The sequence below is a fragment of the Aquarana catesbeiana genome, linkage group LG04 (assembly GCF_042186555.1).
Source record: "Aquarana catesbeiana isolate 2022-GZ linkage group LG04, ASM4218655v1, whole genome shotgun sequence".
Taxonomy (NCBI): domain Eukaryota; kingdom Metazoa; phylum Chordata; class Amphibia; order Anura; family Ranidae; genus Aquarana; species Aquarana catesbeiana.
Window position 1 is genome coordinate 124,009,117 of NC_133327.1, and position 144,179 is coordinate 124,153,295.

Here is a 144,179-nt window from a genome sequence, read left to right on the forward strand (position 1 = left end):
TGAGTTCAAGGTAATCCTAGCTGTCATAGTAGAGATACTAAGTCACTTCTCTCCCCCATCTATAAACATTTACATAAAGTAATGAAATATAATTATAGAGATAGGTATTGTCTTGCAGTGTGTTCCTCCTATTTTCTTCGCTTCCACTTATCATCCTTTCATCCTCCCTGAGCCCTAGTACCGCTTTACTATAAAGATGTCAGGCTCTTAATAACAGATTAACCCAAGCCAGGCAGGGGTGCCAGAAATTCTAGTGAGCACTGCTATGGAATGGCATTTGTAGGTGCGTATATATCCACTGTAGCAGAACACCTTTAAGGTGCTGATAAATTATGCCAGTCCAGACGCACATTTATGGTACCTGTCTCTGTATCTTTTCCCCCCCGCCAATGATATATAGGAACTCATGAATGGCAATATGAGATGGTACCAGTGATAGTTAGAACAGGCTCATGATACTCTCTCTGTGTCAAGGAAGGAGATATTAACATAGATTATTTATAATCGAGAGCACCATCAGACTTTTATAGCGTGCAAGTTTGTTTGCGGTTATGTGTGAAAAGGCGTACGGGTGTGTTTTTGAAAAGAAGGGGTTACACTTGTTGTGTGCACCCGTAGATGTTCGAAGAAGATAGGAAAAGACAGAAAATTAATGAGGGCGGGAGTCAGACGTAAGAGTCATAAAGAGCCAGAAAATTAATGAGCGCATAAAACGGAGAATTAATTGCACAACAAGGCGACGAGAGGGAGAGATAGACGGAGCTCTAGGAAGACCTGACAAAAGGAAATAGAAAAATAAAAGAGATTAACCGCTAATTCCATTTGCAGTTCCCTAATCCTTTACAAAGTGACAGTTTTTTTATTTCTTGCTGCTAGTAAAAAAAAAAAAAAAACTGATTGGAGAGTGCAGTTAAGCAGCATAGGAGGAACACATGAGAACAGACCATGACTGAGTCTTTATTGCTCTTGCATGGCTGACACAGGGTCCTGGGTTCAATTCCAACAGGGATACTGCCTGCATGAAGTTTATATATTCTAATTATCTCTGTGTGGGTTTTATCTAAGTTTTTTATTTCATAAAGTAAAAGACAGGTGGTGTGTTAATTCACCATAGTGTGTATGTGCTTGAACATGTGGTTATAAAACTGTGTTATGACATTGTAAGCTCCTATGGGCAGTGTTGCCAACCTACCAGATTGAAATTTACTGACACAACACCCAAAATTTACTGGCACAGCCAAGTTTTTACTGGTATTTCCAAAAGTTACAAAATGACAGTTTTAAGTGAAAATTTGAGTATTTAGGCTACAAATACAATATGCATTTAGCAATATGATTTAAGGTAGATAATAAGGCAAAAAACATATTTCTTATTTTATTTTCAATATAGTAAGTAAGTAGCTCAGGGCTCAGGAGGGCAAGAAATTAGAATGGACAGCGCACACACATAAAATTGACTCTCAGTGACACTGACAGCAGTGTGCAGCAGCACAGATGATGATGACATCTCACTGACACAACATGTCCCCTCTTGAGTCACAGTGACAGTCTCTCTCCAAGCCAACTGGTCCCTCCTGTCCTCTCCAGTCTAAATAGTACTGATGGTCCTGGTCCCACCCTGCCTTGCTCCCATACCACAGACCCGCACACGAGGCTTTGGCCGCTCTGCTTGGCTCCATTGCACCATGACATCACACGACACGCTCAGGCACCACCTCTGCCAGAGCTGCCCGATCACACTGTAGCAGGCACTCGGATGGTCTCAGCCGGCTCCAGACCAAGCCAAGCGTCACAGCCATATTTTTTACTGGCAACCTTTTACTTTTACTGGCATTTACTGGCAGGAGAAAATTGCCTGTTTTTTTACTGACTTCCAGTAAAAATACTGACGGTTGGCAACACTGCCTATGGGGCAGAGATTGATGTGAAAAGTAATAGTTTGTAAAATGCTGCAGATTATTTTGTCAAGTTTGTATTTGAGGAGATGATCAAAAATATACGTATTACAAATTTACATCAGCAATAATGAAAGGAGCTGTAAATACCTATTTCAATTGATGTGGAATAGCTAAAGGTGATAAGAAAACATATGCAAGTATGCATTGCCTATGCCCAACCTCACAGAACTACCCTGAAATATAACCAGTTTTGATTATTTCCCAATTACTCATTTATTTATTGTAGGTAAAATCACATTTATCCAAACCAAAAAGTATTTTAACACTGGCTATAGTTCTGCTTTAACACCTGGGTATATGTCAGCATTAGGTAGGTACTGCAGCAGGTCCCAGTGTTTGTTGGAGTTGTGTTTAGAGGAGGATATCAGTTTGCCTTTGACCTGTACTCTCTCCTAATATAGGTATGTTCAGAATTTAGACTAAGACTACTGTGCATAGCCACAGCCATAGGCGTCCTTAAGGGGGGGCTATTGAGGCTTGAGCCCCGAATGTGGGGCCAATAGCCCCGAGTGTCTAAGCGCAGTGGCCCCAGCTGCAAGATCTAGAGCGGCGCATTCCGATTCCCGTGCGTGCCGCCATCAGTGTTATATTACATACAGCCTGTACGAGCGCTTAGCTGGGCAGCGGGCGCTCCCTGATTGGCTGTGCAGGAGGAAGACATAAGGGTCTGTGATCGGCCCGGTCAGCCCCCCTCTCTGTCAGCAGTGCACCCCCCTCTCTGTCAGCCCACACCCTCTCTATCAGCGACCCCCCTCTCTCAGCACCCCCCACTGACACCCTGTCAGCACCCCCCCACTCTGTCAGCACTCCCCCTCTCTGTCAGCACCCCCCCTCTCTGTCAGCACCCCCCCTCTCTGTCAGCACCCCCCCTCTCTGTCAGCACCTCCCCTCTCTGTCAGCACCTCCCCTCTCTGTCAGCACTCCCCCTCTCTGTCAGCACCCCCCTCCTCTCTGTCAGCACCCCCCAATCTGTCAGCACCTCCCCTCTCTGTCAGCACCTCCCCTCTCTGTCAGCACCCCCCCTCTCTGTCAGCACTCCCCCTCTCTGTCAGCACCCCCCCTCTCTGTCAGCACTCCCCCTCTCTGTCAGCCCACCCCCCTGTCAGCACCCCCCCTCTGTCAGCACCACCCTCCCTCTGTCAGCACCCCCCCTCTGTCAGCACCTCCCCTCTCTGTCAGCACCACCCCCTCTCTGTCAGCCCACCCCCCCTGTCAGCCCCCCTCTCTGTCAGCAGTGCACCCCCCTCTCTGTCAGCACCACCCCCTCTCTGTCAGCATCCCCCTCTCTGTCAGCCCACCCCCCCTGTCAGCACCCCCCTCTGTCAGCACCTCCCCGTCAGCCCACACCCTATCAGCACCCCCCCACTCTGTCAGCACTCCCCCTCTCTGTCAGCCCCCCCCTCTCTGTCAGCACCCCTCCTCTCTGTCAGCACCACCCCCCCTCTGTCAGCACCACCCCCCCTGTCAGCACCCCCCCTCTGTCAGCACCACCCTCCCTCTGTCAGCACCACCCCCTCTCTGTCAGCCCACCCCCCCATCAGCCCCCCCCCTCTCTGTCAGCAGTGCACCCCCCTCTCTGTCAGCCCACACACTCTCTATCAGCGCTCCCCTCTCTCTCAGCGTCCCCCCTCTCTCAGCACCCCCCCGTCAGCCCACACCCTGTCAGCACCCCCCCTCTCTGTCAGCACCCCCCCTCTCTGTCAGCACCCCCCCTCTCTGTCAGCACTCCCCCTCTCTGTCAGCACTCCCCCTCTCTGTCAGCACTCCCCCTCTCTGTCAGCACCACCCCCTCTCTGTCAGCATCCCCCTCTCTGTCAGCACCCCCCTCTCTGTCAGCCCACACCCTCTCTATCAGCGTCCCCCCTCTCTCTCAGCGTCCCCCCTCTCTCTCAGCACCCCCCCTCCGTCAGCTCACACCCTCTCTGTCAGCCCACACCCTCTCTGTCAGCACCCCCTCTCTGTCAGCCCACACCCTCTCTCTCTGCGTCCCCCCTCTCTCTCTGCGTCCCCCCTCTCTCTCAGCGTCCCCCCTCTCTCTCAGCATCCCCCCTCTCTCTCAGCACCCCCCTCCGTCAGCACCACCACCTCTCTGTCAGCACCACCCCTTCTCTGTCAGCACCACCCCCTCTCTGTCAGCACCCCCCTCTCTGTCAGCCCACACCCTCTCTCTCAGCGTCCCCCCTCTCTCTCAGCGTCCCCCCTCTCTCTCAGCATCCCCCCTCTCTCTCAGCATCCCCCCTGTCAGCCCACACCCTCTCTGTCAGCACCCCCCCCCCTCTGCCAGCACCCTCCCTCTGTCAGCACCCCCTCTCTGTCAGCAGTGCACCCCCCCTCTGTCAACACCCCCCTCTGTCAGCACCCCCCTTTCTGTCAGCACCCCCCCCGCCTCTGTGTCAGCCACCCCCTCTCTCTCCTGCCTCCTCCCCCCTTTCACTCACCCCCCTTACCTCCTTCTCTCTCACCTCCCCTTTCTCACCTCCCTTCCCCCACCTCTTTCCCCCCCTCAGGGGGTGGAGGCCCCATGATTCCCAACAGCGGCCCTGTGAGTGAGTGTACCAGTTCAAATGTGTCTTGCCGACAATGGAAGGAAAATGGCACTACAGAAGAGCAGCTTCGCTCCACCCCCAAACTCCGGCTTCCACACTTCCTGACTCTAAATGGCTCTCGGTAAAGCAGTCTAATGGGGGTCTTAAGGGGCAGGGGACACTGATGGGGGGAGGGGTCACTGATCTAATAGAGATCTCTAAGGGGGGTGCTGATGTAAGGGGACTCTGAGCTAATGTAGAGGGGGTGCTGACTGCTGGTGACCCATTAGATCAGCAGTCAGTGCGTGTCAGGTAGGTCAGTGTATGTCAGCCAGGTAGGTCAGTGTGGGTCAGGTAGGTCAGTGCGTGTCAGGTAGGTAACACCCCCCCTCCATACAACCCCACTGCCCGCCACCCCATCATCCCCCCCGGTGCCGGGCTCTGACTTCGGGCTGAAGCCCCTGGTCTTTTTGCCACCTAGCAACGCCCCTGGCCACAGCCAAGACTACTGTGAATAGAAACAGCCAAGACTACTGTGCATAGAAACAGCCAAGACTACTGTGCATAGAAACAGACAAGACTACTGTGCATAGAAACAGACAAGACTACTGTGCATAGCCACAGCCAAGACTACTGTGCATAGAAACAGCCAAGACTACTGTGCATAGAAACAGACAAGACTACTGTGCATAGCCACAGCCAAGACTGCTGTCCATAGCCACAGCTAAGACTACTGTGCATAGTCATAGCCAAGACTACTGTGCATAGCCACAGCTAAGACTACTGTACATAGTCACAGCCAAGACTACTGTATATAGCCACAGCCAAGACTACTGTAAATAGCCACAGCCAGGACTACTGTGCATAGCCACAGCCAAGACTACTGTGCATAGCCACAGCCAGGACTACTGTGCATAGCCACAGCCAAGACTACTGTGCATAGCCACAGCCAGGACTACTGTGAATAGCCATAGCCAAGACTACTGTGCATAGTCACAGCCAAGACTACTGTGCATAGCCACAGCCAAGACTACTGTGCATAGCCACAGCCAGGACTACTGTGCATAGCCACAGCCAGGACTACTGTGCATAGCCACAGCCAAGACTACTGTGCATAGCCACAGCCAAGACTACTGTACATAGCTACAGCCAAGGCTACTGTGCATAGTCACAGCCAGGACTACTGTGCATAGCCACAGCCAGGACTACTGTGCATAGCCATACCCAAATTTACCAGGGCTAACTACCTAGAGTGGCCATCGATTTTCTCTTTTTACATTTTTTTCCTCTTGTGTTTAATAATAGATTTTGCTGAAATAAATATCAAATGCGAACCACAAGAAAACTTTAAGGGGCCATAGGCAGCAGAAATGTGGAAGCATCAAATTGTTGCTAAACCCGCAACAGTAAAATCATTCGGTATATGCAGTAAAGCATGCTTGTTATACTCACTGGAGAACCTAAGGGGTTAATCCTCCGCATTGTTTGATCCTGTGTTCTCTGTTCCTCCCCTTCTTCCAATTTCCCCAAACCATCTCCTGATAGAACAGAGGCTAGGGGACAAGCTGCACCAGCTCAGTTTGCATGTGATCAGCACAGGGCCAATCAGCACTGTCCAGACAGAGGGTCAGGGGTCCTGCAGCCTCATAGGACAGTCAGTGGAGAATGCGAACTCATCCTACAAGCTTTAACCAGACACTGATAGAAGTCACAAGACTCCATGTTCTGTGTGTACTGTGGGGAACCAGATATAGTGAATGCAGGGTCTTAGATTTGGTAACACTTTACATAAAGGAAATATAATTGTAGTGATCTCCAGCAGTCTTATGTTAGATGTCTTCAGTCTATCACTGTCATCTGAAGCCTGTCCTCAGTATCCAACAACTCCTATAACATGTTTGCAGCCTTTGATCATCTTTTGTGGAATGCTTACAGGCTCTGACAATCTTCTGTTGCATGTCTGTAGCATCACTGCTTTTGTAGCATTTTATATATTGAATATTACATATGGCCATTTTATGATGCCAGGGAGTGGACTTGAAGCCCCTATAAAAACTAATTTCACTATAACAGAAGAGATAATTGGCCAAATGATCAGACGAGGGTTGCAGTTTACTAAATCCATGCAAAGTTAAAAGCAATATTGCAAAAAAAGTTAAGAATAACATGCATACATTGCAGAATAATACACAACAGTTTATGAAAGCTGCATAAACATGGACTCTTCATGGCAATTTCTCTGTGACTTTTATCAGGGTAACATGTGGCTGCATAGCATCTTGCCAAGACTCTATAACAAAAGAGAGTCTAACTGAGCATCACTTGGTAAAACAGTTCAGAACACAAACGGCTTCTTGCAATTATCCTTATAAACAACATCCCTCTCAATGAAATACAGTGTACCTCAGGTAACACAGGTTGAACAACTGGAGGGATCCAAGACCCAAAGACAAAGTGACACCTTATTGGAACTGGAGTACTCTGGAAACATTTAGAAGAGATGCTCCCACAGTAGCTGGGTCTTCCAAAGTGGCTGTGTGCCAATATTGGCCTGACTGGCTGCCTGCACGCCAGTTCTGACAGTGGAGGGCCTCTCACCTGGCTGTACATCACTTGCCCAGCTACCTCTGCCTCAGCAGATGTGGCCTTTCAAACCAACTGAGGGAGGGAAACCAAGAAACGTATCTTCTCTGAGTGTGTCCAGGAACTCAAGGAGTTTAAGGAAATGGAATGGACTACACCTGCATCTGAGCATGGTGAATAAATGGTCTTTCTACTACATGATCACCACTGGAATAGGGCATATGACAATTTTTTCCTACATATTCAAGTTAGATGAACATTTGCCGTATATGCATGGTTACTTGAATGTTGAAAAAGCTCAGGCAGTCAAAAGTTGCCAGCTTTGCCCATCTTAGAGTGGAATCCATCTTAGTAAACATGATCATTCTAATGACACACCTCATCATATATACTGTAAAACTACTGATCTGCACTGCAAACTCTTGGAAACAGAACAGTTGCACAGACTGATTGACAACAAGCTACAATCCTGACCAAAACAGCCTGAAACCCCCACCTTATCTGGCTGTGTTTATGGGGAAATTGCATACAAGTCAAATTAAGGTAAATTGTGTGGGCTTTCTGAATTTAGGATCGGAACAATAGCTCTGGGATTGCAATAACATTTCTCTGAATGATGTGTTGCCTAGATTAGCTTTTCAAAATAGCCTGAAAGAAAGACATTATGAATATCGGCAGGAGAACACCTAATGGTTTTTAGTAGTCAAAGCATTTTTCTTCTGCACAGCTCATTTTTACATTACTTGTGAGGACAATATGTGAAAACTTACACGTATAAAATAAAATGTGTCTATAGATATTCATTACCTTTTCTAACTTGATAAAAATAATAATGATAGCTTTCTTAATTGACTATAGTCATTACTCATTATAGCTAACAAAAGAAACAGGTGTTATACATACTGTGTAATAGACCAAAATATAGTATAAACTGTTACAATCTGACTGCAAACTATCCTTTAGATCGACTAATAACTACCTGATTAAATACAATTGGATGAATTGTTTTAGGTAGGCTTTCGTATCACATACATTTGGTAAATCTAAAGGAGACTGTACAGAGATTGTACAATCAGATTGCAATATGTACACCCAAATTGTACACACGCTGCGCTTATCAAAATAAAAATGTAAGAAATTTCCACTAAAATATTAATAAAGTGATATTGTACTTAACATGCAAAATATACAAAATCTATTAATACTATACATTAATGTGCAATAAACTTCAATGAATGAATAAATAGGTAAAAGTGCTCCAATTAGTGCTCCAGAAAGCCTGCAGTCAGCGGAAGCCTCCCATGGAAGCGGAGTTTTTTCATGTTTTTCCGTTGCTTAGTTTTTCCTCGGTCCATTGGACGCTGTGATAAAAGATGAATGGACACTGTGGGACACTTTTTTTTTTAATAAAGGACTTGTCCCAAACTGTCTCCTGTAATTTTTACCATTTTGACACTTTTTTTGGTGAATGAGTAGGGATACAATGTACCCGGTACCCAATCACATGGGAGAGGTGGGATCTGGGGGTCCCCTTGTTAAAGGGGGCTTCCAGATTCCGATAAGACCCCTCCTGCAGATCCCCACAACCACCGGGCAAGGGTGGGGGAGGGGCCAGGACGGTGGAAGAAACAGTCTCATGCTTGTTTGAGCAAACCACTGACACACACAAGATTTGAAACCACTCGGGAGAGGATTTTGTTCTTAATGTTTTTTTATAGTTTGGTGCACTGGAAGCACCAATTAAATGTGAGTACCCTAATGTTATTTTGTCTAAATAAATGTACAAACAAAACGATAATGCACTTTCCAGCCTCTTTCCTATTTTTAACATTGAGGATTTCTTCTCTGGATTTTACCGTGGGATCCTGCTGAATATATCTGTACTCGGAGCCCAGGAGGGGCTCAAAAGATTATGTGGACCAAACTTAGTTGTGCGGTCACACAGCTTGAGGTGAGCGAATTTACACTGGGGGGAGCACGTGTGTAAAGTCACCCTCGTATGAATCAGGATTTTTTCATCACAAGAGTAACTTTATGGAATATTATTGCACATATGAACTTTAATATTTGTAGATTTGAAGATTTCGGAGGACAAAGTTATTTTATGGACACTTGCTACCAACGCAAAGATTTTTTTCACTGTGAACCTACTTGTTGCTTGTTAATATATTATGGATTATTGATGTTATTGCACTAGTATCGTTGTATCAATAAGGATATTATCGTACAGCGCTGCATATTCTTTATTATTTTTATATTTGGTTTCACACAGCATGGGGATTGTGATTGATGCATAGCAGCTGTGAATTGACACATTTTACTCTTTCTTGTATTTACTACACCTGATGTTATTTGCAGCTAGGGGTATTTTAGTGTAGCTCGCAGGATTCTTATACATTTACAAGGGTTGTGGGGATGCGGTCCTTGTCCCCATCAACATGGGGACAAGGTGCTTTGGGGGGGCCATTTTTTTTATTTTGGCGTAGGGTTCCGCTTAAAATCCATACCAGACCTGAAGGGCCTGGTATGGATTTTGGGCAGACCCACCACACAATCTTTTTTTTAAATTTTGGTTCGGGGTTGCCCTTAATATTCATACCAGACCCAAAGGACCTGGTAATGGACTGGGAGGGGGGACCCATGCCATTTCTTTCAATGATTTTTATGTATATTGCCGGGACCCGACAATACATTACAGCCGTGAGCAGTTTTAAATGAAATTTTTCTTTTAGAAATATAATTTTGCTGTGGTACTGTTCTAAACACGGGAAAGTGGGGCTACTTTGCAGGCATACTAAGGACACCTCCCAAGTACGATATTTAAAGGAATATTTAATTTGTATTGTTTCACTTTAAAACTAATTCAAAACTAGTAGATCAATTTTAACCAACACCATTTATTAATATCCTCTCTGATTCTTCTATTGTATTTACAATAAATCTGCAACTTTTTTAAACCAATTTTCTTATTTTTATAATATATATTCTTTTTTATATTTTTTGTATACCATTCATTTTTTTCTATTTGATACTATTCTCTTAAGCTATTATGGACGGTATGGGTATATCCTATTTACTCATTCTATTATCACAATAATTTTCAGTATTGATATGTATGGGACGATATATTCTAATTAGTTTAGGATTCATTACACATCTAGGTCTATCAATGCTTTATTGTAGTTGTGACCTCATCCTAAGATTTGCATTGGTTTAAGGGACAGTTTGTTAGTGTGAGTGTGAGCGGCGCTGAGGCTGTTAAGCATCAAAACTCCTCCCCGTATGCTAATTGATTAGCAGGATTTAAAAGCCATCTCCATAGTGACCGAGTACGCTTCCTGAAGACGTGTTTAACGAAACGTACGCCAAGGCGGTACTTGGTCACACGATTACATCATTTCCGGTCCTCCTGGTTGTTCATCTGTCGTAGGTGGAACGCACGCTGCTGTTGCCAGTACTCAATGCGGGACATCCATGGACACGCTACGCTTTCCAGCCTCAGTGCCGGGCGATGGTACCATCAATGTAAGCAGCCACTTGGCTTTGTTTGTTTTTAACTTTTTAAAATAAACGGGATTACACTATTTTGGTTCCTTCTACATTTGTTTCATATCCCATTCGTGAGGTTCTTATGGTGTGAGGACAGGAGTCCAATCTACAGATTTCTCCATTGCAGCAAGCAATATCTTGCTAAAGCCTATTTGACCTTTTTTTCATTAATCAGGTCAATTACATCTGGTAAGCTGACACCCTTTTCATGAGCACTTTTTGGGTGATATCCCTAGGCGGTGAAGGGGTTCCACTGTTCGTTTGAAAGATCCAGGCACAAGATTCATTTTCACATATGAACTTTTATGGATTCACATTATATGTGTGTTTTTCACGATATGTTACATGGTACACTATGGGACACATATGATCACGATGTTATTGCAATTTGTGAATTGAAGCACATTGTTTGTATAATTACTGGTTAATATTACTATTGGATTATTTAGGCACAATACTCATTACACAGCATTGGTGTTTTGGTTCCATTTATGCAGGCTGGTGTGCAGTGATTTTTCATGTTTTTTCAATTACCTAATTTTTTATATTAATTTTGCAATTTCACTCATATTATTTTTATAGCATTATTTTGTCACTTTATTATTAGCGCTCCCCACCAATCTTATTTTCCACATGTGCACTAGCGATATATCACTTTGTTTGAGATTAGCTGCTATTTATTTTTTTAATTCATCATTTTTGATATCTTATTTAGGCGTGGGACTCAATATTGTTTTCATTGTTTCACTTTAAGCATTAATAAAATCACTGCTCCCGAAAAAACATCAGTTTTTAAACCTTTTTTTTGTGCATTAATACATGTCCCCTGGGGCAGGACCCAGGTCCCCAAACATTTTTTATGGCAATAACTTGCATATAAGCCTTTAAAATGAGCACTTTTGATTTTTCATGTTAGTGTCCCATAGACTTTCAAATTTGTTCGAGTCGAACTTACATTCAGCTTGAACATTGGGCTCACCCCTAGTGTTCAGCCTCAATGCATGAGGCTTCAGCATTAAAATGTGGCTGGGGGGCACAGACGCATCCTCCAGCCCTGCTGCTGGCAGCCTGTGAAACTCTGTGAGAGTCTGACAGCTGCTGCGGCTGGATGGGGCTGGGCAGTGAACCAAGCTGTATGTACGTTTAGGACAGTATGTGCCCAGGAAGAGTCTGCCCAGCTCCATCAAGCTTCACTAGCTCTCAGCTTCTCATTGAGTTTGACATGCTGTCAATAACGGGGCTGGACAGTGCGGCTCTATAATTAGGCAAATTAGGCGGTCGCCTAAGGCCTCGCCCTCACAGGGGCCTCGTGGCCACCTAATTTGCCTATTGCAGTGTTTAACAGTGGTGGTTTCCCAGTCTGTTATGTCGCAGTCACCAGCTCTGTGGCGATCTACCCATCAATCACAGACAGCTGACGGGTAGATCGAGTATCGGCCGACATGCAGAGTAGCGTGGGAAGCGGCTGTAATAAGTCCTTACTGTCCTCTCTCATGTCCTGCTCCTCCCTCCCCTCCTCTCGTCCATCCCAGGTGATGTCACAAGCATACAACGAGAGGAGAGGAGGGGAGGGGCCGCCGCGGAGCAGCACGACATGAGAGAGGACAGTAAGGACTTATTATAATACAGCAGCTTCCCACGCTACTCTGCATTTAAAGGAAACTGAAAAGAAAGTGTGCCCTGCTGTGCCGAGTACTCTGATGTGCACCGTACCCTGTGCCCAGTACCCTGATGTGCCCTTTACCCTGTGCCCTGCCATGTCAGTACCCTGTGCCCAGTACCCTGATGTGCTCTGCTGTACCCAGTGCCACATAACCTTTGCCCGTACCCTGATGTGCCCTGCTGTGACCCAAACCCTTATGTGACCAATACCCTGCACCCTGCTGTGCCTTTACCCTGCTGTGCCCCATACCCTGTGCCCAAACCCTGATGTGCCCTGCTGTGCCCCATTCCCTGATGTGCCCCATACCCTGCGCCCTGCTGTGCCCGTACCCTGATGTGCCCTGCTATGCCCCATACCCTGTGCCCTGCTGTGCCCAGTACCCTGATGTGCCCCATACTCTGTGCCCTGCTGTGCCCCGTACCCTATGCCCTGCTGTGACCCATACCCTGTGCCCTGCTGTGCCCCGTACCCTGTGCCCTTTTCCTGATGTGCCCCATGCCCTGCTGTGCCCCATGCCCTGTGCTCTGCTGTGCCCAGTGCCTCATACCCTGTGCCCGTACCCTGATGTGCCCTGATGTGACTAATACCCTACACCCTGCTGTGCCCATACACTGCTCTGCCCCATACCCTGTGCCCAAACCCCAATGTGCCCTGCTGTGCCCCATACCCTGCACCCTGCTGTGCCCCATACCCTGTACCCATGCCCTGCTGTGCCCCGTACCCTGCTGTGCCCCGTACCCTGTGCCCGTGTCCTGATGTGCCCCATACCCTGTGCCCTGTATCCTGATGTGCCCTGTACCCTACTGTGCCGTGTACCATGTACCCTGATGTGCCCTGTACCCTGCTGCACCATGTACCCTGCTGTGCTCTGTACCATGCTGTGTGCCCTGTACCCTGCTGTGCACCCCATGCCCTGCTGTGTGCCTTGTGATAAGCCTTGCTGTGTACCCCATGTTATGCTGCTTGCCCCATAGTGTGCCCCATGCCCAGCCGTGAGCCCCTTAAAGTGCCCCATGTTCTGCTTTGAGCCCCATGATGTACCTCATGTTTTGCTGTGAGCCCTGTGATGTGTTGCATGCCCTGCTGTGTGTCCTATGCCCTGCTGTGTGTCCTATGCCCTGCTGTGTGTCCTATGCCCTGCTGTGAGACCCATGATGTGCCCCATGTTCTGCTGTGTGCCCCATGATGTTCTCAAGGTTCTGCTATATGCCCCATGATGTGCCCCATGTTCTGCTGTGTGCCCCATGATGTGCTCCATGTTCTGCTGTGCCCCATGATGTGCCCAAGGTTCTGCTGTGTGCCCCCATGATGTGGCCAGTGTTCTGCTGTGTGCCCCATGATGTTCTCAAGGCTCTGCTGTGTGCCCCATGATGTACACCATGTTCTGCTGTGTGCCCCATGATGTGCCCCATGTTCTGCTGTGTGCCCCATGATGTGCCCAAGGTTCTGCTGTGTGCCCTATGATGTGCCCAATGTTCTGTTGTGTGCCCCATGATGTGCCCCATGTTCTGCTATGTGCCCCATGATGTGCCCAATGTTCTGCTGTGTGCCTCATGTTCTACTGTGTGCCCCATAATGTTCCCTGCTGCCCCCCCCCCCCGTATTGTCTCCTGACCTCCTGTGCTCTGCCCTGCTGTCCCCTGTACACTGCTTATCTCAAGTTAAATCCAGAACTGAGCATCTGTGGAAAAAAAAAAGCACAAGTTTCACATAAAATAGGTAAGTTCTAAGATGTGTTTCTATTATTTAAAGAGGTTGTAAACCCTCATGTTTTTTCACCTTAATGCATCCAATGCATTAGTGTGAAAAAACTTCTGTCACTCAGCAGCCCCCCCATTTTACTCACCTGAGCCCGTTCGTCCCCACGCCGGAGATGCACTCTACCTCTCTGCCCGGGGTTCTCGGCTCTTGATTGGATAGATTGATAGCAGCGCAACCATTGGCTCCCACTGCTGTCAATCAAATCCAATGACCCGGGGAGCCGGGCTGAGTCCAGCATTCTGTGTCTATGGATGCAAATACTGAACACGGGAGCGCGCCCGCAAGGTAACCTCCCCGGGAGCGTTTCTTCTAGGTGGTTTCCCAATGTGGGGAGGAGCTGCGAACGCTGTTGGGGGACCCCAGCAGAGGATGTTCAGGGCCACTCTGTTTAAAACGAACTGCACAGTGGAGGTAAGTATATGTTTGTTATTTTATTTTTTTAAAACAAGGGTTTACAACCCCTTTAATGCTATTTTTTAAAATGTTTTTATATCACAGCTCGCTGATCATGTCAGTGTTCTGTGAGCTGTAGATCTGAATACTACAGGTTACAGCACACCTAAATTGTTAGCCCCACTCCTGAACCCCAAATGATTGCCTTACCCATACCCCAGTTAATTTTTAGTATTTTTCCCATTATGGGCGTGAGTGGGGCCTCATGTCTAAGTTTTGCCTAAGGCCTCTCAAAGCCTAGAGCCGCCTCTGCCTCTGCCCTCCAGTTGCAGGAAAATGCTAGAACCTCAGTGTTTGTGAGCCCTAATAATGCATTATGTTTGTCCTGTTTTATTTCTGATGTGAACAAATAGTTAACCCCCTTGTATTTGTAATACAAGCAGTCTAGATTTAGTCATATACAAGGAGGTTTGGCCCTTTCTTTATGAACAACTCAACTATCAAATGTTCCTCTGCATACCACACACGCTTCTGCATGTCAAAAACAGCATACAAACATATCAAAGCTATCTAAGGAGCTTTGTTCATGTGTCTTTTTTCTGACCTCACCTGTTACAGTGGCTCCAGGAGAATACTTTTGTACAGCAATGATGTCATCTTGATGCAGTATGTTATTACATTGGGAGTATTCGTGCATTTTAAAGCAGGAATTGCTGTAATTGTAATGCTATCAATATGGCCAAAGCAGTTCTGCCTCTAGAAGTTTTTGCAGATATCTCAACTTAAAACATTCAAAGGCAGTCTTACATTAAAACTCACAAAAGAACATGATCTGCCAGACAGTGAGTGATCTCTGGACATCTGTGTCCTTTCTGCGTCATTAAATATGTTTATTTCTCCCTCTACTGAGCTTTCGTTTATAAAAAAAAGGCAATTGCCTTTGGCTTTATCACCATCTTTTCTCTCACTTCATTTCCTACCCAGGGCTCTCCTGGGTGTCCTACCTCTCACATATCACTTCCGGGATTTTCAGCTTTTAATGCCCACCAGTTTCCTAATCATGTTTGCAACAAGGTGTTGCTTTCAACAGCTGTTTCTATGCTAATGGTGCAGCATTTTTTTTGTGGATGTATCTATGAAAGGACCACTTACTGGCCAAGTAAGGTCAGTGGACATAGTTACATTGTTTATTGGGTTTAAAAACAAAGTACCTCAAGTTCAAACTGTCACAACACCTGCAGAATTTGTCAGGAGGAAAATAAGGCTCCATTGACATCTGAGCAGAATGATTTTCAGGCATATTTTGTTTATCATCAGAAAATCAGATCTCTGCTTCCACTCATACGCAAACGATACCCAAATCTACTTTCGGATCACCGGACAAAAAGACTACCATCAGCAACTAGAGAAATGCCTCACTTCAATAGATAACTGGATGACCATTAGTTCCCTCAAACTCAACAGGTCAAAAACAGAACTTCTCTACCTGCACGCTAACCAAAATCCCAAAACCAAGACTCCATGGACACCCCCCGCCATCTTCGGACAAACCATTTCACCGAGCATCAAGGCAAGAAGTCTTAGAATTATCTTGGACCCAGAAATGACAATGGATGCGCAAATAGGATCAGTAGTTAGTGGATCGCACCATCTCCTCCGCAAGTTATGCAGACTCATCCCCTTCATCCCAGAAGATGACAAAGCAGCAGTAGTTGGAACAATCATTAATTCCCATCTCGATTACGCAAACTCACTCTACCTAGGATTACCCCAATATCAGCTTACGCGCCTACAGGCCATTCAAAACGCGGCGGCAAGACTAATAACAGGAAAAAAACCCTGGGAGCCCATCTCCCCATCCCTGAGGAGTCTACACTGGCTAACAGTAAAGAATCGGATCACTTTCAAGACGCTCTGCCTCACCCACAAATGTATACATGGAAACGCCCCTCAATACCTCCGTGAGAAAATAAAACATTACACACCGAATCGCAATCTGCGATCATCTAGCCAAAACCTCCTCCTCGTTCCCAAATACCGCTACAAAGCAAGGGGAGAACGAAGATTTGCAGTCCAGAGACCTCGGTTATGGAACTCTCTTCCGACTCACATCCGCATGGAAGAAAACCATCTGGCTTTCAGGAAAAAACTCAAGACCTACCTCTTCTAGTGAAGCTTGACAACACAACGCATCAGCGCCTTGAGGCGATTCAGTTCGCATTTGCAGAGCTTTACAAATCATTCATTCATTCATTCATTCATAAACATATGTTTTTTTGCTAATTTTTTGCTCATTTATGCTAGTGTATTTGGACCATTTTAAATGTGTATTCAAGCTTTGTGAATTTTTGTTTTAGCCAATGGAAAGGCAATGGTAAGCACTAGGGGGAGAACATACGCTTGTACAGGCTAAAAAATTTCTTAAAAGCACTCAATGTAATGTGCATTCCTTTTGAAGTATATGGAACCAAAAACATCCAATAGTGACTCAAAAATAGCTCATGTAGCTTTTGGAGCATCAGGCGTCGAGCAGATGTCTGAGCACTCATTTGTGAACAGCCACCATCGAAATACATCGAATTTTGGATGCTGAGCATTTTTGAGCTTTGAGCTACAAAACAGACAAGTGTGAATGGGGCCTAACTGCGCAAATCTTGATCCTTTTATTACCAGGTTAAAGTTACTTCCAAGTTTATTCAACTCAGTTTCCTGGATGATAATATTTTTATTTTAGGCTTTATTAATTTTATTTTTGCCTTGAGTATAGAACCTCATTTGATAAAACATTTAAAACCTTAAAGAGACACTGTATCCTTGCCCTTCCCCAGTGATACTCATTTTGCTAGCTCTTCCTGCCTCCATCACAGTCAGAGACAATACCTAGTGCTTCTAGATATAAGAAAGCATATGACTACCTTCCCTGTGACAGTACTTGGGTCTAGCAGCCAATAGTTATCTATAAGCACTTTCATATGATTAATGGAGAGATGTCACCACTCCCCTAAAGCTGAATGTCGGGCAGCATTGGCCAGTTCAATAGAAACCGTAGAAATATTCGGACCGTCTCTACTTCAGCGGGTTGGACAGAAGCTGGCTTTTGATGATGGGGCATGAGTGAAAAAGGTCTGCCAACCGGCACCCAACCAGCTCTCTCAGCCATTGACCTCCTGGTGGGAGGGCCATCATTTTGTCAGAACACAACAGCAGGGGAGATCGAAATTTTTTTCTCTGGTACAATATTTTTATTGAAATATAAAAAAAGATACAACTGTAATAATCCCGCCAGGGGATATGAGCAGAAGGCATAACATAATACAGCATTAGAATAGCATGGTATGAACTGTCAAACAACACTAACGCTCCGACCAGAGACTCGGGGGTCAACACAGGGTATCTGAACCATAGGGCTCAGGGTCTGGGTTGAGCAATCCACAAAATTTGGGAAAAATAAAAGGTAAACCAAACTCACAAGAATGAAAAAAAAAGGGGGAAAGAAAGAAAAAGGGGGGGTCAGATGATGAGGGAGAAAGCTAGAGGTGAGATCAGTCTCATAATAAGAAGATGGAAGAGAAGCAAAGAATGGGGGGGTTCCCCCAGGTCGGGAGGTGGAGGAGGTCAGAAGCCCAGGCTAGATGGGTACAAAGTTGGAAAAGCATAAGACCACCATGGGGCCCACATTTTAAGAAATTTAGTGTGAGAGTCATGGAGGATTTTCCAGGCCCCAGCTATTGCACGCTTAGCGGCAATGAATAAATAGGTGGCCAATTTCTGCTGATAGAAGAGGCCTGGGATTGGGCAGTGAAGCAGGGCAAATTTTGCTATCTTTGCAGGTAGGTACATGGAAGAGAGTGAACAGAAGTCCAAATACTCTCGAACAAAATTGTACTTGACAGGGGCAGGCCCAGCAAATTTGTAATTTGGCTCGTCTCTGACCACATCCCCCTAAACATATATCATTTTTAGATGGGTTTGATTTGGCAATGCGGGGGTGGGACCCAGTACCAGAGTAGCCACATGCAGTTTTTCTTTCATTCAGCCCTGCTGGGTTGAACAAAAAAAACTATTAGTGTGTACTAGGCGATAGTGTCTGACACTGGGAACTTACGTAATGCCAGTAGCAACAGAGGGCATTGGCAAGGTGAGTACCAGTGGATTGGGGGGAGGGAGAGTGCTTTTAAAAAAACACTGTCACTTCTCTCCGCATGGGCAAGATGGCGGTGACTCTTTAGCCACCTTTACTGTAAAGAAACCTATCTTAAACTGATGGAAAATCTGCTGTCTTCCATGGAAAACAGTTCTCCCTTTGTAAATTTATTGGGATAAAAAGTAAATCTGTCAAAACTTTATAGAATCCTTGCATATATATTAGCAACTATCTTTATAAATCATACACTCAAGTGAATATATATCACCCATAAAATACATATATACGATACATGATAAAATCAATATTTGTGAAATCAATGACATGCATAAAGTTCATATCAATAATGGTGATAATAGTGAAGCCCATGATATATAAAATTTCCCTTTAAAAAACACTATTTCTTCAACTTCATAAAATGAACGAAGAAGAGAGACTTTTTTTTTATTAGCGGGTAACCGGCGGTGCGGAAGAAGATGGTGGTGGCAGGAGAGACGGCTCTGGGAGAAGACAGCTCGGGGAAAAGATGGCGGTGGGAGAGACAGCGGCAGGAGAAGACGGCTCAGGGAAGAAGACAGCTCTGAGCTATTGTACAATAAATGTCATCTAAACCTACATAATAGTGACAAAATAATCAGCCCATATACCATAAAATACAAAACCAGTCCAATATAGAAAAAAAATTTGAAATAAATAAAATGAATAAGTGTATTTCTTCTGTGTAGGTGAAATTTCCAACGCCGTGCCTTCATAAAGTGCAATATGTTAGTTCCTTGTGAGAAAAATGCTTCACCCGAAGTGATAAATAAATCTGCTCACCAGATATCTCTGGCCACAAAGTGACCACCAGGCATAAAGTATGGAAAGCTTCCTCGGTAAGGAATTTTTTTCTGTATTGAACTGGTTTTATATTTTATGGTATATGTGCTGATTTTTTTGTCACACCTATGTAGGTTTAGATGACATTCATATGTATATATGGTTTAGGATATGGTTTTGCGCCCAATTTTTTAATATTTTTGCTATATTAGGTTCACTAATTTTTTGGTGCAGCATCACTATATTTTTAATATTGTTTATATTATCTGGCACCGTTTCTCATTCCTTTTATTCTATATTGTACAATTAATGACTTTTTTTTTTTACATTTCACTGCTTTTTTTTGGTGAATGGGTGGGGTACATTGTACACCATATCTATTCACATAGGGGAGCAAGATCTGGGGGCCCCTGTCAGGACTGGGCCTGGCCTCTCCTTCTCTGAGCTGGTCGCTCAGCTGTCGGCTAATTGCCAGCTCCTATCTCTCCACAGTGACTCACCTGTTGATGATCCTGCTCGTCAGCCCTGCCTACTTAAGCCGTCCAGTCCAGATGATCTTTGCCTTCACCTTGGTCACATCTCTAGAGACGCTCTCCTGTGTTCCTGTTATATACTTTCTTGGCTGACATTCCTTCTGGCTCCAGATCCTGCTTGCTGTTCTACTATGCTGTTCTCTGGCTCCAGATCCTGCTTGCTGTTCTACTACGCTATTCTCTGGCTCCCTGATGTTTTGGCTTGTCTGACTATGCATTCCGGTTCCTGAACTCTGGCTATGTTTTGACTATGTTTACACCGTTTACCTTTTTTATTATTATTAAACAAGTGTGATTTAACTGTACTTCTGTCTCAGTCTGATTCATGGTTTCTGACAACCCCCTTGTTAAAGGGGGCTTCCAGATTTTGATAAACCCCCTGCCCGCAGACCGACAACCACCTGCCAGGGTTGTCAGGAAGAGGCCTTTGTCCACATCAACATGGGGACAAGGTGCTTTGGGGGGGGACCCCACAGCACCCTCCCCATGCTGAGGGCATGTGGCCTGGTACGGTTCAGAAGGGGAGGGTGCTCGCTCGTCACCCCCCCCCATTCTGACCTCCAGACTACATGCTTTGATAAGGAAATTTTTAAAAGTGTGGTGTTGCGCTAATCCTTAAGGTATATAAAAATGTGGGAAAACATATAAATCAATAAATAAATAGTGTAATTGTGTTACACTTATGATAATGGTTCTAGTATATTACTAAACAAATCCATGATTCACCAACATAGACAACCTAGGTGCAAAAATAATCGTATACAATAAGATCAAATGGCAATACCTGGCTAGAAAATTAATAAAAATAGGTGTATATGGTGCAGCCGGGCATATTGCAAAAAAACGAGGATGAAACGTAACTTGTGCTCATGAACATAATATAAGTGACAGTTTGACTGGAACCTTGTGATATTCAACAAATAAAGTCCACAAATCCACGTGCATAAAAAGTGATCCACTGAAGGTTAATAAAGTCCAAATAGTGTGTATAAACAGTGATCCATTGAGAGTAAATTAAAGTGACTGATAACAGTTGTGATGTGTGTCCTTTCTTCATGCAACACAGCACGCAATGGTGGGCAGTGGCCCCTTACCTGAAGATAATGAGGTACTCGCTTTAGCCAATAATGGGCATGGCGACCCTTATCTAGCAAAACCACAGCATCAACCAATCGTGGGAGCGATACTAGTTAGATCCTATCCTGGCTTATCTCCTCTGGGGGCATCCGTCTCTCAAGTAGTATCCCGGGGTCACCAAGATAAAGACATCAAGAAGAGAGTCCCACAATGGTGTAGTAACGTTTGGCAAACCATACATTTTATTAAAACTAATCAGAGTACTCACATAAAAACAATGGCAATGTGTGGAGATCCGACGAGCGGCAAGCTCGTACCGCTAAGCACTATAGAGTGCCTGATCCGTCCCTACGCGTGACGTCACGACCCACGTGACTTTATCAGGGGATACAGGGAGGCACTGTGGATGTCCTTAAATAGCTCTCCCATGGGCTATAATGGGCAGCCATTTTCTTGAAGTCTCAAGGAAGTGCTACGGCGGCCATATTGCCAGAGGTGGATGGGCGCAGCGATGTTGAAAACAAGCCAATTAAAGCAGACAGGGCCGGGCGCCAGCCCTGACGGCCGTAGTAGACCTCACCAATCAGCACTGGCATCACTCTATACTGTCAGCAAAGGGGGAACGCTAATGCATCAGCAGGAATAACATTATACTGTGTGTCTGCGCGTGGAGCACTGTAACACACAGACAGATCTGAATCGGAGATGCATTTAGAGACTTTTAAACATAATTTTAAATGGAGAGGCCAGTTCATTCTCCACGATTGGATCTGGTATGGATTTTTTTTGGGGGGGGGGCACATCAATTTTTAAAAAAAATTGGTGTGAGGTTCCCCTTAACTCCATACCAGACCCTAAAGGGCCTGGTATGTACTGGGGGGGGGGGGGGGGTACAGCATTTTTTTCCTTGATTTTTGGAATTTCACACCATAATATTATTGAATAAGTACATACCAGTGCATGTATTTGAAGAGTTAAAATACAGAATAAACCAAACTGATGTGCATTGACTAATTATGCTGCTGAGTACAATGCACGTTTTCAGGAGGTATACTGTCAGTGGGATTTAAACTCATGGCTTAAACCTTTGAAGGTAGCAGGTCATACCACTACGCTACAGAGCTGAGCACATACCTACATAGAAAATACATTTATTAATGTTTGATCCTATACAATAATGTTTTGCATTTCAGGCATTGATATTATAGTAACAACCATGCTCATGCTGATGTGGCATTGGCTAATAGGTGTTCGCCTCTCTTCAGCATATGCTGCTGAGTCTAATGCAAGCTTTCAGTAGGTGATACCATCTGTGTGATTTTCAGCCGTTTGAGCAAAATTATATTTAGAACATACTTTTACTAGTGTTTGATGGTGGGACTACTTTATATTCTAGGTATAATAGTACTCAGCACAGTGACTTAGGCCCCTTTCACACTTCTGCGACCTGAAAGTCGTGCGATTTTGATGTGACATTAAGCAATGCCTGTGAAATCTTGAGGTCTATGGGCGCAGGAGTCACAGGGAAACTCACACAATTTTCCCGAGATTTTGCAACGGCAATTTTGTCGCAATTTCAGGGAATGCCTGTGTAAACTTGAGGTCTATGGACCTCAACTCACATCAAAGTCAGACCAAAGTAGCACAGGGACTAGTTTGAAGTCAGTGTGACTTGAAGTCGCACATATATGAATGTTACTCATTGAAAATCATCGGGTATGACTTGTCATGTGACTCTGATGTCCAAAGTCGCAGGAAAAGTCGCGTGTGAAAGTGTGAAAGGGGCCTCAGTCCGACCTTGTGGGCGATTTTAGAGACATCAGTGCACTTTCCTGCACAGATGTCTAGTGAAATCGCATAGGTCCCAACTGTCCCTGATTTGTAACAAAGTCCCTCGGTCCCTCTTTCCTCCTCATTTGTCCCTCATTTTGTTCTGGTCTATATAGTTGTCCGCAGCTCTTTAATCATGTGATCAGCTGTGTCCAGTGCGGCATATTAGTGCCACCTAATCAGTGCCCATATGTTCCGCCTCATCAGTGCCATCTCATCAATGCCCACCAGTTCTGCCTATCAGTGCCCATCAGTGCCGCCTCATCAGCGCACATCAGTGAAGACAAAAAATTACTTAGTTACAAAATTTACTGACAGAAAAAAAGTAAAAAAAAAGATTTTTCTAAATTTTTGGTCTTTTTTTTTTTGTAAAAAATAAAAAACCCAGAAGTTATCAAATACCACCAAAAGAAAGCTCTATTTTTGTGAAGAAAATGATGAAAAATTTGTTTGGGTACAGTGTAGCATGACCGCGCAATTGTCATTCAAAGTGTGATAGCACTGAAAGCTGAAAAATGGCTTGGGCAGGAAGGGGGTGTAAGTGCCTGGTAGGCAAGTGGTTAAATTGCACAGCTTTGCCGTGACTTGAAGCAATGCCTTTGTAATCTTGTGGTGTATGGACCTCAAATCGCATTAAAGTCAAACCAAGGTACTGTAGGGACAAATTTGCCCCACTTTCAGGATGCACAAGTGACAATAAGGCCAAATTCAAAGGTGTTATCCGTGAATCTCATTCACACTGCTGCGACCTGAAAGTTACGCTATTTTGCTGCCACTTTGCCGCTGCAACTTGGCCCCAACTTCTGGGAATGCCTGTGTAATATAGAAACCTATGTACATCAAGTCGCATGAAAGCCACACCAAAGTAGTACAGAGACTACTTTGAAGTTGGTGCGACTTGAAGTAGCACAGATATGAATGGATATCATTGAAGTCCAAATTTGCTGGAAAAGTCACCCAAGTGTGAAACAAGCGATATATATATATATATATATATAAATAAAATGAGCTATCATTTATATTTGCATAGTCCTTACTGATTTACATCAGCAGAACAAATGCAAGAAGTTAATTGCACATGGGCCAGAAGCAAATGTGTGGTGATGCCAAACAAATCAATGAACCCTACCCACACCAAATTTCACTACCACATCCACCCCCACATTGAGTGAGCACAAGTAAATATCCTAAACTTACCTGGCAAATGAGCAGCACCTCCTCTTTGCTAAAGAGGGACCTCGCCATGTCCACCTAGATGGAGATCCTGACCAGCACAGGAACTTTTGGGTGATTACAATGACTCATTTTGGGGTCAGAAGGTGAAACCACGCTCTTTTGATCACAGCTGTGAATATTTGATCGCAACCACAATTAGTATTTTTTACTTTTGTTCATTTACAAATCTGTATTTCTACATATAACAATATTTGAAGGCAAACTTAAAGGAGTGTGATAAGAAATGGGGTCCCTGGGATTGCAGCAGGTGAATTACAAAGACAAAGGTCCAGTTTGAGCCCTGGTTCACACTGACAGCTTGAGGAAATCGCGCAAGTTCAGCTGAACTCACACAATTTCATTACCGCGTGTCTGTCCCGACTGCGGGGGGAATTTCAGAGAAATCTGCACAGATGCCAATGGAAATCGCACCACGAAGTTGCCAAAAGGAGTACAGAAACTACTTTTGGAAATTGCAGCGCTGCACCGATAAGGATGGTGCAATTGCCGTTGATTTGGCATGCGATTTCACACCAAATCACACCAATGTGAACCAGGGCTGACACATACAGTGGGGACGGAAAGTATTCAGACCCCCTTAAATTTTTCACTCTTTGTTATATTGCTGCCATTTGCTAAAATCATTTAAGTTCATTTTTTTTCCTCATTAATGTACACACAGCACCCCATATTGACAGAAAAACACAGAATTGTTGACATTTTTGCAGATTTATTAAAAAAGAAAAACTGAAATATGACACGGTCCTAAGTATTCAGACCCTTTGCTGTGACACTCATATATTTAACTCAGGTGCTGTCCATTTCTTCTGATCATCCTTGAGATGGTTCTACACCTTCATTTGAGTCCAGCTGTGTTTCATTATACTGATTGGATTTGATTAGGAAAGCCACACACCTGTCTATATAAGACCTTACAGCTCACAGTGCATGTGAGAGCAAATGAGAATCATGAGGTCAAAGGAACTGCCCGAAGTGCTCAGAGACAGAATTGTGGCAAGGCACAGATCTGGCCAAGGTTACAAAAAAAATTCTGCTGCACTTAAGGTTCTTAAGAGCACAGTGGCCTCCATAATCCTTAAATAGAAGATGTTTGGGGCGACCAGAACCCTTCCTAGAGCTGGCCGTCCGGCCAAACTGAGCTATCGGGGGAGAAGAGCCTTGGTGAGAGAGGTAAAGAAGAACCCAAAGATCACTGTGGCTGAGCTCCAGAGATGCAGTCGGGAGATGGGAGGAAGTTGTAGAAAGTCAACCATCACTGCAGCCCTCCACCAGTCGGAACTTTATGGCAGAGTGGCCCGACGGAAGCCTCTCCTCAGTCCAAGACACATGAAAGCCCGCATGGAGTTTGCTAAAAAAACACCCAAAGGACTCTAAGATGGTGAGAAATAAGATTCTTTGATCTGATGAGACCAAGATAGAACTTTTTGGCCTTAATTCTAAGAGGTATGTGTGGAGAAAACCAGGCACTGCTCATCACCTGTCCAATACAGTCCCATCAGTGAAGCATGGTGGTGGCAGCATCATGCTATGGGGTGTTTTTCAGCTGCAGGGACAGGACGACTGGGTTCAATTGAGGGAAAGATGAATGTGGCCAAGTACAGGGATATCCTGGATGAAAACCTTCTCCAGAGTGCTCAGGACCTCAGACTGGGCCGAAGGTTTACCTTCCAACAAGACAATGACCCTAAGCACACAGCTCAAATAACGAAGGAGTGGCTTCACAATAACTCTGTGACTGTTCTTGAATGGCCCAGCCAGAGCCCTGACTTAAATCCATTTGAGCATCTCTGGAGAGACCTAAAAATGGCTGTCCACCAACGTTTACCATCCAACCTGACAGAACTGGAGAGGATCTGCAAGGAGGAATGGCAGAGAATCCCCAAATCCAGGTGTGAAAACTTGTTGCATCTTTCCCAAAAAGTCTCATGGCTGTATTAGATCAAAAGGGCGCTTCTACTAAATACTGAGCAAAAGGTCTGAATACTTAGGACCATCTGATATTTCAGTTTTTCTTTTTTAATAAATCTGCAAAAATGTCAACAATTCTGTGTTTATCTGTCAATATAGGGTGCTGTGTGTACGTTAATGAGGAAAAAAAATGAACTTAAATGATTTTAGCAAATGGCTGCAATATAACAATGAGTGAAAAATTTAAGGGGGTCTGAATACTTTCCGTCCCCACTGTACAACACTGCCTATCCACCAGCAGAATTCATTACCTGCGATTCTCCACAGCTGTTATATATAAAGACTCCACCTAAACACCTTTATCATTTACTTCCAGGTGTGCTGAAGAGATTAGGTTTTTTGGTGCACAATTATATATCTTATAATTTCTATGTGTATAAGTAAGATATTGCACTTCCGCAAAACCATCACCCCCAAATCTAATTAACAAGAAGAAAGAAAAGAGAACAAACAAGCTCAATAATGTACTTTTATTTTGCCAGCAGAAACAAAATTATGTACATTTACTAGCATAAAATAATAAATATTCTACAGGATAAATGGTGCTACATTTAGCAAAACAGTTAGCGATTGGGCGTTAAGGGGCCTGCTCATAGGAGCTTACAATCTAAAATTTTTCCAAACCTTAGACTGGACACAGCTTTACTTTCAGTGTATAACACATCACATCACATTTTTATATGCAAGATTATAGAAACATACTTAACAGTCATTATTCTTACAAAGCATTCCAACATAATATTAAAAAAGTCACATATTCAAACTATCATTCAAACACCCACCACCACCCCACAATCCACACACATACATTGGTGAACATGTTCTGCTGGAAGCTTCATTTCTGTGTACACGACTAACCAATGAGATCAAAGAGTAGAAGGTCAGCAGATGCTCCCAAACCATGAATGCTTGTTCAGACAGGACTACACACACATTGACAGCATGGCCACATAAACCCACTTTTGATGGAAAAAATGCACAAGAATTTCAGCAAACAGCCAGCCCTAGTTGGGCATTTGTCAATATGCACAATATCATTCCTTCTCCCCCCACAAAGCACAGCAACAAACCTGGCCACTTCTCAGGCCAAACAAACCCCCCTACTGCAGTCCTTTAATTTAAGGACCGCCGCACGACTATGTACGTCCAAACTTTGAACGGGGATATCGTTGTTATGGCAGCAGCAACTGCCATAACCCTGGTATCCCCGTTTTTGTGCAGCGGCCGGCTTTCAGATAAAATTTGTCCCTGTGGCGGATTCGCCGCGAGATCACTTTTATCGGTGGCGGGAGAGGGCCACCCCTCCCGCCGCGATCCGGTGCCCTCCGCCGCTTACCGGAGCCGTCGGTAGCGGCGGAGGCGATTGCGTCCTTCCCCGTGGTGTGTCTGGAGACGAGTGAGGCTAAGATGGTGCCCACTCATCTCCATGACACTGCTGGGCGGAAGCGACGTCAATACGTCACTTCCGTCCACACCTCTTAAAGGCATATTTTTTCAAATGTCATTTTTCTAAATGACTTTTTTTTTTTTTTTTTTTTTATTGCATTTTAGTGTAAATATGAGATCTGAGGTCTTTTTGACCCCAGATCTCATATTTAAGAGGTCCTGCCATGCTTTTTTCTATTACAAGGGATGTTTACATTCCTTGTAATAGGAATAAAAGTGACACCATTTTTTTTTTTAAACAGTGTAAAAATAAATAAAATATTGTAAAATAAATAATAAAAAAAAAAATTAAACCCCCCCCCGTCCCGACGAGCTCACGCGCAGAAGAGAACGCATACGCGAGTAGCGCACGCATATGAAAACGGTGGTCAAACCACACATGTGAGGTATCGCAGCGACCGGTAGATCGAGAGCAATAATTCTAGCCCTAGACCTCCTCTGTACCGCAAAATATGCAACCTGTAGAATTTTTTAAACGTCGCCTATGGAGATTTTTGAGGGTAAAAGTTTGACGCCATTCCACGAGCAGGCGCAATTTTCAAGCGTGACATGTTGGGTATCAATTTACTTGGAGTAACATTATATTTCACAATATAAAAAAAAATTGGGCTAACTTTACTGTTGTCTTATTTTTTTATTCAAAAAAGTGAATTTTTTCCAAAAAAAGTGCGCTTTTAAGACCGCTGCGCAAATACAGTGCAAAAAAAAGTATTGCAACAACCGCCATTTTATTCTCTAGGGTGTTAGAAGAAAAACCATATGTTTGGGGGTTCTAAGTAATTTTCTAGCAGAAAAACCTGTTTTAAACATGTAAACACCTAAAATCCAAAACGAGGCTGGTCCTTAAGTGGTTAAATAAGATAGGTTGTATTGTTAGCACACAGACACACGTCCAATAGAAGTACACGCCCACTAGTATCTTTCAATCTGTCTCTTCATGTATGTCTAAAGTGATTGCACCTGATGAGCAGGAACACATAATACTATTTGCAACTGTGTTAGCCCTTGGCTATGTGCATCAAATCTCCAACTAAAGGCCAAAGATCAAAGTCCATTTGCATGCACATAAATAAAGCAACATTTTTCTAAGCATATGTACCTGTGCAGTGTAAACCCTACAATTTTAAATGTCCTAGTCCCTGGGCATGATTAGTGCCTCTGTCTGGATGGGTTGGGTGGGCGGGGACCGGACATGTTTTACCCTGGCGCACAGTTATCCAGTGATGTCTCACAGCATTGTTTTTATTTTTTCTGTCATTATTGGCTATCTATGACTCTTCCCCCTTTTCTTTTCAGAGCAGCAGCTGCATTGTCATATCCCCTGATGAAGCCAATGTTTTGGCAAAACTAGTAGGGATTCACTGATTTGCCGCTGCAAAATATTACTACCTCACAATTTGATTTATGTATCACTGTATTACGCTCCCTCCAATTGTATGTTTTTTATGAACTTATCTCTCTTTTAACCTCCTGACATCCGGCCGTAGCCAAATGACGGCTTCAGCGCAGATGTCAATTCCCAGGAGGCCGTCATATGACGGCCTCCCCTTTCCTCGCTCCCCGTGCGCGCTCACGAGCGTGCAACGGGGAGATTCTGTGTTGGCCGTGACCCTTGGACACAGCCAATCACAGATCGATGTAAACGGCCAATCACAGCGGCCGTTTACAGCGCGATCGCTGCCTCCAATGAGAGATGATCTGAAATGTAAACAATTGAGATCATCTCTCATTCCCGGCTCTCTCTCCTCACACAGAGGCAGCGTGTGAGGAGAGAGAGATCTGTCAGCGATCTGTGAGTGTTTACTCTGCATTTTACTGTGCCTACAGTGCCCACAGTGCCCATCATTACAGTGCCCATCATTACAGTGCCCATCATTACAGTGCCCCATCAGTACAGTGCCCCATCAGTACAGTGCCAATTGGTGCCTACCTGTGCCAATCGGTGCCCACCTGTCTGCCCAGCGGTGATCAGTGTCCAGCTGCACCTCCGTACAATCAGTGCCCACCTGTGCCACCTCATCAGTGCCCATCTGTGCCACCTCATCAGTGCCCACCTGCGCCAGTCAGTGCCCATCTGTGCTGCCTCAGTGCACATCTGTGCAATCAGTGCACATCTGTGCCGCCTCATCAGTGCCCATCTGTGCTGCTCCATCTGTGCCGCCCCATCTGTGCCGCTCCATCTGTGCCGCCCCATCTGTGCCGCTCCATCTGTGCCGCCCCATCTGTGCCGTCCCATCAGTGCACATCTGTGCCATCTCAGTGCACATCTGTTCCACCTCATCAGTGCCCACCTGTGCCGCCTCATCAGTGCCCACCTGTGCCGCCCCATCAGTGCCCACCTGTGCCAACTCATCAGTGCCCACCAGTGCCACCTCATCAGTGCACATCTGCACATCTGTTCCACCTCATTAGTGCACATCTGTTCCACCTCATCAGTGCACATCTGTTCCACCTCATCAGTGCCCCTCTGTGCCACCTCAGTGCCCATCTGTGCTCATCAGTGCCGCTTCATCAGTGCCCATCAGTGCAGGCTTAGCAACCATGTCCAAAAGAAGCTTTTCCGCCGAGGAGGTGTACCAAATACTGTCCCAGGCCGACGAGAGCAACGGGGAGCTCTCTTTTTCGGATTCCCTTTCCGACTCTGATTCTGAGTCGGACATAAAGTATGAGCCAGTCCTCAGTAGTGGAACACTGTGTGACTCAGAGGAGGAAGAGATTCGGCCCGCCAAACGAAGGCGTTCTGGTGGGGAGGCAGTGGCATCTACCAGCACCGCAGTGCCATCCACCAGCACGGCAGTCCCATCCACCAGCACGGCAGTCCCATCCACCAGCACCACAGTCCCATCCACCAGCACCGCAGTGCCATCCACCAGCACCGCAGTGCCTCGGCAAGAAAGGCCAAGGACCCAAGCCAGCCTTCCCTCTGCCCTGCAGAACCCCTTGTGGCTTCCTCCTAATTCAGGAGAAGCCAACATTCCCCCTTTCACTGCCCAGCCAGGAGTCCAGGTGAACACGGAGAATATTTCCCCAATAGATTTTTTTAATTTATTTTTTACAGAGGACATGCTGTCAAATATTGTGGCCCAGTGCAACCTTTATGCACAGTAATTCATTTTGAATAATCCAACGTCCTACTATGCCCGTCCCTATGAGTGGAGAGACCTAACGGTGGAGGAGTTGAAGGTTTTTTTTAGGGCTCACATTTAACATGGGACTCACAAAAAAAAAAAACACTTTGCTGTCCTATTTCTCAACCCACCCCCTCCAACACATGCCAGTATACTCCAAGGTAATGCCCAGAAACAGATACCTCATGATATTGAGGTTTCTTCATTTCAACGACAAAACCCAGTGCCCTCCCCGAAATGACCCAAACTATGACAGACTTTTCAAAATTCGACCACTTTTAAATTATTTTTCTGCACTATTCCCCCTGCTGTTTACCCCGGACAAAAACATATGTGTGGACGAGTCCCTTGTTAAGTTTAGTGGCAGGCTTAAAATAAAACAATATATTCCCACTAAAAGGGCCCGCTATGGGGTGAAGGTATACAAATTATGTGACCGAGTCACAGGTTACTTGTATGCCTTCAAAGTGTACGAAGGGAAGGACACCCAGCTGCAACCCCCTAATTGCCCAGATTACTTGGGATCAAGCAGGAAAATTGTTTGGGACCTCACATACCCCCTACTGGAGAAAGGCTACCACCTGTATGTAGATAACTTCTACACATCTCTGCCCCTGTTCCACAACCTTCATCGGAAGAAGACGCCTGCATGTGGTACCGTTAAAAAGAACCGGAAGGGCTTTCCTCAAAGTCTGGTCAATAAAAAATTGAGAAAAGGAGAAATGGCAAGTCTACAAAACAACCAGATTTTGGCAGTGAAGTGGAGAGGCAAAAGAGATGTGTACATGTTGTCTTCAATCCACGATGATACCTTCATGGAAATCCCCAGAAGAAATGGCCCCATACAGAAACCTAAATGCATCTATGATTATAATTTCTTTATGGGGGTAGTCGACTTGAATGACCAGATGCTGGAACCGTACCTTGCTTCAAGACGGACATACATTGGTATAAGAAAGTCGCAATTTATTTTTTTCATTTGGCCATCTACAATTCATATGTCATTTATCGTAACTCCACCCAAAACCCCAAACGCTTCCTTGGCTACCAGGAGGAAGTTTTCACTGCCCTTACATTCCCGAACGGCCCCCCAGAAAATATCCGATCAGACGTTCTAAGTTGACTCTCCGAACGCCACTTTCCCGATAAGGTCCCTCCCAAACCAACAGGCCAACGACGGCAAAAAAAATGTAAGGTGTGTACCAGAGCAGGATTCAGAAGAGACACATCTTATTATTGTGCACAATGTCCTTCTAAACCAGGCCTCTGCGTAGGTGTATGTTTTCGTCGTTACCATACTTCACTAAATTATTAGTGAAGTATGGTAAACGTAAGCCTCCGTTCCTGCAATTTACCCTCACACCCCTTATGCCACTGCCTCCTCTGTAACTGACCCTGGCTTGTTATTTGACCACGCTTCTGCCTAACGATTCTGTACATACCTCTGTCTGATCTGGAACTGACCCTGGACTGTTATTCGACCATGCTTCTGCCTAACGATTCTGCACATACCTCTGCCTGATCTGGAACTGACCCTGGACTGTTATTCGACCATGCTTCTGCCTAACGATTCTGTACATACATCTGCCTGATCTGGAACTGACCTTGGAATGTTTGACCATGATATTTGCCTGCCTCTTGGACTGATCTTGTACCCTGATACTGGACTAGTGGGATCCAACACAGGGGTCTCACATATGTGAGGGGCTCCAGAATTGTTTTTCTGGATGAAGAAAACAATTTTTTTGTTTTCTCAATCCTAGATTAGGGTCTGGAGACTCGGAGGCTTCAAAGAGATTTTGGTGGGAGAAGCCTCTACCCCTGTCCCCATTCTGTCCTGAACGAGGCCCTACTTCTGCCTGTAGGACTTACTGCCGTCATGCCTCTGCCTGTCGCACTGACCACACCACATGGACCTGCCTACTACCAGGACCAATATTTTTGGCACTGCGGACAATATCTCTGCCTGCACTGACCCTGGACTTTATATGGACAGTAACCCTGCCTGCTGCCTGGACAATTGTGTTCGCCGCTGCTGACCGAGTCCCTGTCTGCTGCCTGGACCAGTGCTATCCTCCTGTGTACAACTGCGCTACTACAACCACAGGTAATCTTTTGTTTACGCTTTGCTCAGCATAATGTTTTTTGGGGTGTAATTCTTGGTATGTGCATGCTATGTGTCCCTGGAACACCTGACGGTGTTCCTTGCATGTTGGATCTCTGTATGTGGCCAGGCTGTGTAGAAGTCTCACACATGTGGTATCGCCATACTCAGGAGAAGTAGCAGAATGTATTTTGGGGTGTCATTTTTGCTATCCAAATGCTATGTGTTGGAAATATCTTATAAACAGACAACTGTGTAAAAAAAAATGCGTTTTCATTTTTTTTCCACATTTTTCAAAAACTTCTGGAAAAAAATGAACCATTCAAAAGACTCATTATGCCTCATAGATTATACGTTGGGGTGTTAGCTTTCCAAAATGGGGTCATTTTGTGGGTGTTTCCATTGTCCCGGTGCTCCAGGGCCTTCAAAAGTGTAATAGGTGGTTGAGAAATGTGATGTGTAATTTATGCTCCTAGAACACCTGATGGTGCTCCATGCATGTTGGGCCTCTGTATGTGGCCAGGCAGTGAAAAAGTCACACACATGTGGTATCGTAATACTCAGGAGGAGTAGCAGAATGTATTTTGGGGTGTGATTTGTGGTATACACATGCCATGTGAGAGAAATAAGCTATTACAATGACAATTTTGTGGGGGGAAAAAAAATAAATAAATCTCAATTTTGCAAAGAATTGTGGGAAAAAAATACAACTTCAAATAACTCACCATGCCTCTAACTAAATACATTGAAATGTCTACTTTCCAAAAAGGGGTTATTTGGGGGGCATTTGTACTTTCCTGGCTTGTTAGGGTCTCAGGAAATGAGATAGGCCACTAGTACATCAGATGTGATACTTTTTTGATGATTTGCACCATAGCTTGTAGACTCTAAAACTTTCACACAGACCAAATCATTTCCACAAATTTTTGGTTATTTTTACCAAAGATATGTAGCAGTATAAATTGTGGCCAAAATTTATGAAGAAAAATTACGAATTTGCAAAATTTTATCACAGAAATTAGGAAAAATGCGTTTTTTTTTCAAAATTTTCGGTCTTTTTTCATTTATAGCGCAAAAAATAAAAAACCCAGAGGTGATCAAATACCACCAAAATAAAGCTCTATTTGTATGAAAAAAAGGACAAAAAAATCATTTGGGTACAGTGTTGCATGACTGAGTAATTGTCATTCAAAGTGTGAGAGAGCACTGAAAGCTGAAAATTGGTCTGGATAGGAGGGGGTTTAAGTGCCTAGTAAGCAAGTGGTTAATGAATTGTAATAAAGATAATATGTTTTACGTATATTGTATTAACTTTCTTTTTTGGCACCGCAGTAATCCCTCCCTCCTTGCTCTTGATTGTACACCATTATCCCATAGTTTTTAAGATCAAAGGTACAACTATGTTGGTGTCCCTAGTTAAGTTTACAATGTATTTTTTAAAATGTAACTTCCTAGTCCCAAACTGTCATTTGGGAACACATAGCCAAGTATTATTCTCCACAATTTTTTTATTATGCATTAAAAAAAGAAAACAAACAAAATTAGACATGCTATCTGCCAATAGAACTTAACCAAAAAGTGAATTCTATGCATCCAAAAATATAGAAAATATACCAAATCAAATCATTATTCAACCAAAAAAATGTCAAAGCAATAACTGTAGGACAATAATAAATAACACGTTATCTCCTCCTTTCAGAAACGAACTGAAAAGCGCTAAATGAAAAGCACAAAAAGAAAAAAGGAAATCAACCAACACTCACCAAACTTCTGCTAACATGAAATTAGCAGAAGGAGCCCAAAGGGTGGCGCTAAAGAGCTGAAAAACGACGTAGTACATTTAGTACGTCACTATGTTCCTATTTGTTGGCCGACATTTGCATGGCCATGTGTATGCAAGACAAGTTTGGGTCAATGCCCTTCGGACAAAATTCAACGATTTTGTTGGCAGAAAGTCTAATCGTGTGTACGAGGCATTAAGGTGTCAGCATACCAAGACATTTTGGATAATTTCATGCTTCTAACTGTGGGAAGAGTTTGGGGATGACCCCTTCCTGTTCCAACATGACTGCACACCAGTGCACAAAGCAAGGTCCATAAAGACATGGATGAGCGAGTTTGGGGTGGAGGAACTTGACTGGCCTGCACAGAGTCCTGACCTCAACCCAATAGAGCACCTTTTGGCTAAATTAGAGCAAAGACTGCGAGCCAGGCCTTCTCATCAAACATCAGTGCCTGGCCTCACAAATGTGCTTCTGGAAGAAAGGTCAAACATTCCTATACACATACTAAACCTTGTGGACAGCCTTCGCAGAAGGTGGGCCAAATCAATTTTTAAACCTGTGGACTGAACTGCCATTAAAGTTCATGTGTGTGTGTAAAGACAGGCGTCCCAATACTTTTGGCTAGATAGTGTATCTGGCAAGACTTACAATGATGGTGGAACCCTCCTACACATAAATACTATATTTAGACATAGTTTTAGGACCTGAGTCAGGAGTTATGTTTAACAACATAGGGAGATAAGACAACTTCTCTACATGAAGCACCATGCTTGGGATTTGAACCCAGACCCTCAACAGATGCTCTAATCTCTAAGCCACAGAGCCACCACATGGGGTAACCTCCTACACATAAATACACATATACTGCATTTCTTTGGACATTTAGGTAGTGGAATTACATTACTCAAGAGTTATTCTTCTTGATTTATTCTGTGATATTTGGTGGGTGAGTGTAGATAGTCATGTTACCCTCTTAATTTTGGGAACTACATTTTGATTTCTGATGCTGGTACACATATCACATTTTTTGGGCTCAAATTATGATTATTTGGAAATAATAAAATTGTGACCCATTTTAAATTTGCCTGGTATTGTTTGTGGTTTGTAAAGACATCTGTGTGAGTTTGGGTAAAGATTGTTGTGAGATGGAGAGTAACAAGTGAAAGTGACAGAGAAAAATATATTTTACCAAAACATTCTACATTCCAGCATTCTTAAAAACAAAATAGATGAGAATAAACAAAATAGAAGCAGCAACATTGTTGCAAGGAACATTTATTTCAGAGAAAGATACATTTCATCTCAACATTAAAAGTATTTATTTGGGGAAGTTACAATTGTACCATTAGAATCAATGGCTGAAACTTACATTGGACTACAGTATAATAGCACTGATTTTCATTCTCAAAAACGCATTTTAGCCCAGCACTAATTTTGGTATTTACTATAGTGCCTTGTAAAAAAGCCATGGGAGCTAAAATGAGAGCTGTTTGCAGGTCTGAGCATGCTCAGTTTTGTTGGCACCTAGTTGTACAGAGACGGGGAATTTATCTTTTTTTCAGACTTTTAAAGATATTTCAGTGTAGAAATCATTTTTTCACACAGTTTAAAAGCAGATTATCATTAAACAATTGGCCGAGGGTAGAAGCGATCCTATTGAGCGCCAAGGAGGAGGAGACACAGGGGAAGCCGACGTGAAGCCAAGGAGGAGGGGCTGTCCATAGGAAGTGCTGCCCGCAACCTAGATGAGGTAAGTGAAGGGCTGGTGACCGACCGACCTGGGGGAGATGGGGGGTGAGGGTGATCCGACCAACCAGTGGTGGGTGGTTTGTTTGCCGCCCCCCCAAAAAAATACCACCAGCCACCACTGCTTGCTAAAGGAGGCATCTGTAGGCTGGAGGAGCTTACAGCACCGGCGGGGACTGCCAGAAGAGTAGGTAAGTGACCTTTCTATGCAATATTCTTGCACAGCGCAAGTAAGTATAAACATGTTTTTTATTAAAAAAAAGATTTTATTATCACTTTAAGTGATTCAACTTGGTCTTGTCCCTGCCCCCAGCTTGTTAGTGAACAGTGAAGGAGAAGCATCAGATGGAAAAGTTCATCTCTCTTTTACTCTGCTGCCTCTTTCTATCAGCATGTTCCTTGTTAGCCCATGAAAACTGCAGCACAGTCATTGGTTCCTTGCGCTGCTCCTTCCTCTCCCAGTCTGAGCTCTGCTATGCAGGGTATTGCAAATTGTTTATGCTAATATTCTGTACTTGTACGGCTTGCATTTAAATCTGGACATGCCTAGTTTTTACATCATTGTATTCATTTAATTACTCCCTCTTAACTCTCTCCATGACTCCTATGTCCACTTTAACATCTGATGTTTATACTGGACCACATATTCTAAATATTCCCTTACAAGTGGTTTCCCAAGAGGCAATAATATGGTGTTTAATCACCGAAGCATTAGGACATGTTTACTTTGCAAAGTGAATTCAGATTAGTAAATGAGGTAAATTTACATGAAAATTTACTTTGCAAAGATTACCCAATCATAACCAAAGAAATTTTTTAAAAAAGTTTTTCTTATACATAATCCAATAACTGAATTCAGCACAATTTCCACTCATTACCCAACTCCAAGTGAAAATTCACTTTACAAAGAGAACTTGCTCTACTGCTATGTATTTACACCATGTGTTTTTCATCCCAAAATGTTTGTTTTTGTGTCTGCTTCACATTGAGTTGTGCTGTTTTGGTAATTGTTAACCAGTACTCTCATGCCCTGTACACACGATCGGACATTGATCGGACATTCCGACAACAAAATCCATGGATTTTTTCCGACGGATGTCAGCTCAAACTTGTTTTGCATACACACGGTTGCACAAAGTTGTCAGAGAATCCAATCGTTCTGAACGCGGTGATGAAAAACACGTACGTCGGGACTATAAACGGGGCAGTAGCCAATAGCTTTCGTCTCTTAATTTATTCTGAGCATGTATGGCACTTTGTGCATTGGAATTGTCCACACAAGGTCGGAATTTACACAAACGGATTTTGTTGTCGGAAAATTTTATAGCCTGCTCTAAAACTTTGTGTGTCGGAAATTCCAATGGAAAAAGTCCGATGGAGCCCACACGGAATTTCCGACAACAAGCTCCGATCGCACTTTTTCCATTGGAAAGTCCGACCGTGTGTACAGGGCAATAGTCTTTCACCATTTCTGTTTAGTACAACTGTTTTTCATTAAATATATAGTAGGCAATGCTATCACACCCACCTAGATGTGGTATTTAACTGCCCATGGTACCATTTTGTCAAGATCCCTCAGTAAAATACCACAATCTTACTGCTTTTTAATAATTCTGCATAATTTTGGGTTAAAATTATTTTTAATGTAGCAAAAATGGCAATATTGCTTTTTATTTCATCCCCAGATTGTATACAAATGTACTCCTTTAATCCATGTGCCCTCAACTTTTGTAGGCTATAATTAAGTAAATTATTAAAGCATAAGTTCACTTTTCAAAAAAAATAAATGCACAAATGCACCCGTGATCAGCGGGAAATGCACTGCTATTTGTCAAGTTCAAGGTAAAGGGTATTTTTTAGGGTACTGCTTACTGTAGGCACAATTCGCATTTCTAGATAGAAAGTTTTTACTGTTAAATTCAGGTCAACTGTAAAAGATCGAATTTTATATTGTCCTCTACAATTACATTTCTTATGCTGTCATCTCAGAGTCCTGTATTTTCAGACTACTTTCTCATAGAATTTATATACCTTATATTATCATTAGCAATTTGTTTTTGGGCTTCAATCTTTGCAAACTCAATTCAGATTTTGCAGCTTTTATTACATTCCTTAACTCGTAGATAATTAAATACGTTCCTATTTTATCTTGTGTTATCTCAAAAATAATAATAATATTTAGCTTTATAGGTTTTCTTATAACCTGAGAGACTTTGTTCCTGTAAGGTATTTGCTGTAGTATTTTAAACATTTCCCTTTTGGTTTCAGTGTCTTTATTTCACAGTATGTTCCCAGTGTACAAGACTAAGTGCTTCTGTGAGTTGTTTAAATGTTGCTTTCCTAAAAATTCATAGTTTTTGTAACCTAGTTACTCAAACACGTATTAAATAACAATTTAAATGTCACTATATCTTGGGCACTGTTGCTCAAATGTTTCCAGATCCACACATTGGTATATGGCCTATTTTGAAATGCCAAAATCTAGCAGGTCTGTATTTTCTAAAAAACATATAAGTGCCTACATTAATGCAGACTTCAAAGAAAGCCTTTTTAGACCTTATGTGCCAGTCACCTGCATATGATCTACCCCTGATGTTTGTGAGATAACCTCCTAGATGTTGAATGGCCAGGATGTGAGATGTGGTCACCAGTACAGAGAGGGTGATTCTCCACAGTTGGGACACAGACAGGAATGAAAACCTGACAGAAATTATATATTGTATATACGTATATATATATACAATATATAATTATATATATACATTCGTATATACTCTCTGGATACCGTTTTTTGTAATTTTTCTTTAATATATATATATATATATATATATATATATATATATATATATATATATATATATATATATATATATATATATATATATATCCTATCTATATTTATTATAATATATATATCTATAGATATCTAGATAGATAGATAGATATAGATATATATAGATATATCTATATCTATATAGATGTATATATATCTCCTATCTAAAGGATCAATATCTGATTATTGACTTGGTTTATTTTTAGATATTGTATTGAACACGCTTATAATGGGAATTCGCGTCCACTTACCGCTGTGTGCGATTTATACTCAAATACCTATACATGACTACTATATACCAGGTGAGAGCTAAGTCTAGTATAAATCGGTCTATTAATTGGGGGACTTTTATAGTAGCACCTTAATCTATAACGCATATGTTTGTTGTTTCTTGTTTTGTTTAGTGGTATCTACTATAGACCACATGATATATGTGCATCCCATTTCTTTAGACACACATATGCAATCTCGTTTTTTCGGTTGTTTGTCAGTTTGGTCAAGTTCTCCCACACCTTGAGCAACAAGTTTACCAGGCAAGCTTACACGTTGTTATGTTTATATGTAATCAGTCTCTGTGAATATGTACTCCTCCTGGAGAAATGTTGTAACAATCACAATTCATGCTTATATAGATATATATTACATTGAATACTTACACATGTACTTTCTTGTATCTGTCCTGAGGAAGCTAATATTTTAGTGAAATGCGTTGACGAGCAAGTTCTCGGGGGCATTACTGGATCAGAAATTTTTCTTTTACCTTGATACAGTATTAAATTAATCTTTGTACCGTAGATCCAGTCCTCTATAACTGCATTATTGGGTAACTGGTAACTGTGTCCATACAGGGCGTTGTTTGTATATTGTTTATATGTTTTTAACTATGTTGTAATAAAATGTATACTTTTTTACTGATTCTCTCTCTCTCTCTCTCTCTCTCTCATTATGTGCCCACAAAGTCTGTTAATTTTTTGACTTGGTCAATCCTTGAATATATATTTTGGATTTTGGCATGGTGAGGGTCTTCCCTACTTACAGTTAAATCACACTTGTTTAATAATAATAAAAAAGGTAAATAGAGTAAATGTAGTCAAAACATAGCCAGTGTTCAGGAACCAGAACGTATAGCCCGACAAGCCAAAACATCAGGGAGCCAGAGAACAGCGTAGTAGAACAGTAAGCAGGATCTGGAGCCAGAAGGAATGTCAGCCAAGCAAGTCTTTAACAGGAACACAGGAAAGGGTCTCTAAAGATGTGACCAAGGTGAAGGCAGAGATCATCTGGAGTGGACGGCTTAAGTAGCCGTGACTGACGAGCAGGATATCATCAACAGGTGAGTCACTGTGGAGAGATAGGAGCTGGCAATTTGCCAACAGCTGAGTGGCCAGCTCAGAGAAGGAAGGGCTGAGCCCAGCTCTGACAGACTAACCTGTTGATGATATCCTGCTCGTCAGTCCTGGCTAGTTAAGCCTTCCAGTCCAGATGATCTCTGCCATTTTGGCTTGTCTGACTATCCGCTCTGGTTCCTGAACTCTGGCTATATTTTGACTACATTTACTCTGTTTACCTTTTTTTATTATTATTAAACAAGTGTGATTTAACTGTACTTCTGTCTCAGTCTGATTCATGGTTTCTGACAATAACTCACTCTTTCTTCTGGTTCAGAGTTGCTGCAAAGTTCAGTTTAACTTTCATGTTGTTTCAAAAGAGAAAGGATATCTGAATCAATAAAACATCTTAGGACAAAAAAAGGAATTTCTCCAATATGCACAGATCAATAGAATAAGTAAGAGCTGCTAATAGCTGCCCCAGGCTCCCATACTGCCGCACAGAGAATCAGGCAAGAGAAGCTAATTAATGAACCTCATTATTCTCTTTTGATTAATATTTTTTTTCCCTGAAAGTCTGTGAACTATTTCAAGTCAGGTTTTACCACATTCAGGAGTTTTCAGAATGAACATGAAAATTATTTTAACCCTGTCAACCCGCTAGGAACATAAGTCCAGCAGTCACAATTTCCTAAGGATTACAGATAGATTAAAAGTCACTCCTATGGAGTGCAAGGGAATTAGATAACATGGGAAAACATTTCATTCCTCTGTGGCTCCAATACTGCCACCTATTGTTTTTTCAGCTACAAGTGTGGATCAGAATACTCCCCATTTGAACATGCTGTGTGCGCACAGAGTTGGTTGGGGGAAAAAGTACTTAAAACGAAAAAGTAGAGGAGAATTTAATTTTCAAAACAAATGTCTATTAGCAATGATTGCTTACTAAATACTTTCTTATTTTTGACATATTTTGAGTAGGCAATCAAATTCCAGTCACCAATCCTCAGGAAGGATGTGCTTGAACTGGAGAGAGAACTGTGGAGGACAACTAAACTAATAAGGTGACTGGGGGACCTCAGTTACAAGGAACGATTACAAACGTTAAACATATTCTCCCTTAATAAGAGACACTTAAAGGGATATGATCATAATATGCAGGTCTTTAACCACTTCATCTCTGGAAGGTTTTACCCCCCTTCATGACCAGGACATTTTTTGCGGTACGGTACTGCGTTGTTTTAACTGACAATTGTGCGGTTGTGCATTGCTATACCCAAATAAAATTATTCCTTTTTTGCGCTATAAACAAAAAAAAAAAAAAACATTTTGAAAAAAAAAGCAATACTTTTTTTACTTTCTGCTATAAAACACATCTAATAAAAAAATGTAAAAAATCTAATTTCTTCATCAATTTAGGCAATTTGATTTTTGCTATATATTTTTGGTAAAAAAAAATCCCAAAAAGCGTATATTGATTGGTTTGCGCAAAAGTTATAGCGTCTACAAACTATGGGATAATTTCCTGGACTTTACATTTTTTAAATTGTTTTTACTAGTAATGGCGGCGATCAGCAATTTTTTTTAGCGGGACTGCGGCATTGCGGTGGACAAATCTGACACTAAGTGAGACTTTTTGGGGACCAGTGACACCAATACAGTTATCAGTTCTAAAAAAATGCACTCTCACTGTATAAATCACACTGGCAGGGAAGGGGTTAACATCAGGGGTGATCAAAGGAATAAGTGTGTGTGTGTGCGTGTGCAGGGCGCATGCGCAAAGTCTTCTAGTCAGACATGTCTGTCCAGAGCTATGCCCTGGGGGGAGACACAGAGCTGCATAACGGCACAGCCAGGCCACATCGCGAGCTACAGCCACCCAGCTCTGCCCCACACAGGACCCAGGTAATGCAGGCATGGTCAGAAAGCCTAGTACAGGCAATACGCTCCTACGGGCTGACTAAAGCCACACAGAACAGACAATTAGGAGTGTCCCGGTTGGCCAGTTTCTTAGACTACTGTGCAGTAGGAAACCAGATTTTGATGTAGAGGCTGCTCTTATGGCCTCCATGTTCGAGAAAAGGGGATACCCCAAATCTGTGATTAATAGAGGCCTTTCGATAGCATCGAAAGTGCCTCGTGATAAACTTTTTGTAGACAAACCTGTTAGTAAAAACAAAAATCAACACAGAGGTGGTCGCAAAAATAATTTTATCCCCACACTTTCTACTCCCTACAGCATTGAATTTGACAAAGTACGTAGGATTGTGGAAAAGTATCTCCCGGTTCTTTCCCACAATCCTGTGTATTCACAGATTCTAGCCAAAGGTGTCCATACCATATCTAGAAAGGCTCCATCCCTTGGTAATCTTTTGTCACCCAGTCTTTTCTCTAGTAAGAACAGTTAAAAAAATTGGTTATCCTTTCGAGGAACCTTCAAATGTGGGGGACGAGCTTATGTTTACTGCCCTTTCATCAAACGTGGGGATACTATTACTTCCACATCAACAGGCAAGTCCCATAAAATTCATTCCTTTGCTAATTGCAACACTCACTACATTATATATACTATTACCTGCACTACATGTTTTATACAATAGAAAAGAATCATAGAATCAATAGAAAAGAATCATAGAACTAATGTCGCACGACACTGGAACAAATTCCATAATAACAATACTTCCAGCCTTGTTATCCAAGACATTGATAAGATTTTGAGACCACCTAGAGGGGGTGATAAATTCAATTTATTGTGTAAATGTGAAGTTCAGTGGATTTTCATTTTGGACTCAATTTTGAGTGGGATGTGTCCCACTTTTATTGATAGGCTACACTAGTACCATTATTGTTTCAGAATACTGTTTTCAAAATGATCTTATTTTTCCTTTTTTTTTGATTCCTCCAAGTTCTTTTACCATTGTTTTTCAGACAGTTCCTATGTCTCTTTACATCTCAGACTTGGCAATATATATTTTGTTTGCCTCTGTAATACTGACCACACATACTTTTCAGGTATACCGTGAGAGACCTTTAAGAGATTAGCTACACTTTTTAGTATAATCATGGTCTCTGTTATAACATATTGAGTGTGATCGTATTTACCACACAATATTTTCATGATTTCCATTGCAGATAGCTTTATGTAGGTTGTTTCATACATACTTTCAACTTTCAACTGCAATTCAAGTTTTGTTTAGCTGCATTACTTACTTGTGTCTTTTTCAGGTACTTTGTCCCCTAGTGCAGCAGATGGAGGGAGACTCTGGTCATATTCAGTACTCTTCTTAGCACATTCTGTTCAATGTATCCCTATGACATTTAGATTCATGCTAGTACTGCTGTGTCTGCTGTTGCAGCGGATTGAGTGAGACTCCGTGTCCTCGCACAGTGGATTGAGTGAGACTCTGTGTCTCTGTGTGTCTGTGTATGTTGCTCCGTAGTGCCATAGATATTTTGCTTGGCTTTGGGGGTTTTTTCCTACATTTTTGTTTAATGCTAGGAAACTTTTTTTTCCCATCCTTACTTAAGCCTAGGTGATCTTTAGAACTTTTCTCATATTAAATGAGCCAGGGCCCTGGCTATTTTATTCCTCTCCTTCACTCTTACATCTGATACATAAAACCTTACCTTCTTTTTAAATTATCAATTATATATTTTGGGGTAACAATTAATAATTTAATAACAATTTTTTGTTTTTTTAATTCTGACTATTCAGACGAAACATAATATGCTACTCGGGTTTATATATATATTTATTATCATCAGTTTGTTTACTTTTGGTAGCAGTGTCCCCATTTCTGTTACGTGTAATAGCATTGTGAAATAGATATATTTTTATATACCTTTGGAGTCTCTGAAATTGATACATTTTCATACATCATTGGAACTTTGTCAGATATAGCTACTAGGTTAATTTTTCATAATAACCTAGTTTATGCCTACCATATTTACATATCTCTTCACTCATGCGGGTGTTTTATTGATGTATGTATTATTATTTTTCTTCATTTTTGTCTATTCTTATTCTTTACCATCTGTATCTTATTTCATTTTACTTTTATTTTATTTCATTTATTTCATCATTATTCCTTTTTGGGTTGTTATTACATACTTATTACTCCTTTGCGATATGCACACCGTGATGAGACAAAATTATGGCTATTATTTTAGATTGCCATCCATTGATATTTTGCTATTCGGAATGTCAATGTTTTTCTGGTTATCTTCAATTCACAGGTGTTCTCTATCCTTGGGATCCTGGGTTTAATTTGTGTTAAGGGTGTTGTCTAATTGTTTAGTTTTTATTGGTGGTTGTCAGGCCTACTTTTCTATTTATATGCACATTTCTTCTTAAATACTTTAGCTATGAGTAAGCATCCATTGATGTGAAACGCGTTAACTACTGTTCTCTGTATTGTCCTTATGAGGTGACTTATGTTGGATTTTAACGATTTATAATAAAGGTGCCTTCTTTCGGAGTGCGGCAGTCCAGGATTTCTTCATTTCCATAACGGCAGGGAAGGGGTTAACATCAGGGGTGATCAAAGGGATAAGTGTGTGTGTGTGTGCAGGGCGCATGCGCAAAGTCTTCTAGTCGGACATGTCCATCTAGAGCTCTGCCCTGGGGAGAGACACAGAGCTGCATAACGGCACAGCCAGGCCACATCGTGAGCTACAGCCACCCGGCTCTGCCCCACACAGGACCCAGGCAATACAGACATGGTCAACCGGAGGTTCCCGGTCCAAAATTAAGTCCGGGAATATCCCAGAGGCCCTGGCACGGGCCGCATCCAAGATGGCGCCACTGACTGTGACACATGCTGGCTCACCGCGGTCCCACAAACTGAAGCCGCCGTCAGTCAGAGAGGAGGGTGAGTCCAACTTTGATCTCCCAGCCATCCCACATACCTCTCAATCCAATACACAGCAGCCTGATATGCTGAAGAAATTTGAACGTATGCTTCAGCGTGCCCTGAAACAAACCTTAGACCAGATCATAGAACACCTCTCTAGGGAAATCAGTGAGCTGAGCCAGCGCACATCAGACCTGGAACAAAGGGTGATGACCTGGAAACCCTCTTTATCAATCATGAAGATGAGCTGGAAGCCCTTCGGGAGGAAAATTAGTCCCTCTAAGCTCCAATATTAGGATCCGTGAGATCCCAGAGACTGTACTAGATCTACAGTCTACAGTTATTGCCCTATTTCAAGAACCGTCCCCATCCATTCCCATTGAGCGCCTTGAAATAGACCGGGTGCATAGAGCCCTCGCTCCACCCAAACCTGATGGGCCCCCACGCGATATAGTCGCTAAAATGCACTTCTTCCGCATGAAAGAGCAACTCCTTTAAGGTACACGTCACCGGGAGTCCCTCTCATTTCAAGGCCACAACTATCAGCTCTTTGCTGACCTGTCTCAGACGTCCATCTCTAAACGGAGAGCGCTCAAGCCGCATCTAAAAGTTCTACAGCAACACTACATTGCCCACTCATGGGGATTTCCCTTTTCCCTCAGCTTCTCCTATCAAGGCGGCAAAATTCATGCAAGATGCCTGAAATCTTCACTCCCTACCATAGGATCTGCATCTGGCTCAACCTCCGTCGTCTCCAGTCGCTCAGAGCCAACGCCGTCGCTCAGCCTCACGTTCTCCACAGAAAGCCTCTGCCTCCTCCTCCGGATCAACCAAGCGTGGAAGATTCTTCTCCCCATCCCAGGCTCAACAGGATTAAATGGATTGACGTAATCCTTTCCACCTGGGTCCTGTGTCCTCCCACCAGGGCTTGGTTACACCACTAATGAGGTTCACCTTTTCTCGGACACCCCCCTGTTTGGCCTTTAGTTGCCTGTTGCTGGGTATTAGAGATCCCCCCACGCAGTCTGTTCACTCTACTGCACTTGATGCTTTTTTTTCCTTTTTTTTTAAATTTCTCCCTTTTTTAATTTTTATTTTTTATTATCCTCTTTGATTGGGACTGCGACTAAATACATGGTTCAACCCCTATTGTTCTAATTCCCCCCCCCCCTTTTTTTTTTTTTATAGAATTTTTATATGTGTTTATGTATATATGTGTATATACACATATGTATATATTTTATATGTTTCACCTGTTGGCTAACTTGTTTGAAAGCCATTAAGGAACTCATGATCTCTCAGAGTACCTTACCGTCACCCAAGAACCTGTCCTTTCCTTGCTTCCATACATGCGAACACTGAATGGGACTGGACAACTTCCTTCCCCCACCCCCTCCTTATTTGACTCTTCTCTGAGAACTCATGGGCCCTTTGTTCTTATGTTCATATGTTACAGTGCTCTGGGGATCTACAAAACTACACCTCTGCTGAGCAGACTCTCGCTACCTGCAGACCATTGCCAAGGTTCACTGGACACCGTTGGGTAACCACCAACTTATGAGGTACGGAAACACTCATATATATGGTCTGGTAGGGGTCGCTCATAATGTGATGGCTTAACCCCTACTAGCTCTAATTGTACCAGTTGCTCTAGTCTTCACATGTTACCCTTGGTTGTATAGAAACAGTTTGTTAATATCTGAAGTTAATTCACACCTCATCCATGCATTGTTGTGCCAGCATATGCCCGTTGAGCCTTCCTCTAAATACCCCAGCTGCCTCAACTCTGGTTCACGGGCCCCACCCCTACATTTAATTTTCTTTACATCTTCCACAATCCTGACTTGTCTTAATGTTAGAGGCCTGGCTATATTCACTGGCATTCCGCACCACCACATTTCCTTTAGGCGGCTCCTGTGTGTCAGGTTACCTGAGGCCAGGTGACAGATGCACACCGTTGGGGTCAGGAGTGGTTGGGGTCAGGAGTGCACCGCTAAGGTAGTAGACAATACGGCTGACTGCTGCGGATGGAAGTCCAGGTGGTTAAGGAAGGCAGGTCCACTGGAGCACCAACATGGATCCCACAGGGAGCTAGAGCATAAGATTCCCCAGGGCGCGGAGTCTAAGAGCCAGCAGGTGTTCACCAGAGCCTCTAGTGGTGAGGATGGACTGAGCTGCAACTGGCTCCAGGTCATGGCCCCCAGGGTCTCCCAGCTCGCGCTCACAGTAGGCTGCAGGAGGATAGAGAGGAAGCAGCAGCCCAGGATAACAAGAGATAGTAAGGAGATAAGCCAAAGGTCGGGATGACTAGCAGATAAGGATAGACATAGAACATAGTGTCCTTCACCGGTTGTCACTGCTGCCTCCCATTTGCCTGTGTACATCCACATTTGGACTCTCCATAGGTCAAACAGCCCCCCTCTGATCAGGTACTTTTGACCTGCTAAGATGGGTTTCACACATAGATCCTTAATCTTTTTATCCTCTCCTTTTCCTCTCACTACACTAATGCTTCCCCCTATTTTTTCTCTCCCAACTTCCTCTCCTGGACTCCCCCCCCCCTTTCCCCTCCATCTCCCATCTTCACTGGGGGGAGAGGACCAGATCTGGTCTCGGTACTCTTGACAAGCCTCCTCCTCACCTCACACCATGGCTCCCCTAAACGTCTTCACACTTAATGTTCAGGGACCCATAAGCGGGTCAAGGCCTTCCGATCGTTTGCTTCAGCCAAAGCCCATGTAGTTTGCCTCCAGGAAATCCACTTTACAAACCAATTCATCCCCAAATCTGTTGGCACTTCCTACCCCCAAATATTTACAGACTCAGCCTCCACTAAACAAAGGGGATTTGTGGTGGCATTCAACCGCACTACCCCCTTTACACTCCGGGAAGAGATCAAGGACCCTGATGGTAGGTACATCATTCTGATAGGCCTCCTCCTTGACATTGAGGTCACGGTGGTGTCATATTATGCCCCCAATCGTAATCCCACTTCCTTTCTCTCACACCTTTTACAAGTTATAGACGCACATAAACATGGCACCGTACTGGTTTGCGGTGACTCTAACTAAGTTATCTATCCGTTCCTGGACAAATCACTATTTCTAGATTCTGCTAGCCCAGACAAACTGACTTTCCAACATCTGCTACATCGTCACTCACTTCTTGACTCTTGGAGGGAAATGAATCCTGCCAGGCGACAGTACACGTATTACTCACACCCCCATAAAACCTTTTTGTGAATCGACCACATTTTCGTCTCAGTAGGGTTGTCCCCTACACTCCTATCCTCGAGCATCCTACCTTTCTCCTGGTCCGACCCCAATGCCGTCCTCACCTCTTTGAAATCACTACTCCCTAGACAAATTGACTCCTCTTGGTGCTTAAATGACACCCTCTTGGTCCACCCTTCGCACCGCATAGATATCTCCCTAGCCATCAAAGACTACATAACCCATAATGTCACGATCGATGTATCCCCCTTAACAATCTGGGAAGCCCACAAACCTGTTGTCAGAGGCACCTATATAAGCTTAGCCTCTCATCTTAAGGGGGAACGCCAGACCCTACACTGAAAACTAGAAACCTCTTTTCACCAGTCCCACGCTGCTTTTCAAAACCACCCCACACCTACACACAAGCAGGCCTTAGACAGGGCCAGGCTGGAGTTGGACCTTTTTATGACTGAGTCGGCTGAAAAAGCCTTACGCCAGTCCAGACATTAATATTATATGTAAGCAAACAAACCTGATACAATTCCTGGCACTATCCGTACGTAGACTGGACCAAGCCTAAAAAAACCTATCCGATTGAAAATCTATAAGGATTCTTAATCAAGCAACCCTGTAAAAGCCCTGTCTATCTTCCGAAAACACTTGGCCGAACTATACTCTATACTATACTATACGCCACAGCACTTTTCTCTTCTTTCACCATCCTATCCCTGATGGACCCTCAACGGATCAATCTAGAACAACCCATATCTGAACTGGAAGTCCATAATGCCATAAAAATGCTTAAAAAGAATAAACGCCCAGGCCCTGACGGTTTTACAGTTTCTTATTATAAACATTTTGCTGATTTACTCGCATCCCTGCTGTCTAGGGCCTTTAACTCTATCTTAAAAGGCCACTCTTTTCATGCTGATTCCCTCACTGCCATTATCTCCATGCTTCCGAAACCTCAGTCAGACAATTCATCTTGGGTCAATTATCGCCCCATTTCCCTACTAAATATAGATATCAAACTAATCGCAAAAATGATCTCCTCTCGATTGAACCTGATTATAGGGTCTCTCATCCATAAGGATCAGTTGGGGTTTATTCCTCTGAGACAAGCTGGAGATAATGTCCGCAGAGCAGTCTTACTAATGTACATGGCCCGTTCTCGTAGCATCCCTACCTTTCTTGTATCGTTAGATATTAAAAAGGCATTCGACACCCTCTCCTGGCCATATCTCCAATTCATATTACAAAGATGGGGCTTTGGTCCGGATTTTCTCCGCTGGGTTTTCTCCTTATATACCTCCCCCTCAGCATACCTCAAATATGCAGGCTACAAATCTGACTCCTTTCCAGTGAGCTACTCCTCTTTGCTCTTGCCATCGAGCCATTAGCCCAACTCATATGTTCCAACCCAGGCATCAAGGGCCTGAAAACAGCTGACCTCCACCACAAGCTCTGCCTATTTGCAGATGACATTCTCCTCTTCCTCTCCTCTCCGCTGACCTCCACTACCACCCTTCTCTCAACCTTGGACCAATTTGCTGCAGTTTCTGGAATCCACCGAAATCTAGAGCCCTTAACATCTCTTTACCCCAGTCGACTCTATCGCAGCTTCAGCAGACCCTCCCCTTTTCCTGGTCAACTCAATGCATTTCATATCTTGGCATTAAACTTACTGCCAACCAAATCCTATACCCACAGCTGATCCAGGGGAAGGTGAAAAAACCCCCAGAAAAGCAGGATCCAATTTGCTACAGCAGGGGAAAAATTCCTTCCTGATACCAGAGAGCCAATCAGATTTTACCTGGATCAACTTTACCTATAAATGTTAGTACCCAGTTATATTATGTACATTTAGGAAAGAATCCAGGCCTTTCTTAAAGCAATGTACTGAGCTGGCCAGAACCACCTCTGGAGGGAGTCTATTCCACATTTCCACAGCTCTTACTGTGAAGAAACCTTTCCATATTTGGAGATTAAATCTCTTTTCCTCTAGACGTAGAGTGCCCCCTTGTCCTCAGTGTTGACCGTAAAGTGAATAACTCAACACCAAGTTCACTATATGGACCCCTTATATATTTATACATGGTGATCATATCGTCCCTTAATCTCCTCTAATTAAGAGTGAATAAATTCAGTTGCTCTAATCTTTCCTCATAGCTGAGCTCCTCCATGCCTCTTATCAGTTTGGTTGCCCTTCTCTGAACTTTCTCCAATTCCCCGATATCCTTTTTGAGAACTGGTCTGCAGCCAACCTAATCCGAGCCCATAAATTCACAACCCCTGACACCTTTAAGACATCCCCCACTCTTTGTGAAATGTACAGAATTCCTAATTCCAAAATTTTTCGCTACCTCCAACTTAAACATTTTTTTTTCCTCCTACCTACCCGACATGAAAATCTTTGAAAGTATTTGCAAGAAAGATCCCCATGCACGGGGCTTGATCACCTCTTTCTACTTACAACTGGTAGACCCACCAGCACACACATCTCTACACTACGTAAACAAATGGGAATCCGACCTGGGCCTACAACTGGAGGCGACAGATTGGTCCAACATCTGGGCTGCTCAGCTGCGCAGAATGTTGTGGCCACTGAAGCAAATTATAAAATATTAATGCGCTGGTACCTGGTCCCTTCCAAGATAGCCAAATATCTTCCATCCTATTCTCCTGCTTGTTTCCGAGGTTGTCCAGACAACGGCACACACTTTCATATCTGGTGGTGTTGTCCACGAGCCCAATCATACTGGGCCGTCATTTTCTGTATCATTTCCACACATATTGGCAGCACCATAGCCCCTGACCCAGCCATTGCTCTACTCAATAAGAATCCTCCTGATGTAACTTATCTCCAATTCAAGCTACTCTTGCAGGTTACAACTGCAGTGAAGCAAACCATTGCGAAGGCCTGGAAAACCCCACACCTCATAATCTTGGAAACCAAAAATAGGGTTGCCAGAGCCATGGTACACTCAAAAATAGAAGCAGTTCTCCTAGACAGGGTCAAAAAATTTGAATTCCTCTAGAGACCTTGGGTCAACCATTTCCTCCCTCCCAACTTTGATAATGCTTTACTATTACCTTGAATAACCCTATGAATAACTCTGCCTACTCATAAAGACCAGACCACTCCCCCCCGGTGAACTCCCTCCTTGCCCTCCACCCCCTTCTTCTTAGCGTCCCCCCTCTTTCTCAACTTCCCCTTTCTTTCTGCTCCCCTCTCTCTTTTTTCTTCCTCTCCTTTCTCCCCACCTTTCAGCTATTCTCATCCAGATGAGAATCTTTCAGCTCTGACTAATCTATCTGTCCATTGTACTGGAACTGGACTCCCCCCCCCCTACAATCCCCCTAAGATCAGACCTACAAATGCTCTCAAATGTTTATCCTACAACTCAATCTCTCTGTTTCAAGGAGTCTTAAGGCCCGTACACATGGTCAGAAAATCTGAAGTTAAATTTCATCCGATAAATGATCTGCCGATTTTCTGATCGTTAGTATGCTGCTTTTGACAGACGATTACGAATTTTTGGCAAACAAAAATTGGATGTGCAGGCTCCAAAATTTTTGTCTGATGTGACCACAATGTCCGATTTTCTTTTCATTAGTATGGTTTTCTGCCAAAAAAGAAATCTGAAGAGCAAGACTAGGCATGCTCAGAAATGAAAGAACACATACAAAACAATTCAACACATTACATCACTTCTGACGTTGAATTCTGTCATCCGAAAATTTTCTGATGGTTAGTACCCTTTTCACTTTCGATTTGAGACTAGCATCCAACAATAAAACTGACAAAAATTTTCCAATAATCTGACCGTGTGTACAAGGCTTTAGACACTAGTCTGTTTGCTAACAACATCCTACTAAGTGTCCTCAGACCAACTCAAACCACGTAGCCTTACAATGTTATTTCATGCCTTGTTGTTCTGTTATGCAATGTGTCATTACACTGCTAATGCCTCCCCTTGTCCTGGGGGAACGTTTACTTTCAGTGCATCCTGTCAAGACTTATTGTTCTTTCCTTCAATAAAATTTCTGAACAAGAAAGAGTTAAGTGTGCTCCTAGGTAGTGCTTTCTAACTGTGTGGGGGATGGACTGACTGGAGGAAGAGAGACATCTGTGGTCCTGATTAGCAGGAACACAAGCTCCCTCTCTTCCTCTGTGACAGAACAGCGGTCTGCCTTGTCTGACCACCATTCTGCCTCTCTTACAAATGATCAGCTGGTCCAGTCCAGGGGTTCTTTACTGTTAGAGCAATGAGGATTTGGAGCTCCATTCCACAGGTGGTGGTGTCGGCACAGAGGGTAGATGAAGTCAGAAAACTTTTAAATGTGTTTATAAGCACACATAATGTACAGGGATAAGGAAAACAGTAGTGACATGAACATTCACACAGGTTGAACTGGACGGACAGGTGTCTTTATTTAACCTTCCCAAATATGTAACTATGTATATGGCTCAGATTACTAAACTATAACACCTGTATTTTTTGCTATAACCATTGCTCTTTTCACCCATGTCATTGTAATATAGTTTGTAAACTCACAGCTGCCAGTAGTCTTGGATATCCCAGTGTTTTGCAAAGGAAATAGGCTAAATGATTTTTGACATCTTTTGATGGGTGTAGAGAGCTTTTGAGTTAGTCTCAACCAAATCAGGAAAGGACTGGCTTGGCCTATAATTTATTCTTGAAATTTTTTATTCTACATGCATAGCCCCAAGCAGCGACACTAATAAATTGCATCCATAACATAACCACATACTTTTCTTTTTAAATACTGTTTGTGGCACTTAATTACAGTGTTTGCAGAATCTCTAGTGTTTGTGGATTCTAATAAACCTAGGCTAAAGGAAACAATGAAGCTCAAATCAAACTTAATCCTGAGATTTAGCAGTCCCTCTGTTCCATTGCTATGAAAACATTGCAGTGACGGTTTCCATCATAGCCTTTTTTGAAGACACAGTAGAATAATTGATTCTCATGAGACCAGAGGCTATTACAAATGCACAATTCAAACTTATGATGCTTTTGATGGTCACCAAACAAATGATGGTGAAAGTATGGAAGACTCCTTCTCTATATCTATAAGAGGTTATGGTCCAGGTATCTTACACAGAAAACACTTTCTGCTCTCATCACACACTCCCCCACCCCCTATATAACCTGTCAAATCATTCTCCCCAATATGTCTTATCTGCTGGCATACACTGCCCACACACTGTTATTACAGGATTTGCACATCCATCACTGTCATTCCTTTCATGATTGGCTCAGACCCTTCAAGCCTCCACCAATGCCACTCCCATGAATACACATACACCTCACTTCCTCGTTTCTTCACCTTCTCCTTTCTGGTGGCATTTTAGTCTTATAAGCACAGCTCTTAGGCTCACATGGTTGTTGCCAAACCAGCTGGTGGCAAGGCTTTTTCTTGTAATCACAGTGGAAGGACCGTATTTGGGGTTTAACATGTAACATGTTACTATGTACCATTCCCAGCACCCCCCGATCCCCCTCTCATGACAGCCATTCACATTGTTTCCAGTCAAGGTAATTTGCAGTTCGTTTTAACCCTTTCATATCAATCTCTGCAATGTAAATCGCTAAAATTAGTCACTATATTTGCACATCTATATCTCATAAAAGCAGCCTTTTTATTAAGTAACAGTAAATACAGTTTTTATTACAAAAAATACATTCAGCATTATCAAAAATGGAGCAACGATATAAATAACTGACCTCATAATAGCTCTAAGGTCTTTGAAGACACATATATTTTCGCAACCGGCTATATCTGCCACAAAATTTCACTACAGCCCAATACAGCCAAATAACCATTAGCACATTACATACATGACAGAACTTGATTAGGAAGGTACACCCATACCTGAGATAGGCCTAATCCTTCATTCTCCAAAATTTTTTAACCATCCCTGCCTTTAAAGACCCTTAGATCCCTGCCTGCTGCTATGACTTTTTCTAGGTATAATCAAAACAATTTCCCCCAGAAAGCAAGTGTACAGTATCTCATCACTACCCATCACACAACTTCCACAGGCTGAGGAGGAGGAAAAGAGTCAAAGAAAGTAAAACAGGCAACACTGGAAAGCATCTAGGGAAGGGAGGACTGGAGAAGCTTGTATGACTTTTTCAGGGCTCCAACTAACCCTTGAGTTAAAGCACCTCCCGCCTATCACTCTACTGAGGTCCCATCCTGCCCCACCCCTCCGTACTAATAAGGTAAAGGCATTTACAACATGCTTTTAAAACAACAGCTAATTTAACACTGCATTAACCTCTTCACGCTGGCTGCACACATTTTTGCGGCCTCTCAGTGTGTGGGCCTTAATGCAGAGGGGCCGCATATATGCGGCCCTGTGTAAACCACTTACCATGCTGAGAGTGTGCTCCCTGCGTGCTCCCTGCACAGTAGCCAGAGGTTGCCAGAAAGCTCCCGATGCATACTAGCAATCGGCAGCTTTCCAATCATGTGACCACTGTGACAGCCAATCACAGTGGTCACATGACCCAAATGCCCACTTCCGCTTCTTAGCATTTAGAACCCTTAAAAGGACCTGGAGGCGACCAGTGGGAAGGGGTTAACTTTAGCCTAATCCTGCAAACCCAGTCATGTTGGCCTTCAGTCCCTGACCTTATTCTTTATTTTCACAAATAATTTATCCTTTAAGGTTTAGGGCTTGTTTTTCCTATAGCATAAAGGCTATAAACTGCTTTCTTTCTCAAAAAGCTCTTCTGCATTAGCCATTGCATAAGCTGTTTTGAGAATGTAGTTGTAGTGATCATCAGTCTTCCAGAGAGACAGAGGGTAGTGTACGGACCACAGACTATCTGGGTTCTGGCTTATGTAGCCCATCTCTACACCCACAGGACAATATAAGAAAATGAAGAGTTGTGCTCCGTAATTAGCTTGTTCTTGATATTTAATTCCATTGATGATAAAGTAACTACATACATATAGGGGAGATTTTCCAAAACTGGTGTACTCAGAATCTGCAGCTGTGCATGGTACCAGTCAGCTTCTAACTTCAGCTTGTTCAATTAAAGCTTTGACAATAATACCTGGAAGCTGATTGGTTTTTGTTTTTAAATTATTTTTTAGATTATTTTGGTGTCTGAGAAGGTTCTCATTTAGGGTCCTTTCACACCATACTGCACATAAAAACTCAACGCAATGCATCAAAAATGTATCTGCTTTGATGTGCATTAAACATTTATCTTCATTGGCATGGCTTTGAGGTATGTTGTGTTTTTTAATTTGTGATAGCATGAGTTTTCATGTCATCTGTTAAGTAACAGATCCCTGGAAGGGCCAAATAAACACTTTTAGTTTTATTGCAGTGCACTTACATTCAATCGTGTGTTACATACAAATCGTGTGTATTGCATTAACTGTCACGTACACAACATTGTGATGTGATTGAGGCAAATCGAAAACCACTGTATTCTATATGCCCTTGCAAGTCACCAGGGATAAGCCCAACTGTCCTAGGTTCAGATCGAGCGAGGTTTGGTGCCAAACTTCATAGAAGTTTGAAAGCCAAACCTGAACCCATTGAAATCAATATGAGGCAAATCTGTCAAGTCATAAATGTTCATTTTCTAGGCTAATTTCACTTGGCCAGAAGCAGTTTTTTATGCTTAAAGTGAAACATCAAATATGTCTAATTGTGGTTGTAAAGGTAAAGAAAAATATCTGCCAGCCCCTCTGTTCTATCAATCTATCCTACACTGTGTAAACCTTTTTTTAAAATGTTGTCTGAAAATAGCTTGTGTCATATCTTTTATGGCCAGTCACATGACCTCCGGCCACGTTCCTCCTCCAATCTAAGGGCTACAACAGAAAGGGCCGAGATCCCCCTCTGACGTCAGTCGGGGAGGTCACGTGAGCTCTGTGCTGGTCACTCAGCCCCTCCCGCTGTAGCCTTTAGATGAGGGAGGAGCATGACCGGAGGTCATGTGACTGGCTATAAAAGATATGAGATAAGGTTTTTACAGGCATCATTTTATAAAAACATTTACACAGTGTAGGATAGTTCGATAGAACAGAGGGGCTGGCAATATTTTTTATTTACCTTTACTGCCAGCTACTAATAGCGGCAGGAGGGGGGCAGAGACAGCTCACACACACAGGAGCTGACAGGCAGGGAGGGAGAGGGGGATAGAGGAGAGCAGCGGTATGACGGCAGCACGTTAACTGACCATGGTAATCAGGGATCAGCAGCCATGATTTAAGTGGTCATCACACACAGGGGGGCACAGGAACAGGCAGGATCAACCAGGTTTTTTTTACAGCTTAGAGAGGGACAGATTAGATAGCACAAGCACTGTGATGTCTACACGAACAGGAGCTCTTTTTTTTTTTTTTTTTTTTTTTTTTTTAGGGTTACAACCACTTTAACAAGCCTGTGGTACTGTAATCCTGCCTGTGAAGGGGCACATCTCTGTGATGTACAAAAGGTCTGCTATGTATTTTTGGGGACCTTTGTAGGGATCTTTTTGACCTTTTTTGAGCCTGGTATGGACAATAATGGATATTCCCATTCAAAAAAACAAAAGAAAATGCTTAGGCTTCCCCCTAAAGATTTATACCAAATGATTAATCTGAGCATGCAGCCTAAAAGAGGGAAAATTACCATGCAGCCCCCTCATCTGAACCATACCAGGCCACATGCCATCAACATGAGGGATGACTTGTCTCCAGAACAAGGGCCTTGCCCGGTAAATGTAGGGGTCTGTGAATGAAAGAATATTGGGTCTGGAAGAACCCCATGAAAAGCCCCCAAATACTCTGTCTCCCCATGTGAATAAGTAAGGAATACATAGTATCACTATTCATTCACAAAAAAGGTGGAACCTAGAAATAAAGACACTAAAAGGTTAAGAAGATGAAAAAAGTTGATTGAAACAAAAAAAAAATGTTAATTGCTGTAAAATGTATCATCAATTACAATGACCTGATGGACCCAGCACACATGACCCGTACTGACACTACTCCTGACCAAATGACAGCTCCCTAAGCTGTCCTCAGCTATATAAGAGAAGGGACAGGGATAATCATGACATCATTAAATAAATATGGCCAATGTAGTTCCCAGAAGTAGGGGTCGCCTTAGTTTATAAGGGCAGCCTCATTTATTCACCACCGCTGCCAGAAGTGGCCACAGTAGTCTTGCCATGGCTGGTCTCCTAATGTAGCTGCCACATGTGGAAGTGCCAAATCATAACTACAGCCAAATGACTTGTAATTATATACATTTTTCTTGTGATTCATATCTCAACCACAGTGAATACCCAGGAAGATAACTCAATTTCTTTTTTTTTTAACTTAACAGCCAGTAAAGCTGTATTTTTTAAGTTGCTTTCATCTACATGGTTCTCTTTTGTTGATTAGTCTAGGAACAGGTGTCTGAGGAAGATCAGATCATTTCTTGTTACCTCAGCTACAGAGACACTGCTCTTTTAGTTCTGCCACTTGATTTACATACCAAGCAGGTCTGGAATCCCTTTGCCTGGGGCTAAACCCAACCAGCAAGTCAAACTCCACACTTAGCTCAGTGCTCCCTTTGCTGTATTCATTGATACATGTCTCCATTCAAAAACCAAAAACTTCTGGCTTGCTCACAAGGATAGGGGAATCCTTGCCCCTTCATTTGCCTATCCTTTTAAGCCAGGAATAGTGAAATGCATCAAGGAAAGTTGGTTTCAGGTGGAGACATGTTGTATGCAGTCACTTTGCTGACATACAGCAAGTGGAGCTGAGTGTAGAGTGCCGCTGATATTTTTTTCTATATTTGATTGACAGTGGAGATGGGCTATAGTAGTCACTAGCCAGCACCTGGATTTCCATGTATAAGAGGAGTGGGTCTTCTTGAGCGGAGCTATGGATTTGGGTATGTTCTTGCCAACCAGCTAACTTTTTCATAGTAGTGACATATTTCTGTGGGCTGAAGAAAGTGTACAATGCAAAGTGTGCCATAGTGCTGCAGTGATCAATGAGCATGGTGAAAAGTGGGTGATCCTAGAGTACATTGTTTTATGCATCAAACCTTTTCATATCTTCCAGCATCCTCTTCCTTTCCCGCTCTTAGCATTGATATTTCATATCCAAAAAGGAAGTTGGTGCTGAAAGAGTTGTTACTGCCAGACTTGTGTTCATCTATATCTAAATGAGGCAGTATCTCAACTTAGGGCCACCAGTCCAACATATCTTAGTACTAGGCTAGCCTGTGGGTCTTATGTATCCTATTATACTCTGGTGTTATGTAAAGTCCGTTCTAGAAAAACTGTCTGTCGCACTTAAAATCATAAATTCCATTATGTTCTAATTATAGCTTCCAGTTTAATAGGACCTTTCAGGATTTCTAAATTGTGGTTGACATGAGAATTAAGATTTCTCATGCTTTGTAGACACAGTACAAAGGCTGATAAAACTCTATTTCCATTAAGATGATTTTTATTAAGTAAGATGTCCTCTTATTATGTATCGATTTTATAAAATCAATAAAAGCCAACTGATAATAAAATCATCTTCAAACATTTGTTCTGAATGTTTTTCTTGACTTGTGGTTTAAATACAAAACCAGGGATAGTCCAAGCAAAGAACATAGGGAGAGATCTATTAAAACTGAAGAGTGCAAAATCTGGTGCAGCTCAGCATAGTAACCAATCAGTTCCAGGTTTTATTGTCAAAGCTTAATTGAAGAAGCTAAAGCTGATTGGCTCCCATGCACAGCTGCACCAGATTATGAGTGCTCCAGTTTTGGTAAAACCAATAGTCTTTTTAACCATTTTTATTTTTTGTACTGGTTTCTATGAAAGTATTAACATATACAAGAGCTTGCATCCTTGGTTACTGCTCTGTGATGAATCAGAAAGCAATTGCAACCTAATGACATCACCACATTGGACACAAAGCCATCACTATATCTTTGCTGTTTGTAACATCTTCAGTTGTGATCTAATTTTCTTTTCTAATGTTTTAAAGAATTATCCCCAATACATGAAGGCTACTGAAACCCATAAGGGAAACATTTTTAAATTAATGTTTGAACATCATTTATTTTCCATCCTCAAAAACTCTAAGGAAAATTACTTACTCATTTTTTGGGGTATATTATATATATATTTTTTTAGATCACAGCAAGCATAATCATAAATCATAATATAAATTCACACGAGATACTAAAAAGTAATAAAAAATACCCCCAAAAAGAAAAAAAAATAGTGTGTTTTGTTTTTTGTTTTATTTTGAGGTTTTATTGTTGTATATAGGTTTTTAGACAATGAAAAAAAAAATGAAAATAGCAAGCATTTTTAACACTGTTTTTTACATGAGTATCAAACATTTTAAGCAACATTTTCCTCTGTGCCTCATCACATTTCTCTTAACTGCAGGCAAATGGAAGTGTAAACAAGTAGAGTTAATTTATCAGAGAGGCAGGGATGGGTTAACTAGAAATCATCAGGAAGTGAATTTTAGTGAGGTAGAAAAAAACAATGGCAGGCCCCTAAAGAAGTCATCTTAGATTAAATGTCTAAGATGATGGAGCTTAGGTTGCTTTTTTAATGTTTTAATACATGCCAGTGGACTTTTACACTAATATTAAAGGAACATTTTCAGTTGAGTGCATTGTGTTTATCTCTTTATTTCCCCTCATTGTTAGTACAACTGGTAGTTTGCTGCTGGAGAGATTGCTGCTGAAAACATTGTTACCTCGGGAACATGGGCGTCCACAGGTGGGGGCAAGGGGGGTCAAGTGCCCCCCCTGGAATCAGGGATTGGATCTTAAATTCAGCACAGTTGCATCGCTATCGGGGTGCAGGCAACCCGCACCCGGGTGCCACCCACCAGTGGGGTGACACAATCAAGGTGCTGTCAAGCCCCCCCATCAGTGTAGTGTGACTTCTTTTCCCTGCTCAGTCCAGCAGAGAACTCGGCAGCGCTGTGACAGGAGAAAGGCGAGCTGCGGGCTGTCAGAGGTTTCCCCCGCTTGCCCCCCCTTTCTCCTGTCAGGGAGAAGAGACGGCAGCTCTCACCAGGTTCCCTGCCCAGCTTCCTGTCCACTCCGTTCCTTCCCTATTGGCTTTAACTGAGGGACAATCAAAGGAGACTAGGAGAGGAGAGCATCAAGGGACATGTAGTCCCAAAGATTGGCGGCCCCATTTTCCACAGGGAGGAGGCTACAGCTCGATCAAGAGGGAGATTGAGAGACTGCAGGCTGGAAAAAAGCTGAGGGAGAGAGCGCTACAGGACAAAGAATAAGGAGTGTGCTGGGCAGAAGCCAGAGAGAGAGCCACGCTGCCCAGCACCAACCAGAGAGAGAGCCACACTGCCCAGCGCCACCAGAGAGAGCCTTGCTGCCCAGCACCACCAGAGAGAGAGAGCCACTGAGCCACTACCAGGGTACAGACATGCTACACTACTGACCAGAGTTGCCCCCGGGGAATCCAGAGTGAGCGATCGTCCAGGCAGAGGGATCACTGCTGTAGTTTCTCTGGGTCTGGTAAGAGGGCCTGTTGGGCATTATCTATTACTTATCCTAGGGACTGTACTACGTCTGCAGTCTCTGACCATGATAATGTGATAATGACATTGTCGAAAAGGGGCGGTGCATGGGTGACCCTAAAATGATGCCCCCCCCCTGAAAAAAGTTCTGCGGACGCCCATGCTCGGGAAGCAAGAGTTTATTCCAGTAGTGGGGGCATTAGGTTCTGGCTGTAAAGACTGGAGCATAAACAAGCTTTTAGAAGCTTTTACAGGCACCAAGCTCTTGGGCGTTAATTAATTTCATCGGCCAGAATAAATCATTTATTCTGGTCATTGAAATTAATAATGCTCAAACACTAGCACTAACTTTTAGCAGCTATTAGTAGCTTCAAGTAGCTTTTTTCCAAACTCAGCTGCTCCTGGACGCACTGGCAGTGGGGTTTTTTCCTGTCTCTAAAAGCTCCTGCCACTAAACGCTGCTAAAATCTTTTGTGTGCATGGACACATAGGCTAACATGGGGGAGGGGGGGCCTTTAGAGGCAGAAAAAAAAAAACACCTGATGCCCCTAGGAGCAAATATAAAAATATCTAGTGTGCATGAGGCCTTATGAATGATCTAGGTTTGTAAACACCATTCATGTAGTTATTTGAAGTACAGTCAAGACATTGATAAAGTGAATCATCAATGTCCCCCCTTCACCTTTACAAGATGACTCTATATAAAATGTAATATTATAAAAATTGAAATATTTTGAATTTTTATTCATCCTGAACATAGGACATAATACGAAAATATATACAAATCACTATGATAAATCCCTTTAATTTGCACATTATGCATCTGTGTCAAATGCTCTGTCATAGATCACACATCAAGTTTCTACTTCCTAATAAATAAAAGTAGATTTGATTGCCAACATCTGTCATGCATAAATCCATGCTGGCTATTACCGATAAAACTATTTTCTAGCAAGTATTTTTATATGAGGTTTATTAACAACTACGCAGTCAGACATTTTTCCTGCACTAAAGTTAAACTTTAAGGTCTATGGTTAACAGGTTCCTTTGTGCCCTTTTTAATATAATTTTTACTTTTTCTTTAAGCCAGTCCATTGATTCAATGCCAGTCATGAGTCTTGAGGAATTGAAGAATTAAGAACTATGGCTTCAAAATAACTCTCCATTGCCTGTTGGACCAGGAAATATTCTGGCTCCATTCCACACAAGCCTGTGAGGTATAAATCATATTGAAGCACAGGTAATTGTAAGTAAGTGAGCACAGCACACCCTGGCAGTTCAGTGATAGTTTTATAGGTCTCAAGTAAAAAGGAAATCATTGCTTATATATTATTAATTGTAATGTTTTATAAACAAAACCAAGTATAGCTGTATAATATTGTAGCCCAGTCTTTATCAACCTTTTTAACATGGAGGAACCCTTGAAATAAATTTCAGGTCTCGGGGAACCCCTGCTAATAATTAATATATCTACAGCTTGCAGGACGTTAGTGAAAACTGTAAGCTATATAAGTAAGTTATGTAAGTAAGAATAAGGAATGTGGCATACTTAAGTACTACAACAAATAATAACGTCCAGAAAAGAAATGCAGACCATAAAAATTGTACTGCTCTCTCACATCGGTGGTCAGTGAAGTGCTACGTTACGTTGGTGGACTGTGGGGAATGGCTTCCTTAGATTGATGGTCAGTGGAAAAGGTCCCCATTACACTGCTGGTTAGTGGGAAGAATGACCCTTACATTGCTGGGAAGTGAGAAGGCTACGCTTTTCAAATACCTGAATAGAGCACTGGTATCAGTGATAACTAATATGAGAGGTTAAAATCAGTCGTTCCTCCACCACTTAAAGACCAGCCGCCGCAGTTGTAATGCGGTAGGTTGGTTCTCCTGGGCAAATCGCCCCCATTGTACGTCGGCCACTTTAAGAGCTCTAGGGAGAGCGTGCGCGCCGGCGGAGTGACATCGGAGCTGATGTGTGTGACTGGCGGCCGCGATGTCCGCCGGCCACCTGTGATCGCTCCTGAGAGAGACAGAACAAGGATCTGTCAATGTAAACAGACAGATTTCTGTTCTGTCAGGGGAGGAGAGACAGATCTGCTGTTCCTAGTGATTAGGAACAGCGATCTCTCTCCTCCTCCAGTCACTACACTCCCCCCCACAGTTAGAAACACCTATGGAACACTTAACCCCTTGATTGCCCCCTAGTGTTAACCACTTCCCTGCCAGTAAAATTAATACAGTAATCAGTGGCTATTTTTAGCACTGATCGATGTATAGATGTCACTGGTCCCAAAAAAAGTGTCAAAAGTGTCCGAAATGTCCACCACAATGTCGCAGTCCCGCTAAAAATCTCTGATCACCACCATTACTAGTAAAAAAAAAAAGTTATAGGGGGGGGCGTGTCTGGAATGGTGCTGGGAGCAGACGTGTGTGTGTCTGAGCTCCCAAAGAACGGTGCTAACATCCGATTTCTAGGCTGCAGACCCACCTCAAACAATGCTCCTGTGTCCACCCCAGCTTCGGCAGCCTCTCCGGGGCATGCACAGGAGGAAATCCCAGCCGAAATCCTGGAAAAAGGCTGCAGCGCCGGACATTTCGGGCAAGGCCGCAGCCGCGGACTCACCTAAAAATCCTGCCCGGATAGAGAACCAGGTCGCAGACCCTGAATGGCTGCCTGCTACAGTGGCCGATTTCAAAGCGGTCATGCAGGCTATCACCACCCTGACCGACCAGGTGGATCATATACAGGCCAACGTGGAATTAATTAGGAAAGACTTTGACTTTGCATACACTGAAAACCAAGGTTAAGGTATTAGAGGCCCTGGCTGAAGACGCAGAAAATCGCAATAGAAGAGTTTGCATATTCTGGGACTTCCTGACCCCGCCGCCTTTGCTGAATGTTTATTACAACAACTACTCCCCTCAGCACGCTTTTCTCCATTTTTCACTTTGGAGAGAGCTCATCGCATACCCTCCACCAAGGGGCCCCAGGGAGCACCACTCCGCACTTTTATTTTCAAGCTGCTCCACTTCCGTGATAGGGATACAGTGATGAAGAAAACGAGATCTTGGGACTGTTTTGTCATAATTTGTGTTTTTACTATACTCTCACAAGCGATGGTTTAATCTATGACATGGGATACTTGGGATGGCATATCCTGATTTGTGTGGTGGTCTGGGTTCAGCTCCTGGGCCCAGTGGTCATACTCCAACTCAATATAGTGATGCAGGGCATATATGGCTGAGTGTACTATAATTTTGTGGAACACCAGGGGCCTGAACTCCTCTGTGAAGAGGTCACTGGTGTTTTAACTTCTTAATACTTACCGTCCCCAGATCTGTATCCTACAAGAGACTCACCTGACAGGCAGTTAGCCTCTGAGTCTTAGGAGGCCCTGCGTGGGGCATCACTACCACTCCACTTATACCAATTACTCCAGAGGGGTTAGCGTCCTAATTCACAAATTCTTACCATTCAGACTGCTGCTGCTGGAGCTGGACCCGGATGGTAGATATGTTATACTGCATGCTATGATAGATAGATTGGAGCTGGTGGTGGTGGGTCTGTTCCCCCCCGGCCTCCATGAAACTACTCAACCAGCTGATATCCAAGATTGCTGCATTTGCTACAGATAATGTGGTGATTCTGGGTGATTTCAATTTGGTCCTGGAGCCTGGGATGGACAGATTGTCCGCCGGGGCGGGCTCACTCTTGAAGCTGCTGAACTGGGCGGAAGCCTCCAACCTGACTGACGTGTGGAGGTGGCGTTATCCTCACTTTACATATCATTCAGCCTCACACAAAACCTTCTTGCACATAGACCTTGCCTATGCAGGGGGATCTGTCCTCTCTAGGGTTCAGGACATCTCCATCCTCCCCCGAGGCATATCGGACCAAGCTCCTCTTGCTTTAAAGCTGAGGGTGTCCACGGCACTGGGGGACAGCTTGTGGAAACTGTCCAGGTTTGGGCTAGAAGACTCTAGGGTCTCTGAGCCGTATAGATTCAAGGTGCTACATTACTGGCAGGACCTTGACCATTCTATACCCTTGACTACGTCCTGGGATGCGCTTAAGGCCTTCTCTAGGGTCAGCCTGCAGACACATATCCATAGGATCCGAAAAGACATGAGAGAGGACATATTGAAGGCTGAGACAAAGGTAGCTACACTTGAAGTGGAATATTCCACAACTTGGGGTCCCAAGGTGTACTCTGACTTTCAGGCAGCATTGAGGGATGTCCTCCTGTTCCAAACGTCTGCCACAAAATCTACATTTTTACATCAATCCCAATGAATATTTGAGCATGGAGAGAAGACGGGTAGTATGCTGGTATGGCTGGTGAGGGAAAGCTCCTCACCTGTGACTATCTCAGCTATAGCTGACTCTGACGTCGCTGCTGACTGACCCCACATCCATTAATGGCCGATTTGCATTGTTCTATCAAGAGCTGTACATCTCTCGGTTGGTGTGTACGGATGAGGAGCTCAGCTATAGCTGACTCTGATGTCGCTGCTGACTGACCCCACGTCCATTAATGGCTGATTTGCATCGTTCTATCAAGAGCTGTACATCTCTCGGTTGGTGTGTACGGATGAGGAGCTCACAGCATACCTGGAGGGGATGGAGCTACCTTGCTTGACATCAACCTACAGGGATGCACTAGATGCGCCTATTACGCTAGAGGAGATTCCAGTGACTTCCCTGCAAAATGGTAAAAGGCGGGGTCCAGACGGTATCCCTGCTGAACTCTTTAAAACATATGTGGAGGAACTGCTCCCCACGTTTAAGCTCATGCTCCAAAAAGCCATGGAGGAGGACTGTCTCCCCCCCGGCAATGGCTGAGGCGGATATTGTAGTCATTCTCAAGCCAGGTGAGGCCCCAGAGCAGTGCTCCTCCTACCGACCAATATCCCTCCTAAATGTGGATGCCATATTATTGGCCAAGGTGCATGCTTTGGTGCATGCAGACCAATCCAGATTTATGCCCTCTCCAGGGCAGACGGGGATGGTCCAGACGTAGTGGCCTCCTTAGATGCCGAGAAGGCTTTCAATTCAGTGGAATGGCGCAACGTAAATTTGGGTTTGGCCCTCGGTTTATTAGATGGGTTCAAATGCTCTAGCACAGCCCCACGGCCCGTATACGCACCAATAATTCACTATCATCTCCTTTCCCCCTGACCAGAGGTACTAGACAGGGATGTCCGCTCTCCCCCGGCTTGTTTGCGTTAGCCATGGAATCTCTGATGGCCCGCATTAGATCTGCCCTCTCGGTAGAAGGAATTTGGGTAGGAGTGGTTATAGACAAAATATCTTTATATGCCGACAACCCCCCCCTATTCCTCAAAGACATTTCCTCCCTCCCACCGGCCCTCCACATAGTGGATGTGTTTGGCTCATTCTCAGGCATTAGGGTCAACTGGGGTAAGTCACTCCTCTTCTCGCTCCATGTGTTGGGACATCACCCTCCAACAAGCACCCCCTTGAATTGGACATCCGAGTTTAAATATCTAGGGGTGCTGATTAGAGCTTCTCTATCCTCATACTTAGAACTGAACCTTATGCCACTACTAAAGACCTTCTCACAGAAATGCATGGCCTGGAGATCTCTTCTTCTTTCACCAGTGGGTAGGGTGAACCTGGTTAAGATGATATACTTGCCTAAATTCCTATACTTCTTCCGTAACTCCCCACTAGTGCCCCCAGCCTCATTTTTTGCCAAACTGAAAGGTATCATATCCTCCTTTGTATGGAACGGCAGGCCCCCACGCTTAGCCATCTCCACCTTGCAGCTTCCCATTACTCAGGGAGGCCTACCCCTACCCGACTTTCGGGTATATTTCTGGGCAGCGGTACTGGTAACAGTCAGGTGGTGGTTCTCTCAGCCCAAAGATAACCCAGCGGTAACCCTGGAAGCGGCCATTATGGGGTCATACTCTACCCTCAGTAACCTGGTGTTCATGGGACCAAGATCCCACCCCGGCATCACAGAACTAATGCGCACCACAATTTCGGTGTGGCACAGGGCTAGAGCGCGATCCAGGTCCCCCAGGACATTCTCCCCTCACATCCCCCTATGGGGCAACCCTAACCTCCCACGCCTGAACAAAGTTCCTGATCCCCAGATCTGGGCAGGGAGGGGGATAGTGAACCCTAAGCACATTGTCACCGGCAGAAAATTGTGGTCGTTCCCCAACCTCAAAGATGCTTATCAACTGCCGGGTTGGATGTTGTTTTGCTACTACCAACTTCGCCACATATATAAAAAGTCACCTCCCTACATAACTCTTTAATGTAGAAGGAGGGGAGGAGAGCAGGGAAATATGATATGTGTTTTTTACATATTCAATAAGAATAAACCTATGCTGGATGTTATTTGGGATCATTTGTTAAAAATGTACAATTAAAATCAGTTTTTTTGTGGATAAAGTAAAAGTTGTGTTGTTTAACAGTTGTGTCTCTATCTTTGGGTCATCTGCATATAGTATAAGCAGGTATTGACTTTATTCATTAGCATTCTTAGAATCTTGCATGTGTGTTATCTACTATCAGCCCATCCCCCCATGCCAAGTTTTTAGGTGTTATCCTGGACTTTGATCTATCCTTTAGGCCTCACATCCCATTCACTGTCCAAATCTTGGCGCCTCAACCAACGCAACAGCTCCAAAATATATCCCTTTCTAACCAATGACAGCACAAAGCTCCTAGTTCACTCCCTGGTCATCTCTCACCTTGACTACTGCAACTCCCTCCTCATTGGCTTACCTTTACATGCCCCCTTCAGTCCATTATGAATGCTGCTGTCTGGCAGCTCCACCTTACCAACGACTCTGTGTCGCCTACCCCTCTCTGTCAATCCCTCTACTGGGTTCCACTCACCCAACAAATTAAATTCAAAATGCTAACAACAACTTACAAAGCCATCCATAACTCAGCTACATCACTAACCTTGCCTCAAAATACCAACCTAATCATTCTCTTCGTTCCTCCCAAGACCTCCTACTTTTTAGCTCACTCGTCACCTCCTCCCATGCTCACCTCTAGGACTTTTCCAGAGCTTCTCCCATCCTATGGAACTCCTTACCCCCTGTATGATTATCTCCTAATCTGTTTGCTTTTAGATGATCCCTGAAAACCCTTCTCTTCATGGAAGCCTGTCCTGCCCACACCTAACAACTGTAGTTTGATTTTCTCCTTCATTTCATCCCCCACAGTTATTACCTTTTGTATTACTTAACCCTCCCTCCATTGGCATTTATACAGTGATCAGTGCTATAAAAATGCACTGATTACTGTGTAAATGTCACTGGCAGGGAAGGGGTTAACACTAGGGGCAAGCAAGGGGTTAAATGTGTGTTCCCTCAGCATGTTCTAACTGCATGGGGATGGGAGCGACTAGGAGAGGAGCCATATAATTTTTCCTACTTAGTATGAACAAACTATATGGCTCCTCTCCTCTGACATCACAGGGATTTGTGTGTTAACACACAAATCCCCATGCTGGCGCTTGTGCTCGCAATCGCGCGTTGTCATGGCAAGAAAAATGTAATTTTGACCTAAATAATAATGTTTAGATTTGCTTCCTATGATAAAATCCAAATTAAAGGGATCGTGCATTATGAAAAATCAGTGGACGAAAATGGTCATCATAATAAAACATTCTATAAATTTAGCTAAATATAACTACTAACTATTTATGAATAGTCTACTAAAGCCACATATTTCCAAATGTGATCAAACAGAATTCATAAATTGAATTGGCAGTTCTCACAATGGAGGTGTTTTGGAATGTGTGTTCTTTTTTCATTGTTGGTCACTTAGGTGATTGACCTAAATTTGTTCTTATATTGTTTTAGCAATAACATGGTTACCACAAATTGCGTACAGCCATTTATAAACGTAATCCCTTGATATATAAATGTAATGTATAAGGCTTTAAAAAAAAGACTCTACCATACTAAAATATTGCCATTTTGAAAACTGACAATATGATTTGTGGATTCGGATTTTAATACTCAGAAATAATTTGTGTTTCAAATGGAATACAGAGTTTTTTGTGTTTGAAAGATTGTGCTTACCTTATCAATCTGTGGATTAATGTTGTTGCACCTTTGATGTTCCTTGGATCAGATCATGCAATCCCAGATTCTCAGCTTTCACAGGGACCCCCCAGTTTATTTCACATACTGTACACACTTAAATTGTAACTATGTAAAACTTGCCATACTTGGAATTCAACCTTAATACATTTCTTATCACTTCCTGTTTTGTCTCTAGGGCTGGAAGTGAGGGGAAATCTCCCCAGTGAGCAGAATATCTATTTAAATCAAATAAAAAAACTGAGTCCCACCTTTTAAAACATCTGTAATTCATGGACCAAAATATTTCAATTACCTATGATTATTAAGACATGTTGAGACTAGGGCGTGGCCACACATGGCATGTAGTAGGACGTGTCTGAGCTAGCTCCGCCGAGTATCCTGCACAATCCTCCTGATTGAACCGCTATCCTTCACTGCTCCGACCCCGGACACACGCCACCCGCTGCTGCAGAACCTCTGCTTCTTTCATCTGGTGATATTGTCGCTCCACCAAGTCCAGGAAAGGAGAGGGCCCCCGTGTTCCACCCAACACCCCCGGCCAAGATGGCAGACTCCCATCACGCTCAGTGACAGAAGCAGCCCAGCACCTCTTTGCAAAGGCTGGTAAAGATCCACTGCTGCTTCTACTGCCTGACTCCGGTAGAGATGTACTAGAGGAAGACCTGGGAGACCTGGATGGTACTCCCCTGCTGCTTGCTGTCCCACCAGATGTCTCCCATGTAAGTACACAGCCTCCTGCTTCCAATATGGCCGCAGCTGTACAGCAGGACAGTACTGATCCTGAACCCATGCTTAGGGATATATATATTTACAGCTGTCACCACCTGTAATTCATCTATTGCTGACCTAACTGGGGAGGTGAAAAGTATGAATGTAGAGATTTCCTTATTGAGGCAAGACATGCAAAACTGAGGGAACACACTTCTGCCTTGGAGGGCTGCCTTAGTACCTTGGAAGATGACTGGCAACCCCTGCAAAGAAATATCAGATATGTGCAATCTGTGACTTCTGCTAATACATTTAGACTGGAGGACATGGAGAATTGTCTCCGCAGAAATAATGTATGGGCATTTGGCATCCCTGAGCAAACAGACGGTAAGAATCAGGACCTGGTTATCTGATACCTTTGGCCGGGAAGAATTTTCACCTACGTTTGCAGTAGAAAGAGCTCATAGAGTTCCAGCACAGCCACCACCACAAGGAGCTCCAAGACATGTTGAGATCTGTAGTTCTGTATCAAGAAATAAAAAGCTGCAGGTTACCTTCCGCTAACCGTCCAACTTCAATATGCTTTCAATTATGCCAGGGCTGTCTTAATGCATGGCCCCCATGAGGGCTCCATAATAATCTTGTATTAGGCTTTGCCTCTATAGGCTGACAGGAGATGTGGCAGCATCATCATTCACTACTCCTGTCAGCAGGGAAGAGGAGAAGCACAGCAACGCCACCTAGTCTTGAAAAGTGCGGCCAGGCAGGGGAAGGCAGCTGCTTTTTTTGTAGTATTCTTGTACAGCCTTGATCATAAACTGTCTTTAAACCCTGAACTGCAGAGCTGGAGCAGGCAGTAATGGGCAGAGCTGTGCATGGGGAAAGTGGCTTCCTGAGTCCCAACCTGCCCCCCCTCACTTCCATGCAGTACTGTGTGCACAGGAATCTTACTCGGTGGTACAGGCGCCAAACGATGGTGAGCCAGGTACAGTAAGCTGTGGTTTTTCAGAAGGCTATGTGTGTACAGTATGTATGTGAATGTATATGTATGTGTGTGAATTTATGTACAGTATCAATGTATGTGAGTGTGTATGTATGTGTGTAAGTTTATGTATGTATGTACAGTGGGGACGGAAAGTATTCAGACCCCCCTAAATTTTTCACTCTTTGTTATATTGCAGCCATTTGCTAAAATCATTTAAGTAATTTTTTTTCCTCATTAATGTACACACAGCACCCCATATTGACAGAAAAACACAGAATTGTTGACATTTTTGCAGATTTATTAAAAAAGAAAAACTGAAATATCACATGTTCCTGTGCTGTCCATTTCTTCTGATCATCCTTGAGATAGTTCTACACCTTCATTTGAGTCCAGCTGTGTTTGATTATATTGATTGGACTTGATTAGGAAAGCCACACACCTGTATATGTAAGACCTTACGGCTCACAGTGCATGTCCGAGCAAATGAGAATCATGAGGTCAAAGGAACTGCCTGAAGAGCTCAGAGACAGAATTGTGGCAAGGCACAGATCTGGCCAAGGTTACAAAAAAATTTCTGCTGCACTTAAGGTTCCTAAGAGCACATAATCCTTAAATGGAAGATGTTTGGGACTACCAGAACCCTTCCTAGAGCGGACCGTCTGGCCAAACTGAGCTATCGGGAGAAGAGCCTGGGTGAGAGAGGCAAAGCAGAACCCAAATATCACTGTGGATGAGCTCCAGAGATGCAGTCGGGAGATGGGAGAAAGTTGTAGAAAGTCAACAATCACTGCAGCCCTCCACCAGTCGGGGCTTTAAGTCAGAGTGGCCAGACAGAAGCCTCTCCTCAGTGCAATATACATGAAAGCCCACATGGAGTTTGTTAAAAAACACCTAAAGGACTCTAAGATGGTGAGAAATAAGATTCTTTGGCCTGTTGAGACCAAGATAGAACTTTTTGGCCTTAATTCTAAGCAGTATGTGTGGAGAAAACCAGGCACTGCTCATCACCTGTCAAATACAGTCCCAACAGTGAAGCATGGTGGTGGCAGCATCATGCTGTGGGGGTGTTTTTCAGCTGCAGGGACAGGACGACTGGTTGCAATCGAGGGAAAGATGAATGCGGCCAAGTACAGGGATATCCTGGGCAAAAACCTTCTCCAGAGTGCTCATGACCACAGACTGGGCAGAGGATCCCCAAATCCAGGTGTGAAAAACTTGTTGCATCTTTCCCAAAAAGACTCATAGCTTTATTAGATCAAAAGGGTGCTTCTACTAAATACTGAGCAAAGGGTCTAAATACTTAGGACCATGTGATATTTCAGTTTTTCTTTTTTAATAAATCTGCAAAAATGTCAACAATTCTGTGTTTTTCTGTCAATATGGGGTGCTGTGTGTACATTAATGAAGAAAAAAAATGAACTTAAATGATTTTAGCAAATGGCTGCAATATAACAAAGAGTGTTGTAGGGGATCAGACTCAATGCAGGGACAAGCTCACAGTTTCTTAAGGAAAACATTGTGTTTAATCCACAGGATATTCCCAAAAAGAAGAAAAAGGGCATCTTGCCATCAATCAAAGATAAACTTCTGCTCTACTGAGTCTTACTGTGCCCGTAGTCTGACCAGTCTTTGGTTTTGGTACGGTTCAGAAGGGGGGAGGGGCGCTCGCTCTTCCCCACCCTTTTTTCTGACCGGCCGGGCTGCGTGCTCAGATAGGGGTCTGGTATGGATTTTGGGGGGACCCCCATGCCGTTTTTTTCTGCGTAGGGGGTTCCCCTTAAAATCCATACCAGACCAAAGGGCCTGGTATGCTCTTGGAGGGGGAACCCATGACGATTTCTTATTTAAAATTTGGCGTGGAGTTCCCCCTCAAGATCATCTGAGCACAAGTTGCATGCCAAAGTCGGATCATGCAAGACGGCGATCCGACTTTGATCCGACTTCAATGATAGTCAATGGGCTTAAGTAGGATCAAAGTCGGACCAAAGTAGTACAGGGAGCATTTCTAAAGTCGGAACGACTTGTGTCGGACCAGTTAAGATGGCTTCCAGAGGGAAACATTAATTTTCACACGTCATACGACATGAGCTCCCAATGTCGGAGCGTTTGTTGCACCAGTGTGAACCCGGCCTAAACGGCGGTCGACAGACTTGGGAGTCTGTCCCACCCAGATCTCTATCCGACTCCCAATAAAACCACATCAATACAGGGTAAAGAACCATCCTTCTTTACCCTGAAGTCTATGCTGGTATTATCTTAGATTGTAAATCTAAGAATCCGTGGCGGAACATATATCCCATCAATCACTTTTCCTGTAATTTTAACATTTCACAGGCACCCTGCTACAGTGTGTATGTACAGTATGTGTTTGTGAGTTTATGTATGAGTGTATGTGTGTATGTACGTACGTATGCATGTACAGTATGTGTATGCATGCATGTGCATTCATTTAATTACATGCATGTGTGTGTGTGTACGTATGTACATCAATACATTACTGTTAGGCCTTGTTCACATGGGAACATGAATAGGACTGCCTGCATGAGGAAGCACCGAACACCTAGGCATCCTTATGCCCATGCAAGCAGACATGGCCCTCACATTTGTGTTTGCTTAAAGCAGGGTTCCCATTTAAAAAAAATAAAATAAAAGTCAGCAGCTACAAATACTGCAGCTGCTGACTTTTAATTGGACACTTACCTGTCCCTGGGTCCAGCTATGTGGGGGATCAAAGCCCCGCTCGTCCCCCCTTCCGCTCGTCGACGCCGGCATTTCAACTGGCTTCACAGCCGGGCACCCACTGAGAATCCGCCGCGCACCGTCACTGGCCCCGCAATCATCTGGGACCGGTCACGTGTCCAAGATGATTGACAAGAGGGAGGGTGGAGAGGCAATCTCCCTTCCTGCGCTGAGGGAAGTGACATCAGGAGCCCAGGCACCGAAGGAGGCAGACTATGAGAGACCCCCTAGCAACAGGCATTTAGAGGTGAGTAAAAAAAAAATGTTCTCCAAATGTTTTTTTTTAATTTTTTTTAAGAACATTACTAATTTTTTTTTTTTTTTGGGGGGTGGAACTCCACTTTAAGAATGCCCCTTGTAAACAAGGCCTATGAGTAACGTACAGACATACTGTACATACAGGTAAATACAGGCCACTGACAGGCTGGGAAAGGCATTTATGATAGGAGGGCAGTGTGTACAGGGAGGGGAGATAGTGTAAAAAAGGAGTGTGAGAAGTGTGTACAGGGAAAAGAGGGTCAGGGTATAAAGGCGGGCAGTGTGTAGAGAGGGCGGGGCAGTGTGTACAGGAGGTGAATTTATTCACTTGAGGTCCACCCTAAATATATGTGATCCAGCTCTTCTGGGTAGTGGGCCTGCATGCGTGCCGTCGAAGGCTCGCTCTCACTGTGATCGCACACAACGGGAGCCTAGACTCAATGTCTGCCAGCACCCTCCAATCATCCAGCAGAGAGGCAGAACAAGGTAGATTGCAGTTCTGTCAGGAGGGAAGGCATGGATCCTGTGTCTCTGCAAAGCAGGGAATACATTACATCTCTTCATCTAGTAAAAGCACCTCCCACAGTGTAGTAAAACACTAGTTAGGCACACATTTAACCCTTTGATCGCCTCTTTTCCAGCCAGTGTCATTAGTGCAGTGCATATTTTTAGCAATGATCACGATATTAGTGTCACTGGTCCTCAAAAAGTGTCAAAAGCATCAGTTAGTGTCAGAATGTCCATTGCAATATTGCAGTTCTACTATAAGTCACTGATCGCTGCCATTGCTAGTAAAGTAAATAAATTAAAATGTAAAGAATATCCTATAGTTTGTAGACGCTATAACTTTTCCACAAACCAATCAATATACATGTATTGGGAAATTTTTTACCAGAAATTAGTAGAATACATATTGGCCTAAATTTATGAAGACATTTTTTTTTTCAATATTTTTATTGGATACGTTTAATAGCAGAAAGTAAAAATATAGTTGTTTTTTTTTTCAAAAATGTCTGTCTTTTTTTGTTTATAGCTCAAAAAATAAAAACTACAGAGGTGATCAAATACCACCAAAAGAAAGCTCTATTTGTGGGAAAAAAAACGGGCATACATTTTATTTGGGTACAGCATCGCATAACCACACAATTGTCAGTTAAAATAACGCAGTGCCGCATTGCAAAAAATAGCCTTGTCATGAAGGTGGGTAAACCTTCCGAAGGGTCAAGTGGTTAATATGTTTTTTCAGCTAAGCACACCCTCCTGCTTGTATGCCTGAGCTAAGGGAAGATGGATTGCAGGAAGTAAATGCTACATGAACCATCCGCCCTTACTCCAGGAGGTGTTTTTCCAGGTGATTTCTCAAAATAAAGCATGGAGACATGGATGGAAGAGTTTGCTTTGAGTATTGAAAATGAATTAAATAGCGTTTTCGGTTTGGGGTGCTCAGATGTGGTGTAGTTCCGGTTTAATTTTATATATAAATGATCCATGGGTCCTAGATACTCTCCAAGTTGTTGCTGATTATATTTTAGTATACTAGCAAGTTTCTCATGTGCATAATCCATAAGATCTTATGCTTAGTTGAAGAAAGAGATACTTTAAGGGTTTTCCAGGTTTTTGCTACTAGAATTTACAGGCTAAGTTCACTAATTTTCACCTTTTTTTTCTTTTTCATAAATTCCAGCATGCCTATGTACCAATACAGCATTAATGTACTTCTTTTGCAAAAATAATTCAGCTTTCCATTAATTCTACACATGCTTACCTCACTCTTTTCATAGCTGTTTAAACATACTGCTCCATTATTTCTGCCTTACTTCCTGGTTAGACTTTAGGTCATGACACAGGAAGAAGTTGACCAGCTGGGGTTAGATGATGCAAGATGTGTGCTAATGAGATCAGCTGGTCAACTCCTTCCTGTGTCATGACCTAAAGTCTGACCAGGAAGTAAGACAGAAGTAATGGAGTAGTGTGTTTTAACAGCTATGAAGAGAGTGAGGTAAGTGAGTGTAGAATTAATGGAAAGCTGTTTTATTTTTGCAAAAGGACTACAAAAATGTTATATTTGCACATAGGGGAGCTGGAATTTAGAAAAAAAAAAGCTGAACAAAGGTGACCTTATCCTTTAAATGTTCCAGAGGTCAAGTGGTTCATTTGGGATAATTCATTGGTTGTAGTTATATGTTGTTTCTAATCTGACCAAAAAAAGCCACCCCCAATATTTAGCATATTTTAGCCACACACGCTTTTTGCTGCGGCATGCTGTGCGTGCCACAGGTCGCCCACTTCCTGCTAGGGGCCCAAATGCATTACTTTGCCCAGGGGCCCATGATACTATTAAGATGTCCCTGAACTACACTGCTAGATACAATGCCTTCTGTTATTAGTGTATTATATTCTGAAATATAGGAAATCAGAGGTGTACAGGCATACCCCACTTTTAAGTACACAATGGGGTTTATTTACTAAAGCTGGAAAGTGCAAAATCGGGCTGACTTCTGCATAGAAACCAATGAGCTTCTAGGTTTTATTACCAAAGCTTAACTGAACAAGCCGAGGTTAGAAGCTCATTGGTTTCTATGCAGAAGTGAGCTTGATTTTGCACTTTATAGCTTTAGTAAATAAACCCCATTGTGTACTTAAAAGTGGGGTATTCCTGTAATCGTATGTCTAATATATGCTTTTCTATGCCTGACCTTCATGAAGTCTTTGGTTGACAATAGACTCATAATGGAAAAGTAAGATCCATTATTCCTTTCATAAGTATAGAGTTTTGAATGATGAGGACTCAATAACTGTACATTGTCTTGAAGTCATGACTTTATGGATAAGTGCTTTACCTTAATTTGGCCAGAGATATAATTCTTTGGATAAGTATTTATTTTCAGCGTTAACAATGTGTCAAACAAGAGATTACTGTATGTCACGTTTAATCCTTCTATTCCTTATCATGTGTACACTGTCCATTTAAAGTGGTTGTATATCCCTGTAGGTGATTTTTACCTACAGGTAAGCCTATAATAAGGTTTACCTGTAGGTAAAATGAATATCTCCTAAACCTGTATGGTTTAGAAGATATTCACTTTGCATGCAGCTGCAGACGTCAGCGTCGCATGTGCTCTGAAGGTCCGGCGGAAGCTGCCGCAAAATGGACTCCTTGCCGGAAAAAGGACTCCCGCGCGCAAGTGACATCATCGCGGCTCTGACCACTCACAGCACCAGAGCCACAAACCCAGAAGAAATGCTGAGGGAACATGTCAACTCCCTTAGCGGTAATCAGGAGGCGATGCAGAGGTCTCAATCTAAGGCAAGTATTTCATAATGAGCTAGTATGCGATGCATACTAGCTTATTATGCATTTTCCTTACAGGTTTTATTTATTTATTTATTTATTTGCGGGTATACAACTGCTTTGAAGGGTGAAAAATCTGTATTCACAGCCTAGGTTCATGTTAGTTTGTTGTGAAATTTGTGTTGCATTTGCTGTTTTATCTTGATAATCATGTAGTTTTTTTTTTTTCTTTAGCTTTGCTATTATTGCAAGATGCACATTCAATTACTATATTTTGTCCATGAACCTAAAGCTGAACTCCAAACAGATATAAAAGAGACACATTATTGTGGCTCTGTATTGATCAATACATTATTATATAAGTATTTGTATGAGTAAGTACATGACTTGGTATCAGGGAGGGAGAATCAACACAGGAAACCAGGCAGTTGTACTATAGTGTTCATGTACTTACAAGGGACATGCTGATAGGAGGAGAGAGCAGAGTGACAATAAGATATGCTCATCATTCAGCTGCTTCTTCTTTTACTGTGCATTCACAGCAAAAGAGACAAGACCTAGTGGACATTGGTCCCTCACACAGAGAGACACTGCCGCCTCATCTGTGCTCACCAGTGCCACCTGCCAGTGCTCACTAGTGCCACCTACTAGTGCACAACAGTGCTGCCTATCAGTGCCCACCAGTGCCACCTATCAATGCCCACCAGTGCCACCTATCAGTGGCGATCAGTGCTGCCAATCAGTATCCATCAGTGCCTCATCATCAGTGCTGCCTGTGTTACCTACCAGTGCCTATCAGAGCCCATCAGTGCCACCCATCAGTGCCACCTATTAATGCTCTTCAGTGCTGCCCATCAGTGCCACCCATCAGTGCCATCTATCAGTGCTGCCTTATCAGTGTCTATCAGTGCCCATCAGTGCAGCCTCATCAGCGCACATCAATGAAGGAGAAAAATTACCAGTTTGCAAAATTTTATAACAAACTATGAAAATTTTCTGGTCCTTTTTTTGTTTGTTTAGCAAAAAATAAAAATCACAGTAGTGATTAAATACCACCAAAAGAAAACTTTATTTGTGTGAAAAAAATGATAAAAATGTAATTTGGGGACAGTGTGCATGACCGCGCATTTGTCATTCAAAATGTGACAGCGCTGAAAGCTGAAAATTTGCTTGGGTGGGAAGGGGGTTTAGGTGCTCAGTAGGTAAGTGGTTAAGGAATTTCAGCCCATTTAGCTAAAATTACATCTCTAATCTAAGATAATTGTCCCTGTATTTAAATTAAAAAAAAACATACTTACCAGTCCATGGAGTTCAGAGTTGTTCAAGTCCAAAATGCTATCTTGGAAACAAATCCCACACATACTGTACATAGTCATGCCACAGGTCTCTGCCAGTTCCCATAGACTGGCAGAGACCTGCAGTGGTCTGAGCTCATGCAGGGGGAATTTTGCAGATGTGCAGATGTGCCGTCCATCTGTGCATGCATTAGATATCACTCTAAAACACTACCTCCTGGGATGTGATGCAGACTTTGGTGGCTGGACCATGCCAGCCTCACCTAGGTGAGGATTCAGAAATGGGATCAATTAAAACGTTATGTAAAGGTTATCTCCACATTCGTGGGGAAAAACAATGTGCAAATAAAAAACAATAGTACAGCTTATACAACTGTGACACAAGTCATATTGTAATTGAATGTTATTAAAATTACCTTCCTTTTTTAATCTGCAGCTCTTTAATTTTCTGTAAAATGCAATGCAATATGGCTACCTGGAGTGATTATTGAGGGATATGCCATTTCCTGCTTGTGTGATTGGCTGACTGATTTTCCCAGAAGTCTATACTAAGATACAAGTCAAATTTTGAGTATCCCCTGCAAAAAAAATAAATAAATAAATTTTGGTGAGATACCCATAAAAGGAAATCACATCTAAAGGGATGAAGACCCTGCCACTTTCCTCATTATAGCCCTGCAGGTACAGCAGCTGACTGATAATAATAAAACCACTCCCATACAGATTCACTTAGCACATGGACATAGACCAGTGTTTCTCAATCTTTTTTTTCATCAAGGCACCCTTTAAAACAATGCACAATCTTGATTTTATGTAATCCATTCTGCTCTTTTTATACAAAGAATTCCATTATATCTTGGTTGTATCTAGGGTCAAAATATAAAATCATATGTTCATTTCTACATTGTATTTCTAGCCTTCTCCTAATACTCTGAATGATCTGGAGGTTTGTAAACTTACTCTGTGAAGAATCCCACACATTTACTTTCTTTAATTCTGTGACAACGTATTCACCATGTCCTGTTAGTAGGCACTGCTATGTCACAGAATTCAAAGAACCTGCCTTCTGAACTACGGAGGTGCTGAGAGGTGGAGCTTCAAGAGGCAGAGTAACTACATGAATCACAGCTTGCAAGCAGCAAGGTACCATGGAATATGTAGTCCTTAGAAATTGAAATTAAACAGCAGAGGAGAAGCTGCAATGCATGCAGGAAATCCAGGAAGTTTTGGAAAGAGATGGCCAACATTCAGGCAGCATTCACAACATGAATGGAGATTTATCAGGTAAGTATAATTGGATGTATCTGAGGAATAATTTAGACCCTCTTATTGGGAAACTTAAAAGCACTTTAAAAGTATGGTCTAACCTTCCATTAACTCTATTAGGTAGGATAAATATTTTTATAAAAGGTTTTCATGCCATACTTCCTTTATATATTAAGCAATTCACCAGTGTACATTTCCAAATGCAGATTTTGAACAATAGACTCTATTCTTACGTCCTTCATTTGGGGTGATAGAGCTGTTTGAATCTCTAAGGACACACTACAATTGCCTGTTTTGGAAGGGGGTCTTGCAGTTTCCAATCTCCAAAATTATTACATTGCCCCCCAATTAGCTCATGCCCACTGGTGGTTTTACCCTGAAATCAATAACGCAGCTACAGCACTAGAGGCTGCTATTCTCACATCCTACAAATCCCTGCAAAATGTAATACATTACCGATCCACTTTGAGCAGGGAACGTACAAGCATTTTATCATCCATGACGATATAAGTTTTCAAACTCTCCAATTTACTCTCATCTGGCTCAGCTCCTGTACATTCACCCACCGCTCCTTTGTGGACCAATCCACAACTAAGGGAATTTTTTCAGAGGATGGACACGGGGCGTTTTGGTTTCGTCACGCCGTTAAATTAATCTCCCATCTACTTTTATTAGATACCTTTTGTTCCTTTGACGATTTTCATAGAGACTTCTATGAAAGTCTCTAGTCCTCCACAGCCTATTTTCGGTATCTATAATTACGACAAAGGACCACAGCTCAATATGGCCTACGTAATATCTTGTTACAATCTTCCTCCCCTAGAACGCCTCATGAATGATCCTTCACACTCTAAACTTATTTATACATACTATTCCTCTTTGCTTCACTCTAAAACTGATATGGCCTGTACACACGGCCGTATTTTCCGAAGGAAAAAGTGCGATCGGATTGTGTTGTTGAAAATTCTGATCGTGTGTGGGCTTCATCGGACTTTTTCCGTCGGAATTTCCGACACACAAAGTTTGAGAGCAGGCTATGAAACTTTCCGACAACAAAATCCGATCGGTTAAATTCCGACTGTGTGTACACAAATCTGACGCACAAAGTGCCACGCATGCTCAGAATAAATAAAGAGATGAAAGGTATTGGCTACTGCACCGTTTATAGTCCCAATGTATGTGTTTTACGTCGTTCAGAATGATCGGATTTTCTGACAACTTTGTGCGACCGTGTGTATGCAAGACAAGTTTGAGCCAACATCCGTCGGAAAAAATCCATGGATTTTGTTGTCGGAATGTCCGAACAATGTCCGACCGTGTGTACAGGGCATTAGACTTATGCCCCGTACACACGATCGGATTTTCTGACAACAAATGTTGAATGTGAGCTTGTTGGCTGAAAGTCAGACCGTGTGTATGCTCCATCGAACATTTGTTGTCGGACTTTCTGCCAACAAATGTTGGCTAGCAGGTTCTCAAATTTTTCGCCAACAAAACTTTGTTGTCGGAATTTCCGATCGTGTGTACACAAGTCCGATGCACAAAAGTTCACGCATGCTCAGAATCAAGCAGAAGGAGCCGCACTGGCTATTGATCTCCTTTTTTCTCGGCTCATCGTACGTCTTGTACGCCCCCACGTTCGTAATTGCCAACATTTGTGTGACCGTGTATATGCAAGACAAGTTGGAGCCAACATTCTTCGAACAAAAATCCACTGTTTTATTGTCGGAAAGTCCGATCATGTGTACGGGGCATTAATGTTACTGAATCTAGATGGTGCAACTTACGGAGGAAGCTTGGCATGAAATCCTTCCTTTACAGGTCCCCACAGTCATCTCATTGAGGGATAAAGTAATCCTTTATAGGTCCTATTATTCTCCCAGTCTCCTTTATCATTTGACGAGGATGCCCTCTGCCATCTTTTCCAAATGCTCTTCGGAAGGTGGCACATTTTACCACGTAGTGTGGCAGTGCCGACTGGTTAGAGTGTTCTGGTCTGAAGACACAGCTTTTATCAATTTGATCACCCAAATACTTAATAACTGTAACCCCTTGAGGTGTTTGCTTGGATATATTGATGATGAATCTCTATCTAAGAATTCCCAAACTTTTATACGTTTGACTTTATTTTATGCCAAAAATCGGTTATTTATGCCAAAAATACAGTATTTGTAGCTGCAGACTTTCAATTCTTTCATGGGGGGTGGAACTCCTTTTTAAGGTAGTAACTGGAATTAGGGACTATTTGATGATTATCCACTGTTTCCTTTTAAACTGTTATGCAGTTATGCATGCAGTTATGCAGCTTTCATCTCTTAATTTATTCTGAGCATGCATGGCACTTTGTGCGTCGGATTTGTGTACACACAATCGGAATTTCCGACAACGGATTTTGTTGTTGGAAAATTTTATAGCAAACTCTCAAACTTTGTGTGTCGAAAAGTCCGATGGAAAATGTGTTATGGATCCCACACACGGTTGGAATTTCCGACAACGAGGTCCTATCACACATTTGCTGTCGGAAAATCCGACCGTGTGTACAGGGCATAAGAGGTACAGTATAACCATTACTTCCATTATCCAGTGTACATTTATAGAATGGACACTTTGTTTACTTTGTGCTGTGATATCTGAGCATGGTTTGGGCTGTTTGTTTTTCTATTGTACTTGTAAAATGTACAATAAAGTTAACCTTTAACAAAAAAAAAAAAGTTTAAACGGGACTGTCACTATTTATTCATTGTTTGCATTGTTATTACAATTCTGATGTAATGTTACAAAATTATAGTGTGTACTGTGGCCATAGATTGTCTTTATTATAAAACAAAAAAAAATGTCCAATTGTGTAAAAGGGAGGGGGAGGAGTCAGAAAAGCGCTATTCATAAGTAAAGCTCTGCTTTTATCTGTAAACCTAACTGTTCCATTTGTCTTCAATTCAGCTTTAATTTCAAACACCTTGAAGAAAGTATGTTTGTTTTCATGGTAATAATATGATATAATGTAACCCTGCTGTTAAATTACAAGAATTTTTGTATTCCCAAGGAGTTCAGTGTCTATATGAAAGCATGAAAGCTGACAGCATTTTCAAAGGTCACAATATACAAACACAAAAAGCAGTATAATTTACTGCAAATGGTCTTATATTCCTTATAATACACAGATATTGACACTACATAGGCTTCTAGGGTAGGGATGAGCTTCCTGTTCGAATCGAACGCATGTTTGACTCAAACATTGCCTGTTCGGTCGTTCGCCGAATTCAGAACGATATGGGCCGTTCGCGCCAAATTCGAGTGGCGTGTCATGGCCCATAATTCACTGCGGCATCGCAGTGTATTGCTGGCTGATGATTGGCCAAGCATACACTATGACCCGCATGCTTGGCCAATCACAGCGCCGTCTGTACAGAGAGCCGTAATTGGCCAAAGCCAGGGTGGCTTTGGCCAATTATGGCTCAGGGGGTTTAGTACACGCCCCACACTATATAAAGCCGCCTGCACGGCAGCCCTGTGTAGTGTGTTCCGGCGTTGAGAGAGAGATAGATTGACAGAGAGACAGTGTCATTTGATTTAAATTAGATAGAGTAGGCCGGCGACTCAGTTAGCTGCACTTACAGTGTATTGTGTATATATATATATACATCCTAGGTGTTGTGTGTATATATATATATATATATATATATATATATATATATATATATATACACTGTATTCAGTTTAGCCGTTCCTGTTATTCTCTTCCTACTACTGACAGGCAGGCAGGTGTTTTTACAGTATTTACAGCTACCTGAAGAAAATTGCTGGTATTCATCCTGATCCTATTAGTCCTATTAGCTACAGTATTTACAGTTAGTGTAGTGCGTCCTCTGCACAGTGTGCACCTAAAGCTACCTAAACAAAATTAGTGGTGTTCTTCTGATCCTATTAGTACAGTACTGCAGGCAGCTGCAGTATTTTCAAGTTAGTGTAGTGCGTCCTCTGCACAGTGTGCACCTAAAGCTACCTGAAGAAAATTAGTGGTGTTCTTCTGATCCTATTAGTACAGTACCACAGGCAGCTGTAGTATTTACAAGTTAGTGTAGTGCGTCCTCTGCACAGTGTGCACCTAAAGCTACCTAAAGAAAATTAGTGGTGTTCTTCTGATCCTATTAGTACAGTACCACAGGCAGCTGTTGTATTTACAAGTTAGTGTAGTGCATCCTCTGCACAGTGTGCACCTAAAGCTACCTGAAGAAAATTAGTGGTGTTCTTCTGATCCTATTAGTACAGTACTGCAAGCAGCTGCAGTATTTACAAGTTAGAGTAGTGCATCCTCTGCACAGTGTGCACCTAAAGCTACCTAAAGAAAATTAGTGGTGTTCTTCTGATCCTATTAGTACAGTACCGCAGGCAGCTGCAGTATTTACAATTTAGTGTAGTGCATCCCCTGCACAGTGTGCACCTAAAGCTACCTGAAGAAAATTTGTGGTGTTCTTCTGATCCTATTAATACCACAGGCAGGCAGCTACAGTATTTACAGTTAGTGTAGTGCATCCTTTGTACAGTGTGCACCTAAAGCTACCTGGAGACAATTGCTGTTCTTCTGCTCCTATGGCAGGCAGCTACAGTATTTACAGTTAGTGTACTGTGTCCTCTGCACAGTGTGCACCTAAAGCTACCTGAAGAAAATTAGGCAGGCAGGCAGCTACAGAATTTACAGTTAGTGTACTGTGTCCTCTGCACAGTGTACACCTAAAGCTACCTGAAGAAAATTAGTGGTGTTCTTCTGATCCTATTAATACCACAGGCAGGCAGCTACAGCATTTACAGTTAGTGTAGTGCGTCCTCTGCACAGTGTGCACCTAAAGCTACCTGGAGACAATTGCTGTTGTTCTGCTCCTATTAATACCACAGGCAGGCAGCTACAATATTTACAGTTAGTGCACTGTCTCCTCTGCACAGTGTGCACCTAAAGCTACCTGAAGAAAATTAGTTGTGTTCTTCTGATCCTATTAATACCACAGGCAGGCAGCTACAGTATTTACAGTTAGTGCAGTGCGTCCTCTGCACAGTGTGCACCTAAAGCTACCCGAAGACAATTGCTGGCATTCTCATACTAATAATACTAAAGGCAGGCAGTTGATTCTGCTAGCTGCAGTATCAGTATATATATACATCCCTGCTTTGTGCAGCTACATCTCACTGCAGGCCATTAGTATGTCTGGTATGTCAAGGAGAGGCAACTTTTTTTTGAAATATATGCATTTGAACATATATGTATATATAGTCCCCACAATAAATATAAAAAAATAAAGTCCTTCTGTGCTGGTGAAAACAATAGTTGTGTTGGTAATTCACTTTGCAAAGGTGATCACAGCATGAGTGTTTTATCTGTGCTCTTATTGTGGCTGCACTCACCGGAATTCTCCCCCCCCTCTTGGGGTATGGAGCATTCACAGTATCTGCCACTGTGCAGCACTCTGGGAGCTGGATGGTCCCTGATGTATTAGCAGTTTTCACTCTTTGTTATTATCTTTCTCCTCTTCCTCTCTCTATGCAATCTTAATACACCACGCCACTCCTTCTTTCTTGTCTTTCAATATACTGCACCTTGTGGTAAAGAGGTAACCGGATAAAGTTGCTGGTAATGGCTGCTTCTTCTCTTGTACTCCTAACTGCCTCTCACTTAGATTCCTGGAATCTACACCAAAGAACAAAGAGGACCTCTCCTTGCTTCTCATCAGCTGGGATCTCCAACCCCACTATACCTTCAGTCCTCTCTGAGACCTGCACTGAGAGGAATGAAGGTGTAGAATTAGGTGTGTCACAGCCAAGTACTTGGGGGCAATCTGCTATCAGTACACCGATGCCAGATTGTACCAGGCAAATTTCCCTGCCCCAGCTGCTGCACCGGCGAAAGAAGTTTGCTCCCAGCCATCCACATGCCCAGCGGTTGAATGCTAGCTTGGCTAAATTGCTAGCAGTTCAACTGCTGCTTTTTCAGTTGGTAGACTCTGCCCCCTTCCGTGAGTTTGTGGAATGTGTGGTTCCTCAGTGGCAGCTTCCCAAATGCCACTTTTTCTCACGGAAGGCAATTCCGGCTCTCTACCGGCATGTGGAAAGCAATGCCTTGGCCTCGCTGGACAGGGCGGTCAGCGGTAAGGTGCATATTACCGCTGACTCATGGTCCAGCAGGCATGGACAGGGACGTTACCTATCTTTCACCGCGCACTGGGTGATTCTTCTGGCAGCTGGGAAGGATGCAGGACAGGGTGCAGTAGTGTTGGAGGTTGTTTTGCCACCACGCCTCCAAAATACTACTAGTGGTGATTCTGCCACACCTCTCTCCTCCACCCCCTCCTCTTTTTCTTCCTCCATGGCCTCTTCCTGTGCTGATTTGACTTCAGAACCAGCGGTGCTCTGTAGGCTTTCAAGGGGCTATGCAAGCACACAGGCCAAAAGATGCCATTCGGTGCTTGAGCTGGTGTGCTTGGGGGACAGGAGCCACACTGGGGCAGAGATTCTGTCAGCTCTGCAGGGACAGCTTCTGAGGTGGTTGACACCACGCCAGCTTAAGGCAGGTATGGTGGTTTGCGACAATCGCACCAACCTCCTCTCCGCCCTCTGACAGGGACAACTGACCCATGTGCCCTGTTTGGCTCACGTCCTTAACTTGGTGGTGCAGCGGTTCTTGGGCAGGTACCCGGGCTTACAGGATGTCCTGAGGCAGGCCAGGAAAGTCTGTGTGCATTTCCACAGGTCATATAGTGCCAGTGCTCGGCTGGCTGACCTCCAAAAGGAATTTAACCTGCCCAAGAACCGCCTAATCCGTGACATGCCCACCAGGTGGAACTCAACGTTGGCCATGCTGCAGCGGCTGCACACACAGCAGAGGGCCATCAATGAGTACCTATGCGACTGTGGCACCAGGACAGGGTCAGGGGAGCTTGTTTATTTTCCCCACACCAGTGGGCCATGATCAGGGATGCATGCACTGTCCTGTGACCATTTGAGGAGGCCACGAGGATGGTGAGCAGTGACAGTGCATGCATCAGTGACACTGTCCCCCTTGTCCACCTGTTGGAGCACACGCTGCGTGGAATAATGGACAGGGCACTTGAGGCAGAACAGAGGCAGGAAGAGGAGGACTTCCTTAGTTCTCAAGGCCCCCTTTATTCAGACAGTGTTCCTGCGTGCCCGCCGATCACACAGGAAGAGGATGAGGAGGAGGAGGAGGAGAAGGAAGAGGAGGATTGTGTCAGCATGGAGGTGAAGCCTGGTACTCAGCATCAGCAGCAGTCTTTCAGGGATCATTTACAGTCCCAAGAAACCCATGGACTTGTACGTGGCTGGGAGGAGGTGGCTGCGGAACATGTCGTCCTTATTGACCCAGAGGACCCCGGACCGAATAACTCAGCAAACCTATGCTGCATGGCCTCCCTGATCCTGCAAAGCCTGCGGAAGGATCCTCGTATTCGTGGTATCAAGGAGAGGGATCAATACTGGCTGGCAACCCTCCTTGATCCATGTTAAAAGGGTAAGGTTGCGGACCTTATCTTGCCGTCGCAGAGGGAGCAGAGGATGAAACATCTTTGGGAGGCCCTGCAGAAAGGTCTGTGCAATGCGTTCCCAGAGCCTGGAAGGTTGCAAACTCCTGTTCCTGGACAACGTGTTGCTGAGGCTTCGATCAGTCAAAGAAGGAGCGGTGGAGAAGGTGGCCGTCTGACCGATGCGTTCAGACAATTTCTTAGTCCGCAGCCCCAAGGTATGATCAGTTCCAGCAACCATCGCCAGCGTCTGTTTTACATGGTGCAGGAATACCTAGGGGCAAGATCTGACTTGGACACCTTTCCCACTGAAAATTCTCTGGGTTACTGGGTCTTGAGGATGGATCACTAGCCAGAGCTTGCACAGTATGCAATTGAGATACTGGCCTGTCTTGCATCCAGCGTTCTTTTGGAACACATATTCAGTGCTGCTGGAGGTTTTGTAACCGATCACAGGGTGCTCCTGTCCACCGACTTGGCGACTGACCTTCATAAAAATGACTTAGTCTTGGATCACCACCAGCTACCAAGCACCTGATGCTGATGTAACCGAATCATTTTTTAGAAATGTCAGATCCCTTCAAGACTGCCTATGCTGATGCTGAGTGACTATCCTGTTATGCTAAGTGACTATCCTCTTCCTCCTTAATGATCATGCTGATAGCTTGTAAGAATATTTTTGGTTATGGGCACCGCCACCAGTGGCTAAGGCCCAATTTTCAGCCCCTGTTTAACAGGGGCGTGTAATTACAATTTTTGATGCAATATTTTGCAAGGAGGATTCGTTGCTGCACTCAACTAGAGTATTTGTGAGGGGATGCAGTGTTGTGGCACCAGCACCAGTGCCTAAGGCCCAATTTTTCAGCCCCTGTTTAACAGGGGCTTGTAATTACAATTTTTGATGCAATACTTTGCAGCAGGGCTTGTTCCTGCACTCCAACTAGAGTATCTGTGGGGGGTTGCAGTGTTGTGGCACCAGCACCAGTGCCTAAGGCCCAATTTTTCAGCCCCTGTTCAACAGGGGCGTGTAATTACAATTTTTGATGCAATACTTTACAGGAGGGCTCATTTCTGCGCTCCAACTAGAGAATCTGTGAGGGGTTGCAGTGTTGTGGCACCAGTGCCTAAGGCCCAATTTTTCTTCCCCTGTTCAACAGGGACATGTAATTACAATTCTTGATCTAATATTTCACAGCAGAGCCCGTTTCTCCACCCACCAAGAGTAACTGTGAGGACTTACAGTGTTGTGGCAACACCACCACCACCACCAAAGGCCCAATTTTTCTGCCCCTGTTCAACAGGTGCATGTAATTACAATTCTTGATTTAATATTTCACAGTAGGGTCTGTTTCTGCGCCCACCAAGAGTAACTTTGAGGACTTACAGTGTTGTGGCACCAGCACCACCACCACCAAAGGCCCAATTTTTCTGACCCTGTTCAACAGGGGCATGTAATTACAATTCTTGATCTAATATTTCACAGCAGAGCCCGTTCCTGCACCCACCAAGAGTAACTGTGAGGGCTTACAGTGTTGTGGCAACACCAACACCTAAGGCCCCAATTTCTGCAGAGTATATAGGGCAGGCCCCTACTTTCAAACATCCAACTTACAAACGACTCCTAATTGCAAACGGAAGGAGACAACAGGAAGTGAGATGAAGTCTACCCCTAGGAAGGGAAATTCTCTCTTGTAAGAGTTAATATGGCAAAAACATGTTTCCTTTCCACTGATGCTTTATCACCAATCCTTGTTTCACTAAAAACCCCAAATTGTCAAAAAACATTTGTCATTGGGACAGAAAGTGTGGTAAAATCTTCTGAAGAGGTGCACAGACAGCAAAACAAATGTCACAGGGGTGATAACCCTTCCCTGTGTTTTCCAAAAAGCTTTGGGCTGGAGATACACTTTAAAAATGTACCAGTTCAAAATTACAAACAGATTCTACTTAAAGCGGAGTTCCACACAAAAATGGAACTTCCGCTTTTCGGAACCCTCCCCCCTCCGGTGTCACATTTGGCACCTTTCAGGGGGGAGGGGGGTGCAGATACATGTCTAAGACAGGTATTTGCACCCACTTCCGGCATAGACTCCCATGGGAGTCTATGCCTCTTCCCGGCCCCACCGCGCTGTCTGCTGGGAACACACAGCTCCCAGGAGAGAGCGGGGACCACTTGGGACGCGCAGCGCGACTCGCACATGCGCAGTAGGGAACCGGGAAGTGAAGCAGCAAAGCTTCACTTCCTGATCCCCTCACCTAGGATGACGGCGGCAGCTGCCGAGAACCGAGCGGGTTCTCGGCGTCGCCTGCCGACATCGCTGGACGCTGGGACAGGTAAGTGGCCATTTATTAAAAGTCAGCAGCTGCAGTATTTGTAGCTGCTGGCTTTTAATATTTTTTTTTTTTGGCGGTGTGGGTGGACCCCCGCTTTAACAACAAACCTACAGTCCCTGTCTTGTTTGCACCACCTGTATACTGCTGTTCAGAGGGCCTGGGGCCCCACGCCTTTCCTTTTTTTAATTTGGGTGCGGGGTTCCCCTTAATATGCATACAAGACCCAAAGGGCCTGGTAATGGACTGGGGGGGGGGGTACCCATGCCGTTTGTCTCACTGATTTTCATCCATATTACCGGGACCGGACATTACATTAAAGCGGTAAGCAGTTTTAAATAACTTTTATTACTTTAAAAATGTCATTTTGTGCAGGGACTGTTCTAAGCACGGGAAACACGCGCCACTTTACAGGCATACTATAGACACCCCCCAGGTACGATATTTAAAGGTATATATTACCTTTTTTTCACTTTAAGCATCATTAAAATCACTGCTCCCAAAAAAAACTGCAGTTTTTAAAACTTTTTTTGCATTGATACATGTCCCCTGGGGCAGGACCTGGGTCCTCAAACCCTTTTTAGGACAATACCATGCAAATTAGTCTTTATAATTAGCACTTTTGATTTTGAACGTTCGAGTCCCATAGACTTCAATGGGGTTCTAACATTCATGCAAATTTTCGTTCCGTTCGCAGGTTCTGGTGCGAACCAAACCGGGGGTGTTATGCTCATCCCTATTCTAGGGAAAGACACATTGAGGTTTATTTACTAAAGGCAAATCCACTGTGCACTACAAGTGCACTTGGAAGTGCAGTCGCTGTAGATCTGAGGGGGACATACAAGGAAAATAAAAACTGCATTTTTGCTTGTACATGATTGGATGATAAAATTGGCAGAGCTTCCCCTGATTTCAGATCTTCCCCTCAGAGCTACAGCAACTGCACTTCCAAGTAAATTTTCAAGCGCGCTTGCAGTGTACTTATAGTGAAAAGTAGATTTGCCTTTAGTAAAGACCCACACTGGTATGATACACATACTAACCAACTTTTTGAAATGATAAAGAGGGACACCTTTAGCACTTAGTACGTATAATCATTTGCAAAGCAAATAATTATACTAAAAAGAAACAATGACAAAAAGCAAGGTAAAGTACTATTCCAGCAAGAGAATCAAAAATGTACCTTTAAGGGGTATAGAGCTCCTAAGACCTATGGAGGGAACTTGAGGCCTTGAAAAGCAGGCAATAAAAAATATATATGATAAAGAAAAAAAAAGCAATATAAATAATACATTTGGTATACAGTAAAAAACAAATATATTATCTATTTTTCCTTTTTTATCGACAAATAAAATACAGGTGATGTTCTAGATGTGGATGATTTATGTACAAGATAAATGTACAGTACTTATTGTAAAAAAATGACGTAGGTCTCATTTGAGACTTTTTTTATGATAGATAGTAAAATAAAAGTTTGTCTATGAAGCTCTTTATGTTTTCCTGTAAGCATATGAAAAGTCCATTAATAATTATGTAAGTATTTTTCTATTTTTTTTACTATATAGGATGGTGCTTCCAGGAAAAAGATGTGCAAACCTTCCTATTTATATTTGATTTAGATTCCATTACTTTGGGTTATAGTTTGGTAATGCATGTTAAAATGCGCCTTATACTGTACACCACACCACTAAATAAATAGCATGTGTTATGGTGTGCTGCGTTAGAGAAAATGGATTATCCTTGTTTTTGGCTGCATTGTGTTGTGTTGGCACCCCGTTCAAAATGATGCAACAGAAGTTAATGCAGTGCAGTAAAACACTGCAAAACAAGCATGTAAAGGTGCCTAAAGCTCATTAATTCTTTTGATATAATATCCAACCAGCGGATTTCCACCTTTCATTTTGAACCAGATTTGTCTGGCTGGTGAGATGATCCATCTTCTGTGTTATCAAGATAAATGTTCTGTGGGTGTTGGAATTTGGATTGTCATATCCACTTCCATGCCTTCACCCCATAGGGTTTTTTATCAGAGGTTAAATGCCTCTTAGGCCCAATGCACACTGGGTGTCAAAAATGCCATTTTTAAAGGCATCCATATACACATACGTGTTTACAGGCATTTACAGACAGGGGCTGTTAGAGACAGGAAAAAAAAAACAGAACCGGGGGGACAGGAGGCGGAGCCTAGCGGAGCACACATGCATTGTTAGAGCTCCGCACCGCTGAGGAGAGAAGAGAAGGACAAAGCGGAGCCTGCAGGCTCAAAAGGTATCCATTTGAACCTTTTTGCCCCAGGGAACAAACTGTGAAAGTTTGGGCAGGAAATATGGTACTGGGAGGAAGCCGTGGCAGAAATAAAAATCACCTCACAAAGAGCTCACAGGCACTCACTGCAACTAAAGCAGCTCCAGTCACCTCACAATATACAGCATCAGGGCGCTCTCGTAGACAGAAAATGTCACAGCAAGACTCTCCATTTGAGTCAGATACAGAACAAATCCTCTCACAAACTTCTCCACAAGCCTCCTCAGCATCCCCAGTAATATTATTACAATTTGAAAAGATGCTTCATAAGGCTTTAAAACAAACCTCAGACCAAATAACAAACAGCCTAACCAAAGAAATAAGAGAGCTGGGAAACCGCACCGCAGCCTTAGAAATAAAAATTGATGAAATTGAAATTACAACCCAAGAAAATATAACAGAATTGGAACAATTAAAAGAAGAGAATTTAATACTTCAAACTAAGCTCGAAGATTACGAAAATAGAGCCAGACGTTCAAACTTGCGCATAAGGGGAATACCTGAAACTGTGACAGACCTGCAATCTACTATTACTGCTCTATTACAAGAACTAAAGCCAGATATCCCTATTGAACGTTTAGAACTGGACAGAGTACACAGAGCCCTCACAGCCAAAAAGAAAGATGGAGCCCCACGTGATATAATCACAAAATTTCATTATTACAGAACGAAAGAACAAATACTAATTGCTGCAAGAGAAAAAAAGGAACTTAATTTTCAAGGACACAATTATCAAATTTTTGCTGACCTATCCCAACTTACTATTACTAAAAGACGATTCATGAAACCCCAACTAATGGAACTGCAACGCCACAACATTATGTATCAATGGGGCTTCCCCTTTTCAGTCAGATTTAACTACCAAGGTACAATTTACAGAAGCAGATCAGCAGATGAACTACAACAAACCCTTTTAAAATTAAATCTGACAGAACCCACAAGCAGCAATACTCCCACATGCAGAAGAATGGCATCATCTTCACCTTCAGGCAGCACCCAGAAAATTTCAGAACAAAATGGGAATCATCATTCTCACAAAAGAGGCCGTTATGCCACATCATCCATGGACCAAGAAGATTCAATGGACTGACATCCTAATTACTGATATCTCTTCATTTATTATACTAAGAGATGGTTCTCTATAAAAAACCTGTATTTATAACTGAATGTAACTGCATTCTGATAGTCACACACTGTGTAGGATCAAGTTACATTCCAGTTATATTTCTTATTACTTCTGATTCATATAGCCTTAGAATATATAAGTGAAATAAGGGAATTCTTGTTCAGTTATATATTTTCAGGTAATAACAATAGATTTATTACTTTTTAGGACAAATATGTTCAATAATCCAGAAGTAATGGAAGCTTTTTCTTTCTTTTCTTAAAACAAATATATTAGTACCTAACTAGTTCCTAGAATTATGTTTTTGTTTAATCTGAAGCAATACAATCTCAATTTTATGAGTTAACATATCTAAACAGTTACATATGAATAAAATATGTAATTGTTTACTCTAAAAGGGTTAAAATCCCAAAATAATTCAAACTATCTTCATCAATACCAAAGTTATTAACAGTACCTTTCTAACTGAATTATTTAGCCTAGGGCAAGACTAACCATATACAACCACCCTGGAATAAATAATTTCAACAAAAACTATATTCTGCACTCCAATTAATGAATCATCATTTTGATGTCTTTTGACATAGCACTTCTCTCCTGTAAGCGGAAGATCTGTGTACCCCCATTAGCCCTCCTCATTCTCCCAACCATATTATGTGGGAGTGTGACGAAGGCACTTATTCCCCTGAGAGAGATATTTATTCTCTTTCACGGGTAAATTGTGATTACTTGCAAAAAATTATTTATACAATGTATCATCTAATCTCATATGTTTTTTGTTTACTCTTTACTCCAGAATTCACTGGTTTCTTTTCTATCTTTTCATCTCTTCAGTCCACATAGGTTGATCTGCGCAGTCAGCTCTGCATAACAAAAAGTAAGTCAAAACTATTTGATCTGTTGCCATGGCACCACTGAATATAATTTCCCTGAATGTTCAGGGAATAAATGTCCCTCAAAAAAGGACCAAAGCCTTCCGTACTTTCCATAACAAGAAGGCTCACATAGTATGCCTCCAAGAAACACACTTCACCAAAGATTCTACTCCAAAATATATTTCTCCTTTTTATCAACAAATTTACACGGCTTCTGCCTGTACCAAACAAAGGGGTACTCTAATTGCATTTCACCGATCCACACCATTCACCTTATCATCAGAAATTAAAGACCCAGAAGGTAGATACCTGATACTCATGGGTTATATAATGGATACAGCAATCACGGTGATTTCCTACTACGCTCCTAACAAACAACCTACACCATTCCTCTCACATATATTACAAGTGATTAATACACACAAAATAGGAACAGTGATAATGTGCGGAGATTCGAACCAGGTCCTCCTCCCATTTCTAGATAAATCACCTTTTACACCATCCAAAATAACCTCTAGATTACCCTTTTCTCAACTTCTTTCCAAATACAATCTGGTAGATTCGTGGAGAGAACGTAACCCAATGAAAAAGAAATTCACTTATTTCTCGCACCCTCATCAAACCTTCACCAGAATAGATCATATTTTTCTAACAATAGGAATGATACCAGAAATTATTGCATCAGATATAATTCCGATTCCGTGGTCTGACCATAATGCAGTATACACTACTATAGCCTCAGCCATACCAAAAGCGCATGACCCAACGTGGTACTTACCGGACATAATGCTCAAACACCCACTACATCAGATGGCCATTGAACAAGCTTTAAAGGAATACATATCAATTAATAATACAACAGACATTTCCCCAATAACACTGTGGGAAGCTCATAAGCCTGTCTTGCGTGGTACAATACAAAGACAAATGGCACTATTTAAACGGGAACGCAAAAATCTAGCAAAAAAACTAGAACTCAATTTTAATGCAGCCTACATATCATTCCAAGATAATCCATCTCAGAGTACAAAATCTCATCTGGAAAAATCTAGATTGGAATACGATCTATTTCTCACTGAGTCAGTTGATAAATCCCTCAAACGCTCCAAACACAATTTCTACATGAATACAAACAAACCAGGTACATATTTAGCTCGGGCATTAAATTCAACTAACAAATCTTTCAAACCAATACGTTTGAAATTATCAAAAAATGTTTATACTTGTAATCCAGTTAAAATAGTCCATAAATTCCACTCACATCTCGCAACTTTATACAAGACAAACAATGAATTTAATCCTACAGAGGCTGAATCCTTCTTCTCAAAAATAACCTTACCTGAGTTGTCTCAGAATCAAAAAAGCAGTTTGGATGAGCCTATAACTATAGATGAAGTTGCTAACGCCATAAAAGACCTAAAACTTAACAAAAGACCAGGCCCAGACGGCTACTCGGCTTTATACTATAAAACATTCTCAGAAATACTCTCTCCCATTCTCACTGAAACTTTTAACAAACTTCTAGAAGGACATTCTTTTCGGCAAGAAACACTAATGGCAATTGTTTGTATGATCCCAAAACCCCTTTCTGATGATACTTCCTGTGTGAATTATCGGCCTATCTCTCTGTTAAACCTTGATATTAAATTATTAGCAAAAATAATAGCAAAACGCCTCAATAGCATTATAGGAAAATTAATACATAGAGATCAAGTAGGCTTCATGCCAAATAGACAGGCAGGCGATAATATACGCAGGGCAGTGTTATTGGCACATATTGCTAAAAAACGGAAAATCCCTTTATGTTTTCTATCTCTCTATATTAAGAGGGCATTTGACACAGTATCCTGGCAATATATGCAATATTCATTACAAAAATGGGGTTTTGGACCCCACTTTTTAACATGGATCAAAGCATTATATAATAAACCCAAAGCCTATATAAAATACGCTGGATACAAATCTGATGCCTTTAATATCGAAAGAGGTACCCGACAGGGTTGCCCATTATCTCCCTTATTATTTGCCCTTATACTCGAACCCATGGCCCAATACATCAGAACAAACCAAACTATAACTGGCATTGAAGTAGGAGGTATTACACACAAATTATGTATATTTGCAGACGATATATTACTTTTTCTATCATCACCACAGGTCTCTGGTCCTAGCTTAATACCAGCTCTTGATGGATTTGCAGCCCTATCCGGCCTTATGATTAATCCTAAGAAATGCCTAGTGCTTAATATTTCGCTCACAAACATGGAGTTGATCCCGGCTAGGGCTGCACTCCCATTCACATGGGCAGAAAAATCAATCCCATATCTTGGAATTCATTTAACAGCATCTCATTCTGACTTATTCTCAACCAATTATCCTCCTGTATTAAGACAGATCACAAATCTAATAAAACAATGGTCGCAACTTCCTTTATCCTGGATAGGGAAGATTAACGCAATCAAAATGACTATTCTACTCAAATTGCTTTATCTATTCAGAGTCCTCCCTATTCCAATTCCTTCCTATTTTTTGAGAATAGTACAAAAAAGAGCAACTTCATTTATATGGGGCTCTTCTAAACCACATATACCTATACACACACTACATCTTCCCAAAAATAAAGGAGGCCTGGGATACCCTAATTTTACTAACTACTACAGAGCAGCACATTTGGCCAGTCTGTCCAAATACCATGCAAAACAGGAAATCCCATTATGGGTATTTATAGAGGCTTCAGAAAATGACCCTCTATTAATATCAAACTTGTTATGGCTTGATCCTAAAGACCGCTTTAAAATTCATAATCCCATAACTAAACACTTCTTATCTCTCTGGGATAAACTAAAAACCAAATATCAGTTACAATCTCCACACAATCCTCTCCTTTCTTTTATCAGAAATCCTGCCTTTTATCCGGCATGGATCAACCCAAATTCTTTTAAAGCTTGGACAACATCAGGCATTCAGACACTAAATGACTTCATAGCATCTAAATCATTCCTTTCATTCCCATCGCTTAGAGAAAAATATGATCTACCAAACTCTGAGATATTTAGATATCTCCAAATCAAAAATTTCTATACACCATTCCTAAAGGGGGATACACCATTATCACAATTATCCATTTTTGAATCAATCTGTACAAAAGATCCATTTGCTAAAGGTACAATTTCACCACTTTATAATCAATTATATGGAGTAGTAAATCTTAATAGACCCTCTTACGTTCAGAGGTGGGAGGAGGACCTGGGACGAACTTTAGAAGACACGGACTGGTCTAACATATGGCTCACATCTAAGTCATCTTCACCCAACATCTTAGCACTGGAGACAAATTATAAAGTCCTAACTCGCTGGTACCTTGTACCCGCTAGAGTGGCAAAATATTCACCTAATACCTCAGCTCTTTGTTTTCGAGGATGCCCAGAAATAGGCACACATTTACACATATGGTGGACGTGCCCAGTAATCCAAACCTTCTGGAAGGAAGTCTTCGTGATTGCATCTAAAATATTAAAAAAAAAAATACAACCAGATCCATATATAACTTTACTTAATCTAAAACCGGAATGGTTAACACTCTCTCAATTCAAACTTATGATCCAACTAATAACGGCTGCAAAACAAACAGTGGCCAAAGCATGGAAATCTCCTACGTTGGTACTAGCAGAAACAATTCACAGAATGAATAATACAATGTCCCATGCTAAGATGGTAGCCATCGATCAAAATCAAATTCCAAAATTTGAAAAACTTTGGCATCCTTGGATAAAACAACAGTTCCTGTCAAATTTCAATGACTCTGTCCTGTTGCCATGGTAACAGATTAAATGACTTACAGAGACACCCATTCTAAGGCTTCAAAGAGAACTAAAAAGAATAATAAACTGACGAGCGGGACAACCTTGTGGACCATACCTCTGCCTTTCTACCCTTTTTCTTCTTTCTCTTTCCTTTTCTCCACCTTACGATTAAAGCTCATTATCAGAATTTATTTGACCTATATACACTCTACCTGTAAACAATATGTATAGTAGGTATAAATCATTTAAATACCTACAAAAGTAACTAAGGAAATGATATATATCTTTAATTTAGGTTTACGTGAACCCAATGTTTAATATTTGAAATTTCATGATATTTACCTATATAATCCCTACTGTAAAACAATGAGCTTACTTTATAGATCCTTGTAAACTTACTTTATGTATCTTTATAATATTGTATACTCAATAAACTTCTTTTGACAAGGAAAAAACAGAACCGTGCTGTTTCTGGGTTTTTTCAGAACCAGTAGAGCGTTCTGCTGCTAAAAAATGCCAGGTGCACCTAAACGCATGTAAACATGCCTTAACTCTGGGCTTGTCAAGTGCTTGAGCGTTCAATCATTTCTTTGGCCAGAATACAATAGTATTCTGGCCAATGAAAATGATGAACGCCCAAGTTCTTGATGTGCCTAAACCCGGCTCCTAGGATAAAGTTATTTAGAAGAGCTGAGAAAATGCCCTGTGTGCATGGGGTCTTAAGAAAACGTATAAAAATCATCATAAATTATTTATTTGTGAAACTTAACCAGCCAGCTGACTTCCATTGTGAATTTAAAGAAACAACTATTCAGATCCAGAATTTCCCTTTTATAAAAAGCTTTCATTTATGAAAGATTGATTTGAGGTATTAGCCTTAGCAGATGAAAAATACTGTATTTCTGTTCACATCATAAGGACAAATCACAGGAACAAAGCAAAACTTAATCTCATATAATTTATTGAATTACCACTTATCAGGCAGAAGGTGACAAAGGTTAATGAATCTTGTTGTTGAATAAAATTTGTTCTAAAATTAACATAATGAAAAAGTTGATGATGTATCTAAATATTAATGTCTTGCTTTGTAGAAAGCCTAATGGTTTTATTGTTATTAGAGCTCTATTTCTCTGTCTTTCAGGGAAAATCAGTGTTGATACTGTGATCTACTGTATATTTTGATTCTGCAGATTATACATTTATAAAAATATGGTTTTAAGTGAATTTGGAAAGGGCAGCGTGGACTTCAGTTAGAGCAGATATTGGTTGCTACGTTATTCCTATTTAAGGTAAGAACCTTGTCTAATGCTGTGTACACACGACGGACTTTCGACGGAATGAAACACGTCAGACTTTTCAACGGACTTTCGACTGACTTTTCGATGGACTTCTGTCGAATCGGACTTGTCTACACACAATCACACCAAAGTCCAACGGATTCGACCGTGATGACGTACAACCAGACTACAATAAGGAAGTTCATAGCTAGTAGCCAGTAGCTGCCCTAGCGCTTTCGTCCATCGGATTAGCATACAGACGAACTGATTTTTCGACCGGACTCGAGTCCGTCGGAAAGATTTGAAACATGTTCTAAATCTAAAGTCCGTCACATTTTTAACAGAAAAGGTCCGCTGCAGGTCCGATAAAGCCCACACACGGCCGGATTGTCCGACGGATTCGTTCCGTCGGACAAGTTTGGTCGAAAAGTAAGACAGTGCTCTCCCTGGGTGGCATGAGAGAAACTTTTTAACTTATCTAGATACAACATCAGCTTTTTTATTATATACATTTTTTCACCTTGATCCTAGGTTCTTAAAGTGAAATTAAACTTGTTCTATCAACCTCATTTTAAATCCTTATGCTGCAAGCCTGAGTAAATAGATAGGAAGGTATATTATAGTTACTTGTACTTTTTTCCTTTTTTTTAGTTGTTAGTTGCTTCCTGGTTTCTGGCCTAAGCCTATACATCCCAGGAGTCTTTGTGAGCATTTTTTTTTTCTTACATCTGGAGGAGGGGAGGAGAGACTTTCTGAGCTAAGCACACCCTCCTGCCTGCATGCCTGACTTAAAGGTAGATGGATTCAAGCAAGTAAATGATACATGGATCATCTGCCCTTACTCAAGATTGCCTTAAAGTGGATGTAAACCCCCCCCCATTTTTTTTTTTTATATTATACTGTAGAGTATAAGATTTCCTATCATTTGTGCCCAGTCTTGCCACACAGAGTTAATCCATCTCTGAGCAATTCTCTTTTATTGTTCAGTGAGATAATTCTTGACAAATTGAGAAAAACTTTGTCAAATCCTCCCCCTTGCTGTGAGTGGCAGGTGATTTTCATCTCGTGCACTAGCCTAAGACACATGCATTATTTATTTTTTTTTTTTTTCAAAATATTTATTGGTTTTATCAACAAGAAAGTTGTACAGTCAACGACGCATGAATGCAGAGTAGACATATCACATTCAGTTAGACCCCAGTGGGGTAGGTTTTTCAGGCAGAAGAAACATAAAAAAAAAACACAGAAAATAAAAGAGAAACAATAATAAGTATTAGGGGTTAGGACCCGGCCTGTGGTTTTAACAAATAATCCAAAAGATTAACACCGTTTTCCTAAAGAGAGATCTAAAGAGAGGATAAATCCCTAGGCTATCCAAGGAGTAGTTGTAGAAGGCCTGAGGGATTCCGCCGGCACCCCATATGGGAACTCACTGTGACCGGCAGAACCTCCATCAGCCCTCCCCAACCGCCCAGTAAACATTGCTGAAATGTAGATATCCAGCTAGTGAAACGTCATCAGAATACTTTAGCCCCTTAGAACAGAGACCATCTGGGATGAAAAGTATCACTAAATCCATCGGACTGTCTGCGATTCGAAACTTAAGGCAAGTAAAAAGACAGTAGAGAGTGTGAAATGGAGAGGGGAGGGGGAAGGAGAGAGAAGAGAGGAAAGGGAGCCAACCCGCGGGGAGACGTCCCGCATCCCCGCAAATTCCAGCTGAGTTATGGTTGCATGCCCGGAATCATGGAAACACTAATGCACATGCATTATTTTTTAATTCCCTCCCACTCCTTTCTTCAACAGCTCTGCAAGGATTGGCTGTTCCACACCTCAGCATGATTTGGCATGCTGAAGCCATGTGGTTACTTTCCTGTCTTTTCACTGGATGTTAGAGATTAGGGATGAGCTTCGAGTTCGAGTCGAACTCATGTTCGACTCGAACATTGGCTGTTCGCAAGTTCACCGAACAGCGAACAATTTGGGGTGTTCGCGGCAAATTCGAATGCCGCGGAACACCCTTTAAAAGTCTATGGGAGAAATCAAAAGTGCTAATTTTAAAGGCTAATATGCAAGTTATTGTCATAAAAAGTGTTTGGGGACCTGGGTCCTGCCCCAGGGGACATGGATCAATGCAAAAAAAAGTTTTAAAAACGGCGTTTTTTTCAGGAGCAGTGATTTTAATAATACTTAAAGTCAATCAATAAAAGTGTAATATCCCTTTAAATTTCGTACCTGGGGGGTGTCTATAGTGTGCCTGTAAAGGGGCGCATGTTTCCTGTGTTTAGAACAGTCTGACAGCAAAATGACATTTTGAAGGAAAAAACTCATTTAAAACTACCCGCGGCTATTGCATTGCCGACAATACACATAGAAGTTCATTGATAAAAACGGCATGGGAATTCCCCAAAGGGGAACCCCGAACCAAAATTAAAAAAAAAAAATGACGTGGGGGTCCCCCTAAATTCCATACCAGGCCTTTCAGGTCTGGTATGGATATTAAGGGGAACCCCGGCCAAAATTTAAAAAAAAAAATGACGTGGGGTTCCCCCTAAATTCCATACCAGACCCTTCAGGTCTGGTATGGATTTTAAGGGGAACCCCGCGCCAAAAAAAAAAAAAAAAAACGGCGTGGGGTCCCCCCAAAAATCCATACCAGACCCTTATCCGAGCACGCAACCTGGCAGGCCGCAGGAAAAGAGGGGGGGACAAGAGTGCGGCCCCCCCTCCCTCCTGAACCGTACCAGGCCACATGCCCTCAACATTGGGAGGGTGCTTTGGGGTAGCCCCCCAAAACACCTTGTCCCCATGTTGATGAGGACAAGGGCCTCATCCCCACAACCCTGGCCGGTGGTTGTGGGGGTCTGCGGGCGGGGGGCTTATCGGAATCTGGAAGCCCCCTTTAACAAGGTGACCCCCAGATCCCGGCCCCCCCCCTGTGTGAAATGGTAAGGGGGTACTTACCCCTACCATTTCACTAAAAAACTGTCAAAATAGTTAAAAATGACAAGAGACAGTTTTTGACAATTCCTTTATTTAAATGCTTCTTCTTTCTTCTATCTTCCTTCATCTTCTGGTTCTTCTGGCTCTTCTGGTTCTTCTGGTTCTTCCTCCGGCGTTCTCGTCCAGCATCTCCTCCGCGGCGTCTTCTGTCTTCTTCTCCTCGGGCCGCTCCGCACCCATGGCATGGGGGGGAGGCTCCCGCTCTTCTCTTCTTCTCTTCTTCTTTTCTTCTTTTCTTCTTTTCTTCTCTTCTTCTCTTCTTCTCTTCTTCTCTTCTTCTCTTCTTCTTCATTTTCTTCTCCGGGCCGCTCCGCAATCCATGCTGGCATGGAGGGAGGCTCCCGCTGTGTGACGGTGCTCCTCGTCTGACAGTTCTTAAATAACGGGGGGGGCGGGGCCACCCGGTGACCCCGCCCCCCTCTGACGCACGGTGACTTGACGGGACTTCCCTGTGGCATTCCCCGTGACGTCACAGGGAAGTCCCGTCAAGTCACCGTGCGTCAGAGGGGGGCGGGGTCCCTGGGTGGCCCCGCCCCCCCGTTATTTAAGAACTGTCAGACGAGGAGCGCCGTCACACAGCGGGAGCCTCCCTCCATGCCAGCATGGATTGCGGAGCGGCCCGGAGAAGAAAATGAAGAAGAAGAGAAGAAGAGAAGAAAAGAAGAAAAGAAGAAAAGAAGAAGAGAAGAGCGGGAGCCTCCCCCCCATGCCATGGGTGCGGAGCGGCCCGAGGAGAAGAAGACAGAAGACGCCGCGGAGGAGATGCTGGACGAGAACGCCGGAGGAAGAACCAGAAGAGCCAGAAGAACCAGAAGATGAAGGAAGATAGAAGAAAGAAGAAGCATTTAAATAAAGGAATTGTCAAAAACTGTCTCTTGTCATTTTTAACATTTTTGACACTTTTTTTCGTGAAATGGTAGGGGTACTTATGTATCCCCTTACCATTTCACACAGGGGGGGGGCCGGGATCTGGGGGTCACCTTGTTAAAGGGGGCTTCCAGATTCCGATAAGCCCCCCACCCGCAGACCCCCACAACCACCGGCCAGGGTTGTGGGGATGAGGCCCTTGTCCTCATCAAGATGGGGACAAGGTGTTTTGGGGGGCTACCCCAAAGCACCCTCCCAATGTTGAGGGCATGTGGCCTGGTACGGTTCAGGAGGGAGGGGGGGCCGCACTCTCGTCCCCCCCTCTTTTCCTGCGGCCTGCCAGGTTGCGTGCTCGGATAAGGGTCTGGTATGGATTTTTGGGGGGACCCCACGCCGTTTTTTTTTTTTTTTTTGGCGCGGGGTTCCCCTTAAAATCCATACCAGACCTGAAGGGTCTGGTATGGAATTTAGGGGGAACCCCACGTCATTTTTTTTTTTAAATTTTGTCCGGGGTTCCCCTTAATATCCATACCAGACCTGAAGGGCCTGGTATGGAATTTAGGGGGACCCCCACGTCATTTTTTTTTTTTAATTTTGGTTCGGGGAATTCCCATGCCGTTTTTATCAATGAACTTCTATGTGTATTGTCGGCAATGCAATAGCCGCGGGTAGTTTTAAATGAGTTTTTTCCTTCAAAATGTCATTTTGCTGTCAGACTGTTCTAAACACAGGAAACATGCGCCCCTTTACAGGCACACTATAGACACCCCCCAGGTACGAAATTTAAAGGGATATTACACTTTTATTGTTTGACTTTAAGCATTATTAAAATCACTGCTCCTGAAAAAACGGCCGTTTTTAAAACTTTTTTTTGCATTGATCCATGTCCCCTGGGGCAGGACCCAGGTCCCCAAACACTTTTTATGACAATAACTTGCATATAAGCCTTGAAAATTAGCACTTTTGATTATTCATGTTCGTGTCCCATAGACTTTAACGGTGTTCGCATGTTCGAACGAACTTTTTTCCTGTTCGCATGTTCTGGTGCGAACCGAACAGGGGGGTGTTCGGCTCATCCCTATTAGAGATCATAGCAGAAGTTCAGTGTTAGAAATACGCAGGGGAGTGTATAGGTGGGCAGGGAGTCTACTGACATCACGACTCCCCCCACCGAGCTCCAGACAACAGACCCACCCACAGAATATGCAGTTTTTCAGGTCTAATAACAGACAGAGGAGAGACATTTGACAGGTAAAGATACATGCAGGAGGCATGTATATCCTTATAGATAACCCCTATCACAGTAGTTTAGAAAGGATGACATTGGGTTTACATCCACTTTAACTAGAAATACTAGGGGATGTATTTCAAGTTGATTTCCCAACAAAATAAAGCATGTAAACGTGGATGGATAGATGGGTGAGCTTTGCTTAGATATTAAAAATGAAAAGAAATACTACCAATTTATTTGTTTATACATGTTGTGTTATGACCGAATGTATAGCGAGGCTTGACTTGCAGCAGTGGCAACATTTTATTGCTTTATTGCTTTAGTCTTTCCATTCAGAGGCTTCAGTAGCATGCAGTTACGTGGGCTGGTCTTTGCCTTTTGTTTCTATACGAGGCTTGACCCGCATCCGTGATGTCGTCATTTATGGTTGTCTCTCCTCACTCTCATATAGAGGCTTGACGCGCTCGCCTCACTTTCAGATCGAGGCTTGACACCCACGCTCTCGCACCATTTTGTTGGCAATCCCGGAAGTGCTTGGCCAATTAGACACTGCATTAGGCAGCATGGCTATCTATCTGAGGGGTCATATTGTTTATAAAATTAGGGTGGCAGAGACATTGGGACACCCCAGATGATGTCTGATTGAGACAAAACACGTCGGATCTACTGTCCTGTCTATGCCACTACAACTTGATTTCCATGCATCATTCAATCCATGCTTTTTGACTTTTACTGAAATGTGAGTGATCTACCTTTTTTTTTTAAATACATTTTATCTATGGTTTTACACTGTCGAGTCTTCTATGTTTTCTGCTTTGATCTATGACCTAACGGAGTACTGATGAGAAGATTCCAGTTTTGACTCTGAAAGGCCCTATATGTCTACACACAATATTATATTGGCCTTATTTTACCCAGTGATGTCATCATTGGGTCTCTGTACTTTTCTTTGCAATGCAGGAACATCATGGGAGGGGCCAGAAGGGTATTTTTCATAGTTTCCTGATAACATTATAGCACCCTGCCTTGATACTTATTTCAAGAGCCTTCAGCCATGATGCAAGCAGTAGGCTGGCTCTTGGGAGGAGTTATACAAATACCAATGTTTTGATGAGTAGGCATCTGTCTGGAGTAGTGGACTTTTCAAGGCAAACTTCAATTGCATTTAGACTGTGTTAGGTAGATCTAGAGATATAAAAAGTCCCTAAAAGTGTAAGCCATTGGAAAAAAAATATTTTCCCTTTTTTTCTTTACTTAAATATGCTGCTGGTGAAGAAACACTTTGTGATGACTGAGATGCAGAAGAAAGATTGTTTTTGGAATGGGAACTCTGGAGGGTAAAGCTACTTGCATTTTCATTATGGTCCTCATCATTCCATTCCACAAAGTATTTTTTAATGTCTTTAGGGCATCACTGGCATGCCAGGGTTTGTTTTGTCATCCTTGCAGCATTTAGAAAAGAAGATGTCTTCTCACATAATGTGCAAATTGCAGCTTTGCTCTCAGAAGAAATTGCACTGTGGAAATATTTGCACACCTAGATCCTGGTCTCATCATTAGCTGAGAGGAGGAAAAGAAAAAGCAATTTACTAACCTGACTATAGTTAAACATTATGCTGTGATGGTGGAGAATGTTAATAAGAATCATTTAACAGTTATAAAGATGCACTAATTTGTCAGACAAATTGACCCTCTTACATGTCAATTAAGGTCTGATAGGACAGAAACTATTATCTACTGGATCCCAACAATCACCCAACTGCAAACGTAGGAAGTACAAGATGGAGCCCACAAGCAAACAAAACAGGAGCCTTTGTCCTGCAGAGCCCCCTAGTGGCAGAAATGCATATTCTCTTGTTTGAGAAATCCATTGAGAAGTACAGTGTTACTTGAATTGTATGCCAGGATTTTCTTGTCTTCAGCTGAGAGAACTTTAAGTAAAGTTAAGTAAAGCAGTAATTTAAGTCTTTACATAAAGTCTCAGAAGTTTTTAATTAAAGTCTTCATGTTGTATGGCTTGAATACCATGTCATAGATATATTATTTATCATTTTAAAAAAACATATTCTACACTTCCAAATTTTCTGGGAAAAAAACAAAAAACAGTTTTGAAAAAAATGGAAACAACCCAGTTTTTTCCCAATCTTTCCATTTTTTTTCTGCAGGCCTTCCCATCTCTAGGTGGAGCCTACATGTGATGCTCTGCCTTCATGATTAAAAGAACTGAAATCCAATTAAATGAGGCAGAATCCATTTAACTAGCTTCTAATCCACACTCTGGGAAGCTTGCAGCGCAGTGAAATATAAGAAAGCTATTTCAACTGTTTCAGTATATAACAATTTCACGCTGTCAGTGGTTGCTAAGGAAGGGGTGGGTACTGGCACCTGTCTCATCTCAAGCAACTGCTGATGTCAGCGGGAATCCTCGACCACATAATCAAAGGGGCAAGGATAGCAGTGACATAACTGCCTAAATATGGCCACTGGCAATATATGTCTATATTTATTACAGGTACTTATATAGTGCCATCAAGTTACACAGCACTGTACACAAATATTGTACAATCACATCAGCCCTGCCCTCAAAGATCTTACAATCTAAGGTCCCTAAATCACATTCATACATACACTTACTAGGGCTAATATAGACAAGGCCAATTAACCTACCAGCATGTCTTTGGAGTGTGGGAGGAAACTGGAGCTCCCAGAGGAAACCCATGTAAGTACAGGGGGAATAAACTCTCCACAGGTAGTGCTATGGTTGGGATTCAAGCCAACGACTTTAGTGTAGACAAAGGGGAAAGAGTACAGTAAGTTGAAATGGTAGTAAACTCTGCTTTTTTTATTTTTTACTTACAGGTAGGCCTATAGTAAGGCTTACCTGTACATACAGTAAATATCTCTTAAAAGTGCACCATTTAGGAGATATTTACTTTACTTTACTTTACTTAGTAGCAGTTGGTGATGTCACCTGTGCATGCACACTGCTCTCAATTGAAGGCATTCTGTCCATTGAGAGAGCTGTGCCAGGGCCGTGACTCCAACACGATTGCACGGGAGTGATATCATCGCGGCTCAGCCATTCAAACAGCCAGAGCTTGTGAACCTGGAAGGAAGAAAATTTAGTGCAGAGGTCGACTTTAAATACCATGTTCAAAAGACCCTTGCAGGTGATGTGGTGCAACTGAAAGCAAGGCTATTTTCATTTGATGTTTATCTTTGTGTGATTATGGTTAATGGTTATTCACTATTATGTTCTGTTAATTATACTAAAGTTTGTAAGAATTTTGTTAATAAAATAATTATCATGGTCCTTCCCTATTGGTACTTGTGAAATACATTATAGAAACTTTGTAAAACAGTTATAACTATGCAGGCACCATAACTGCTTTTGCTTAGTTTCAAAAATTATATTTCTTAACTTTTTTTACAAGGTTAAAATATTCTGTCATGTGCCCATACATCTCTAATTCCTGATAGTGGGGGGCAAGGTTACAGTACATTGTGCACACACACAGCCTGCCTGTACTTTAGTCTGTTCAGCCTGAGGCAAGATATAGGCTGTACAAGAGCAGAGGGTGTGTTCAAGAGGCAGGCTGTAACTGGGAGAGGGTGTGTGCCAGAGGCAGGCTGTGATTGGTCAGGGGACATGGTGCAAAAGTAATTAAATGTATACACTGCACTAAAATCTAAAAATAAATAAAAAATGAGGAGCAGCTACATACAAAGTGACAACAACCAAGAAATACTGTGAAAGAAAAATGTAGCTCATAAACTGTGCAGGAAGTCCTCAATCAAGAAAACAGCTGAAAAATAAATTTCAATAAATAGTGTCCACAGCAATAATGTAACTTATAAGTCTCTCAATAAGGATAAATAAAGTCCAGTAAGTGAGTGGAAAAAATATATATGTGTGAAGTGTCCCACTGAAAATAATAAGTAAACGTGTAACGGCAAATGCTCAAACACAGGTGGATCCTCAAATCTTCCAAAAGAACTGTATCCAACAACTGCATATGTCTTGGTAGAAATGATGTGTAAGAAACTCTTACCAGATACATTGGACTCCCTTGTCAGCGACAGGGAATCACTCAAGCGGGTTGCCTCTCAGGGCCTGGAAGCGCTACATTTTTCTTTCACAGGGGACATGGTGGCATGGTGAACTACCCAACACAGGAATGCTGTGTGTCTGCACAGTGTCCTGTATCTCTGATTGGCCAGTCAAGGATGCAAACTGACCATACAAGCATAGAACAGCTTAAAGCAGATTTCCACTCAAAAGCCACATTTAGCACCTTTCAGGGGGAGGGGGGAACTGTTTTTGACAGGTACTGTTCCCGACTTATGGGAGACGGGGCCGCAGCATGGTCTCTTAGGAGTTTGGCCCCCTCCTCCTTCCTCCGCCGCTGGACAAATTAGAAAGCGCAGTGCACTTCGCGCATGCACATTAGGGAACCGGCTGTGAAGCCGAAAGGCTTCAATCCAGGGTTCCCTTACCAGGAATGGCAGTGGCTGCACCCAACAGCCGATCCAAAGATCGGCTTGGGTGCTAACATTGCGGGCTCCCTGGACGGGTAAGTGTATATATATTTTTCATGGGGGGGGGCTGGACCTCCGCTTTAACTGTTTGTGTGATCAGTTTATAACAGGGAAGAAAGGGGTGAATGGCAGGGTCAACCAAGTACTTCTGTTGGAAGAAGTATATGAATATACTGTGTATATATTATAGATATATTTATACACTATATTACCAAAGTATTGGGACTCCTGCCTTTCCACGCATATGAACTTTAATGGCATCCCAGTCCTAGTCCGTAGGGTTCAATATTGAGTTGGCCCACCCTTTGCAGCTATAACAGCTTCAACTCTTTTGGGAAGGCTGTCCACAAGGTTTAGGAGTGTGTCTATGGGAATGTTTGACCATTCTTCCAGAAGCGCAGAAGCAATGTCCCTAAAGACATAGATGAGCGAGTTTGGGATGGAGGAACTTGACTGGCCTGCACAGAGTCCTGACCTCAACTCGATAGAACACCTTTGGGATGAATTAAAGCAGAGACTGCGAGCCAGGCCTTCTCGCCCAACATTAGGGCCTGACCTCACAAATGCGCTTCTGGAAGAATGGTCAAACATTCCCATAGACACACTCCTAAACCTTGTGGACAGCCTTCCCAAAAGATTTGAAGCTGTTATAGCTGCAAAGGGTGGGCCAACTCAATATTGAACCCTATGGACTAAGATTGGGATGCCATTAAAGTTCATCTGTGTGTAAAGGCAGGTGTCCCAAAACCTTTGGAAATATATGGTATATAAATATGTATACAGGTATATACATACTGTATATATATATATATATATATATATATATATATATATATATATATATATACTGTATATATAGAATTATAACCTATGTGTGTGTTAGAAGTAATTCTAGATTTCACTTAACTTTTGTTAAAGTTGTTTGCTGTCACAGAAAATTGAAATACACCTCCTTACTTCACTTAGTTAAGTGCATTAATGCATTTTAAAGTTTCAACTACATCAATCTTCACTTCAAAAAATATATAAATTATTAGAAAAATCACTGAGACAAGGTCCTGAAATAATAGCATATAATTATACTGTTTGTCTTAGAGAGGGATCTTTTAACTAATGTCTCCATGTCAGGTATTTATTAGCGCAAAGTCTCAAACTCTGCAAAATAGTGTAATTCAAGGTTATACATTAATTAACTGCCCCTAACTTTAGTGCTTTGCAGTACTGGCAACGATCCCAGCGTCCCCACATCCACCTCAGTTATGTATTCTAAATTCATGTGTACAACTTGTCACCTTCTACCTGATGATGCAAGAAAATGGCAATTAATTTGTTTTATTAAGCTCCAAAAGCATATTTCTGAGACGGTGCTGTTTAATCACAAGCTCAGTTACAACACAAACACTCAAGGTTTTAAAGAACCTGGGAATGTTTGTGCGTGAGTTTACAAATCTTTCGAGGAATGCATTAACCATAATAACCAAAGTTCATGCATAAGCAGGGAAGAAGGGGTGTTATATTATTTCAAACAGGTTTATATTGAATTCCTAATTTTCTTCATAAATTGCTTGCAACTTTTCTGATTGAAGGTTGTACTGCATTATTAAGACGTGTCCCACTGTTTTAATCAGTTTTAAATCACTAAATCAGTCTAATCCATGCTGATGTATTACCCTATATTTATAGATACAGTCATCATGCTTTCAGGTCTGCAGAAGTCCCTTTCCTAGCATCTAAAGAAGAACTCTAACAAAAACAAAATAGTAAGAATAACTTATAATATAATATGTATAAACAAAAAACTGCTTTTGCTGCAATTCTCATCTTCAATCCAAAGCTGCCTCCACAGTACTTCTTTTCTGCCTATATATTTAGAAGACTGAAACATGATGAGAATAATCCACTTTTTTTGGGATATGGTATATCCACAAAGAAAATGAAGACACAAGTAATGCATTATTTTTAGGGCTCATTTATTTGTTATATTTGTTTATTCATCTGTTGTCCTCCTTTAGGGCCTCCTTTAGGGGAGGTTCACAATGCATTCCCATGCAATTGAATAGGCTGCAAAATGCACTGGAACATAAAAGAAATATTGTAAGCACTACTTTTTCGGAACGCGCCACACCAAACCGCATGGTACCATGTGATTTGGTGGCCTCAAAAGTACCATGTTACCAAACTAAATGCGTTTGGGGTGACAATAACGACTCACTGGCAACCACAAGACCTTCGCAAGGGCAGCATATTCACCTGCAGTGTGGGAAATACAACAGAAGGCCTTTCAGTGTAAATGAGCATGATCTGGTGGCGTGGGTTTTAGAGTTTAAAACAGGTGTTGAAGGGATGACATAAAATATTGTGTTTGCAAAGAAAGTTTTCCTCAGACTTGAATGAATATGGCCAAAGTTTCACTTTGCAAAGAATATCCAATCAAGTGCAAAAAAAAAAATGAAAAAACAAAAATCAGCATTTTTGCTTGCCCGTGATTGGATGATGGACATCAGTAGACTTTCACGACCTTCACTAAGCTCTGAGGGATGGGATAATTCCCTTAAAAAGTACAATTTCCCATGAAAAGTGAACAGTCTGCTTGCCTTTAGTAAATCAACCCTTAGATGTCTGAGGTCTAAATAGGACAGGTTCCAGCTGCACACTCTCTTAGGCCCCTTTCACACTGGGGCGGTAGGGGGCGTCGGCGGTAAAACAGCGCTATTTTTAGCGCTGTTTTACCGCGGTATTCGGCTGCTAGCTGTGCGGTTTTAACCCTTAAAAAAGGGTTAAATCCACTCGTATAGCGCGGCTATAGCCGCGGTATTGCCGCGGTATAGCCGCGCTGTCCCATTGATTTCAACGGGCAGGAGCGGCTTAGGAGCGGTGAATACACCACTCCTTCACTGCTTCAAAGATGCGGCTGACAGGCACTGTAAGTGTAAGTGTATATATATATATATATATATATATATATATATATATATATATATATATATATATATTAGGGGCGGAAAGTATTCAGACCCCCTTAAATTTTTCACTCTTTGTTATATTGCAGCCATTTGCTAAAATCATTTAAGTTATTTTTTTTTCCTCATTAATGTACACACAGCACCCCATATTGACAGAAAAAACACAGAATTGACGTTGACGTTTTTGCAGATTTATTAAAAAAGAAAAACTGAAATATCACATGGTCCTAAGTATTCAGACCCTTTGCTCAGTATTTAGTAGAAGCACCCTTTTGATCTAATACGGCCATGAGTCTTTTTGGGAAAGATGCAACAAGTTTTTTACACCTGGATTTGGGGATCCTCTGTCATTCCTCCTTGCAGATCCTCTCCAGTTCTGTCAGGTTGGATGGTAAACGTTGGTGGACAGCCATTTTTAGGTCTCTCCAGAGATGCTCAATTGGGTTTAAGTCAGGGCTCTGGCTGGGCCATTCAAGAACAGTCACGGAGTTGTTGTGAAGCCACTCCTTCATTATTTTAGCTGAGTGCTTAGGGTCGTTGTCTTGTTCGAAGGTAAACCTTCGGCCCAGTCTGAGGTCCTGAGCACTCTGGAGAAGGTTTTCATCCAGGATATCCCTGCACTTGTCCGCATTCATCTTTCCCTCGATTGCAACCAGTCGTCCTGTCCCTGCAGCTGAAAAACACCCCCATAGCATGATGCTGCCACCACCATGCTTCACTGTTGGGACTGTATTGGACAGCAGTGCCTGGTTTTCTCCACACATACCGCTTAGAATTAAGGCCAACAAATTCTATCTTGGTCTCATCAGACCAGAGAATCTTATTTCTCACCAACTTGGAATCCTTCAGGTGTTTTTTAGCAAACTCCATGCGTGCTATCATGTGTCTTGCACTAAAGAGAGGTTTCTGTCAGGCCACTCTGCCATAAAGAAAAAATTGGATGACTCGCGCTATATAGATTGATATATGTGTGGCCAAATTCGCCACACAAAAAGCACTAAATACAACCAGTATCAGTGAATATATAAACAGGACGAGCTATCTGCATCATCACGCCACCTCCCACTGTCGCTGTATATTCAACAGGACGAGCTATCTGCATCATCGCGCCACCTCCCACTGTCGCTGTATATTCAACAGGACGAGCTATCTGTGGTCATCCGGCCGGTGCCACAGTTCGTTTTTCCAATTGATGATGTTGATTGTCTTACCTACATGTGAGTGTTTATGTTTTTTTTTACAATAAATTACCATCTGATTTTACACTATGGGAGCCCTCCCTTTCTTTTCTCCTATGATGACACCACTATGCTGAGGGTTGAGCCCCCTTCTTGTGGATCCATCCATTTCCACTCCAGCACCTGACGCCCTTTTCCAGTTTCCACTCCCATCTCTGCTCCATCTCCGTTCCTGGGAAGTCCGGACTACTAGGATCTCAAAAGCCCTTTCAGACCCTCTGTAACGGGGGGTCATGGGGTTCTGGTAAGCGGCCAGGCTCTTACTTTTGGTGGTGGTTCTACACATTTGAGGTTCCATGCGGTTGAAAGACCTGTGATTGCCAACTCACCTTGTCTTGGGTTCCTTTTATGGACTACTTATGACTCTTCCACATGTTTTTTTCAGTATATTTCGTTTGGACTTTATTTTTTCAATTGTTTGCACTGATTGCGATATATTATTGCACTGATGATTTATGTTTTTACTGTTAATTTTTGTGATTTGTTTGCACTGATTGTGATATATCACCACACAGATGGTTTATATATTCACTGATACTGGTTGTATTTAGTGCTTTTTGTGTGGCGAATTTGGCCACACATACATCAATCTATATAGCGCGAGTCATCCAATTTTTTCTTTTGTTCATTTATGTGTTTGTGTCACATTTAGACATCGCTGCTTTTTTATTATAATTTTAGACACTTTGAAGCGCAATTATTTTTCTCACTTTTTCTGTCACTCTGCCATAAAGCCCCGACTGGTGGAGGGCTGCAGTGATGGTTGACAGTCTACAACTTTCTCCCATCTCCCGACTCCATCTCTGGAGCTCAGCCACAGTGATCTTTGGGCTCTTCTTTACCTCTCTCACCTCTTCTCCCCCGATAGCTCAGTTTGGCTCAGCTCTAGGAAGGGTTCTGGTCGTCCCAAACGTCTTCCATTAAAGGATTATGGAGGCCACTGTGTTCTTAGGTACCTTAAGTGCAGCAGAAATTTTTTTGTAACCTGGGCCAGATCTGTGCCTTGCCACAATTCTGTCTCTGAGCTCTTCAGGTAGTTCCTTTGACCTCATGATTCTCATTTGCTCTGACATGCACTGTGAGCTGTAAGGTCTTATATAGACAGGTGTGTGGCTTTCCTAATCAAGTCCAATCAGTATAATCAAATACAGCAGGACTCAAATGAAGGTGTAGAACCATCTCAAAGATGATCAGAAGAAATGGACAGCACCTGAGTTAAATATATGAGTGTCACAGCAAAGGGTCTCTCACCAAGGCTCTTCTCCCGATAGCTCAGTTTGGCCAGACGGTCCACTCTAGGAAGGGTTCTGGTAGTCCCAAACATCTTCCATTTAAGCATTATGGAGGCCACTGTGCTCTTAGGAACCTTAAGTGCAGCAGAAATTTTTTTGTAACCTTGGCCAGATCTGTGCCTTGCCACAATTCTGTCTCTGAGCTCTTCAGGCAGTTCCTTTGACCTCATGATTCTCATTTGCTCGGACATGCACTGTGAGCCGTAAGGTCTTATATAGACAGGTGTGTGGCTTTCCTAATCAAGTACAATCAGTATAATCAAACACAGCTGGACTCAAATGAAGGTGTAGAACTATCTCAAGGATGATCAGAAGAAATGGACAGCACAGGAACATGTGATATTTCAGTTTTTCTTTTTTAATAAATCTGCAAAAATGTCAACAATTCTGTGTTTTTCTGTCAATATGGGGTGCTGTGTGTACATTAATGAGGAAAAAAATGAACTTAATTGATTTTAGCAAATGGCTGCAATATAACAAAGAGTGAAAAATTTAAGGGGGTCTGAATACTTTCCATCCCCTGTAGATTATATATATATATATATATATATATATATATATATAAAAAATCATTTTTGCTTTATAACTTTATAACTGTATAAAGATGCAAGGTTACTTCTGTTTCTTTAATTACAAAGAGATGTGTTAAACTCTGAAAGGTGACTCAAGCAGTCTACATTGTGCAGCTCAATATGGAAGGAGACCGGAGCCCCAATCTGCAAGAGACAGTGACAAATGTGTTTATAACCCATTGTCTACAGACAGATCTCTGCATCCTGCATAATTTCCTACAAGAGTATAACACTGTAAGGAGGACATCATTCAGGACTTTGGATGATATTTCTTCCTGGACAAAAAGTATGTTTTCATATGCTGCGTAACCAGCCTGAAGCTCAATAGCTGGATAACAAATAGCAGCATATATCCTGCTTGAGTGTCCCTGTGGGGATTTCCATAAACTGTTGTATATAAAGTACATTGATACCTTAGCAGAAAAATCTCAACCTTATGGAATATTTGGGCAAAAAATGCAAATTTCAAATTTATTTCCCACCTCCCTGTCAACTTGAGCCCATTAAAAATGAAATAAGTTCTGCTTAGGTGTATTAAAAAAGATCCCATCTTGCAAAATTGAAAATGTAATGTATGATTCTTAGCGCTGAAATATGATTTTAGCTCTCACTTTAAATCCATGGCTGCTGTAAAAAAAAATGAAAAGTGAAGTCCACCAAAACCTGGAAATTAAGGGACACTTTATAATGTACAGCAACCTAGGTTATTTTTCGGTGATAAAATGTAGGGTTTTTTTTTTTTGTTTTTTATTATTTTGTTGATGTAAGCAGTGGCATGTCAGGAATTTATTTCTCCACAGTTGTAAAGTTACTTACAGACCCACTTTAAATACAGGAGTATCAAGATACAGAGTATAAATGGCTGTATCAAATTTTATTAGTTAAGGCGACTCCTCTGGGTCAATTTAAAGGTATCTTTTTGCACTTTTCGAGCAGATATAACAAAACAATTTTGACTATATTTAACAAACCAAAAGGAAACAAAATAAAGATGTTTATTGAAGTCCAGGTTTCCTGTCACTTTAATTCAGGAGTCTCCAAACTTTCTAAACAATGTCCCAGCATCAGTTTGACTAAGGGATGTATTGGCTTGCTGATGGTAGAAGTAAAAACTCACATATATATATATATATATATATATATATATATATATATATATATATATATATATATATATATATATATATATATATATATATATATATATTGTGCCTGTGATCAGTAGGGGAAGGAATAGTGCCCCATCATTGGTAACAGTGGGAGGAATAGTGCCCCATCATTGGTAACAGTGGGAGGAATAGTGCCCCATCATTGTTATCAGTAGGAGAAACAGTGCCCCATCATTGCTATTGGTGGGAGGAATAGGGCCCCATCATTGGTATCAGTGACAGGAATTGCTCCCCAACATTGATACTGGTGGGAAGAATAGTGCCCCATCATTGATATTGGTGGAAGGAATAGCGCCCCATCATTGGTATTGGTGGGAATAAAAGTGCACCATCGTTGGTATTGGTGGGAGGTATAGCACCCAATCATTGGTATCAGTGGGGGGAACAGTGCCCCATCATTGGTATGGCTGGGAGGAATAGTGCCCCATCAATGTTATCAGTGAAATTAATAGTTCCCCATCATTGATATTGGTGGAAGGAATAGTGCCCCTTCATTGGTATCAGTGAAAGGAATAGTTCCCCATCATTAGGATCAGTGGGAGAAATAGCCCCATCATTGGTATTGGTGGGAGGAATAGTGCCCCATTATCGATATTGGTGGGAGGAATAGTGCCCCTATCATTGGTATTGGTGGGAGGAATAGAGCTTCATCATTGATATTGGTGGGAGGAATAGTGCCCCATCATTGGTATCAGTGAAATGAGTAGTTCCCCATTGTTGATATTGGTGGGAGGAATAGTGCTCCATTATTGGTATCAGTGGGAGGTATAGCACCCCATCATTGGGATCAGTGGGAGAAATAGTGCCCCATCATTGGTATTGGTGGGAGGAATAGTAAACCATCATAGTTATCAGTGGGGGGAATAATGCCCCATCAAAAATGCTAGGCATGTATCTCAGCATGGCACAGACTGCCTGTCCTCCAATGATCAGGCTTTGGCTGACATGTCCACTGCAACACCATTCACCGCAAAGATCTGTATATTGTGCTTTCTCCACCCCTAGCTCTCTAAGCCCCCTATGCAACTGTGATTATGTGATCACTTATAGAGAAGAATGCTTTGCCTTTCATTTCAATTTTAAACTGAATAGGTATTTTTACAAGGTAAGGGTTCACATATACTGTACTTTAACTTTCTAACGTGGCAGGAAACTTTTGACTTCGGTTTTAAGTGTAACAATTCCATGTTTGGTCTGATTAACCTGAAATCTTATTGCTGCACGGAGTTACTACACTTTGCATGTTTGCGATTTTCTTACGAAATAGGCCTGAATGTGTTTGGACACAGTCTTTGGGGGGGTGATACTTCTTTATAACAATTCTATGCTTATTGAAATGATAAACACATAATAATTATTTTTCATACTTCAACCTTCGAACCCATTCCAGCAAGAAGCTATTCTTCACTATCACAGGGCTGAGGCCTTTTTCCATAAGTGAAACAATAGTCAAAGACTAAAGCGTTTACCAAGCCTCCTTCATCTCTCGGTCATTGTTTTGGTATGGAAAAAAAGAGAAAAATAGGAGCAGAGCCAGAAGGAGGAAGAAAAGTCCAATTACGTTTGTAACTCCATTTCTGAATTAATTACCCATTTTATTTTCCGAAAAGATGTTTTCAGTCGGAATTCATTGCTGTTTTAATTCGGAATGTGACAATTGGCACAAGGTCTGAAAATGCTGGGGTGTTTTTTGCCGTCCTCTCGGTGTCTGTGTGTTGGGACTGGAGGATAATTAATACTCAGTTTGTTGGATCTAGTGTGGCAGGAGGAAACGTCCATTTCCTGTTCAGCAAGAGAGCGAAGTCTGGCTTGTGACTAATTGCAGATTTTCTTATCAGCCTTGATTAGGCGGCTTAGACATGGATTCATTGTCAAGTACAGAGGATGTTTGTTTTCAGGAGCTGCTTGTGCTCAGAAGCTCTGAAACTTTCCTCATGAGCATCAGGATGGGAGGGCTGGAAAATATACTGTCTGCCTCTTATCAAAAATACACTGTGCAAGGTCAAGGTAAAGAAAATGCATGTACTTTGTAGGAAATTAACTTTTCTGTGTTTCTTTTTTTTTTTACATTTGATTAGCAAATGGAAACCATCAGTTTTACTCCCCTGATAAGCCTTGTATCTGTGTGGGCTTCATAATGAAGTCAGTCAGCTGGCATGACATTATATTTTAAATGGTACGCAATAAACAGTACAAATCATGATTAACCTCCTTTATGCTCCTTATGAATCAGAGGCATTTTTTGCATTTATGCTATGGGCCTGTTTATTCAGTGATAACTATGTTATAATAGAGGGCCCATGTACATTCTTACTGTGCATTAACCACTTCAGCCCCTGAAGATTTAGCTGCTCAATGACCAGGCCATTTCTTGTGATACGGCACTGCGACGCTTTAATTTGCATGGTCGTGCAACATTGTACCTAAACAAAATTGATGTCCTATTTTTCCCCACAAATAGAGCTTTCTTTTGGTGGTATTTGATCATCTCTGCGGTTTTTATTTTTTGCGCTATAAACAAAAAAAGACTGACAATTTTGAAAAAAAAACACAATATTTTGTACTTTTTGCTATAATAAACAATCACCATTTTTTTTTAAAAAAAAAGCTGTATTCTACATATTTTTGGTAATAAAAATTGCAATAAGTGCATATTGATTGGTTTGCGTAAAAGTTATGGCGTCTGCAAAATAGAGGAAAGATTTATGGCATTTTTATTATAATTTTTTTTACTAGTAATGGCAGCGATCAGCCTGCAACATTATGGTGGACAGATCGGACACTTTTGACAAATTTTGGGGTCCATTGGCAGTTATACAGCGATCAGTGCTATAAAAATGCACTGATTACTGTGTAAATGTCACTGGCAGGGGGTTAACTGTGTTACTTAGGGAGTGATTCAAACTGTGGGGGGATGGGACTGCCTGGGTGAGGAGACCAATCGTTGTTCATACTTAGTATGAACAACAGATTGGTCTCCTCACCCCTGACAAAGATCTGTCTGTTTACATTGACATCATTTTGTCTCTGTGTGGAGCGATCTCGGGTGCCTGGCGGTCATGCGCATCAGCTCCGGCATCGTGCAGTGGCCGCATGCGTATGCCTCCGGTGTCCCCCCCCCCCCCCGTGGTCAAAAGGCGAACCGACGTAGCCCGGGGGAGCCAACCTGCCGCAGTACAACTGCGGCAGCTGGTCGGGAAGGGGCTAAAGCATGTTATGTCACGCAATTATGTGTATTTCTTTAAGGCAGCCCATTGACATCAATTCCAGAGCACCAAAATGTCTCCTAAATCGTATATGCCACACAATTTGTAAAGCAACCATAAGCATGCACATCCTATTGCATTAGGGTGTGTACCCCAAAGCTCAAACACACATCCCTGTGTGTGTGTATATATACAGTGACACAGTTTACTATACTTCAGTTATGTATGAACACAGTGATTTACTATAGCGCTAATATGCTAATGCGCAAATAAATACTCTTAAAATAGCCAAATTGTGCTAATTAGCTTGAAAATGGAATTTGCTATAGCGCTCGGGAAAAAATACTCCCAAAATTGAATTCACTATAGCTCCCAGACAACAGAGCCCATCCAAATCATTACTCTTGCTAGAAACATGGGAATAATGTTTTGAGCATGATATGATCACCTAAATGGTACTTAAATATGTGGTGTATTGCTGAAAGACAATCTGCTTTTAAACTGCTTAAAAAAGCGATAGGAAAGTCTGAGAAGAGATAAATTCCTCCTATGTACCAGAGCTAGTGCATATGCTCGAACATGCAAAATACTCTCACTTTAACTCCCATTCATTTTTTACCTACCCTGTTTCCTCGAAAATAAGACCTAGTGTGATTGTCGGTGATGGCTGCAAAATAAGCCCTACCCCCCAAATAAGCCCTAGTTAAAGTCCTTGTAGGTCTTATTCTCAGGGTAGGGCTTATTTTCGGGGAAACAGGGTAGGGCTTATTGGGGGTGGCAGGGCTTATATTGCAGCCATTACCGACAATCACACTAGGTCTTATTTTCGGGGAAACAGGGTAGCGCTATGGTAAATTTGCAAATCTGCGTTTTCTAGCAGATGCGTTTTCTAGCGTGAAAATTTGCGCTATATAACCAAATGCAAGTTTCAGCCATTGGTTATAATGGTAAAATTGTTACTTCCCTAAAAAAAATACATTTTGATTTTGAGATGAACTGTTTTTTTTTCTATAAAATAAATTGTCCTTGCAACAATGTTGCTTCTCCTTCATATTTTTTTTTGGGAATGCTAGTAATCCCACAGATGTCTTCACAAATCACAAACAATACCACTGCTAATGCAAATTTTAAATGAGTCACAATTTTGTGTGTTGTTTAGTATTTCCAAATGATCATAATTTGGCCCCCAAAAAATGTGATATGTGTACCAATATCAGAAATAAAAATGTACTTCCCAAAATTTAGAAGGTAACATCACTATTCTACACTCACACACCAAGAACCACAAAATATCACAGAATAAATCAAGAAGAATAACTCCTGACTAATGTTATTCCACCACCTATAGGTATGTGTCCAAAGACATGCAGTATTTGTGTATTTAGACCCCTTTCACACTGAGGCAGTTTTCAGGCATTTTAGCATTAAATATAGCGCCTGTAAAGCACCTGAAAACTGCCTCTCAAGCCACCCCAGTGTGCAAGCCCGATTGCTTCCACACTGAGGCGGTGCGCTTGCAGGATGGGAAAAAAAGTCCTGCAAGCAGCATCTTTGGGGCGGTGTGGGAGCGGTGTATACACTACTCCCACACCGCCCCTGCCCATTGGAATGAATGGGCACCACTTCCAAAGCGCCTGAAAAACTATTTGGAAGCGGGCGCTTTTACCCGTTTTTAACACCTTTTTGGGGGTTAAAAGCTCCCTGCTACCCCCTGCAAAGTGGCGCCAAAGTGCTGTTATAACAGTGATAAAGTGCCGCTAAAAGGAACTGCGCTTTACCGCTAACGCCAGCACCGCCCCAGTGTGAAAGTAGCCTTATGTGTAGGAGGGTTACACCACCATTGCAAATCATGCCATGTTTTTTATGGTTAAGGACAATAATCAGCCTTAAGATTTCCCCACCAGCACTAATTGCAGCCTCTTACCAAGCAAAAAGCAACACAATTTGAGATGGTTCAGCATGCTGACAATAATCAGCCATACCCAGCCTTACAAAACAGATGGCATATGCCAGAAACAGGTTGTTCAATGGTTCTCCGGCCTTCCACAGTAAATCTGCATTGATTATCGTATTTATCAGCGTATAACACGCACCCCAAGTTTAGGAGGGAATTTTAAGGAAAAAAACTTTTTAAGGAAAAAAAACTTACATTTAAATGCCCATCAATACAGCCTTATCAGTGTCCATCTGCAGCCTTGTACAGCATCCATCTGCATGCTTGTCCAGTGTCATTTGTAGCCTTTGCAGCTTTGCAAGTGTCATTTGCAGCCTTTGCAGCCTTGCCAGTGTCATTTGCAGCCTTTGCAGCCTTGCCAGTGTCATTTGCAGCCTTTGCAGCCTTGCCAGTATCATTTGCAGCCTTATCAGTGTCCATCTGCAGCCTTGCCAGTGTCATTTGCAGCCTTATCAGTGTCCATCTGCAGCCTTGCAAGTGTCCATCTGCAGCCTTGCCAGTGTCATTTGCAGCCTTATCAGTGTCCATCTGCAGCCTTGTCGGTGACATTTGCAGCCTTACCCAGGCTGCAGTTAAACTGCAGTGACTTGTAAGTGTCACTGCAGTTTGAAAATGGTGCCGCTGAGATACACAGAGCCGGTCCTCGGCTCTTCTCGGCTCCTCTCGGCTCCCCTCGTAGTCCCGCCCAGTCCTGCCCTATGATGGACATAACACAGGTCCTATGGTGGGACTGGGCGTGACTGTGAGTGGAGCCGAGCGCCGCCCATATACATACATAGCCAAGTGTATAAGTCTGGTGTGATCCTGCACACATATTTTAATGTTGTATGCTGATGATGAATGATGAATGCGCTTTGTCAACGCTTTGTGTGAAGCAGCCCTCACAAAGTTGTAATTTCCTGTTTTGTACCCTCCACATGCCCAGCAATGTACAAGTTTAATTTTTTTAGATTTTTGGTATCACTGATCATGGCCAGAGCCTTGGACATTTGTTATTTTGAGGTTTATCCTGCACAGATATATGTATTGTAATGCATTCTTTAATTCGAGTGTGTGTTCCTGATGAACAGGTGTAAGCACTTGAGGCATACATGAAGAGACAGAATCAATTACACTGGGGGGTGTGTCCTTTACTTGGTGGGTCTAGGTTTGCTAGCAATCCTAACTAGGTTATATAAAGGCCTGGAGTTGTGCTGGGTGTTTGACCTGTGAAGAGGCCTGGATCTTTGTTTGCAGAGCTTATATTGGTTTACAAATAGATATGTTTGTTTTTTTTTGGGGGGGGGGGGGGGAGTGTCCATAATGCCTAACCCACACCACGCTAAGGCTGTGGTTTGCTGATTGGTTTATGTGTTTGCTGGTATAGTTTTGCATTAAGGCCCTCAAAGTGTGTTTTTGTGGGCATGGTTTTTGTTTGTGCACTGCCTTTTTGGATTTTGTATTCATTTTGTCTATTTTTGCTTATGATCCTGCAATTTAACTTTTTAGGGGTTTGGGCCAAGAAGTTCTGATCACCAAAAAGGTTTGTCATGGTTTTTATTAGCTTGATTTGTATCCTTGCTTTTCTACCTTGTAGATTGTAAGCTCTTTTGAGCAGGGCCCTTCTAACTATATTGTCAAATGCTGGAGCATCATTGCCATGACTTTTATTTTTTATTTTTTTGGCCAAGTACATTATTGTACCAAATATTTATACTAAAGTTGATTCTTTTTTGCTTTATATTTGACTTTTGCAGACTATAAATACATATTTTTTTCAATGCAAACTATTCATATGCCTTAACATCTGTATTAAATCTTGTTGCATACAAAAGTATTGTGTTGTGCACACAAGTCCTTGAGTAAAAAGTGTAAAGGGGGTAGGGGGAAGAAAAAAAAAAAAACCTGCTCCAATGCTGAATTTTAGGGCTCTATTAATTCTTTTTTGGACTAGGTAAACCATGAAATATGTCAACTAAATGTGAATTCTCTCTAAGCAGCAGACTAAAGGGATTCCCCAGGCACGATATTTAAAGGAATATTTAATTTTTATTATTGTTTCACTTTAAGCATCATTAAAATCACTGCTCCTTTAAAAATAATCGTTTGAAAAACTTTTTTTTGTATTGATACATGTCCCCTAGGACAGTGTCTGGCTCCCCATACACTTGTTATTGCAATAACTTGCATATAAGCCTTTAAAATGAAGACTTTGGATTTTTCATGTTCGTGTGCCATAGACTTTAATAGCATTGGCATCTTCGCTAAAAAAATTTTAATATAATATAATAGCCAATGCCACATCAGCATGGGCATGTTTCCACAATATTAATGCCTCAAATGCAAAACATTAGTGTATAGAATTTTAAAAAATCAAACACTAGTAAATGTATTTTCGTTGCATGCTTGTGCTCAGCCCAATAGCCTAGTGGTCTGCGCTTCTACCTTGAAAGACTCATGGGTTCAAATCCCAGATTGGGTATCACCTACTGAAAGCTTGCATTGTACCCAGCAGCAAATGCCTATTAGCCAATGCACATCAGTTGGGTTGATTCCATAATACTAAATCTTCAAATGCATGTACGTATTCAATAATATTATGGTGTGGAGTTCCAAAAATCACACACTAGTAAACGTGCAGTTTACATTTTTTGTTGGCTGGGATTTGAACTCATAACCTGAGTGCTTTGTAGACATCAGTGTACAGCATCAAGCCATTGTGCTAAGTACTCTAAGACCTGCAGAATAGTTTAGTATGATTAAAGAATGAACAGAAACAATTACTGTTCTATTGTCTCATAAAAAACTTAATTAACATGAAAAAAAAACATATAACAGATATGTAACTGTAAATGTTCAATACATGTAACTTTACAGAATAGCAGACATTACTCAGCAATACTCATTCATAACTGCATTTGTTAGCAAAAGAAGAAGACAAACTAGGAATGCTAATTGGAATTTACATAAATAGATGCACACAAGGTAGAGCACATCTCACATTTAAAAAAATGTATTCACAATTATGTGATCATGGCTGCAGTGCAATTCCATATAATACATGCACTTGCAAATCCACGGAAATGCTGATTAGCACAGATTCAGCACTACAAATGCATGTTTGCCGCATTTGGGCGCTATTAAATGTAGAGCGACTATTATTTCCCGGTTTTCTTAGTAAATCAACCCCAGTAAGTGATCAGTACTGATCACTCACTGTGTTCATCCACAAAAGGAAGGGGCCAGTAAATGACATAAGGGCCCAAGCAGCAGGGGGATTCTGTGCCACGTGAAGTGTTTAGGGTGTGAACAGGCACATCTGATACATCCTATGCACACGCCTATGAAAGCAGCACATTATGGTGCATTGCTGTGCATTGTGGCACACTGCAATGCATGTGTGTTGCCCAAGTCTAAGCCCACACTATTGTGGGTGCTCCAGCATCCACAGACATCCACAGCCAAAGTGTGCTGCTCTATAGCCGTTGCGTGGGAGGGTGCCATTAAAACAGTTCTTCATTCTGTTTTAAAAAAAATACAAATACTGTAGCAGCTGACTTTTAATATAAGAACACTCACCTGTCCAGGGGTACAGTGCTGTCCTCACCTGGACTAGTTCTTTGCCAATCTTTGGGTTCCCAGCACCAGCACCAGCATATTTACTGTACTATATTTACTGTAGTACAGCCGGCTGCCCACTGTAAATGCGTGAGCCGCACTGCGCTTTGTGAATGGTCCTGCAGTCTTCTGGGACCTATGACGTGTCCCAGAAAGTTGTGAGCGGGGGAGGAAGGAGAACATTTGTTGGATCTGCCGCGGTGATCTGACCGGAAGTGAGAGCTGGCCCCTCTGAAAAACAGGTACCCCCCTCAAAAGAAAGAACCAAAAATAGAAGAGGAGGGGATTAGGAGGGCATAAAGTGAACTTCCCACTTTAGGGTGATGTTACACTTTAATTCTTAATGACAATCCCTCGCATCTGAAAATGCTGAATGTTTTTTGGGTGCGAGAAATCATGGTGCTTTGGCTGCTTTGCAGATCCATTTTAGTATAAAGGTTGGGGGACCTTTTTCCTGAGTTTCCCACAGGTTTTCTATTTGTTGGAAAAATATACTGTACTTTATTTTATATAAAATACATAAAAAAGAAAATACTTATTCACGGTATATTCCACCCTGTAGCTGCGACACAGTAAATGAGTACACTACAGTGGCGGCTGGTGCTCAAAATTTTTGGGGGGCGCAAACAAACTGAAAAATTCTGAAAAAAAACCCATCAATTGCAGCCTCACTGTGCCATCAAAGGCAGCCACTGTGCCCATCAAAGGCAGCCACTGTGCCCATCAAATGCTCACACTGTGCCCATTAAATGCTGCCACTGTGCCCATCGAATGCTGCCACTGTGCTCCCCCGGCACTTATCCTGTCCCGGTGCGGGCGGCGAGCAGTGTCGCTCCTCCATGTCCTCTATGTCTTCTCCTCCTGTCCTCTCTTATGATTGGACCCCTGATGGGCGTCCAATCACAGTGCCTGTCATTTCAGCCAATCGGGTGATGGGTAACAGTCTCGAGCACTTGATTGGTGGAGAGGCGGTTCAGTGTTAAGAAAGCGAATATTCATTAATTTCATTTTTCCAACACAGCTGGGTGAACTGCGAGCGCCAAGCATAGCGCTCGCTGTTTACTTTTTTTGATGCCTATTAGAGCCTGTGGCTCTAATCAGGTGCTTCAAAAATACCCCCCTCTGCTGTAATTCAGGAACCGAAAAGGGGCCGGACGCCTGAATAGGGGGTGGAAGCGGTGGCCATGGATAGATTCCGGCAATGCATGAATCTATCTATTGGTGATAGAGAGGGGGCCGCGCCCGTGCATCCTTATGGACACTCCGCTACCGGTACACTACATGACAATACAGTTCCAATCACACAATAAATTACATTTCCTGCGGTATGATGCAGTATGATGCCTAATGTGTTGTGTGGAGCAAAGTTTCCCGAACCATCACATCATGCATGTGTTTCCTACCAGTATTCAAATGAAAGGGCTGCTGTGCCTGTTTAAGCGTGGCACACAGAACCGAACAATGCTGTGAACTTAGCCTAGGTGCATTCAAAATGAATTGCATAGCAATGCAGACAATATGCATTGCAGTAATGCTCTAGTCTAAGATAACAAAGTAATATATACAGTACATTGTTTTTTGATGGGAAAACAAAGGTTTGTTCTAAAAAATATTGTCTTGCAAAAATTATAATTATTTTATTTTCTATGTGATTCATAAACAAAGACATAGACCTAAAAAATGTGTATTTTTCCTCACCAGAAATAGTTAAAATAAGTAATTTGACTGTAGAATAAAGGTATACATCTTCTGTCCCAAAGATATTTGCAAATTTAAAAAAAAAGGCTTTTTAAATATATTTTTTGCACATTTTTTAGACATCACAAAATAAAAATGATACAAAAATAAAGGTTAAATATTATTGGTTTAAAAAAGGAAAAAAAATCATCAGATGATGAGGCTTAAACGCCTCCTTTTAGGCATTTGACTTTTTTCAGCTTGTAAAAGCACCTCTATGTTATTCTGTGTTTGTGCACACATAGGCTTTTACAGGTAATTAGAAGAAGACCGTTTACAGACTGAAAAAAAAACCCCGGATCACCAGCACATCCAGGAGAGAAGCATTTGGGTAGGTAAACACTTGACGCATGTAAACGCGTCTAAACGTGCCTAAGCGCAAGACATGTTTAGCGCCTAAACATTTATTCATACTAATTTATTCTGTTCATTGGAATCAATAAACGCTTAAACGTTTGACATGCCTAAACACGTCTAACCGGGTATGCAATACGTGGCTTTAGGCATACTTTTTAAACTGCTTTTTCCTGCCAGGAGTAAAAGGCAAAGACCACATTTACATAATTAATAGGTCCTATTGTTTAGCCTAGAACTGATATTAGATGTAAAATGTGTAAATAGGCCTGTTTACCTGGACATGAAGTCAGTCAACCTGTGAACTTGCTTTAAAGCACACAACTGGACTTGATAAGGGGAGATTAAAGTAAATAAATTGCCTGAAATATTTTTTCTGTGGTTAATAACATACCTAGATCATGCATATATCAAGGTACTGTTGAATGCATTAATCATATTAGATTTTGAGCTTGTTATGTCTGTGTTGTAGCAGAATTTCGCCGGTGCACCTTGCAGTGTTCACCTGTTACATGTTACATGTAAAAAAAGCCATAGAAAATGCTTGTATATACTTAACTGATCCTGATGTGTTTTCTGGCCATTGCCTAAATATCTGCCTGCTACATGAGGGACAGGTGATAATTTTCTGGTATATGGAGGGGGTATAGGTGCTAATCACATATTAAGCAGAGGGCACAGTAGACTAGCTAGACAGTATTGTGTGCCCTCTGGATTTTGTTAATTGACTGGAATATGTGAAGTCTTTTGAATGTTTATGTATGACTAGGATTCATTTACATTGAGATTGTTTAGCCTAGAAAATAATCAGTGTTGATTTCCAACTCAGAATGCCACCAGCGAAGGGCAATGTCCACAATGTTTTTCATGTCATTGATGCCATCCAAAATATGGACCGTGACTTTGAGATGGACTCAGAGGACACTGATATAAATGATGAAGAAGAATGTGAAATTTCCTGTGAACTAGAAAAGGAAAATACAAATCCTTCACCAGCCCAGAACCGGCGGAGAAGATTCAACGCTGGGACAAAGCCTCCAAAAGATATGTTGAAGTTGAGAGGCCTTACGTTGTGGGTGTCTATGACAAATTCATGGGTGGTGTGGAGATATTGGACTTATTTGTAGCAAGATATAAGTTTCCTTTGAAATCCCACCACTGGTATATTTACATTTGGCACACCATCATCCTAGCTGTGATCAATGCATGGCTGCAGTACAAACGAGACTGCAAAACACTGAATGCTCCCAAGAAAAAGTTCTTAAACAGTAAGCTGTTTCAAGCCCAGTTAGCCTACTCTCTCATCCTTGTCAGCACAACTGTCATAAAACCAAAGAGAGGGCAACCAGCTTTGATCCATGGGAGCCCAGTTCCACAGACAGGGAGCCCCTTAAATGACAAGAAGAGACCATTCACAGAAAAAGGGAGTCCTTCAAATGGCACCCCAAGCTAAAAGGTCAACTGTACATCCATCAAAAGACATTTATAAGGACATGTATGGACATTTCCCTATAAAAACACGTAGAGGACGCTGCAGACACTGTGGTAAAGGATATACCAACACACTTTGCAGCAAGTGCAATGTCCGCTTCTGCTTCTCAGAGGACAAGAACTGCCTTTGGGACTATCATAACTGAGTATGGCTATAAACATAGCTAAATAGCCAAACATAATAAATGTCAACGTTTTCATTCAATGCAGTAGGTTTTGTGAAAACAGTTTGAACATAGTTTTATAATAAATGATTATTAATAAAAAATATGACTTGTATCATTATTATTTTGTGATAATTAGTGCATAGATATATAGGCTACTGTTGAAGGACTTAATAGGCAGAAAGCCCTTCAAATAAACCCTTTGTTGGTCTCTACATTTGTTCTGATAGTATGAGTAAAATTACTGATATTCTGCTACCAAACAGGCCCAATGTTGCAAAATTACAACGTTCACCTAAAAACGTTCTAAAATTTAAAAAATGTTAAAACCGATTCATTTCTGCATTAGAAGCCTCCTATGACATTATCTAAAAGGTGAAAACATTTTTATGCAGTTTTGTTCTATATTTGGGTCTTCTGGGGTTAAAGGTTTTAATTTTTTTACTTGTATGGTTGCTTTAACTAAAGTTGTATGCAGGTTAAAGGTTTGTTTCACAAAGAAGGGCAACAAAGCTAATAAAGGGTCTGGAGGATCTTAGTTATGAGGAAAGGTTGCGAGCACTGAGCTTATTCTCTCTGGAGAAGAGACATTTGAGAGGGGATATGATTTCAATATACAAATACCGCACTGGTGACCCTACAATAGAAATAAAACTTTTTTGCAGAAGAGAGTTTAACAAGACTCGTGGCCACTCATTGAAATTAGAAGAAAAGAGGTTTAACCTTAAACTACGTAGAGGGTTCTTTACTGTAAGAGCGGCAAGGCTGTGGAATTCCCTTCCACAGGTGGTGGTCTCAGCGGGGAGCATCGATAGCTTCAAGAAACTATTAGATAAGCACCTGAACGACCACAGCATACAGGGATATATAATGTAATACTGACACATAATCACACATAGGTTGGACTTGATGGACTTGTGTCTTTTTTTCAACCTCACCTACTATGTAACTATGTAATATATGTAACTATGTAACTATATATATATGAATGAAATAGTAAATAAAATTAAACAGTGCATTGTTACATTGTATTATTGAATGACACTTGCAGTATATTTGCAAGCATCATTTTATTCAAGAATGGCTGCATTTTGGCAGTCAGTCCTGCTATGTGATAGATAGCAATTTCTGGCTGTCATTTTGACAGCTAAGCATTTCCAATAACAGCAGCAGGGGAGCAGAACATAGGAGACATGCAATAGAAACCATGTTGAAGTTTTTTAGGCAATATATTTTATACCTAAGATCCTAAAATGGTTAAAGCCTAATTGTGGGAAAATGTAGAATTATCTCTTGCAATGGGCCTGTGTCCATGCTTCAGGAGGTAATTGCTCATTTTGTCTGGGAGAGTAGAAACCCTTTTACCTACCTGATTCTCCACTCCTCCATTAGATGGCTCTCCCTCATGCTTTGGCAGTGGACAGTCCTTCAACAGGGCTGGACTGGGACAAAAATTTGGCCCTGGACTTCCTCATGACTGGCCCACTTTAATTTTGAGTGTCCCCAACAGCGCCCCCCCTACATCAGAGTGTCCCCAACAGCACCCTCCTTACATCAGAGTGTCCCCAACAGTGCCCCCCTTACATCAGAGTGTCCCCAACAGCATCCCCTTACATCAAAGTGTCCTCAACAGCGTCCCCATTACATCAGAGTGTCCCCAACAGCGTCCCCCTTACATCAAAGTGTCCTCAACAGCGTCCCCCTTACATCAGAGTGTCCCCAACAGAGTCCCCCTTACATCAGAGTGTCCCCAACAGAGTCCCCCTTACATCAGAGTGTCCCCAACAGAGTCCCCCTTACATCAGAGTGTCCCCAACAGCGTCCCCCTTACATCAGAGTGTCCCCAACAGCATCCCCCTTACATCAGAGTGTCCCCAACAGCGTCCCCCTTACATCAGAGTGTCCCAATCAGCAGCTCCCTTCACATCAGAGTCCCCACCAGCAGCCCACTTCACATCAGAGTCCCCACCAGCAGCCCACTTCACATCAGAGTCCCCACCAGCAGCTCCCTTCACATCAGAGTCCCCACCAGCAGCTCCATTCACATCAGAGTCCCCACCAGCAGCTCCCTTCACATAGCAGTCCCCACCAGCAGCTCACTTCACATCAGAGCCCCCATCAGAGAGCCCCCATCAGCGGCCCTTCACATCAGTGTCCTCCCCCTCCCACATGTACTCACCGTTTTGAAGGCAGCTTCTCATTCCTCTCTCCAGTCATGTGATAACAAGTGATAGGGGAGAGAGGGAGGAAAGTCTGCCGTTGGTCTATCTCCCCCTGCAGGCTGGGGGGAGCATAACGCCTAATGGAAGGAAGCTTCTCCTCTTGACAGGAGTGAAATTGCGATCACTCACTGTCAGAGAGGAGCGGCTCCAGGACTGCACCTGACTGGCCCACTGAGACATCAGCCCACCGGGAATCTCCCGGTAGTCCCTATGGCCAGTACAGGCCTGTCCAATGTCAACCACTTCGAGTTCAGGGCTGTGGATTCTGCTTTAGTCTTGATGATGTAAGGATCCTAGCCCTCTATAGTGTGAGGGAGAAGAGGCTACAGACTGGTAAGAGAGTAAAAGATTGGGCAAGTAAATCTTCTTTTTTGTTTCCCTAAACCTAAATAAGCAATTAACCATTATAGTGTGGGTTCAGCCAAGCTGCAAGGAAACATTTTTTTGCCTGGAGTTGGGATTTAAATAGAAATGTAAAGAAAATAAAAGACATTTTTATTGCAATCACTTTAAAATGTATCTAAAGTTAAACTTTTTTTCAAGTTGTGCTTTCATTGTAAAAGGGCTATGAACTCTGGCAAATGAGAGGCTCAAGCTTCTCAGCAGGAGCCTAGAGCAATATAGACATGAGGGGAGTTCTAATTCCCCACTACTGTATAATAAACCAAGCAACATTTGGGCTTTAGATACACTTTAACAACCCTAAAACTTAAGATTATATATATATATATATATATATATATATATATATATATATATATATATATATATATATATATATATATATATATATATATATATAGAGACACACACACACACACACACACACACACACACACACACACTATATTGTCAAAAGTATTGGAACACCTGCCTTTACAAGCACATTAAAAGGAAAAAAGGTTGTGGGACTTTAGATGAAGCATAACTGCAAAGTAAGTATGCAAAGACATGCTTGATGATTCCCCATACATATACATAGATTCATGGTAAATAATGTAACATTGGTAACAATAGATATCAACTTAATATTTTATTTTTCATATATATATATACAGTATGTGTGTGTGTGTGTGTGTGTGTGTGTGTGTGTATGTATATATATATATATATATATATATATATATATATATATATATATATATATATATATATATATGGGACCTAAATCCCCCAATCACTCTTACTTTTTGAAGATTCAGTTTACCTGTAGATAAGAGTGATTGGGGAATTTATATATTATATATATATATATATATATATATATATATATATATATATATATATGTCTCTATATATATATATATATATATATATATATATATATATATATATATATATATATATATATATATATATATAGAGAGAGAGAGAGAGAGAGAGAGAGAGAGAGAGAGAGAGAGAGAGAGAGACTGCATATATAGCCAAAACTATTTTTTTTAGCAAGGAATGGAACAAGAAAACATACAGTATATCAAGATGTTTTTGCTGTCCATGTCTGATTGGGGAGATTCTCATTTACTTCCTGTGTCAGAGTTACAATAGGAGGAAGAAATCTCTCTAAAGTAAAGGAAATCTCCTCTTAGTTGTCACCCAAAAAGTATTTTTCCCATGACAACTCAACTCAGATTTCCCATCATTAGATATGGTAAATCTCCCAAGTAGGAACACAGAGTGCAATAAACACCTGACAATAGTTCTAACAGCGGCGGCCGGTCCATAAGGGGCGCAGGGGCGCAGCCCCTCTAATCTCCATGCGCCGCCCCCTAATCTCCATGCGGGCCGCCGGACGCATAGATTTCTACAAGTTTTTTTGAAGCACATGATTAGAAATTGGCTTCAACAAGGTTGGGCTCGGGGATCAGAGTACTGCGCCTCGAGCCCACCCACTTGTGACATTAGCAAATCAATATTCGCTATTGTATTCCAACTTCTCCTCCTGGCCAATCAGGACAGGAAGTGGGTCTTAATACCGGATTGGCCAGGAGGAGAAGCCAGGGAAGCCGCAGCTTGGATGGGGTAAGCGTGGACCTGGCAGGGGGGGGGGGTTTGTCCCCCCCAAAAAAAATGGAGCACCACCCGCCGCTGAGTTATAACCCTTGATCACTCAATCCAATAGACAAAAAAAAACCTTGGCTTTAAATATGCTTTAACTCACTGCCCTCTCAGTCTTGCCATGTTCGCAATGAAAGTATCAGTGCCATGCCACATACTGTCAAATTGGAACCATTTCTGTTCCAGAAAGAAGTATATAGGAAGAAGGCTTTTAAAATGTTAAAGCCCAATATACTTTTCAGTTTAAAACAGCTAAATGCATTCCATGTGCACCATAAAGGTGTGCAAACTCTTATATTTGGCATTTCTTTAGGAAAGCAGCCACAGCCTGAACAGAAAGCCTGTCCCTTGCTAGCGTGCCATAGAGATGAAATATTACTCTCTTTATGGAAGCAGTGGTCTCCCTGCTTAGTCAGACTACCTTTAGCTGGGCAAACTACAAATCCCATCTTCAGCTCTAGCTGTGACTCATCAGGAAGCATGTCAGACCTTTGATCCTTTGGCAAGTATCCTTCTCTGCAACATGTTCGCCAGGGACAGGTTTTCTACTCAGGCTGTGACTGCTTTTATAGAAAATGAACTGTACACTTTGCACATCTTTATTTTGATGCACCTGGAATGTATTAGCTGATTTAAACTGAAAGTTCAGTTGGGTTTTAACACACAATAATAAACTTATTTACATTAAACTGATCACATTGAGATATACGGAAAATATTTTAGAAAGGCTATAGCTTCCCTTGAGGCTGCTTGGTTGAAGTTGGCCTTTAAAATAAATTACTTCTTCAACTGCAGATTAAAAAAAAAAAAAGAAATATAGTAATAATGTGGTGTCTGCCCTACAAGTTCTTGTCTGAGCTCTGTTTTTAGTATGACATATTTTTTGTGTGACAATTTCTCACGGGACATGTTTGTTTTTCCTCCATCTTCTCCACTTGCTATCAAGCAGGACTGACCTGCACACCCCAGAGCAAAATTAAAGCCAATGAAAACATTATGGACATGAGAATTTATGGCAGGACCATCCAATGCTCCGTGCCTGAAAGGAAGCTGGCGGAGATTTATTCTGCATTATTAAGTGTTTGTGCCTTGTGCAAGATAAGCAACAAAGAGGGATTTATCAAAGGCTGACACCAGCTCTTCAGAGAGGAGAAACAGACTGCAGGATTTATCATATCCTTGTCTGTGCACATGCGTGGAATGGAACTCAAGCAAATTGTAAGAGATACAGGTTCTGGGCTGCCTGCACACTGCTGAAGGTAAAAGGATTAAGCAGCTGTTTCTAATGGGAATGTTACTTGATTTGAAGTTGAGAGTGTTGGTAGGTGACCAGTGGATGTGTGTCCATGTAGCATACATATAAAAGGAAGGGAAAGTTGCAAAGGTCTTCAGATAACGTTTTTCTTGAAGTTTTGGAAATAAAATTACACCATGTTAGAAAGCTGGCATTTTTGTACAGCCGTACATTAGGGCATACGGCTGTACAGAGTAAAACCTTGTTTTTGTGGAGCCTGGGAGCCACAGCTGCAGTGTATTTTGCCCATTAAGATCTATTCCAGAAAATGCTTGTGCAACACTCTTCTGCCTTTGACACAGTGGAACAGCCCCTCCTCCTCAAAAAACGTATCCAAAAATTTATCCAACCACACTTAGTGTTACGTACAATTCTACTTCTTCCTCTCCTCTCTTGTTCTCGGTCGGGGACCCCCAAGGTTCTGTACTCTTTTTCTCCATCTACTCCTCCTCCCTGGGTCAGGTAATAGCCCCCCATGGCTTCCAGTACCATCTCTACACTGACAACACCCAAATCTATCTCTCTACCCCTAAGCTCACGCCTTCAGTCTCCTCACGTATCACTAATTTACTAACAGACATATCAGCCTGGATGTTACACCACTTCCTCAAACTCAATCTATCCAAAGCCGAGTTCAAAATTTTTCCTCCCCCACGTGCCTCTTCCCCTGATTTCTCTGTCAAGATCGATAGCACTTCTATCAGCCTGTCCTCACATGCCAAAGTTCTAGGTGTAATCCTGGACTCTGAACTATCCTTTTGGCCCCACGGCCAATCACTGTCCAAATCTTGCCACCTCAACCTCTCCGAGATATGCCCCTTCCTAACCAATTTCACCACAAAGCCCCTATCTCCCTCCCTGGTCATCTCTCACCTCGATTACTGTAACTTCTACCTCACGGGATTACCTTTACATAGCCTATCTCCCCTTCAGCCCATCATGAATGCTGCTGCCAAGCTCATCCACCTTACCAACCATTCAGTGTCTGCTACTGCTATTTGTCAATCCCTCCACTGGCTTCTGCTCACTCAATAAATTAAATTCAAAATACAACTTACAAAGCCATCCACAATGTGGCTCCCCAGCTACATCACTAACCTAGTCTCAAAATACTGACCTACTCATTCTCTTCATTCCTCCCATGACCTCCTGCTCTCTAGCTCCCTCGTCACCTTCTCTCATGCTCTCCTCCAGGACTTTTACTGAGCTTCTCCTATCCTATGAAATTCCCTACCCCAATTTGTCCAACTATCTCCCACTCTGTTTGCTTTTAGATGATCCATAAAAACCCTCCTCTACAGAGAAGCCTATTCTGCCCACACCTAACTTCTGTACTTTTATTTTCTCCATCAGATCATCCCCCACAGCTATTACCTTTTTGTATCACTTGACCCTCCTTTTTAGATTTTAAGCTCCATCGAGCAGTGCCCTCTGATTCCTCCTGTATTAAATTGTATTGTACTGTCTGCCTCCATGTTGTAAAGCACTGCGTAAACTGTTGGCGCTATATAAACCCTTTATAATAATAATAATTTAAAGTTCAATTTTTCACTGCTGTGTCATCGGCAGTCTCTTCATTTATGTAGAAAAACGTATGACTGTACTCTTTTTTTTCTAGTAAATTTCTTACCAGCCGGCCAGTTTTACACTGCTGTATTGTCTGTGGTTTCAAAACTCAAAATGAGAGATTCATAGAATTTGGTAGTTATGCATCTTTGAGAACAAGGCCAGTTATTGCAGACTACTAGCCAATTGTTATCTGCATCTCAAAGTGGCCTATTAATATTTGGTGAAAGTGCCTGTGTTGCTGCTAAAGCTACCTGAAAAGAAAACATCAGATTGTGGTGCTGCTGTATGTAAGCCAAGCTAATCATAAAATAAATAAATAAATAAATAAATACATTCCAAATCCAAATATGTGCTACAAAACTTATGCTATAGCTGTGAGTGTCAGTGAAAACTGTACTGTCTCGTAACCCTTGCACAGCTTTAACACTATGTCTACCAAGGTATGTACAGTATCTCACAAAAGTTAGTACACCCCTCACATTTTTGTAAATATTTTATTATATTTTTTCATGTGACAAAACTGAAGTAATGACACTTTGCTAAAATGTAACGTAGTAAGTGTACAGCTTTTATAACCATGTAAATTTGCTATTCCCTCAAAATAACTCAACACACAGCCATTAATGTCTAATCCGCTGGCAACAAAAGGGAGTACACCCCTAAGTGAAAATATCCAAATTGGGCCCAAAGTGTCAATATTTTGTGTGGCCACCATTATTTTCCAGGACTGCCTTAACCCTCTTGGTCATGGAGTTCACCAGAGCTTCACAGGTTGCCACTGGAGTCACTACCGCTCCTCCGTGACGACATCACAACGCTGGTGGATGTTATAGACCTTGCGCTCCTCCACCTTCCGAGGATGCCCCACAGATGCTCAATAGGGTTTAGGTCTGGAAACATGCTTGGCCAGTCCACCACCTTTACCCTCAGCTTCTTTAGCAAGGCAGTGGTCGTCTTGGAGGTGTGTTTGGGGTCATTATCATGTTGGAATATTGCCCTGCGGCCCCGTATCCGAAGGGGGGGGGTCATGCTCTGCTTCAGTATGTCACAGTACATGTTGGCATTCATGGTTCCCTCAATGAACTGTAGCTCCCCAGTACCGGCAGAACTCATGCAGCCCAAGACCATGACACTTCCACCACCATGCTTTAGGCAAGACACATTTTTCTTTGTACTCCTCACCTGGTTACCGCCACACATGTTTGACACCATCTGAACCAAATAAGTTTATCTTGATCTCATCAGACCACAGGACATGGTTCCAGTAATCCATGTCCTTAGTCTGCTTGTCTTCAGCAAACTTTTTGCAGGCTTTCTTGTGCATCATCCTTAGAAGAGGTTTCCTTCTGGGACGACAGCCATGCAGACCAATTTGATGCAGTGTGCGGCGTATGGTCTGAGCACTGACAGGCTGACCCCCCACCCCTTCAACCTCTTCAGTAGGGATGAGCCGAACACCCCCCTGTTCGGTTCGCACCAGAACATGCGAACAGGAAAAAAGTTCGTTCGAACATGCGAACACCGTTAAAGTCTATGGGACACGAACATGAATAATCAAAAGTGCTAATTTTAAAGGCTTATATGCAAGTTATTGTCATAAAAAGTGTTTGGGGACCTGGGTCCTGCCCCAGGGGACATGGATCAATGCAAAAAAAAGTTTTAAAAACGGCCGTTTTTTCAGGAGCAGTGATTTTAATAATGCTTAAAGTCAAACAATAAAAGTGTAATATCCCTTTAAATTTCGTACCTGGGGGGTGTCTATAGTATGCCTGTAAAGGGGCGCATGTTTCCTGTGTTTAGAACAGTCTGACAGCAAAATGACATTTTGAAGGAAAAAACTCATTTAAAACTACCCGCGGCTATTGCATTGCCGACAATACACATAGAAGTTCATTGATAAAAACGGCATGGGAATTCCCCAAAGGGGAACCCCGAACCAAAATTAAAAAAAAAATATGACGTGGGAGTCCTCCTAAATTCCATACCAGGCCCTTCAGGTCTGGTATGGATATTAAGGGGAACCCCGGCCAAAATTAAAAAAAAAAAATGACGTGGGGGTTCCCCCTAAATTCCATACCAGACCCTTCAGGTCTGGTATGGATTTTAAGGGGAACCCCGCGCCAAAAAAAAAAAAAAAAAACGGCGTGGGGTCCCCCCAAAAATCCATACCAGACCCTTATCCGAGCACACAACCTGGCAGGCCGCAGGAAAAGAGGGGGGGACGAGAGTGCGGCCCCCCCTCCCTCCTGAACCGTACCAGGCCACATGCCCTCAACATTGGGAGGGTGCTTTGGGGTAGCCCCCCAAAACACCTTGTCCCCATGTTGATGAGGACAAGGGCCTCATCCCCACAACCCTGGCCGGTGGTTGTGGGGGTCTGCGGGCGGGGGGCTTATCGGAATCTGGAAGCCCCCTTTAACAAGGTGACCCCCAGATCCCGGCCCCCCCCCTGTGTGAAATGGTAAGGGGGTACATAAGTACCCCTACCATTTCACGAAAAAAGTGTCAAAAATGTTAAAAATGACAAGAGACAGTTTTTGACAATTCCTTTATTTAAATGCTTCTTCTTTCTTCTATCTTCCTTCATCTTCTGGTTCTTCTGGTTCTTCTGGCTCTTCTGGTTCTTCCTCCGGCGTTCTCGTCCAGCATCTCCTCCGCGGCGTCTTCTATCTTCTTCTCCTCGGGCCGCTCCGCACCCATGGCATAGGGGGGAGGCTCCCGCTCTTCTCTTCTTCTTTTCTTCTCTTCTGTTCTTCTTCATTTTCTTCTCCGGGCCGCTCCGCAATCCATGCTGGCATGGAGGGAGGCTCCCGCTGTGTGACGGCGCTCCTCGTCTGACAGTTCTTAAATAACCGGGTGGGCGGGGCCACCCGGTGAACCCCGCCCCCCTCTGACGCACGGTGACTTGATGGGACTTCCCTGTGACGTCACGGGGAATGCCACAGGGAAGTCCCGTCAAGTCACCGTGCGTCAGAGGGGGGCGGGGTCACCGGGTGGCCCCGCCCCCCGTTATTTAAGAACTGTCAGACGAGGAGCGCCGTCACACAGCGGGAGCCTCCCTCCATGCCAGCATGGATTGCGGAGCGGCCCGGAGAAGAAAATGAAGAAGAACAGAAGAGAAGAAAAGAAGAAGAGAAGAGCGGGAGCCTCCCCCCTATGCCATGGGTGCGGAGCGGCCCGAGGAGAAGAAGATAGAAGACGCCGCGGAGGAGATGCTGGACGAGAACGCCGGAGGAAGAACCAGAAGAGCCAGAAGAACCAGAAGAACCAGAAGATGAAGGAAGATAGAAGAAAGAAGAAGCATTTAAATAAAGGAATTGTCAAAAACTGTCTCTTGTCATTTTTAACATTTTTGACAGTTTTTTAGTGAAATGGTAGGGGTACTTTTGTACCCCCTTACCATTTCACACAGGGGGGGGGCTGGGATCTGGGGGTCCCCTTGTTAAAGGGGGCTTCCAGATTCCGATAAGCCCCCCGCCCGCAGACCCCCACAACCAACGGCCAGGGTTGTGGGGATGAGGCCCTTGTCCTCATCAACATGGGGACAAGGTGTTTTGGGGGACTACCCCAAAGCACCCTCCCAATGTTGAGGGCATGTGGCCTGGTACGGTTCAGGAGGGGGGGGGGCGCACTCTCGTCCCCCTCTCTTTTCCTGTGGCCTGCCAGGTTGCGTGCTCGGATAAGGGTCTGGTATGGATTTTTGGGGGGACCCCACGCCGTTTTTTTTTTTTTTTTTTGGCGCGGGGTTCCCCTTAAAATCCATACCAGACCTGAAGGGCCTGGTATGGAATTTAGGGGGACTCCCACGTCATTTTTTTTTAAATTTTGGTTCGGGGTTCCCCTTTGGGGAATTCCCATGCCGTTTTTATCAATGAACTTCTATGTGTATTGTCGGCAATGCAATAGCCGCGGGTAGTTTTAAATGAGTTTTATCCTTCAAAATGTCATTTTGCTGTCAGACTGTTCTAAACACAGGAAACATGCGCCCCTTTACAGGCATACTATAGACACCCCCCAGCTACGAAATTTAAAGGGATATTACACTTTTATTGTTGTTTATTGACTTTAAGCATTATTAAAATCACTGCTCCTGAAAAAACGGCCGTTTTTAAAACTTTTTTTTGCATTGATCCATGTCCCCTGGGGCAGGACCTGGGTCCCCAAACACTTTTTATGACAATAACTTGCATATTAGCCTTTAAAATTAGCACTTTTGATTTCTCCAATAGACTTTTAAAGGGTGTTCCGCGGCATTCGAATTTGCCGCGAACACCCCAAATTGTTCGCTGTTCGGCGAACTTGCGAACAGCCAATGTTCGAGTCGAACATGAGTTCGACTCGAACTCGAAGCTCATCCCTACCCCTGGGGCAGGACTCGGGTCCCCAAACACTTTTTATGGCAATAACTTGCATATAAGCCTTTAAAATTAGCACTCTTGATTTTTCATGTTCGTTCCCCTATAGACTTTAACAGTGTTTGTGTGAATTTTTTGCCTGTTTGCGAGTTCTGATGCAAACCGAACTGGGGGTGTTTGGCTCATCCTTATCGACAATGTTCAAAATACACAAATCCTTTAAATAACATGCTTGGGGGATATCTTAACCTACTGGTGCAATTTGTTTAGCCGCTTGCCGACCGGTTCACGCCAATATACGTCGGCAGAAGGGCACGTACAGGCAGATTAACATACCTGTATATTGCCCTTTAAGAAGCAGTTTGCGGGTGCATGCACAAGCATTTCCCGTTCGGCCTATTGACAGGACACTGATCACAGCTCCCTGTAATCGAGACAGTGATCAGTGTCGTATCACACATAGCCCCTCCCCCCACAGTTGGAGTCACTCCCTAGGACACACTTAACCCCTACAGTGCCACCTAGTGGTTAACCCCTTCACTGCCAGTCACATTTAACTGATTGCTGTATAAATGTGAATGGTCCCAAAATTGCACCAAAAGTGTCCGATCTGTCCGCCATAATGTCGCAGTCCTGATAAAAATCGCTGATCGCCACCATTACTAGTAAAAAAAAAAAATTATTAATAAAAATGCCATAAAACTATCCCCTATTTTGTAGATGCTATAACTTTTGTGCAAACCAATCAATAAACGTTTATTGTAGAAGAATATGTATTGGCCTAAACTGAGGAAAAAAAAATGTTTTTTATATATTTTTTGGGGATATTTATTATAGCAAAAAGTAAAAAATAATGTGTTTTTTTCAAAATTGTCGCTATTTTTTTGTTTATAGCGCAGAAAATAAAAACCGCAGAGGTGATCAAATACCACCAAAAGAAAGCTCTATTTGTGGGGAAAAAAGGACGTCAATTTTGTTTGGGAGCCACGTCGCACGACCGCGCAATTGTCAGTTAAAGCGACACAGTGCCGAATCGCAAAAAGTGCTCTGGTCTTTGGGCAACCAAATGCTCCGGGGTTTAAGTGGTTAATGTTTGCACACATGTTAAAATCTGCATTTTTTGTTTGAAAAATTACCTTAACCATTTAAGGTTTGCCCTATAGCAGATTTACTGCTACAGGGCAGCACCTCTGCGCCAGATCACGTATATTCGTGATCCGGCTTTCTCGGGTAGAGGGCGCAAATACGCACCATCGCCGGCTCGCTCCCGCTGTTATACACAGTGGGAATTGATCAACAGGTACCGCGGACTCGATGTCCACCAGCTCCCACCAATCATTTGGTACAGAGGCAGAACGGCAGTCTGCCTTTGTAAACAAGGCAAATTTCCATTCTGCAAGTAGGAAAGGCATGGATCCTGTGTTACTGCAGAGTAGGGGCAAGGATTCCCCTAGTAAAAGCACCTCCTACACTGTACAAAAACACAGGCTAGGTACACAGTTAACCCATTAGTACAGTGACAATGCATATTTCTAACACTGATCACGGTATAGTATAACTAGTTCCCAAACAAGTGTCAAAAATGTCAGTTGGTGTCCGATTTGTCTGCCGCAATATTGCAGTCCCACTATAAGTCGCTGATCTATGCCTTTACTAGTAAAAATAAATAAATAAATAAAAATTCAATAAATATATTCCATAGTTTGTAGACGCTATACCTTTTTTCACAAACCAATCAATATATAAGCTTATTGAGATTTTTTTTACCAAAAATATGTAGCAGAAAACATATTGGACTGAACTGATGAATAAATTACATTTTTTACATTTTTTTTAATTGGATATGTTTTATAGCAAAAAGTAAAAAAAATATATATTTTTTTTAAATTGTTTATAGCGTAAAAAAAATGCATAGGTGATCAAATATTACCAAAATAAAGCTCTATTTGTGGGAAAAAATTATCTCCTCACTGAATGTAACTTCACATACCCACCCCTGCTTTCCTGAAGCTCGGACAAGCTGTATAAAGTGTGCACTTTGAACAGCTGTAGAGAAGAGAAATCGCAGATAAACAGGTACTACTTTGTACAACAATTTATTTCATCTGTGGGTAACCACTTTAACCCCCTAAACAATTATATATTTTCTGAAAGCAAGAGGGCCTGTAGAATAAAATGGTAGTGTTTTTTTTTATTGCATGATATTTGAGCAACTGTTTGTCAAACGCATATTTTTGAAGATAGAATTATGTTGTGTAGATGGATACCAAACATATCAAGTCCTAAAACCTGTGCCACACTTTAAAAAACCTTTACAGGTTATTAACTTAGAGTTAACCTCAATTCATGGCACTAGAATTATTACTCTCACTCTGACATTTGTGGCAATACCTCACATATGTGAGGCAAATGCTGTTTACATACATGTGTGAGCATTAGGCACGTGTTTGCACTGGCATTTAAAAGCAGGGTGATAGGGGTGCTTTAAATAGTTTTATTTATTTTATTAATTTTTCATTTAAAAAAAAAAAACTAATGTAACTTTAGAGCCGGTTCACACAGGGGCGACTTGTCAGGCGACCTAGCCGCCTGACAAGTCGCCTCCCGTTCTGTACAATGGAACCGTTCTAATCGGAGCGACGCAAGTCGCTCCGATTTAGAAGAAAGGTTCCTGTACTACTTTGGGGGCGACTTGCATAGACTTCTATACAGAAGTCGTCTTGCAAGTCGCCGCGGCAGTCGTGTGCAGGTCGCCTCGGTGAGGCGACCTGCAAGTCGTGCCGCTTCTAATGTGAACCGGCGCTTATCGCTATCACAAGGGGGCTAACCCCCAGTGTGATAAAATTGCAGATGACAGGTACAATCAACTTTAGATTTACAAAAACAATATAATATAAGGACAAACCTAAACAATGCATTCACATAGTATCAAATCAGGCAGCTCCCTCCTCTACATAGTTGGTGGTAGATCTAAAGCAGATTGTACAAATAGATTGTATAAGGTATGGCCAGACTTAGACCGCCAATGTTACCTCTGCCCTCCACTGCAGCTAATCAAGTTTAGCGATACGCCTGTAGGAGCTGCTGGACAGGATGGGTCCTCTGTTCTTTGCCTCAAACTTCTTAAGAACCTCAGCCCCTCTGACACAACAGGTTGATTGTACAAACATACAAACACACAATACTACAAGAAATCACTGAAAGTAATACTTATTACCCAATAGTAATGCTATAACGAAGAAAACAGGCACCTAAGCAGGTAGTAAAGACAATCTTAATATATTGTCACCCACTAAAGTTGGAAACTAGGCAAGCATAAATCGGATTAACCATAGTAATAACACAATTTAGCATATAATATGATCAACAATAGGGACTAGGCATAAGATGACATTTGGCGTCAGTATAAACAGTGGCAAGGAAACTTCAAGTCCAGAAGTGAGCAATAGTAAAGTTTTATCTACTGAGTGCTGGAACTATACTGCCAGAGAGCATTTATGACAGCGATGCTGGTCCTAGACTGACTGGGTATGCACTGTGTAAAAGAAAGGGAGGATGGTAGCGGAGGGGGCAACAAAAGTGGGCTTGCAGAATAATTATTAGGGGAGGCACAGTCCTTTAAGAAGTTCTTCTGCTGGCTACTAATGTGGCCCTTTAAGAGCATTGGTGCAGAGAGCAACAGTCCTAGTTAACCTGCATGTAGTATAGGTACAGTATAGTCTTGGCACAGGTGCAGGGTAGATGTGGTTCAGATGCTGTAAAGGTTCTGTACAATGCAGTATAAGGTTGGTATAGGTGCAGTCTAGGTTTGAAATAAGTGCAGTATAGAGTGAAATATGGGTTCAGGATAGATTAAGTGTCTTACTTCCAGTGGCTTAGTCCCAGCTAGCAGTATCAGCTATGGGCGAATAACCCTCTCACTAGTCCCCAGGATGCGGCGGTGACCTCTCACTGTAGAAGGGGGCTCCCTTGGCCTTTCCCCAAAAGCCTCTAGTGAAAAGTGGTGGGAAGCAGAGGATGAGTAGACACTCCAGTCTTCCTGTGGCAAGCAGTGCGGGTGCTGAGATATTTGCGGTGCTGTGCTGTCCCTGGCTGGCCTCACTCCCAGTCTCAGACTCAGGCTCTGATCTCCGCTGGTATGGTCTCTTGCTGGCAGGTGAATAATTATACAGAGGTGCTCTCTCTCTAATTCCCTCGGTGCCAAGAGGAAGAACTCTCCTGGGCAATTTAATAAAAATCATCTCTCCACTCCTTCTACTGCACAGTGCCTGTTGGGATATGCACTACAAGTAGTCTATTCACCCCATTATATGGCCGCCACCTCAAACTACAACTCCCTGGATTCTTAGTGCTCTACATACAAGTCTATGGGCTTGCTTGGCTTGAGCGATCCTGCTACTGGCTGG